This window comes from Adiantum capillus-veneris, chromosome 24 (assembly GCF_014529385.1).
Source record: "Adiantum capillus-veneris isolate H3 chromosome 24, ASM1452938v2, whole genome shotgun sequence".
Taxonomy (NCBI): Eukaryota; Viridiplantae; Streptophyta; class Polypodiopsida; order Polypodiales; family Pteridaceae; genus Adiantum; species Adiantum capillus-veneris.
Window position 1 is genome coordinate 128814458 of NC_140954.1, and position 144179 is coordinate 128958636.

The 144179-nt window shown below is 42.4% G+C and overlaps 1 protein-coding gene across 2 annotated transcripts; it reads right to left on the bottom strand.

The window, feature by feature from the left end:
- Positions 1–28138: 28138 nt before the first annotated feature.
- LOC147427123 (calcium-dependent protein kinase 18-like) lies at positions 28139–89643 on the bottom strand. 2 transcript variants are annotated; one of them, XM_086498303.1, is made up of 13 exons: positions 89384–89643; positions 88836–89290; positions 62719–62849; positions 62509–62550; positions 61762–61873; positions 61556–61634; positions 61305–61474; positions 61099–61225; positions 60877–60992; positions 60658–60765; positions 29263–29325; positions 29004–29177; positions 28139–28905 (listed from the first exon to the last, which is right to left on the bottom strand). In XM_086498303.1, the coding sequence occupies exons 2-13, from the start codon at positions 89139–89141 to the stop codon at positions 28750–28752; spliced, it is 1584 nt and encodes a 527-aa protein (XP_086354429.1). In that variant the 5' UTR covers positions 89142–89290; positions 89384–89643; the 3' UTR covers positions 28139–28749. The 2 variants fall into 2 exon arrangements, with proteins under 2 accessions (XP_086354429.1, XP_086354428.1); XM_086498302.1 differs by having other exon boundaries at positions 88836–89643.
- Between the last annotated feature and the right edge of the window lie 54536 nt (positions 89644–144179).

Genomic DNA, 144179 nt, shown 5'->3' on the forward strand with positions numbered 1-144179 from the left:
ATGGTTGAATATTAGGGCCCATATGACACACCCAAACCTCCAGTTGTTTGGCCAGTTGCATAGAAGGGTTAATGTGACCTTGAGCTGGGTAAGGCACCACTACAGTTTTTTTGAGACCACATAGCACTAAGGGATACCATCTTTGGTAGCGAGTTGTACTAGATGTGCTTGCGTCGTTCAATATTATTCCATTGGAGATCTATGGTTGAATATTAGGGGCCCATATAACACACCCAAACCTCCTATTGCCCCTGTCACATTGGGACAGGGTGTGCAAGGCCATGTTGTGATGGCAGCATTCCATTCACTGTGAAAAAAGTAAAAGTTGGCCTCGAGCATTTGTCAGAGGGGCAGGCAAGACAGGCTAATCAACTTTCCATTGAAGCACCCAATTGCAAAAATTGTGTGTGCGAAAGAAGCTCAGAACTATGCGTTGCCTAGGAACCCGAATACCCTAGCACTTGGCTATAGCCAATTTGTTGGAGGATGTGGGCATGGTTTTGTTAATGACCCAGTGTGACTATATGTGTGGTCGCATGTCCCAGGGTGACAGGGGCCTATATTTCAATAATCACATGCAGGCGTAGTGGTCAGAGTTAGAGCACATGGTTGGGTGAGGGCGTTCATTCAAAAAGGTGGGGTGTGAAAAATGACCTGACTTTACAAGCCTACCCAACTTTACTTTTAGCCCTAAATTAACATATGTGCATCGGACGGCCCACTTGCTCCCAATCGTAGATCCCATTTCAAACATGTCCATGTAAGATAGTGTGGACGCCAGTAGCCCAACATAGTTTTGGGCAAGACTCAGAGGAGAGAGAACCACTTGGACAAATCCATACCCTTGATCATTTGTAGCGAAAACAAACATGCCTTTTCCTCCTCCTATTTTGACCCAGTCGAAAGGGTGTCACCGTCTCGGCACCAACAATAGGCATGCCTCGCCACCAATGCCTCCAGCTCTTGAGCAAGAACACAGAATGCAATTTAAGATATGATGGCACTAACACAAGCGATGTGGCCAAGCAAAGTGCAAGTTGGTTTCAAAGCACTAGGGAGGGGACGCTGCAGGGGGCATCGCACATGGTTAGAGCACTTAGATTATTTTCTACTCATCCTTGATGTTTCTTTTACAAGAACTTTCTACCATATGATTTTCTCAACGACGAGCTCATGATGTAACTTTTTACAATATGGTTGACCACTATGTAAACATTCTTTGAAGCTTGATGGACAAACAAGAGTCATCTCCTTTGAAGCTTGATGAACCAAAGTTCAAGCAAGAGTCATCCTACCCATGACAATAGGACTTGATTCCTTCATGCCTATCACCAAGATTCTCAAGATGCCATTGTGTCGATTAACAAAGCTTGATGAATCCTAACCCCACTACACTGTACAACATGCCTTACGGACCGAGCATGAGAATATGGGTTGCAAGTCAACAATATGTGTGGCCTTCATTTCACAATGAATTGCAAACATAGCTAAAGACCTCAAGACGAGTCGATGCTCACAACGAAACCCCATGGCGGGTATGCTCATGACAAGGGACTAGCATGCATCGTTGTGTTGATATTTGTGCGTTGAAGAGCATTGAGTACTAGAGCATCTAAGGTTGGGATTTGACATGGTGTCTCTACTTTGGCAAGATGTAGGTGCTGAGAGTCAGGAATTGGGCTCAACACAGTCAAGGGGTTTGGATTGCAACGACAACACCCAGAAGCTAACCAAGGGGTTTGGATTGCAAAGGCAACACCAAGAAGCTAACCAAGGGGTTTGGATTGCAAAGGCAACACCCAAGGTTACCAGTTCCCTTTTTTTTTTTTCACTAATCTTTCCTTTAGTGTTTAACATGTAATTGGTAACTACATCTTCAAGGCTGGTTTTATGGTAAGGCACCTTTCCAGTTGTATGTTTTAGGTTTGCAAAGTGCAGATAACTACGGGTTAGTAAAATTTATGCTCAACCTCCAGGTATGCATCTGATTTGGTTTATTTCCATTTTTTAATATGCTTTGCTTGCCTTTTTCAAGTCGGATGAATAAGCTTAAGAGCCAAGAATTTTGGATCATAGTGTCCAAAATATATTTATGCACTCACAGTTATGGACCCATTTGTAGGGTTTGATTTGGCACATCGTATTGTCCAAAATATATTTATGAACTATGCAATTATGGGCCCATTTGTAGGGTTTGATTTGGCACATGTTGTCACATGCGATACAACATAGTCTAGGAACCCAATGAGTTTGGTTTAGCCAGTGGGAGCAAGTTTAATGAGGGTCCCACTCACTCACATTGCAAAGTGTTACCTCCACACACAAGTACATCTCGTACTTGAAGGATGTCCTTTTTTCAGACATTATTATTTAAGATATATATTATTATAACCATTTTACGCACATCGTATCAGGAACAATTTCAATGTTGGTGAGAAATTGTCGGATACGTTGTCAAACTTGTTAAAGTACAAGTATTGTTAAACAACTTTAACAGATGGTTGTTTATACATGTAGCAAGGCTCTGTTCTATTGATGAACTTGTTTCATTGGTACCTAGGGTGTGATTGATCTTCACATTCGATTATTGTCCAATGTCCAACCAAGGGTCGGGACGGACAGGGATATGCAGGTTCAAATTTGTTTTTGCTAAATGTGTACACACTAGGTGTTATGGGCCCTAGTGTTTAGCAAAGACTGATTTGGAGCGACATGCATATTCATGACATTAGTTTCTTATAAAGCATTTTGCACTCTACATGCAGTATCTCTATGAGATTTATTTTGGATCTACCAATCACCAATATAGTTCATGGCTCGGTTTGGGTTCTTGTGTATCTTTCAAGTTAACCAAGATGGTTATTCATGAAATTGTTGATTCCTCAGCAATGTTGTACGACGTTGTGATCCCCTTTTATCAGTCGTTTTGGAAGATTGTCTGTAAATTATGTGAAAACATACCTCAATATTTCCAGTTATCCAAAGAGGATAGACAGATTACAAGTGTAATCTTGTGCTAAAGGATATGCGAAGGGCGTACATTAGCACCAAGAAATCCAATTAGAAAGCATGTATGCGACTTGGTTTAGTCTCTTCATGTATAAATCAAGTTTTCAACCTTGAACACTAGTTATGGTGGGGTTGTTTACTAATGCGATAAAGTAGAAATTCAAGGATTTCTACTTTGCTTATCTCTTTTGGGTACATCCTAATTGTGATAGCTTGTTTAGAATGCTCATGTGAGTTCTAGATGGAGTCTACATGCTATGTTGTATATGAGCCGGTTACACAAGACGGTTGCAAAGGGACAACAATGTGGAAAATCAAGAAGTTACTCTTGGTTTCGTTGAACCTCCTACTAAACCATGTTCTAGTCCAACGAACAACTCGATCCATGAAGAATGCCACTATGGAAAGCATTAGTGTTCTTATGAAGATACAACCACTTTTGTTTTTGAGGACAAAAATGCTTCTCCAAGGGGGAAGTAATGTCATACCAAGGGCCAAGGGGGCTCGGTACGGCTAAGTGTCAAGGTCTTGGGCAGACCAAGGGCCGAAGGGCATAAGGTAAGGGGTCCTACTTACTACAGCCAAGGGCTATAAGTAGCAAGGCTCAATTATCAATAATTTGTGTGGATCGCTACGCCTTGTTAGTGATCACACGAATATAAGTGATCCAGCTCACTAGAACTGAGAAAACCATTTTGCCCAAGTACCTCCAGGTGGTAGTGAGGCAAGCCACGTATCTTGCGGTTGACCACACTAACGGCCCAATAGACGCTCAGTATTTTGAAATTGAATGCAGTAGGCGCAATTACCAATTACTAAGATGATTGTGCCTCGTGTGACCACCACCTTAGTAAAAAAGCCAATATAGAGCACCAGTTTCCAAGCATGAGAGAAACAAGTAAGCTTTTTGATTACCTTGTGTGTGTGTGTGTGTGTGTGTGTGTGTGTGTGTGTGTGTGTGAGTGAGAGAGAGAGAGAGAGAGAGAGAGAGAGAGAGAGAGAGAGAGAGAGAGAGAGAGAGAGAGAGAGAGAGAGAGTGGATGATCATGCTCCATTTGCTATTATGGTGTAACAAAGATGGAGAACATACTAAACATAACAAATGTGATGCAATGTCAAGCCAAGGACTAGGACACACATGTGGTGAAGGAGTCGATATATAGCTAGGGCCAAGGGCTTATAAATAGGACGGTTGGGTGGAGAAGAGCATGTGGCAATCCCCAATCTCTTACACTCATACCAGAGCTAGGAGGGAGGAAAGGCAAGAAGCATGGAGGAGCTCCAAGGTGTATCAATGCTTTGAGAATCTCTGTGTGTGTGTGTGTGTGTGTGTGTGTGTGTGTGTGTGCGTGTGTGTGTGTGAGCATATCAATGATGTCTCTCCTTCTCTAGCTTGCTTTGAGGAAGGAGGAAGGAGATGGAGGAGCAGCAAGCAAGGTTGTGGATGCTTGAAGGTGCATGAAGCATGCAAGGTCAGGGGCACTTGCATGAGCATGGTTTTTATGATGTGTTGGTCGAGACTTGTGAAGCTTTGAGGGAAAGAAGGCGAGAACCACCGCTTGCACACATAGAGGGCACATGGTCGGCCCTCATGAAATTGCTTGAGTTTTGGCTTGTTGGGAGCACGAGGGCTAGCAGGCTGTTCCCTTTGACTCTGTAGCGAGCTGAATTGAGCATTGCATGAAACGCCATTTCTCTCTCTCTCTCTCTCTCTCTCTCTCTCTCTCTCTCTCTCTCTCTCTCTCTCTCTCTCTCTCTCTCTCTCTCTCTCTCTCTCTCTCTCTCGTGAAGTGCATGAGCAAGAGTGTATGTGTGTGTAGCAATGGAGAAGAGAGAAGAAGAGGAGACTTGTGTTTGCAGGGGCAAAAAGCTCACCATGTACGTGTAAGCCCCTTATTCTATTATGTACATAAAAGAATAAGTGAAATGGGTGGGCACCTAGCCTAATCGGCCACATGGGGCTTTACCTCAACAACCTCCCACGTAAAGGCCAATGTGGCTTGAGGGAGGAAATAAAACCGTACAAAACATGTACAAGGTCATCCTCAAGTATGACCTCAGCCAACGTTATCTCCTGTGCTGTCTCATCTACCAAAAACAATGCCTAGGTACATGCCTTGTGTGACCACAATGCCAGCACACACCATCTATGTGTCTGCGAGATCATCCCCTGATTGTAGGCATCTCTCTAGACTCATTGTGTTAAAATTATTACACAATCTCTGTCATAAATCTCTATTTGTAAATGCATACAAACTGATACGATAGACTCGGTAAGGTACAACATGATCGCCAAACATGCAAGCTCGTCCAAGTCCTCATACTCATTGTCAATCATAGACTCTGGCGTAGCATCTATTCCCTGTAGTGGCAACACCTGGCCCAACTAAGTCAATGCATCATGCATAACTGCGCTCGAACTTTGAACCATCAAACCTCATATGGAAAAGCGTAAACACTAACAATGATGTACTTGCCAAATCCATGGTGATAAAATATGAACAAGATCAAGCACAAATTGATCTATTGACAATAGCCAAAGCTTGGATAACCCATACACCAAGCACTGTCAAAATAAAACATACATTGAGGCATAAGTTGTCCAAGAGAACTCTCAAAAAATATGGTGATCAATGTAATGAGACAAGTGATCAAAGCCACTGAAATGATACCAAAACCGTTCTAATCCAAGAGCCTATGCGATAACCGATGAATCTATCATTGATAATCTTCCTCCTGAAGAGAGTACCGCATACATGTAAAATGACATAATCCGATGAGCAAACTCTCTCACAATGTGATGTCAAAACACTATGGAAAAGCAACCACTGAGTGCCAAATGCAATCAAACGCGATTGCAAATCATGTGCATAAGCACACAAATTTGCAAAAAAAAAGGCAGAGTTTCGGCAGTATTTTGGCTATGTCATCATAACCATACATGCCATAAAACATGCTCAAAACCATGAGAAAATCATGCGCAAAGTCCGCTCTCACACATACATGAGTTGCCCCAAAGTCTCAACTCTCTTAACCTAGAAAACAATCCTGTAATCCAAAACAAAAAGTGCATCAATTGCACTCTGCAAGCGAGGCAATTACTAGCAAGAACTTGGATGCAGACGAGCCAAAATTATGGCACAAAGTGATGCTTTAAAATAGCTGAAAATCAGTCCACATATGCCACTACAAAATGGAAATTATCATCACCAAAAAGCACACGTTATGTGCATCCATATGGAAATACAAACAAGCATCAAAGCATGCTCCAAACATGCATGGAATGAGCATCCAAATCATCTCACAATCATGCCATAAATGCCTATAAAACTCTCTTTGCAAACTTGTGCACCGCACTCTCCAAAATCGGCTCCATCACACGAGTCAACGCGCATAACCTATGATGAATCCGCTCTCGAATCCTGAGAGTCCACAAGAGCGCATACATCCACCAAATGTTCTCAACTTATGCACATATTTTGCTGAAATTTTTAAGCCACGCTCTCTTTGTAAATGCACAAAACAAGAGAACAACTAAGCTCAATCCGAGCTCTATGAATGTATAAAATCAGCTCTGAAAGCACTCTAAATCGTCACAATAGACATACATGGTCTGTATATCATTCTCCAAGTATATGTTTGTGTATGCGTACATATTCACACACCAAAAACTCTTGCAATGCAAAAAATCTATATGCAGAAGAACCTACAAAAGTAGACCACCATGATGTCTGAAGTAGATAACTCCCAAACCATGTGAAATTTGTAGAAATTTCCTTTTGCAAAGTTGTAGAACACATAGGAGTAGAGGGAATCAACCTGAATGCTCATTCTTACCAGGAGAGATCTAATCTGCAAAATTTGCAACCTACATGACCTATAGGCAGTTTGAGCAACGCAACTCAAAATCGCCGAGGATTCTAAGAAGACTTTCTTCTGCAAAGTCAAAGAACACAAAAAATCGGTCAGGTGACACAATAATCGGCCTGAAAAGACACCTTTTGACAAGCAAAAGCAGATGTGTAATTTTCTTCCCACCCACTTCTCTATCGAGCTCCAATGGTGCTCTCCAATCCTCAAGCTCTGATACTAGTTGAAGTGCATCAGCGAAAGAGAGTGTGTGTGTGTGTATGTGTGTACAACAATGGAGAAGAGAGAAGAGGAGGAGACTTGCGTTTGCAGGGGCAAAAAATTCACCATGTATGTGTGAGCCCCTTATTTAGTTATGTACATAAAAGAATAAGTGAAGTGGGCAGGCACCTAGCCTAACGGCCACATGGGGCTTTAACTCAACATCTCGTATGTTGTTTACCACCATGAATTTCCTTCTTTTTGTTCATAAGGTCGTGCTCTAATTTGTTCACCCTCCCCAATTAGGGGTTGTAGCCCACGGCTAAGAGGGTTCGACATTCCAAAACTTAAAAACGCTTGGCCGCCACGGGGCTAGGATCATTGGCATGCATGTTTATGTAAGGGACCGATGCTGCCAAAGCAATAGAATTATACAGTTTCCTATATGGGAGAAGTAACTCAAGGTTTTTCAAGGTACTTTTCAAGGCTTGAAGGTCATATAGGATGCATACAAGGAGCTTTTAGCTCACGTGAAGGTTATGCATGGCTTTTTGAGCAATCATTCATACAAGGAACCTTTAGCTCATGCAAAGGTGTCAACTTTCAAGGCTCGAAGTTCATACAAGAAGCATACAAGGAGCCTTTAGCTCATGCGAAGGTGAAGCATGACTTCTTGAGCAATCATGCAAGATGAAGAAGGACAAGGCCGTGCATTTGGACTTTGAGTCTACGAGGAGCAAACAATGATATAAATCTTGATGCCAAGGGCAATGAGTCAAGCCATGGTACCTAGGGGGGAAGGCAAGGATACTCCTTCTTACAAATCACAAAGCTGACAGGGGTCTCTAGATCTCTCTCTCTCTCTCTCTCTCTCTCTCTCTCTCTCTCTCTCTCTCTCTCTCTCTGTGTGTGTGTGTGTGTGTGTGTGTGTGTGTGTGTGTGTGTGTGTGTGTGTGTGTGTGTGTGTGTGTGTGTGTGTGTGTGTGTGCCTTGCTTTGTTGCATGTCTCCCCTGGGCGAGGGCTACCCTTTGGGGGGCGTTAGCTAATAGCCACGCCCTCCTCCCTTACACTACGGCCACAACAAGTCTGTATAACAACTACCAGGTCTTTGTCAAGTGGCATCTCCATGCATCTGTTAGCTACTCTAGTTGCGCATCATGCCACACACTTCTTGCTACAGTGAGTTCGCCTCGGTTTGGCTCGGCAACTAGCTGATTGACAGTAACCCGCATTCACAAAGGCTTGGCTTAGTTCATCATAGAACTAGAGGGCCACAAATTTCTCAACCTTGTTCCTTGACCAACAAGGTGAAGATAATGTCTACCAAGGCAAAGACAACACCAACGCTACCAAAGACACCCACGAGAACACGACCAAGTTTTATCACCATCGTAGCAGCCTTGAGGAAGGTTGACTGCATTGACCAACTCCAGGAGGCCTTGGACCGAGTCATGGAAGAAAATCATGACCTCAAGGCCCACCTTAGCGAACTTGAGGCAGGATTTGACTCTATGGTAGATCTCACCGCTGACAAGATGAAGTAAGCTGAAGCAAAGGTCACCCAAACCCACTCTGCCACAAACAACATCTCCAAGGAGATCAACACTAAGATACATGCGACTTTACAAGAACGTCGGCTACAAAAATCCCTCGGCCTCAAGGTCAGGATTGGGGAACTTCCCTCACCATGGTGCACCGATGAAGACACTCTCAAAGAAGCCATCTCCAAGCTCAACGATATTCTCCAACTAGTTAACATAAAGCTTGAAACCATCTCCTGGATCAACGACACACACATGCAAGTGCCACTTAAGCATTGTATCCTCCCCTTCAAGGACAAAGACAAGTGGATACGTTGCTACTCCAATCACGCCTTCTCAAGGGATGAAATCTCTAGATCGCCGAAGAATTAACTACGAATCAACTGAAGACTAAAACAAGCGAGCTCAAGAAGATACACGAAGCACGCAAACAAGGAAAATGGGATGTCTATTGAGGCAATAGAGCCTTCATCCAAAAGTTTTGAACTCCCGAACCGACCTTCCCCACATCTGACCCCTCTTAGTTCTAGTTTTTGCTATTTTCTTTCTTCCTAGCCAATGGACCCTCGGTCCTTAATTGATATGTACCCCAATCTCCACTTAAGAGAAGTGTTGTAATGTTTTGTTTTTTGGTCCCATAGGTCATATGTGACCTCTGTGGACGATAATTCAATCTCTCTCTCTCTCTCTCTCTTTCTCTCTCTCTCTCTCTCTCTCTCTCTCCCCCCCCCCCCCCCCCCCCCCCCCCCCCGCGTGTTTTGGTTTGAATTTTTGCTAGGACATGGCTCCTAGGCAAGTATTTTGAACTAGATGCAATAAAAAATGACCATGATTTGTATTTACCACGAGCAGGGTTTCAAGCTCATTAAGCCAATCAAGATGTGATTATACATGGTGAAACAAGGATTTTACACATATGCGGTATCCTGCATAGATGACCACACCACGGGGTGCTCTAAATTTTGATGCCGAGGGTGGTGATTCAATCAAGTGGGTAAGCAAGCTAAATTTAAGTTTAAAATTTTGAACTTATTCAATCTTGCAGAATTTTCTACAATGCCACCTTGGCAAGCAAAAGTTGTTGCTGGCAAGAACGATGTTTAGGGCAACTAAAGTTTGATAGATAAGTTTTTTGAGCTATCTCCTTTCAATGTTGGGATATCTAAGGTACTTTTATAATTCTCACTCTATAACATACAAATCGACAAGGTCAACTATTTGTAAAATGATTGACAAGGCCAATTTCTTTGCCATGGCATGCCATGTCGACAAAAGCATCCGTTAACTACTATGAGCACGGAAGCTCCATCATGTTTTATTCTTACACAGTCTTTATGTCAAGCAAGGGTTCAACTTTAGGCATATTGCATAGAAGCATCTAATGTTTGGACTATGCTATCAGCATACGAACTTAGGGGGACTTTGCAACATGTCTAAATGGTCCCTCACCAAGTGTCAGCATGAACCAAGCCAAGAAGTTTTATGATGTACATACAACAGCTCTAAGTTTCTTAGAATCTATGGCTATGAGCTATATTCAAACAAAGATAGTAAAATTTGAATGAAATTCACTCTCAACCAAGCACATGCTTCTGAATTTTGAGGCAACTTAACACAGTTGGGCAACAATGTTAGCCCATTTCAAGCTCTTCTTGTTTTTCTTTGTTTTTAACCTTTAATTTGGAAAGATCTTTTGTTGTGCAAAGAAACATGCTTTGAAGGATATAAAAAGAAGCAAGGCTTCTACCCCATGCTGAGTTATTACTCATTGATTTAAGATCAAGAACAACTGGGATATAAGCTCACATATTACGTATGGTAACATCAAATTGTGATGTATCCATGAAGCTTGAAATTAACCTATGTGATCTCTTAATTACAATACATGGAAAATTTCTAAACTATTGTCTTGCATTATGTACCTTTCTTGGAGTTCTTACTAGGTTCTAGTAAGGCGTGATAGGGATGGGAATTGGCATCTAGGTATGATACCTATCTTCCCAAATCAATTAAGCCAGTCCTAACTTCTTGCTTGTTTGGATGATGACAAGTAACAATTGGACTCTCTCCCTTAACTAGGGTCATTAAAAACTTCTCCAATGGACTATATTATTGTATTTGTAGTTTCATTACAAAGTGATATCATGTACGCTTTGATCTTGTACTTAGATATTTATGAGAACTCATTCATAAATTTTCACCCAATTCTTTGTACTAAGTGGTTTCAAATGTAAATGATTTTAATGTAATGTTATCTATTATATCATTTTAAACAATTGGATCTTGTATGGGTCATGTATATGTTGAGGGTATCAAACATACGCACACACACTCTTGCATGTGCATGCATGTACATGTATGAGCAACACACTACAATCCTCATGTGCTATTATTGGCTAATCCTTCTTGACCTCCCCCATGACTGCATTCATAAGGTGGCCTTCTCTCTTATAAGAGGCAGTACATCTCCATAGTGATCTCAAAGAATCTCAACCTCCTCTTTTTTCCACACAAGTGTATATCCTCCTCTCCAGCTACTCCTCATCTTGTTCACATTCTAGACTAAGATAAGAAGGATAAGTCTCATTTGTCTTCATCATGAGAAGGAGAAGGCTTCATTTTGAGTGTTTCTTTTCTTTGTGTGTTATTTATAAGGTCTGTTTTTACTGTGTGAGAATGCATGTATTTCTTTTTCTAAAGGTTTAACATAGAATGTTTTAGAGCAGTAGGTTTTTACATGCAAAACCTTATGGATGTGCTGGGAAAGCGAGAAGCCTAACATTTCTCTTAGGCTCCAAAAGAATAATGTTAGTGTGATGGAAGCCCAAATGGATAATAAGGAATAGCATGAAATGGAGACTCTTCACAAAAAGAGTGAAGAAGCTGCTAAGAAATACGAAAGGCTCCAAGCAAAAATCCAAGACTTAGGCCTATGATTACAAAATATTTGGGCTTCATCAAGAACTATAAAAAATTCTTAGAGCACAAATTCAAGAGATAAGGCTACCAATATATGTGTGATGACTTATGTGTCCTACGAAGAGTTTCCACTGTAATTAAGACGTTTATGTTTTTCCCTTTTTTTTTGTGAAGTAATGATGTTTTTAATGCTTTTGAAAAGAAATATTTCATTCGCTTAGCCCTCTAATGCTTGAAGAGCAAAATCTCTTGTGTAAGTCCATCTATAGTTTTCTCTAAGTTGCTCTTCCCAAGATGACACCAAACTAGTGATCCCCACTATGATGACAAATAGGGGGTTGGGTTCAAAGGCAACTATCTATTACTCATGTTCTTGGGCAAACAAAACAATACAAACAAAAGAAATGCATGATTAATGAATTTCTAGCGACCCATTTGAGCCACTATCGCACAACTTTTTGGTGGTAACAATTGTGTGATTTTTCATTGGGGTTGAGGCTTGACAATGACTGTAAGACAATTTCAGAGGCACCCTTGAAGACTAGTGGTCTTATCAAGCCAACAAATAATAGAGACTCACACTACTTCATTGAATTGTGTATCTTTGGAGCTACCACATAGATATCATCTATCATTAAAGCAATAGGTTGAGTAGTCATTATATGGATCTCCATGTCCATTTGCATCAATTTTTTTGGTTTGCTGTTTGATTTATTTTAGGATCTCTCCTCATTCATGTCTAAAATGATAACAAAGCTTTGGAAAGAAGAGAGATAATCACAACAAAGGATCTCACTCAAGTGGAGTGTCAAAACAAGGGCTATATTTGGGTGGTGATATGGTAGATTCTAGTCTATGGGTATAGGGATGAGGAAAAAAAGGACCCCTAAAAAGAACAACTATGGAGGATGTATCCATTTACCTCTTATTGGTATGAGATTAAGATCTTATCCAATGTATAACGACATTAATGAGGAATTTAGAGATTCCAAGTTCAACATTTGCTACAATTTTTTTGAATATTCTTGAAAGGTGATTGCATTTCAGATGCAAACTCATTTTCAAAGTTAGCCTTGTGTGGCCAAGAAGACATTGGGTCTCTGGTCGTGACACACTACAAGAAATCTTTTGGAGTAATGATCCTCTTAAAAATAGCAGGCGTCGCTTATCATTGCTTATGTGACACCCATTAAAGTTCAGATTTCCCCACATACAACGTTCTTAAAGACTTCACATAAGCAATGCAAAGTTTGCGACATCATTTTGCTACACCTGCAAAATCTAAAAAAAAAGGAAGTTCGCAAGAGGCATTTTTTACTCGCTTGAGAGGGATCAATACACAAGTCCCACACAAGAAACTAATGTGAGACACCAAGATGGAATCCAAACCTATCAATATGAAAACTTGCTTACAAAAGACTTTTCACCTTTTTTATACAAAAACTTGTTTCACACAAAAGACTCTTTAATATTTAGGAATGATAGCTTTTGAATTCAAACATGCAAAAATGAATCGTTAGTTCCCCAAAAATGAAATTCTAATAAATTATATCGCATTTCAGATATCTATGGAAATTGGAGTTTAGATTGATATCTATTATCTCCCCTCAAATCAAAGATTTTTTGTAGAAGTTATGTAAGGTTGAAAATCATGAAATTGTCCATCTCTCCTTTTTTGGGGTGAAAAGTGCATTCTTTGACCATTGTTACACCTTTTTTACACACCCAACATTCTTAAATAACATATACTTACTGAACACATAGTTGTCAAATCTTTAATCACCTCCATAATCTCATGGCAAGTTTAAGAGGCTCTCCTAGACCCCATCCTCTTACTGATGGTAAGAAGAGCATCTTTATTGTTTGTGTTTTTGCCTCTTCCTATTATTTTTGTGTTCGGAGTGTTGTTTTTTGCCTTTGAATCACGTTCGTGAAAGACACAAATATGTAAACCTTCTATTATTTCACGTCACCGAGACGACACCTCTCCTAAAATAATTGAAAGGTAGGTACTTGTATAAAGCCCCTAGTATTCTAGAGTTTTACAATTCTTTTCCACTAGTGGAATTATCTACCATAAATATGTTTGTATTTACAAAATAAAATGGCCCAAAATTTTCAAAATATTCTAAAAATTCTTATTGTAATCACATAAAATAGTGTCAAATTTAAACACCACTTGACGTAGCCAATTAGAAAAAATGAAACACTTATAGGGTCTCACATTGTGACCTCATAGCGGTGCAATGTGCACATCCTATGATATGTCCACATTTTCACTCTTTGTCTATCAATTGCTTCATCCTTATTGTCCTCTCCACCATTGGATTTCTCATAAGCCTACTCTTTATCCTCATATGGACCTCAATTGGTTTAATTGTATTGGATGTTTCCTTAAATACCCATTCTTCAAGAATTAGCTGGATGCTTTCCTTTGAATCCTCTTGAACTCATGGTCATTACATCCTTCTTGCTTTGGCAACATGCTCAAGTACTGACCAATAAGCAACCACTCCCGTTATGCATATCTTCAAAGAACAACTAAAAAAATGATACATATCCATAACGATCATTTTGAAAATAAGTAGTGTTGAATTTTGACATAAGTAGTGTAGAATTTTGACAATAAGTAGTATACAATTTTATACCAACATCATCCGTCTTCGATAAGTGTCTTCTTCAACCTCGTATGTGGCTTTTGATATCATATCTTCGACTGAGTATTATTACCTACAATATTTCAAAATAGTGGGTTCAAAGACAATGTAAGCAATCCATCATAGCATAGCAACATCTAGAATCGAGAAACCAGTAATCATCCCAAGTAGAGGTAGATAATCTATTTCTACACATTGAGGTATCAAGAGGTAACCATATCTCTCATGAACGGATCGTATCATCTTTGAAGAAGACAAGGCCTTTAATTAATTCATCCTTGAATGTATCACAATCTTTTTAATGGTGGTCTATAGTGTCACACAAAATACACCTAGAAACAAAGCCTTCTTGAGTTTGAGGTTTTTGCTACGGGGTTTTCCCTTTCTCTTTCAAGTATTTCTACCTTCAACTTCAACTTGAGTTTGAGGTTTTTGCTAAGAGGTTTTCCCTTTCCCTTCAAGTATTTCTACCTTCAACGTCAACTTGTGCATTTCTTTTATCAACTCATCCAAAAGAAAACTCTTGATTTTTTGAACTTGCAATAACCCACTCGCTTGCTTACTCTCATGTAGTAGAGACTCAAATAGTAGCCATGGCCATCTTGTCTCTTTCCTTTACCTCTTAACATGCAAAGAAATAGCCTCCTCCACCTCTTTCCAATTAGTTTTGCGGCCTTGTTCATCCTCTAAGAAAATCTTAATCTTTAACCTCCAAAGTTTGTTGTTCTAGATTTGATAACTAGGCATATCTATGCTTAAACATAGCTGATAATTCTTTACAAGATTCAACAAGCCACTAAAAAATTCATCTTAGGTTACTTGCTCTAGATCCTCCACAAAGAAGTCCTCCTTGAGGGCCTTTTTAAATTATGTTCAATTATTAGCATAAGCATCGTGTATCTCTAATCTTTGCTTTGAATTTTGATACTACAACCCTTTAAAGTTGTCAATCATCTATCTATGTGGAAACATGTTTAACTCCACCACCCTCCACAAACTTCGTGGACACATCTTGACCTGTAAAATGATGCACCTTATTCGCCATGGATTGAACCACCTTTGTTACAAATGCTTCCATCCTTCTACCGCATATACATGGCAAAATACATGTATAATGTCTTCTTGGTATACTAATCCTTCACCACTAGCTTGGTGCCATAGCTCCAAAATCTCACACCAGCTTGTTGGTTCACCAAAGAGATGTCAAGTTTTTTTGTCTAGCTAGGAAGCCACTGAGTCTTTGAAGCTATGAGAGTTCTTGGTGTATAGATAAAGACTAATAGTTGATAACAAAGAAAGAAAGATTTTGATATGCCTCTTGTTAATAGAACTTTAATGTTATAATAGAGATGATTATGAGAGTTATAGGAATTTATACAATAGAAGTAGAGAAGAAAAGAAAATTGCCATAGATCTCAATATACAAAGGCAAGAGAAAGATCCAAAGCACAAGAAACTAATCTGAGATCCAACCTTTTTTTAATGATAAACCTCTTACAAAAGAATCTTCTATGCACCCATTTTACAATGAAGACCCAAAACTCTATCTTCTATCATACTGCTATGCTAGAATTTTTGACCTCTCTGTTGGGTTTCAAAGGGGGTTAAAATCTCAAGACACTTGCAAGGATTCTTCTAGTCATGACATGAAAGAGCATCACGTCATCTATAGCATCAAGGTCATAGAGCACATGTGGCATGCGTAGGTAGGGTGCCTTGTGCACATTGCTCGTGCAAACCTTGGGGGTGGAGTCCCCACGGGGTTTGAGGAGCCTTGTATGGCCATACGGTGTATAGCCCGACACACCATGAGTATGGGTCATGTTCGTCCAAATGTGAACGTCCAAAGCCCATTCTATTATAAGAGGGCTCCTATGATTGGGTGGTCATTCATTAGTAGTGAGAGTTCATCACTTATAACCTTTGCTTCCTAGAATGTAACCAACAAAAATACATTTCACAACTTTATCATCTAATATTTAGCATTGTTCCTCTAGCACCAAAGCATAACCAAGATGACAAAAACACACACAATTGACCATCAATGGATGGCTTCTTGCCATGCCAAGCCTCATATGCAGTGATAGAATGCAATGCTTTTGTCGGACATATGTTAGTGCATACAAACCACATATGACAACATCCAGCCAAAATGTGACAAAGCTTGGTATTTGACCATACATCATGCCATCTCCATTAGCAACATATTTTTTCTCTTAGCAATGCCATTTTGAGGGAATATTACATTGTATATTGGTGTCTTATCCCAGGGCTCCCCAAAAATGCATTTGAATTCTTTGAACATGTACTCCCCGCTCAATCAAAATGGAGGGTCATCACATTACAACCAAATACACTTTTAACCATAAGCAAAACTTTATTGAAGCACACAAACACTTTGGACTTGCCTTTAGAGGATATACCCATGCATTCTTAGAGTAATCATCAATAAGTGTCACGAAGTACAAATGATTTCCAAAAGATGGAGTATGCATTGGATCACAAAGCTCACTCTGAACAAGGTGTAATTTATGAATAACCATCCTTAAAAAACATGGATCGTACAAAACCTACATAAAAAGCTTCAAAAGTGTGAAAGAATTGGCAGTTGCACTAGTAAGCACCATATTTTCAACTCACTTAACTAGACAAGAGACATTGTTGGTACATATGACAATATTCTTATGAGGAACGTGCCCAAGAAAAGTGAGAAAATCACGATGAGACGTAATGTGCTTAGTTGCACCACCATTGTCAAAGTACCACGCATGATCCACAGATTCTCCAATACATGTATCATGAATAGATGGGGCATATTGACACTATACACTAAAAGCCCATTCTGCATCCTACAAAACGTTTACCAATCTACATTTGAAGAAGCATCTGCAATGGCTGCATTTGCCTCTTTCTTACAAGCCATTTTAATCTTATACTTAGGACGTTGCTTGATGAGATTATTATTTACCGTATAGTAATGACATTTCATCTTCTTCTTCTTATTCTCGGTAGACTTCTCAGAGTTGTTGTTGTTCAAAGGGGCAACAATTGTGTAGGGGCAAGCCTGCTACTTGTTGAAGCATTTGATGTAGCCATAGTAGTATTCTTTTTTTCTTATGTAGCCACAAAACATTCAATAGCATGTTGCTTAGTCCTCTTTTTTTGGAATGGGCCTCTTGGTGCAATACAGAGACAAGACCATCAAACTTCACAACATCATATCTCTTTTTGTCATAAATCCAAATGTGAAGGCAAAAGTTTGATGAGATTTTGACAACGCATTAAGAACTATTTGTGCAAGAGTACTATATGGAAATTGGGGGGAGGTATCCCCAATCGCAATAAAATACTCATTGAGATCTTTAATCTCCGTAAGAAATATATGCGTATCATCCTCCTCATGCATAACCTTAAATTCTAGCTCCTTACAAACGGGTAAGCAATTTTTTCTAATTTAGGACATGCATACAAAGAATCTAATCTATCCCATGCCTATTTTGTTCTCCATGTTGGGAGAATGTTGGAGTAATGGAACACTTAAACAAAAAAGTAAAATCAACACATGATCTTGCACATCCTTAGCATCCGAATGTGCCTGCATAGTAGTAGGCCAAACAAATATGAAAGTAGAACTGCTAGAACCTGCATCAACATCCAAAAAAATCAATATCCACAAAACCTAGTCTTACATCGTGATTGCGCACAATGTTCTAAACACCGTTTGCCAACAAGGAGATGTTACATTATGTATGTTCTTGAGAAAGAGTATACAAAAAACATCATTGTTGTCAACCATGGTCGGTGGTTGCACCTAATGCAAAAGTTGTATGTTGTTACATTATGTATGTCCTTGATAAAGAGTAAGCAAAAAATATCATTGTTGTCAACCATGGCTGGTGGTTGCACCTAATGAAAAGTTGTCTACTGTGTAGTGAAAAAAAAATTAAAACATGTGCCATATAGTACAACCCACAATATAAAGGGTTTTTTTTTAAATCAACACTCTCAAAAGACTTATAAAATATGACAAAAGTATGTGCAATACTACCAATAGTGGAAACGATGGCCGAAATGAGCTAGATTTAAAAATTTGACAATACCAAGCTCAAAGAGCTCTCCCAAGTGCTCACTAAAAATCACCTCAATCAAAGAAAATGAGACAAGAGGATGCTAGCGATGCATCTCAGGATGCTAAAGCCTACTCTCATACCCATTGTTGAAATACGAGTGCAAAAATGCACATGAAGATAGAGAAGACGAATCAAGAGCAACAACATAAAAAGTAGTATTACTGAGGGTGCTAATGCAAAGATAAGGGTTTCCTAGGTGATGGACATACATACAAGCCAAGGACAAAAAACTCCAAGTGAGGGAAAATAGTGCCTCGATGATCCTTTACAGACATCACTACCATGATATAGTAACATATGGTCATTGAATTTTGTACACCTTGCAAGCCTCACCATATTTTCTCTCAATAGCCGAAGGAAAACAAAAGAAGCCTAGTTTTTGTGTCTAATACTTTCTGGCTTTATTCATCTTATTTCCCTACCTCCATGGACGCGAGTATTATTTGATATTTGTTGCTGATTTCTCACAAAAGACGTGGGTAACTTTTCTTACTCGAATTGAAAACAATAAAAGTCCTCTCGAGAATTGACAATAAAGGTGAATTTATACCATTAGATTTATTTTCTAATCTACAAAAATTCAGTCCAGCCATAAACAATGAGCAAACTGCAAAAGAAAAGATGCAAAAGAGTGATGACATTAATAGATGAAGGAGAATGATAAGCTGTTGAGTTTGATCTTTTAATATGGAATTCAAAAGTGAACAAAAGCTCCTTTCTCTCTGAAGGAAATGTTCGCTCTCTCTCTCTCTCTCTCTCTCTCTCTCTCTCTCTCTCTCTCTCTTCAAACTTCCATGTAGCTTAGTTATTCAAATCTTTGTGGGCTTCCATTGGTATATTGTGAGCAATTGTATATATGATGTTCCTGTTGTATATATGCTCATAGAGAAGAAGATATGTTAGTGCATACAAACCACATATGAAAACATCCAGCCAAAATGTGACAAAGCTTGGTATTTGACCATACATCATGCCGTCTCCATTAGCAACATATTTTTTCTCTTAGCAATGCCATTTTGAGGGAATATTACATTGTATATCGGTGTCTTATCCCAGGGCTCCCCAAAAATGCATTTGAATTCTTTGAACATGTACTCCCCGCTCAATCAAAACGGAGGGTTTCCACATTACAACCAAATACACTTTTAACCATAAGCAAAAATTTATTGAAGCACACAAACACTTTGGACTTGCCTTTAGAGGATATACCCATGCATGCTTAGAGTAATCATCAATAAGTGTCACGAAGTACAAATGATTTCCAAAAGATGGAGTATGCATTGGATCACAAAGCTCACTCTGAACAAGGTGTAATTTATGAATAACCATCCTTAAAAAACATGGATCGTACAAAACCTACATAAAAAGCTTCAAAAGTGTGAAAGAATTGGCAGTTGCACTAGTAAGCACCATATTTTCAACTCACTTAACTAGACAAGAGACATTGTTGGTACATATGACAATATTCTTATGAGGAACGTGCCCAAGAAAAGTGAGAAAATCACGATGAGACGTAATGTGCTTAGTTGCACCACCATTGTCAAAGTACCACGCATGATCCACAGATTCTCCAATACATGTATCATGAATAGATGGGGCATATTGACACTATACACTAAAAGCCCATTCTGCATCCTACAAAACGTTTACCAATCTACATTTGAAGAAGCATCTGCAATGGCTGCATTTGCCTCTTTCTTACAAGCCATTTTAATCTTATACTTAGGACATTGCTTGATGAGATTATCATTTACCGTATAGTAATGACATTTCAGCTTCTTCTTCTTATTCTCGATAGACTTCTCAGAGTTGTTGTTGTTCAAAGGGGCAACAATTGTGTAGGGGCAAGCCTGCTACTTGTTGAAGCATTTGATGTAGCCATAGTGGTATTCGTTTTTTCTTATGTAGCCACAAAACATTCAATAGCATGTTGCTTAGTCCTCTTTTTTTGGAATGGGCCTCTTGGTGCAATACAGAGACAAGACCATCAAACTTCACAACATCATATCTCTTTTTGTCATAAATCCAAATGTGAAGGCAAAAGTTTGATGAGATTTTGACAACGCATTAAGAACTATTTGTGCAAGAGTACTACTATATGGAAATTGGGGGGAGGGATCCCCAATCACAATAAACTACTCATTGAGATCTTTAATCTCCGTAAGAAATATATGCGTATCATCCTCCTCATGCATAACCTTAAATTCTAGCTCCTTACAAACGGGTAAGCAATTTTTTCTAATTTAGGACATGCATACAAAGAATCTAATCTATCCCATGCCTATTTTGTTCTCCATGTTGGGAGAATGTTGGAGTAATGGAACACTTAAACAAAAAAGTAAAATCAACACATGATCTTGCACATCCTTAGCATCCGAATGTGCCTGCATAGTAGTAGGCCAAACAAATATGAAAGTAGAACTGCTAGAACCTGCATCAACATCCAAAAAAATCAATATCCACAAAACCTAGTCTTACATCGTGATTGCGCACAATGTTCTAAACACCGTTTGCCAACAAGGAGATGTTACATTATGTATGTTCTTGAGAAAGAGTATACAAAAAACATCATTGTTGTCAACCATGGTCGGTGGTTGCACCTAATGCAAAAGTTGTATGTTGTTACATTATGTATGTCCTTGATAAAGAGTAAGCAAAAAATATCATTGTTGTCAACCATGGCTGGTGGTTGCACCTAATGAAAAGTTGTCTACTGTGTAGTGAAAAAAAAATTAAAACATGTGCCATATAGTACAACCCACAATATAAAGGGTTTTTTTTAAAATCAACACTCTCAAAAGACTTATAAAATATGACAAAAGTATGTGCAATACTACCAATAGTGGAAACGATGGCCGAAATGAGCTAGAATTAAAAATTTGACAATACCAAGCTCAAAGAGCTCTCCCAAGTGCTCACTAAAAATCACCTCAATCAAAGAAAATGAGACAAGAGGATGCTAGCGATGCATCTCAGGATGCTAAAGCCTACTCTCATACCCATTGTTGAAATACTAGTGCAAAAATCACATGAATATAAAGAAGACGAATCAAGAGCAACAACATAAAAAGTAGTATTACCGAGGGTGCTAATGCAAAGATAAGGGTTTCCTAGGTGATGGACATACATACAAGCCAAGGACAAAAAACTCCAAGTGAGGGAAAATAGTGCCTCGATGATCCTTTACAGACATCACTACCATGATATAGTAACATATGGTCATTGAATTTTGTACACCTTGCAAGCCTCGCCATATTTTCTCTCAATAGCCGAAGGAAAACAAAAGAAGCCTAGTTTTTGTGTCTAATACTTTCGGGCTTTATTCATCTTATTTCCCTACCTCCATAGACGTGAGTATTATTTGATATTTGTTGCTGATTTCTCACAAAAGACGTGGGTAACTTTTCTTACTCGAATTGAAAACAATAAAAGTCCTCTCGAGAATTGACAATAAAGGTGAATTTATACCATTAGATTTATTTCCTAATCTACAAAAATTCAGTCCAACCATAAACAATGAGCAAACTGCAAAAGAAAAGATGCAAGAGTGATGACATTAATAGATGAAGGAGAATGATAAGCTGTTGAGTTTGATCTTTTAATATGGAATTCAAAAGTGAACAAAAGCTCCTTCCTCTCTGAAGGAAATGTTTGCTCTCTCTCTCTCTCTCTCTCTCTCTCTCTCTCTCTCTTCAACCTTCCATGTAGCTTAGTTATTCAAATCTTTGTGGGCTTCCATTGGTATATTGTGAGCAATTGTATATATGATGTTCCTGTTGTATATATGCTCATAGAGAAGAAGATATGTTAGTGCATACAAACCACATATGAAAACATCCAGCCAAAATGTGACAAAGCTTGGTATTTGACCATACATCATGCCGTCTCCATTAGCAACATATTTTTTCTCTTAGCAATGCCATTTTGAGGGAATATTACATTGTATATCGGTGTCTTATCCCAGGGCTCCCCAAAAATGCATTTGAATTCTTTGAACATGTACTCCCCGCTCAATCAAAACGGAGGGTTTCCACATTACAACCAAATACACTTTTAACCATAAGCAAAAATTTATTGAAGCACACAAACACTTTGGACTTGCCTTTAGAGGATATACCCATGCATGCTTAGAGTAATCATCAATAAGTGTCACGAAGTACAAATGATTTCCAAAAGATGGAGTATGCATTGGATCACAAAGCTCACTCTGAACAAGGTGTAATTTATGAATAACCATCCTTAAAAAACATGGATCGTACAAAACCTACATAAAAAGCTTCAAAAGTGTGAAAGAATTGGCAGTTGCACTAGTAAGCACCATATTTTCAACTCACTTAACTAGACAAGAGACATTGTTGGTACATATGACAATATTCTTATGAGGAACGTGCCCAAGAAAAGTGAGAAAATCACGATGAGACGTAATGTGCTTAGTTGCACCACCATTGTCAAAGTACCACGCATGATCCACAGATTCTCCAATACATGTATCATGAATAGATGGGGCATATTGACACTATACACTAAAAGCCCATTCTGCATCCTACAAAACGTTTACCAATCTACATTTGAAGAAGCATCTGCAATGGCTGCATTTGCCTCTTTCTTACAAGCCATTTTAATCTTATACTTAGGACATTGCTTGATGAGATTATCATTTACCGTATAGTAATGACATTTCAGCTTCTTCTTCTTATTCTCGATAGACTTCTCAGAGTTGTTGTTGTTCAAAGGGGCAACAATTGTGTAGGGGCAAGCCTGCTACTTGTTGAAGCATTTGATGTAGCCATAGTGGTATTCGTTTTTTCTTATGTAGCCACAAAACATTCAATAGCATGTTGCTTAGTCCTCTTTTTTTGGAATGGGCCTCTTGGTGCAATACAGAGACAAGACCATCAAACTTCACAACATCATATCTCTTTTTGTCATAAATCCAAATGTGAAGGCAAAAGTTTGATGAGATTTTGACAACGCATTAAGAACTATTTGTGCAAGAGTACTACTATATGGAAATTGGGGGGAGGGATCCCCAATCACAATAAACTACTCATTGAGATCTTTAATCTCCGTAAGAAATATATGCGTATCATCCTCCTCATGCATAACCTTAAATTCTAGCTCCTTACAAACGGGTAAGCAATTTTTTCTAATTTAGGACATGCATACAAAGAATCTAATCTATCCCATGCCTATTTTGTTCTCCATGTTGGGAGAATGTTGGAGTAATGGAACACTTAAACAAAAAAGTAAAATCAACACATGATCTTGCACATCCTTAGCATCCGAATGTGCCTGCATAGTAGTAGGCCAAACAAATATGAAAGTAGAACTGCTAGAACCTGCATCAACATCCAAAAAAATCAATATCCACAAAACCTAGTCTTACATCGTGATTGCGCACAATGTTCTAAACACCGTTTGCCAACAAGGAGATGTTACATTATGTATGTTCTTGAGAAAGAGTATACAAAAAACATCATTGTTGTCAACCATGGTCGGTGGTTGCACCTAATGCAAAAGTTGTATGTTGTTACATTATGTATGTCCTTGATAAAGAGTAAGCAAAAAATATCATTGTTGTCAACCATGGCTGGTGGTTGCACCTAATGAAAAGTTGTCTACTGTGTAGTGAAAAAAAAATTAAAACATGTGCCATATAGTACAACCCACAATATAAAGGGTTTTTTTTAAAATCAACACTCTCAAAAGACTTATAAAATATGACAAAAGTATGTGCAATACTACCAATAGTGGAAACGATGGCCGAAATGAGCTAGAATTAAAAATTTGACAATACCAAGCTCAAAGAGCTCTCCCAAGTGCTCACTAAAAATCACCTCAATCAAAGAAAATGAGACAAGAGGATGCTAGCGATGCATCTCAGGATGCTAAAGCCTACTCTCATACCCATTGTTGAAATACTAGTGCAAAAATCACATGAATATAAAGAAGACGAATCAAGAGCAACAACATAAAAAGTAGTATTACCGAGGGTGCTAATGCAAAGATAAGGGTTTCCTAGGTGATGGACATACATACAAGCCAAGGACAAAAAACTCCAAGTGAGGGAAAATAGTGCCTCGATGATCCTTTACAGACATCACTACCATGATATAGTAACATATGGTCATTGAATTTTGTACACCTTGCAAGCCTCGCCATATTTTCTCTCAATAGCCGAAGGAAAACAAAAGAAGCCTAGTTTTTGTGTCTAATACTTTCGGGCTTTATTCATCTTATTTCCCTACCTCCATAGACGTGAGTATTATTTGATATTTGTTGCTGATTTCTCACAAAAGACGTGGGTAACTTTTCTTACTCGAATTGAAAACAATAAAAGTCCTCTCGAGAATTGACAATAAAGGTGAATTTATACCATTAGATTTATTTCCTAATCTACAAAAATTCAGTCCAACCATAAACAATGAGCAAACTGCAAAAGAAAAGATGCAAGAGTGATGACATTAATAGATGAAGGAGAATGATAAGCTGTTGAGTTTGATCTTTTAATATGGAATTCAAAAGTGAACAAAAGCTCCTTCCTCTCTGAAGGAAATGTTTGCTCTCTCTCTCTCTCTCTCTCTCTCTCTCTCTCTCTTCAACCTTCCATGTAGCTTAGTTATTCAAATCTTTGTGGGCTTCCATTGGTATATTGTGAGCAATTGTATATATGATGTTCCTGTTGTATATATGCTCATAGAGAAGAAGATATGTTAGTGCATACAAACCACATATGAAAACATCCAGCCAAAATGTGACAAAGCTTGGTATTTGACCATACATCATGCCGTCTCCATTAGCAACATATTTTTTCTCTTAGCAATGCCATTTTGAGGGAATATTACATTGTATATCGGTGTCTTATCCCAGGGCTCCCCAAAAATGCATTTGAATTCTTTGAACATGTACTCCCCGCTCAATCAAAACGGAGGGTTTCCACATTACAACCAAATACACTTTTAACCATAAGCAAAAATTTATTGAAGCACACAAACACTTTGGACTTGCCTTTAGAGGATATACCCATGCATGCTTAGAGTAATCATCAATAAGTGTCACGAAGTACAAATGATTTCCAAAAGATGGAGTATGCATTGGATCACAAAGCTCACTCTGAACAAAGTGTAATTTATGAATAACCATCCTTAAAAAACATGGATCGTACAAAACCTACATAAAAAGCTTCAAAAGTGTGAAAGAATTGGCAGTTGCACTAGTAAGCACCATATTTTCAACTCACTTAACTAGACAAGAGACATTGTTGGTACATATGACAATATTCTTATGAGGAACGTGCCCAAGAAAAGTGAGAAAATCACGATGAGACGTAATGTGCTTAGTTGCACCACCATTGTCAAAGTACCACGCATGATCCACAGATTCTCCAATACATGTATCATGAATAGATGGGGCATATTGACACTATACACTAAAAGCCCATTCTGCATCCTACAAAACGTTTACCAATCTACATTTGAAGAAGCATCTGCAATGGCTGCATTTGCCTCTTTCTTACAAGCCATTTTAATCTTATACTTAGGACATTGCTTGATGAGATTATCATTTACCGTATAGTAATGACATTTCAGCTTCTTCTTCTTATTCTCGATAGACTTCTCAGAGTTGTTGTTGTTCAAAGGGGCAACAATTGTGTAGGGGCAAGCCTGCTACTTGTTGAAGCATTTGATGTAGCCATAGTGGTATTCGTTTTTTCTTATGTAGCCACAAAACATTCAATAGCATGTTGCTTAGTCCTCTTTTTTTGGAATGGGCCTCTTGGTGCAATACAGAGACAAGACCATCAAACTTCACAACATCATATCTCTTTTTGTCATAAATCCAAATGTGAAGGCAAAAGTTTGATGAGATTTTGACAACGCATTAAGAACTATTTGTGCAAGAGTACTACTATATGGAAATTGGGGGGAGGGATCCCCAATCACAATAAACTACTCATTGAGATCTTTAATCTCCGTAAGAAATATATGCGTATCATCCTCCTCATGCATAACCTTAAATTCTAGCTCCTTACAAACGGGTAAGCAATTTTTTCTAATTTAGGACATGCATACAAAGAATCTAATCTATCCCATGCCTATTTTGTTCTCCATGTTGGGAGAATGTTGGAGTAATGGAACACTTAAACAAAAAAGTAAAATCAACACATGATCTTGCACATCCTTAGCATCCGAATGTGCCTGCATAGTAGTAGGCCAAACAAATATGAAAGTAGAACTGCTAGAACCTGCATCAACATCCAAAAAAATCAATATCCACAAAACCTAGTCTTACATCGTGATTGCGCACAATGTTCTAAACACCGTTTGCCAACAAGGAGATGTTACATTATGTATGTTCTTGAGAAAGAGTATACAAAAAACATCATTGTTGTCAACCATGGTCGGTGGTTGCACCTAATGCAAAAGTTGTATGTTGTTACATTATGTATGTCCTTGATAAAGAGTAAGCAAAAAATATCATTGTTGTCAACCATGGCTGGTGGTTGCACCTAATGAAAAGTTGTCTACTGTGTAGTGAAAAAAAAATTAAAACATGTGCCATATAGTACAACCCACAATATAAAGGGTTTTTTTTAAAATCAACACTCTCAAAAGACTTATAAAATATGACAAAAGTATGTGCAATACTACCAATAGTGGAAACGATGGCCGAAATGAGCTAGAATTAAAAATTTGACAATACCAAGCTCAAAGAGCTCTCCCAAGTGCTCACTAAAAATCACCTCAATCAAAGAAAATGAGACAAGAGGATGCTAGCGATGCATCTCAGGATGCTAAAGCCTACTCTCATACCCATTGTTGAAATACTAGTGCAAAAATCACATGAATATAAAGAAGACGAATCAAGAGCAACAACATAAAAAGTAGTATTACCGAGGGTGCTAATGCAAAGATAAGGGTTTCCTAGGTGATGGACATACATACAAGCCAAGGACAAAAAACTCCAAGTGAGGGAAAATAGTGCCTCGATGATCCTTTACAGACATCACTACCATGATATAGTAACATATGGTCATTGAATTTTGTACACCTTGCAAGCCTCGCCATATTTTCTCTCAATAGCCGAAGGAAAACAAAAGAAGCCTAGTTTTTGTGTCTAATACTTTCGGGCTTTATTCATCTTATTTCCCTACCTCCATAGACGTGAGTATTATTTGATATTTGTTGCTGATTTCTCACAAAAGACGTGGGTAACTTTTCTTACTCGAATTGAAAACAATAAAAGTCCTCTCGAGAATTGACAATAAAGGTGAATTTATACCATTAGATTTATTTCCTAATCTACAAAAATTCAGTCCAACCATAAACAATGAGCAAACTGCAAAAGAAAAGATGCAAGAGTGATGACATTAATAGATGAAGGAGAATGATAAGCTGTTGAGTTTGATCTTTTAATATGGAATTCAAAAGTGAACAAAAGCTCCTTCCTCTCTGAAGGAAATGTTTGCTCTCTCTCTCTCTCTCTCTCTCTCTCTCTCTCTCTCTCTTCAACCTTCCATGTAGCTTAGTTATTCAAATCTTTGTGGGCTTCCATTGGTATATTGTGAGCAATTGTATATACGATGTTCGTGTTGTATATATGCTCACAAAGAAGAAGAAGAAGAAGAAGAAAAGAGTTTTAATGCGTAGGAAACTATCCCAAGAGACCTTAAAAGCTCTAGCCAACTAGGAGTTGAACTCAAGACTTGTTATTCAAGAGAGAGAGAGAGAGAGAGAGAGTATTCCAACCCTAGTTACCACCATTTGAGACCAGGAAACTTAAAAACAAGAAATAAGGTGAAACTGAAAGTAAGAAGGTGAAAAAGCTTTAAAATTTAAGCAGTTTCTTTTTCCTTACAAAGATTTTAAAAGATTCATCAAACTTGATAAAACCAAACCCATTTTTCCAAGCCCTTAAGGGTGGGGAGCATGCTGTCAGAGAGAACAGAAAGGGCACTTACCCCCTTCGTTCTTACATGAACCTGGGCGCACAGCGAATAGATCCATCCGTATAAGAGCACACCATTTCTCCCACATAGACTGGGTGTAAATGCAAGGATACAAACATTTAAGAATCCAAAACTCTACCTTGGCAGCCTTTGGATGCTACCAATGAAGGCCATGTCAGACATGCTTGAGAGAAGGAAGAAAACAATTTGATTTGCTCTGCCCTCTGGATGGCCCAAACCAGCTACCAATCACACTTGCCCCTTTCCACCGACCACCTTATGTACATCCCCATCGGCATGCTTTCTTTCTAGTGTACACACACCACCACTGAGAATGGCAGCTTTTGGCCTCTCCGTCCATTCACATGACCCTCCACTCAAACCCAAACCCTGTACCTAAACCCTGCAATCTACTTTTAAGAAGACACTCGGCAGCATGATGCATAATATGCTTCATGACACTTCTGGTCCTTCACTTGCGAGGGCGTTGATACTCTTTCTTATTTTGATCGATGTCCATACTAACTTGCCTCAGCAATTTTTGAAACTCAGGTAAACTGATTCTCCCATCCTTGTCCGTGTCAGCTTCATCCAATAAATTATCAATAGAGCCTTTCAAGCCTGTGTACTGCAACAATGCACCCAAGCAAGAAATTGAGTAGGTTAGAAAACAAAGAGTTATAATAAAAGCCCAGGCTTTGATGTGAGCATAGTAATGAAGCTTACCACTCTCAATTCATCTGGGGTAATATAGCCATCCTTGTCTGAATCAAACTTTTCAAAGGCGGCTCTAGTTCGCTGGTTCCACTTTTCGACATCAAGCTCCTCCAGCTGATGAACATGCAATGTTGCAGCCACAAACTCTTCAAAATCTACAAGGCCATCTCTATTACTGTCCATCTGCAACCACCTCCACATCATTAGAGAATAACATGTTTCTTCACCAGAGTGTTATCTTGTAGCTTGCAGATAAATATCAATATACCGCTTGGAGAATCTCCAAAACTTTGGATTCCTTGACGATCCATGGCTGATCTTTTGCAAGTGCCTATGAACCAAGAAAATTCAAGCAATTCATTAATTTGCAATGAATAAGGAATGATGCTAATAGATCAATACCCATGCCAGTAATCTACTACTAATCTGTATGTGTCATGCATCGTCTGCTTCTCCAAGAGATCTCATTATATTCAGAGGAGTAAAGAAGCAATCGAATCAAAATGTAAAGACTGTATCGGAATGAGAAGAACAAGAGATGACAACAGTCGAAATGGTGTGCACTCCTGTCCAAGATATGAAGTTTCACACAAACCACCAAGAGATCGACAATAGCATTAGACAGAGGATTATCTTCACACGTTTTGTGCCTGCTTGACGCAATTTTCTTTGTATTCCAAGAAAGGAGCTCTTATGAATTGTGATATTTACAGATGCCCACACCTACGGCGATTAGCTATCAACAGTCTTGGCTAAAGCATTGAGCTCCGTTACTTGATCGTGCAAATAATTTCATCTTTGTGAATGCTAGCTTGAGGATGTTGGGAGTCACCTCATTTCCGGCGGTGGCTCCAGTATCTCCCAGGTGTGCCTGGCTGTACTAGCCAGTATGAGCCCACCCAATAGGCTGGCTTAAGGTGGGACCCTTGTTCCTAGGAATTCACAGGGTCAAGAGACTATATGTGTTGCAGCTTTCAGCCCATGTGTCATCATCTCATGATGTGGCATAAATGTGCCACATTGGCACATTTTTCACATGCGCACTGCACTTGCGCCACGTGGACAAGCGACTGCTACAGTCTAGCCTCAGTCGTAGACTAGCTTAGGACCTAGCCTAGCCCTCACTTCAGCCATCATTTTTTCAGTTTTCAGCCCATCGCTGCCACCAGTGATAGTAGATCAGCCCAAACTCTCTCTTTGCCTCTCTCTCGTCTTTCGTTGTGTTCAATTCAGTTTCACTTTTCAAGTGAGGTACAGTAACCTTGTGTTTCTGCGGAGTACTAGATCCAAGCTTGTCACGTGACACATCCAACCCTATGTGTCCGTGGACAAGCTACACCACGACAAGGGTTCAGTCAGTCTAGATTAGAAGTGACCTGGCACTTTTGTGAGTCTGTTCGCAGACCGTGCATGTCCAATCACTTAGTGTAGATGCATATCCTCTGGTTGCACAGAACATGATCATCAGTATTCCCATCAAATTCCATCAGGGGAATTTTCTAATGCATTTAGCCTATTTTACCTATTTTTGGCATTTTTCACTTACTAATTTAAGTGACTTTCCAACAAAAGTAGGTAGGGCAATTTGGATAAGAAAATATATAAGCAAACCAAAGCTAGCACTAAGTGGCAGAAGAGGCAATAGGAGCCAAGCTTTTGGTTTCGGCCTTAGCCTTGCAGATCCACCACATGCAGTGATTTGTAGCCCTAAAGGTAGCAGATTCAGCCCCAGAAAGATCTCAGTTTTCAGCCATTAAACTGCAGATTTTCAGCGTCAAGGAACCATAGAAAACAGCCCCCAAATCAACGTTTTTGGACTAGTCGTAGATTTCAGCCCATAGCGTTTTTGGACAGCAGTAGGAAAATTGCAGATTTCAGCCATTAGGTCGACTTCACATAGCCTAGACTTGCATCAATCTCATGCATTACGATTTGTACCAGATTGTGCAATCATAAGTAGACCACTCTCGCCGACGAGAGTGGGGCCTTCGGAGGAGGGTTTACGTCTTTGGTGTTGTATCTCTCTTCTCTCTCTATCTCTCAGTCTCATACACTTGCACGCACAGTGTCCATTCGCTTTGTTTGTGATCATAGCATTCTCTCATTAAGAACGGAAGGCTCTCCCTTCCATAAGAACAAAAGGAACCTTGAGCACAGTTCAGAGCACTCATCTTGAGCAAAGCGCAAACATTCATTCCGCTGCACCTTACATTGGTATCAGAGCTTTGGCAGTGTTTTGTATCACTCAAGGAAAGAACCACAAGAATCACAGAATTTTTTTGCTTGTTGAGGTCGCACGAACCCAAGTTCACTTGGGCGTGTCGATTCCTAATCGTGTTTTTGAAGAGTGACATGAATCCCGGGAAAGAAGGGCTTGTCCAGCCTCCCCTTGTCTCTTTTCACTCATTGAGAGCGGACCGTGCACTTAGCGGCCGGCCAATCGACGTGAGGTGGGAAAAAGCAACCTTGGTGTGAGCGCAAGGCCGCCAAGGGGTGCGCCCGCAGAAAGGAGTAGAACTCGGGTGAAGAGAAGATCCTTCTCAAACACGGTTTGCAAGCGAAAGAAAACCTTAAGAACCTCAAGACCCGCAAGAACCCATGTTCCTCGTGAACGTAAGAACCCAAGACCACAAGAACCCACGATTTGCTTGACAAGGATTTGCATGATTATGAGAAGCATGATGATGATTTGCTTGACAAGGATTTGCATGATTATGAGAAGCATGATGATTTGAATGATAATGATTTGCATAATGATTTGGATGATAATGATGAGCATGATGATTTGGATGACAATGACAAGCATGATGATTTGCACGATCAAGATGTGATTTCTCACAAGCATGATGAGTTGCATGAAGATGATGTGATTGTTCACAAGGACAAGTTAGTGGATGCTTTTTCTAGCGAAGCTAACCTCGTTGTAGATTCGATCGATCACGAAGAACCGATCTTGGTTTTCGAGTCGAGGTCCAAAGAACCCCCACAGGACGATTCGATCATTCAGGAAGAACCGATCTTGGCTCTCGAGCCTAGGTCCACAGACCCCTCACAGGAAGTATTATGTGTTCGCATGATTGATACGCACGCATTCTTCGAGTGTTTCACTCGTGATCGTTTCCTGTATTTTAGTCAGTGTCTTTATGTGATCCCTTTTATTACGCATGACATATTGTACGTTGAGCACCTTTCACTCATGAATGAGCACGAATGTATGCGGATTTTTCATGAAAAGCTGAAAAGTATGCATTCAAGGACGTCACATTCCATGTCTCTTCCTTGGCATGACACATTTGTAGAAAGAGCACATGAAAGTATGAGCACCAAGCATGCGCATTTCCGTTGAGAATTGCCACAGTTGATTGCTCTAGATCAGAAGAGAAAGATTCGATCTCATTGTTTGCGTGTGTGTGGTGAACCGTTTGGCATTCCGTCTATTTGTTCATCTACATTGCATGCACAATCTTTGAGGAAGACAAGATTTTTTCCATTCACTTTACATGGAATGGGTATGTTCATGGTTTTGTGTTGGAAATGGTTTCACGAATTTTCAACCATGGAGATTCTTGAAGAAGAAAGAAGCATGACACTCGACGAAGTTGCAGCATCGAAGGAGCCACAAAAGACTTTGTGTCGCTTTCGGCGCGGCCCAAAGGAGCAAGCATTGCAGATTTTTATGAAGTTCAAGTACCGCACGACCCACACATCAGAGTGGGCCGGCGAAGAGTCCCTTCCAGGATTCCGGATGCTATTGGCGATCTCCCTCGAGGCCATACAGTTCGGTACCAGTACCTCACTTTGAAAAGGAGGGGATGTCACGTGACACATCCAACCCTATGTGTCCGTGGACAAGCTACACCACGACAAGGGTTCAGTCAGTCTAGATTAGAAGTGATCTGACACTTTTGTGAGTCTGTTCGCAGACCCTGCATGTCCAGTCACTTAGTGTAGATGCATATCCTCTGGTTGCACACAGCATGATCATCAGTATTCTCATCAAAATCCATCAGATTCCATCGGGGGAATTTTCCAGTGCATTTAGCCTATTTTACCTATTTTTGGCATTTTTCACTTATTAATTTAAGTGACTCTTCAACAAAAGTAGGTAGGGCAATTTGGGTAAGAAAATATATAAGCAAACCAAAGCTAGCACTAAATGGCAGAAGAGGCAACAGGAGCCAAGCTCAGCAGGCCGCTTCTCAGCAAGACCAAGCCTTGGTGGTTCCCTCCAAGCAGCAGATTCCCCATTGCCTAGCGTTTTCACCAAGGAACATCGCCAGCCATCCTCAGCCACTAGCGCTTGCATCAGCATCGTCTTTCATCGACGAAAGTCACAGATAAGCTAGTGTTTTTGGAAAGACCCGCATCCCTAGCGTTTTTGGTTTCAGTCTCAGCCTTGCAGATCCGACACATGCAGTGATTTGTAGCCCTAAAGGTAGCAGATTCAGCCCCAGAAAGACCTCAGTTTTCAGCCATTAAACTGCAGATTTTCAGCGTCAAGGAACCACAGAAAACAGCCCCCAAATCAGCGTTTTTGGACTAGTCGCAGATTTCAGCCCATAGCGTTTTTGGACAGCAGTAGGAAGATTGCAGATTTCAGCCATTAGGTCGACTTTGTCATCACCGTCGTCATCGTCGACATAGCCTAGACTTGCATCAATCTCATGCATTACCATTTGTACCAGATTGTGCAATCATAAGTAGACCACTCTCGCCGACGAGAGTGGGGCCTTCAAAGGAGGGTTGTACAACGTCTCTGGTGTCGTATCTCTCTTCTCTCTCTGTCTCTCAGTCTCATACACTTGCACGCACAGTATCCATTCACTTTGTTTGTGATCATAGCATTCTCTCATTAAGAACGGAAGGCTCTCCCTTCCATAAGAACAAAAGGAACCTTGAGCACAGTTCGGAGCACTCATCTTGAGCAAAGCGCAAACATTCATTCCGTTGCACCTAACAAAGCTAGATCCTTAAAACTTTTCCGCTGCACCTCACATTGGTATCAGAGCTCGGTGCGTGCTTCTGCCTTGCAAACTCAAGGGAAGAACCATCAAGAACCCAAGCAAAATCAAGAACCCAAATAACCTCTCAGTTTTTTTCTCAAGGAATCTTCATGTCCCGATACCGGACTTATTAGCCACTCCCACCCTTAGTCCATCACGGATCGGGCGCACTCCCGTCATGTCTTTGAACGAAGATCGACATCCGATCCACGAAATTCGAGATCTTGAGTACCAAGATCTACTTGCCTTCTATGCGGATATGGAAGGTGTTGATGCAAGGATCCCTAACCCTCTTCTGCATTCGCATTCGCATTTGTATGTAGCGTGCATCCACTTCCGTCAACACGCAACCCTTGGAAATACCTCCGATCACCCTTACCTTTCAGATTCATTTGCACCTAGATCCAAGCTAAATCTTTAAACTCTTCCGCTGCACTTAACATTGGTATCGGAGCTCTGTGCGTTTTGGCTCTCTCTCTCTCTCTCTCTCACTCTCAAGCATCGGGTCTTGAGTTCAAGTCTCGTCAGAGAGATCTCTGAAGTCTCTTAAGACTGTTCCTACAGCACTAAAATTTCTCTTCTTCTTCTTCTTCCTCTCTCTCTCTCTCTCTCTCTCTCTCTCTCTCTCTCTCTCTCTCTCTCTCTCTCTCTCTCTCTCTCTCAAGCATCAAGTCTTGAGTTCAAGTCGCGTCAGAGAGATCTCTGAAGTCTCTTAGGACTGTTCCTACAGCACTAAAATTTCTCTTCTTCTTCTTCTTCTTCTTCTTCTTCTTCTTCTCTCTCTCTCTCTCTCTCTCTCTCTCTCTCTCTCTCTCTCTCTCTCTCTCTCTCTCTCTCTCTCTCTCTCTCTCTCTCTCTCTGTGCACTGAGGAGCCAGGACGACCACTAGATGAGCTCACCCAAATTCTGACAGAGACGCTACATGATGCAGCATCAGAGCCATATCCCCACAACTAGCCTACACGTAGACGATCTGGGAGCATGCCTCAGAACAGTTTGTATTATGAGGAGTGTAGAGAGACGAGGATCAGATTACAGAGAAAGGTGTTCATGGGTAGTAGTACACATAGACAGTCACGGATTATCTTCCGTCGCCTAGTGCGACGAAAGAAGAGGGCTTACCTATCTCGATTAGAGCGTGATCTATATCAACTGTTTATGAGTCAGGACTCTAGTGAGGCATGGAGGCTTTTCAACGAGCACTCTCCACTACCAGCCATCACTTCCACAGAGACATGGGGGGAATATGCTGTTGGGATTCAGGCCAACTGGCCGGACATCCCACTTACTACTAACCCATCTACTAACTTAACTTGTATACACTTATTCTTTAATACAAAAGAATAAGGAGCTGCACAACAGGATAACGTTGTTGTGCGCTCCACCTAACAGTGGGTCTCTCTCTCTGCTCTTGCAATTGCACTTGCACACGCTTCCCGTGGCACCTTCAAATGGTATCAGAGCAAGGTTTGTGCTTGCCGTTTTCACGTCCACGCACGCGTGCACTTTCAAAAGTGCAAACAGGTTTTCGATTTCGGTATCGGCAAATTCAGCGTTCCGAGAGCATTTTCATCAGGCGTCTTAGGGTTTTACCCCCCTTTCGAAGCTGTTCGTGCAGTCGAAAGCTTCATCCGAGCTACGCTTCAGGAGTTGTATTTTTCAACTCCACTTTTGCTAGAAGTACAAGTACAGGTACATGACACAGGTGCAGGTTGTTCAGAGACTATTTTGGGATTGTATATAGCCGTTTTATGGCTATTATGTGATATTGAGACAGTGTTTATGGGCTAATTAGGAGTACTTTTCGGCATCGACATTGTCTCGGGTTTTTCAGGCATCCATCTCCTCACAGGTTCTTGCATACATACATATCCAGGTTTCTTACAGGTTGCAGTGTTTTTCATCAGCACAGATTTCAGTTGGAGTACTTGATGCGCATATGCATTGTTTTTGGCACTTTTGATAGTGCTTGAGCTCTTTTAAGAGCGGTTTTACTCCCCGCAAGGATTTTTTTACTGCTTGCACATTTTGTTTGGCGCCTGTTTGAGCGCGTATATTGCACCTTGCAATATTGTTGACAGTGGATGTACGTTGAGTTGCGAAAACTGCCATATGTACCTTTTGTGGAGCCGATTTGGCTTGTTTTTGGCAGTCCCAACCGTTTCTGAGACTCGGTTCGGAGGCCCTTTCTGAGACTAGGCTAGTTTCTTGTCTGCATAACCTTTTGTGACGGTCGATAGCGTGAGGTTTTCTTGAGCTGGGGGATTCTCGAATGTTGAGATCCTTTCGGTGATACAGGTTGCTGGAGTACCCCTTTTTCGTGGCCTCTCCATAGGACATGTATAGAGAGGGCTAGGTGCATTTGACACCGTGTTGGCAGTCTTGGGTCAGCTTTTGACTTTTTATGCACAGTTAGTGGTTGATGCGCATGTCTTATGCTTTGAGAGCATTACTTTTGATGCGTTACTGATCTCTTGTGACAGTTTTGGATTGAGATTCTGCCAGTTTTTCTGGGGAAAAACTGCCGAATTTTTCCCAGAATTACCAGTGTTTATCGCCATATTATCTTTAGCTTGCAACCATGTCATCTAGTGGTAAAAAGGATATTTACAATATCCGAAAACTTGATGGGACGAATTTTGCTATTTGGAAAGAGCAGATTCAAGATGTTCTTATACAAAAAGGCCAGTTGGATCCTATCATGAAGTGCCCAGAGGACGAGTATACAGATGTTGAGTGGGAGAAACTTGATGCTAAGGCCAACCAAATCTACCCTCCGTTTGCATTTCGGTGAATCTGTGTACTTTACTATAGTTGGAGAAAGGACTGCTAGAGATGTATGGGATAAGTTGTGTTCCAGTTATGAGGACAAAAGTGCCACTAATAAGGTTTTCTTGATGAAGAAGCTGTTCGACCTTCGTATGAAGGAAGAGGGCACTATTTCTACTCACATTAATGAGTTCAATATCATTTTCACTCATTTGACCACTTAGGGTTTGGTCTTCGATGAGGAAATCAAATGTATCTTCTTGTTATGCAGTTTACCTTCGTCTTGGGATACGTTCTGTATTGTGATTAGCAACTCAGCACCTGGTACCGGTCTAGTGTACAATGACGTCCTTGGGAGTCTGTTTGCCGAGGAGATTCGCAAGAAATCTCTCGAAGGCAAGAAGGATGGTGATGTGTATGTTGCTAGTGATAGACAAAGGGGTCGCACTCAAAGTCGTGCCAAAAGCAAGGAACGTGGGGGCTCACGCATAAGTCTCGGGGTTCTATGCGTAATGTCGAGTGCTATCATTGCCATAATCAAAGGCCATGTGAAGAAGGATTGCAAGAAATGACAGCAAAGCAAGAAGGATAAACAATCCGGTGAAACTTCTAAGTCTGATGATTCAAACAAGGGCAAAGCAAACTTAGAGGAGATCAATGTGCTAGAGTCTTCAAATGTTCCTATTGTAGAGACTCTTCTAGCGGTTGTTATGCCACTTACCTCTGACGTATTGGTCTTCACAGCAGATCTATCTGTCGAGGCTCTTGTTACAGAAGATGCGCAGTATGCACAGAATTGGATAGTAGATTCTGGTGCGAGTTTCCATGTGACACCACATAGAGAGTGGTTCTCTACTTATTCTCACTCTTGTGGCAAAATGAGACTTGGTGATGCTTATGAACTAGACATTGAGGGTGTCGGAAACGTCAAATTGCATCTAAGGAATGGCATGCACTTTACTTTATGTAATGTCAGACATGTGCACAAGTTGATTAAGAGCTTGTTTTCTGTTGGCCAGCTTGATGATTTGGGCTACAACACCATATTTGGCAATGGTTCGTGGATAGTACGCAAAGGTAATCTTGTTGTACTCAGAGGTCAAAAGCATGGTACCTTGTATTCCATGCATGTGTCAGATGTTGGTCATGATTACATATCTATAGCCGAGCTGCCGTCTATTGAGTTGTGGCATTGCCGGCTAGGTCATATTAGCCAAAAAGGAATGAGAACTCTGACTCGTTTTGGCTACTTACCTGTCTTGTCTTATGTTGACTTTCCTGTTTGTGAGCATTCTATCTATGGCAAACAGACTAGGTCCGTTCATTTACCATTGGGTCAAAAGCGAGGTGAACCTCTAGATTTAGTACATAGTGATGTTTGTGGTCCTATGTCAACCAAATCTCTAGGGGTGGCTAGCTATTTTGTGACATTCATAGATGACTCTACTCAAAAGGTGTGGGCATATCCTTTGAAACATAAGGATCAACTTCTTCCTGTGTTCCAGAAATTTTTGGCACTCATTAAGAATCAGTATGGCAAGAAACTCAAGAGGTTGCGGACTGACAACGGTGGAGAGTATGTCTCCAAGGAGTTGGACAATTTCTGTGCTAAAAGGGGGATTAAAAGGCACTTTACTGCACCATACACACCAGCTCAGAATGGAGTTGCTGAGCACATGAATCGTACGATTCAAGAAAGAGTCACAGCCATGCTTTCTATGGCAAATCTCACACAAGGCTTTTGGCAGAAGCCGTCTTGATCGCAGTGCACATTATAAATCGTTCGTCTAGTACGCCATTGAATTATGAAATTCCAAAAGAGTTATGGTCTAAACGTAAGCCGCACTATGACCATCTACGTGTTTTTGGTTGTGAAGCTTATGCTCACATGCCTAAACAACTTCGACAGAAGTTAGAGCCAAAGTCACACAAATGTATTTTCATTGGATATGGTGCAGATGGAGAGATGGGATATCGTCTCTGGCACCCGGAATCTCGTCGAGTCATCTGTAGTTCAGATGTGATCTTCAATGAGTCGAAGATGCATAAACAACCTATCAAGGAAATAGAGGTTCGGAAAGTCACTTTTGAGGATGTTGCCTCAAAGACAGTGAAATCAACTCAGCGGGCTAGTGATGTACCTTCCACTAGCAATGCTCCAGAGGGAGCGGATAGCAATGGTCAAGGAGTGAGACGGTCTACTAGAGTCTCTCGTCCACCTGCGCGTTTCGAGCCAGGTCTTGATTATATCATGTTGACCGATTGCGGTGAGCCAAGCTGCTACCAAGAAGCCATCATGACGGATGATGTGGTGAAGTGGGAGCAGGCTATGGAATCTGAGTATAACTCGATTCTGGCTAATGACACTTGGGACTTGGTAGAACTGCCAAATGTTGCGAAAGCTTTACCTTGCAAATGGGTCTACAAGAAGAAATTTACCTCAGGTGATCCAAATCCAAAGTACAAGGCTAAACTTGTAGCCAAAGGGTTCAAACAGCAAAAGGGAGTCGATTTTGATGAAATCTTCTCGCCTGTGGTCAAGATGACAACGCTTAGAACCGTACTTGGTCTTTTAGCGATTGAGGACATGGAACTTGTCCAAATGTCTTCACAGGGATCTCGATGAGGATGTTTACATGCAGCAGCCTGAAGGGTTTGTTCAGGAGAACGCATCTCGTGAGGAGCTAGTATGTAAGCTCAAAAAGGCACTTTATGGCTTAAAGCAGGGTTCAAGGCAGCGGTATCATAAATTTGATACATGTATGAGGTCTCAAGGATATAAAAGGAGCGAAGAGGATCACTGCTTGTACACAAGAAAGCTAGATGATGGCTCGATGATCATTCTAATTCTGTATATTGATGACATGCTTATAGCTAGGAAATCCATTGCGGAGATTGCCAACTTGAAGAAAACACTTAGCAACAATTTTGCAATGAAAGATTTAGGGGATGCTACACACTTTCTTGGCATGCGAATCAAAAGAGATTGCAAACGTCATATTCTTGAGTTATCTCAAAAAACATACATTGAGAAAGTTTTGCAGCGTTTCAATATGAAGGGAGAGGAAAGCATTGAGTACCCCAATGCAGGCATTCTTGAAATTCAGCAAGGAAGATGCACCCAAATCTGAAGCTGAGAGAGCAGAAATGACTAAGGTACCATATTCTTCGGCAGTGAGCAGTCTCATGTATGCTATGGTGGCCACAAGACCAGAAATTGCTTTTGCAGTGGGAGTGGTGAGCTGATATATGGCAAATCCTGGCAGCAAGCATTGGGAAGCAGTGAAGCACATTCTTAGATACCTCAAAGGTACGGTCGGCAGGTGTTTACGCTTCGGGAACAGTGATGCATCCATCGTGGGTTATGCGGATGTAGACTATGCGAATTGTGTCGACAATAGGAGATCGACATCTGGCTATGTCTTCATATTTGCTGGAGCAGCAGTATCTTGGAGGTCATGTCTTCAAGATTGTACGTCGTCTTCCACAACAGAAGCAGAGTACGTTGCATTGTCGGATGCAAGTAAAGTGGCTGTATGGTTATCTCGCTTGGTCAGAAATCTTGGCATTGATGAGACTCCAGTGATATATTGTGATAGTCAGAGTGCTCTTGCATTGGCAAGGAATCCCGTGTTTCACTCCAAATCGAAACACATTGAAGTCGGGTATCATCTCGTGAGAGATTTCTTGGCCAAAAAGCTCATTGATTTGGTCAAGGTACACATTGACGACAACCCAACAGATGCTTTGACAAAAGGCTTAGCTTTGAAGCGGTTTACACATTGCAATGAGTTGATGGGTATAGGTTAAAGCCACTAGATTGCTTCACGGTCGTACATACCAGGTCACTTGGGCTGCGTTGGCCTTCAAGTGGGAGTTTGTTGGGATTCACGCCAACTGGCCGAACATCCCACTTACTACTAACCCATCTACTAACTTAACCTGTATACACTTATTCTTTAATACAAAAGAATAAGGAGCTGCAACAAGATAACGTTGCTGTGCGCTCAACCTAACAGTATCTCTCTCTCTCTGCTCTCGCACTTGCACTTGCACACGCTTCCCGTGGCACCTTCAACACTAACCCATCTACTAACTTAACCTGTATACACTAATTCTTTAATACAAAAGAATAAGGAGCTGCAGCAGGATAACATTGCTGTGCGCTCCACCTAACAGTAGGTTTCTCTCTCTGCTCTCGCACTTGCACTTGCACAGCTTCCCGTGGCACCTTCATATGCTACATCTCTTTATACAGCATCGGGGCAGCCACCTTTGCCCGTTGCAAGGACATGGATTCCGTTGCTATTATATGTTGATGATATTGTGCTGATCTCCGATTCTCCAGAGGGGATGCAACGTCATTTGGATGCATTGCATGTATTTGCACGGGACAGTGAATTGTCTGTGAACCTTGGTAAGACCAAGATAATGGTGTTTAACCCCATGGCGCAGTGGGTAAGGAGGTCCGCCCCCACTTTTACATATGGTCGAGAGACTGTGGAGTATGCAAATACATACACTTATCTTGGTCCAATATTTTCCCTGAGGCGTGCAGCAAATACGCGATTGACCATAGCATATGCAACATTGGGGAGACTTGAGAGGATATGTTCACAGGTTCAATTCCAGGAACCTTGGACAAAGCTTTGGCTCTTTGACACTTTTGTCACTTCGGCCATGCTGTACGGAGTGGAGATATGGGGCCCCTCAGTTGATCATCATAGCAGAGCTAGCAGGACTGATGGATGGAGATGTATGGAGAAGCCCTTGGTGTCTATGATTTCTCGGATGATTAGGGCCAAGGCCTCAGTACCACATGACATTGTTAGGGCGGACCTCGCTGCTCCTCCATTGGTAGTGGAGGCACTCACTCCCTCAGTTTCATTTATGCATAGCACTTGGGCTCTCCCTAGAGACAGACATGCTCAATTAGCACTAGAGTCTTCACGACAGCTGGCATTGTAGGGAGATAGATCATGTTGGTATGCACAGATGGCATCTTGGTTTCAGAATATGACTTGATTCAGTTGGATACGAAGAGGACATGGATACACCCTACACATGAGCTAGGTACGAAGATGACTTTCTATAGAGAGCATCTTCTCCAACTCACGGAGAATGGTTTTGTGATCAAACCAGGATACATGGATACTCATCTATCCCACGGGATACGATGTGCTATTGGTCAGATACGCACATCCTCACCTCAACTAGAGATCGAGACAGGAAGATTTAGAGGAGTACCCACTGAGTCGCCGAGTCCAGGTTTGTCAGGTGTGCCAAATAGAGCCAGAGATAGAGCTACATTACATATGTCACTGCCCAATATACTATGAGATACGAGGCCGCTTTCACTGTCTATTCAGAGAGGGTTTTGGGCCACTTTCTAGAGTTGTGAGATACCAGATCAGAGATGCCTCGGATTATACTTACTGGAGATTCGCAAACATAGAGAGGACCTCTTGAAGAGGGGCACAATGAGAGAGATCCAGCTACAGCGGAAGATTACAGTTTTCTTTCAGTCACAGACAGAGTTCGAGCAGCCCCACAGCATAACAACACTAGAGGCATACTGCTTGATCGGGTGATAGAGTTGGGGCGGCCCTCTCGATATCGACGCAGATTGCGACAGAGGATCCATACTATACTGGCACGACGTAGGAGCCGTCCAGGATACTGATGTATATGTATATAATGCCTCGACTGTCAGAGAGCTCCATTGTATCAGCTCACCCTTTGTATTCCCTTTGTATCAGCTTTCACCCCACCCCTACCCATTATTTTCTTTTCAGTTTTTTGTGCTTTTTGTACCCAGACCTTGTATTAGATTCACCACATGTAACCTTTTGGTCTCATAGGTCATTTTGGCCTTTTGAAGACGTTAATATTACATTTCATCTCATCTCTCTCTCTCTCTCTCTCTCTCTCTCTCTCTCTCTCAAAGATATCTCTGACGAGACTGCGGAGTAAACAGATGCATACACTTATCTTGGGGTAGTCTTCACTTGGCCAAGGTTTTCTTTGAAGAGGGCAGCAAAGACTAGACTGACCAGAGCATATGCAGCCTTGGGAGGATTGGGTGGAGAGGTATGGAAGGACCCTTGGTATCTATGATCTCTCGGTTGATTAGAGCCAAGGCCTCCATGCCATACGAGATCATTAGAGCATACTTAGCAGTTCCCCCCCCCCCCAATGGAGATAAAGGCGCTTACTAGATCAATCTCCTTTACGCACAGCTTATGGGATTCTAGTAGACACATATATGCCAGATTGGCCCTTGTTGAGTCCTCCAAGCAGTTAGCTTTACAAGGGGACACATCATGCTGGTATGCATGGATGTCATCATGGCTCCAGATACATGGCTTCAACATGGACAGCTTGCCTCCCTTCCAGTACTCCCTTGATCCACCATTGCTGTCTCTTACACAGGTGGACATTACTAGACGTATTTGCCACGGCTTGACCCAGTTGACACCAGGAGGACATAGATAGAATCAACACAGGAGTTGGGCACGAAGATGGCTTTCTATAGAGAGCATCTTCTCCAACTCACAGGGAATGGGTTTGTGATTCGGCCCAGCTATATGGATACACATTTATCTGATGGGTTACGGTGTGCCATTGGTCAGATACGGACATCTTCACACCAGCTTGAGATTGAGACTGGTAGATTCAAGAATAACAACAGCTTGAGATTGAGACTAATAGATTCAGAGCTACCAACAGCTTGAGATTGAGACTAATAGATTCAAAGATACCAACAGCTTGAGATTGAGACTAATAGATTCACAGATACTAGCAGCTTGAGATTGAGACTAATAGATTCAGAGATACCAACAACTAGCAAGATATGCCGCGTGTGCCATACACAGCCAGAGACGGAGATGGATTATATATGTCAGTGCACAGTGTATTACGAGATACAGGGTCGCTTCCACTTTCTATTCAGAGAAGGCTTCGGACCCTTCTCTAGAGTCATGAGCTATCAGGACCAGAGATGTCTAGGACTTTATCTACTTGAATTACACAGACACACATATAATTTTTACTGAGGAGATCTCGAGAGAGACAATCCCAGAGACAGTTGGTATCAAATTAATGACAGATCAGTCTCATAGGTTATTTTGGCCTTTTAAAGACCTTTTAAAGACGTTAATGTCAAGTGCAACGGAATTGAAATGGTGAATATCTAGTTTTACACTTCCACAAAATCCTTTCTTTCTTTCCTACGTTATTGATTCCGTTTTGCTTAGATGATGGGTCCTTTTACTTTCCCCTGAAGAGAGGGGCTGAGAGAACACAATAGAAATGTGTGGAGGGACAGAGAAAGAGAGAGAAGGAGAGAGCGACACCCGATGGGTTCCCAATCAACCCTCTCAAGGGCCCCCCACATCGTTGCCGATGTGGTATTTGCTTTAGATTGCGTACATGGAATCCTCAATGCAGACTCTACTGACTCAAGGGATGACTCTCGCCGCGGTAACTCCTCCAAAAGAGGCACCTCCGGGGCTGATTCGATACGCCTTGTATCCTCCTCGATGTGGGAATGACGGATGACCACCATAGGCTGATTTGCACTCCCAATGTGAGAGGGATGAAGGGCTGAAAACGCAGTTCTTGACGATGCCGATGATGGTGTAACCTTAAATGGTCTAGTAACTTAGTGTGTAGCGGAAACTAACATAGACATAGTGAGCATTTCATTAAGAATAGATTCCTAATGAGCATAGCAAGAGTGCTTGGATAGAGAGAGCAACAAAAGCATAACACCTAGTTAGATAGGCATGAACAATAGTTCAAAAAGAGAGAGAAATTAAACTATTGACAACATTTGAGGACCGGATTTAGATGGAGCCAGTCCCCCCTCCAAAAGGCTTTGTATTATAGGTTTCCCCCATCAAGGGAAACATTTTACAATACAATACTTTGTGTTCCTTCAATAACTTGCTAGTGCAATGAAGATGGAAGCTTCAAGCACCAAGCGTACACTTGAAAACACAACATCAATTCCCTCACGATCTCATATCCAAGACCTCACACACCTTCGAAGATGGTGAGAGCTAGCAAGGTATGAGAGTAGATCTAGAGGAAGAAGAAGTATTCTTACAAGAAAGAAGTATTTCTCCTCACATAATCACTCTTAAAAGCTTAGCATAGCTTAATAATTAGCATGGTAGAGGAAATGAGCATGTATTGGAGCTTGGCTCTTGGTTGGATGTGCATCACAAAGCCAATAGTTGTTGGTGTAGGCCTCCCTTCTCACAAGCTTGGAGTAGATGATGAGCTTTCCATTAAAGCTTGAGAAGGAGATAGTCTTCTTTACTTCACACATGAGCTTCTGTGAGAGTGTGTGTGTGTGTGTGTGTGTGTGTGATAATGCCTTGCAAAAATCAGCCCTCTCTCTCTTGGTCGACCCCTCTTGCTAATTGCTCATGCTGGCATCCCATTGGCCCCTGTAAAGCTTAGCCAATCATAAATTAGAAGCATATTTGCTAGCCTTGTGACATGTCTCCCTTTCCCCTTTTGTAAGAGCTGTAAAGCTTAGCCAACATAAATTAGAAGCATATTTGCTAGCCTTGTGACATGTGAACCCCTTTCCCCTTTTGTAAGAGCTTTAGGTATTTAAATAATTCAATTAAACTCTCATTGGACCTCTTAGTCTTCTGGCCAAAAGGAATCAGGCAAGCCATTGGGCTGTTGAATGCTCATTGGACCCCTTGGTAGACTGTCTAATAGTCTTCTAGAGAGCTTAATTTCTATTTGTTCTTTTATCAAGTTTTTTTCAATGAATTAAACTTAATTTACTCTAGCCTAATTCTCATTGGTCCACCTCTGTGGCCATCCAATAGGATTTGAATGCACCTTGGGGGCAACTGCCTAGGAACCCGACATGTGTCCATTATGCCCTTTGTGTGAAGGGGAGCCTTGAGTGTGTGTGTGTGTGTGTGTGTGTGTGTGTGTGTGTGTGTGTGTGTGTGTTTCTCTCTCATTCCCTACAAAAATGGCTCGCCCCCTCCTCAAAAGGGACGTGGGAAGACTTTTGAGTCTTCCCACAAGCATCCAAATTTCCCTAAGGCTTGACCATTGAGCATTTCATTTAATTTTGGAACCTAAGCTTTTTGGAAGTCTTAATGGGCTAAACCCTAAGGTCTTTGAAGCACCATTCATGCACATTGCTCTTTTGCAGATGGTCCCTCTTTGGATCCCTATTTTCCCTCCTTTGGATCCCTACTGAGACCGGTCTGTCAGCCTTACCAATATTCTATCTTTTTCTCCCCTAGTACTTCCCCATATTAAATGATCAGTTTAACATGAGAAAATAATTTAGGAGAATTAGATATTAGTTATTATGACATATGGACTCTGTGCTGGCGCTAGGGTTGGAAGCAAGAAACGCTGGGTGTTTTGCTGCTGTCCAGAAAACGCAAGGGCTGAATTTGGAGAGGCGATGGCTGCAAATTTGAAAATGTTGGCTGATTGGATGTCCAACAACGTGAAGCTATCTGCTCTCCCGTTGCGCTTCTTCACTTATGCCCTTGGCTTCAAAGGCTAGGCTCTATGCATCCCCTTATAGGTGAATTATGAGGCCTTAAGAATTTACTTAGGCCTAGGTAGGGTAGGTGTCCACCAAACTTCCCAACAAATAAATCATAAAATGCTTTATTTTTAAAATAAGTCAAAGGGGACGTCCAGATTTGGGTGTCACACACCCGAGAATCCGATCAACGCGGGGAATGGCTCCTTGATTCCTCTAGCCTAGAACTACATGCACGTCATGCCAGATGCCCACCGTAGTGTAATTACATTCATCAAAACATGTATACAAACCATTTATGCAAGAGGGTTCCAAAACTGGAAAACCTAATCTAATGGATTCGTTCGGACATACAGGTCTCGCGAACAGGCTCACAAAATTGCGGGTACTAATCCTCCTAGGATTCTAGCCATCACATAGGATACTATCTTTACTTTTGTATCATGGATACACAAAAGACACCTACCTCATGTACTTTGATTTGTCTCATAGGCCGATTTTGGCCTCTAGTAAACATTAAAAACATCTCTCTCTCTCTCTCTCTCTCTCTCTCTCTCTCTCTCTCTCTCTCTCTCAAAGGGAAACACATCACTGGTTCTCTATTACTTTGACCCCCTATAGGTGCCCAAAAGGTGCCTACCTACAAGAAAGTAAATCTGATACAACTGCCCAAAGGCAAAGTACAAGGCTTCTCATAGGCATAGAACCTGTAACGCGAGGGAACCATGTGCCAACGGAAAAGGACAGACTGAACAGACTTTAGACGCTTCAAAAAAACTGAACCGAAAGAGAAACACAACACACGAGACACAGAGTGGCGGAGTTCCACCCCAAGAAAGAACTCGTTTCGGTATTTCTTTATATTGCTTCAACACGTTACAACACCCGTGGCTCTGCTCTGCATCTGCACGCGATAGAATGCCAACATATCAAAGACCCTAGCCCATCTAAAAACAGGTTACATGAAAAGCACAAGCCCAAAAGCATCAGGTCCAAAAGTTACCAACGCGATTCGGGGAAATCCATACAACTGCCACGTCATCAGTCAGCACAAAACGCGATGTTGTGTCACTGCGCTTCCATGGTGGTAAACAGGACCAAAAGATACAGATCAAGTGTCTTCAAAAGCCGAGAAAAATTGGTGTAAATACAATTTGATATCATGCTCGACATTGCCGTAGTTGAGAAGTAAGCCAAATGTGTCATTCTTCAAAGTATGTATGCCAAATATGATAAGCTTTATGTACCACCAAATGCAATCAAAGGAGAAAATTATGTTTTGATCAAGTATACATGCTAATTAATGGATATTGGAGACATGTTTTGTGCCTAGCAATGCTTGTTGGTCAAGAAATGGAGCTTATTGAAAGCGCGACGCAGAAGGTACCGGTAGGTGCGCTTCGCGAAGTAGTGCAGGATTGGGGCAAGAAGCAGGAGGCAAAGTGCAGAAGAGAGGAAGCGCTAGGGATCAAAGCCGGAAGGGAGAGAGCTCGTATGTTTTTGGGGAAAACTCAATAAGTGAGTTTTTGGTTTTCCCACTTTTATTATAAGTGACTTTAAAAAAATGTGTCCAGGTTCAATGTGAACCTGGACAAAGTATAAAAATGTACAAAAAGGGGTTATTTAAGCCTTTAACCCAACAACCTCCCACTTAAAGGCATAAATGACGCCTTTAAGTTAACCAACTCCCACCAGCCGTATTGTCACGTGACACATCCAATCCTATGTGTCCGTGGACAAGCTACAGCATGAGCAGGGTTCAGTCAGTCTAGATTTAGAAGTGATTTGGCACTTTTGTGAGTCTATTCGTAGACCATGCATGCCCAGTCACTTAGTGTAGATGCATATCCTCTGGTTGTACACAGCATGATCATCACTATTCCCTTCAGAATCCATCAGATTCAATCAAGGGAATTTTCCAGTGCATTTAGCCTATTTTCCCTATTTTTGACATTTTTCACTTATTATTTTTAAGTGACTTCCCAACAAAAGTAGGTAGGGCAATTTTGCTAAGAAAATTTATAAGCAAACCCAAGTTAGCACTTTCTGACAGAAGAGGCAGCATGTTAGGTGCAACGGAATGAATGTTTGCGCTTTGCTCAAGATGAGTGCTCCGAACTGTGCTCAAGGTTCCTTTTAGTTCTTATGGAAGGGAGAGCCTTCCGTTCTTAATGGAAAGTGCTATGATCACAAAAAAGTGAATGGACACTGTGCGTGCAAGTGTATGAGACTGAGAGGTAGAGAGAGAAGAGAGATACGACACTAGAGACGTTGTAAAAACCCTCCTCCGAAGGCCCCACTCTTGTCGGCGAGAGTGGTCTACTTATGACTCCACAAAGTGGTACAATGCGGATGCAATGGACTGATGCAACTTGGGACTATGCTGATGACGACGACGGTGATGACGACGACGACGACTTTAGGGCTGAAATCTGTGGTATTCTAACTGCTGAATTTCGGGGCTGTTTCGGTGGCTGAAAATGACTGTTTTGGCTGCGTTTTCGAGGGCTGAAAATGACTATCTTCTACAACCAACTAGGGCCGAATCTGCTGCAAATCTTGCATGCTGAAAACGCTGCTGCAAGTGCTCCATTTATGGCTGAAAATGGAAACGCTGGCAGAATGGGGTAGCGTTTGCAAAAACGCTAGGCAAATCTGGGACTGTGGCGATGATGCAAGCTGAAAAACGCCAAGGATTGGAGAGGTACTACTAGAGACCAAAAACGCTAGCTTCAGGGAGAGGTAGCGCCAAGGTTGGGGGGTTTACTACGGGTTCTTGCTGAGAAGATGCCTGTTGAGCGGGGAGCTCCTGCTGCCTCTTCTGCCAGAAAGTGCTAACCTGGGTTTGCTTATATATTAACTTAGCAAAATTGCCCTACCTACTTTTGTTGGAAAGTCACTTAAATTAATAAGTGAAAAATGCCAAAAATAGGTAAAATAGGCTAAATGCACTGGAAAATTCCCCTGACTGATTCTGATGGATTCTGATGGGACTGCTTATGATCATGCTGTGTGCAACCAGAGGATATGCATCTACACTAAGTGACTGGGCATGCACGGTCTACGAATAGACTCACAAAAGTGCCAGATCACTTCTAATCTAGACTTGATTGGACTGATTGAACCCTGCTCATGATGTAGCTTGTCCACGAACACATAGGGTTGGATGTGTCACGTGACACAGCATGAGCACATGCTCAACAGGCATCTTCTCATTAAGAACCCGCAGCATCCCCCAAGCCTGGCGTTTTCCTCTCCATGAGAGCCTAGCGTTTTCAGTTTGGGTCTTCACCATCGCCAGACACTCCCATTGCTTGGCGTTTTTCAGCATCGCTTGGTCGCTAGAGTATCCTGCAGCCTAGCGTTTCCAGATTGTCCTCAAGCAGTACCAGATCCCTAGCGTTTTCAGTTGCAGTCATCGCCAGAACTTCCAAGCTACCTAGCGTTTTTGCTAGCGTTTTTCAGATCTACCAGCGTTTTCTATTTTAAGCCATTCTGCAGCAGAAGAGGCAGCGTTTTCAGCAGTTAAGGACATCAGCAGACTCAGCCCTAGTCCCATGTAGAAGAACCTCATTTTCAGCCATTAAAAACACAGCCAAAACAGTCATTTTCAGCCACCGAAACAGCCCCGAAATTCAGCAACTAGAAGACCACAGATTTTAGCCCTAAAGTCGTCGTCGTCGTCACCGACATAGTCCCAGGTTGCATCACTCCATTGCATCGTCATTGTACCACTTTGTGCAATCATAAGTAGACCACTCTCGCCGACAAGAGTGGGGCCTTCGGAGGAGGGTTTTACGTCTCTGGTGTCGTATCTCTCTTCTCTCTCTATCTCTCAGTCTCATACACTTGCACGCACCAAGGTGGAAAGGTACGGAGTGTACGGTACGTAATCAGTACGTAAGGTACGTACTTCTGTACGGATCTGCCTTTAAGGTACGTGACCAGTAAGTAACATTTGTAACAACAAAAAGAAAAGTGACTTTAGCCTTTTTCAGCAAATACATACTAGGAACTACATAGAGTCTAAACATAGATACTACTTCAAACACCCATTAGATACTACTTCAAATGTTATCCGTACTCAACTCTTAGAATACATCACTTAGTCAAATTTCAATAGCACGATTGCATATCCCCTCGTTATTGTACCCTCATTTATTTTTATCTTTATGCTACCCAGACACTGTACTAGAATCACACATACTTGTAACCTTTTGGTCTCATAGGTCATTTTGGCCTTTTAAAGACTTTAATATAACATTTCATTTCATTTCTCTCCCTCTCTCTCGAGAGGGACTACTCGAGAGACCTCAAAGACATTATGCTCTACAATACACTATATAATACAATAAACTTTAGTCCATTGCCCAATGGCAAGATGCCCCTAAATAAATTAAAAACTTATGGGAAAAAAAAAACGTACACTATCCGTACGTACGGAACCGTATCGACGGCTGTACCGTACTGTACGGATCCGTACGTACGTACGGATGCAACCTTGGCACGCATAGTGTCCATTCACTTTGTTTGTGATCATAGCACTCTCTCATTAAGAACGGAAGGCTCTACCTTCCATAAGAACAAAAGGAACCTTGAGCACAGTTCGGAGCACTCATCTTGAGCAAAGCGCAAACATTCATTCCGCTGCACCTTACATTGGTATCAGAGCTTTGGCAGTGTTCTGTATCACTCAAGGAAAGAACCACAAGAACCACAAGAATTTTTTTGCTTGTTGAGGTCGCACGAACCCAAGTTCGCTTGGGCGTGTCGATTCCTAATCGTGTTTTGTTAAAGAGTGACAGGAATCCCAAGAAAGAAGGGCTTGTCCAGCCTCCCTTGTGCCTCTTTTCACTCATTGAGAGCGGACCATGCACTTCACGGCCGGCCAATCGACGTGAGGTGGGAAAAAGCAACCTTGGTGTGACCGCAAGGCCGCCAAGGGGTGCGCCCGCGGAAAAGAGTAGAACTCGGGTGAAGAGAAGATCCTTCTCAAACGTGATTTGCAGGCGAAAGAAACCTCAAGAACCTCAAGAACCCAAGAACCTCAAGAATCCAAGTTCCTCGTGAACTTAAGAACCAAAGATCATAGTGCATGGTCGTCACCCGAAGAGGAATGGATACTTCGCCTACAGGTTATGAGCATGAGAGAGGCGGCAAAAATTTTTCCCCACCAAGAGATTTTTTCGACCCTCCCCCTTCGCTATCTACGCCACGAGTTGTACTAACTCCTATGGAGATGATGGTCAAGTCAATGTTGGACATGATGGCACAACAACAAGAAACGAATCGAGTTGCGTTGGCACAATTCGCAAGCAAAGCAGAACAACAAGAAGCTAAGGACCGTGAGCGCCACGAAAGAAAGGCAAGATGTGAAAGAAAGGCAAGATGTGCCGCTCAACAAGAAGACAATCGCCTTGCTTTAGAACGCGAGCGTGACGAACGCAAAGAAAGAAAACAGCAAAGAAAGGCGGACGAGGTAGCACGTAGCGCGGCCTTGGAGGCCGAGCGTGCAGCTCAAAGATTGGCTTTGGAGACCGAGCGTGAAGCTCAACGATTGGCTTTGGAGACCGAGCATGAAGCTCAAAGAGAGCTACGCACTCAAGAATTGCTTCGACAAGTGCTAGCCTCGAAGACCGACCCACCCAAAGATCGTGGGAGTTCCTCAAGTGGTGCAAGCCACGACGTGGATTCCAACCATCCAGTCACCGAGAAGTTGACTTTCAATAAGTATGATGGTAAGATAGATGCTACGGTTATTCATTCTTGGTTGCATCAATTTAATGCTTATTTTGCCACAACTAAGAAGACAGGAAATAGCAAAGTTTTGATGACAGCTATGTACCTTGCCGGTGATGCCATCAATTGGTACCACGCATGGCAAGAGGCACAGCTAGCCGCGCACCTAGAGGCAGCCGACTAATTCACGTCCCTCTCTTTTAGTTGGACTGATTTCCAAGACAAGCTCAAGGCGCGGTTTATGCCACGTCAGTACCTTGAACGATTGAAGGACGATTGGCGCGCTCTCAAGCAAAATGGTATGCTTGTTATGTCTTTTTCTAATCGTGTTTTGCAGCTAGGTACTCAATTACGAAAATCGGATGATGAGCGCAAAGAGGCTTTTCTCTTTGGGTTGGACAAATACATCAAGTTTGATGTTGAAGTCTTTGACCCCGCGGATCTCAACAAGGCGGTAGCAATCGCTCTCGCCCAAGAGATGAAGCACAACAAGGGAAAGCCTACGGAGAACAAGACTTCCACAAGTACCTCGCAGACTTCCCAGAACCCTCAGAACGGTAAGAACGGTAAGAATGGTAACTCTCCTAACTAATCTTCCAACAGTCTCTCAGAAAAGAATTCTTCCAATGAATCTAAGGGTAAGGCTAACACAATTGCTAAACCTAAGCTTACTCCAGATGAAAAGGTAGCACAAGAAATTGTAGGAGGATACATCACGTCGGAAGAGCAAAACACTTATTCTAAGGAAGGTCGTTGTTTTCATTGTCACATTAAGGGTCACATAAAAAGACATGTCCTAGATTTGAATCGAATGACTCTAAAGACTCCACAGAACCCACTTCCTCTGCCAATGTAATTTATGATAACACGAGTGTGTCCCAAGTTTCTCATGACCCTCCCATTGATGATTCTCTCATTAAATGTTATGGTCGTACGTCGAGGCAGCGTTTTGTCATATTGTTTGACCCAGGTAGTATACATGCTGTGATCAGTCCCTCTCTTGTTGAGAGAGTCCGCCTCGAAGTTAGTTGGAGATCTCCGGTACGGACTCTCTCATCACGAAGGAGTGCCTTGATGTGTTTTTTGGAATTCAACAAGCTGCCTTCACTAGAAGATTTGTTTTTCTCCTCTCTCAGGATGTGATATGATTTTGGGCATTAAAATGGTTTCGTGATAATAACGCTCATGGATTTGCAGTTAACACTTTACCTCTCAATGCCAAAAGTGATTCTCCTATTGTCATTCATGGAGAGGACATTGTTCATTCTCCATCTCTCATTGCTAATATGCAGGACAAGATTGAAAGGATTCAGGAGAAGGAGACTCTCTCAGTCTCTTTTTCTCCACAGCATGACACACAGAATTTGCATGATTATGAGAAGCATGATGATTTGAATGATAATGATCATGATGGTTTGGATGACAAAGATAAGCATGATGATTTGCATGATCAAGATGTGATTTCTCACAAGCATGATGAGTTGCATGAAGAAGCTGTGATTGTTCACCAGGATGATGTGTTAGTGGATGCTTTTTCTAGCGAAGCTAACCTCGTTGCAGATTCGATCAATCACGAAGGATCGATCTTGGCTCTCGGGCCTAGGTTCAAAGAACCCTCACAGGAAGTATTATGTGTTCGCATGATTGATACGCACCATAGTTACCAGGAACGGGAACGCGGAACAAAATGCCATTCCCTGTTACGGGCACTCACGTTTGAAACACGGAACGGGAACTTGGAATGGGAACGGGAAATGGAGACCTGAAAACAGCCATTCCCTGTTACTATGATACGCACGCATGGTTCGAATGTTTCATTCGTGATCATTTCCTGTATTTTAGTCAACGTCTTTATGTGATCCCTTTTCCTAGGCATGACATATTGTATGTTGAGCACGTTTCTCTCATGGATGAGCACGAATGTATGCGGATTTTTCATGAAAAGCTGAAAAGTATGTCTGTAAGGAAGTCACATTCCATGTCTCTGCCTTGGCATGACACATTCGTAGCACTAGCACATGGAAGTATGAGCACCAAGCGAGGGCATTTCCATTGTGAATTGCCACAGTTGATTGCTCTAGATCATAAGAGAAAGATTCGATCTCATTGTTTGCATGTGTTTGATGAACGGGTTGTCACTCCGTCTCTATGGTCATCTACATTGCATACACAGTCTTTATCGAAGACAAGATTTTTTCCACTCACTTTACATGGAATGGGTATGTTCATGGTTTTGTGTTGAAATGGTTTCAGGAATTTGAGCCAAGGAGATTCTTGAAGAAGAAGGCAGCATGACTCTGGACCAAGTTGAAGCATTGAAGGAGCCACAGAAGACTTTGTGTCGCTTTCGGCGCGGCCCAAAGAAGCAAGCGTTGCAGACCTTTATGAAGTTCAAGTACCGCACGACCCACACATAAGAGTGGGCCGGCGGAGAGTCCCTTTCAGGATTCCGGATGCTATTGGCGATCTCCCTCAACGCCATACAATTCGGTATCAGTACCTCACTTTGAAAAGCAGGGGATGTCATGTGACAATTCCAACCCTATGTGTCCGTGGACAAGCTACAACATGAGCAGGGTTCAGTCAGTCCGGTCAGTCTAGATTTAGAAGTGATCTGACACTTTTGTGAGTCTATTCGTAGACCGTGAATGCCCAGTCACTTAGTGTAGATGCATATCCTCTGGTTGCACACAGCATGATCATCAGTATTCCCTTCAGAATCCATCAAATTCAGTCAGGGAATTTTCTAGTGCATTTAGCCTATTTTCCCTATTTTTGACATTTTTCACTTATTATTTTTAAGTGACTTCCCAACAAAAGTAGGTAGGGCAATTTTGCTAAGAAAATATATAAACAAACCCAAGTTAGCACTTTCTGGTAGAAGAGGCAGCAGGAGCACATGCTCAACATGCATCTTCTCAGCAAGAACCCGCAGTAACCCCCAAGCCTAGCGTTTTCCTCTCCATGAGCCTAGCGTTTTCAGTTTGGGTCTTCACCATCGCCAGACACTCCCATTGCTTGGCGTTTTTCAGCATTGCTTGGTCTCCACAGTATCCTGCAGCGTAGCGTTTCCAGATCGTCCTCAAGCAGTACCAGCTCCCTAGCGTTTTCAGTTACAGTCATCGCCAGAACTTCCCAGCTACCTAGCGTTTTTGTTAGCGTTTTTCAGATCTGCCAGCGTTTTCTATTTTCAGCCATTCTGCAGCAGAAGAGGCAGCGTTTTCAGCAGTTAAGGACATCAGCAGACTCAGCCCTAGTCCCATGCAGAAGAACCTCATTTTCAGCCATTAAAAACGCAGCCAAAGCAGTCATTTTCAGCCACCGAAACAGCCCCGAAATTCAGCAGTTAGAAGACCACAGATTTCACTCCTAAAGTCGTCGTCGTCATCCCCGTCGTCATGACCGACATAGTTCCAGGTTGCATCAATCCATTGCATCGTCATTGTACCTCTTTGTGCAATCATAAGTAGACCACTCTCGCCGACGAGAGTGGGGCGTTCGGAGGAGGGTTTTACAAAGTCTCTGGTGTCGTATCTCTCTTCTCTCTCTACCTCTCACTCTCATAGACTTGCACGCACAGTGTCCATTCACTTTGTTTGTGATCATAGCACTCTGTCATTAAGAACGGAAGGCTCTACCTTCCATAAGAACAAAAGGAACCTTGAGCACAGTTCGGAGCACTCATCTTGAGCAAAGCGCAAACATTCAATCCGCTGCACCTTACATGTATGCAATTCTCGTGTTGAGCCTTAGCAAGACTCTTGGTGAGAACATCTGCAGGGTTATCCTGTGTATGGATCTTAGTGAAGGTGACTACACCATCCTTCAATACCTATCGTATGAAGTGGTACCACACATCTGTATGTTTGGTACGCGCATGAAACATGGCATTTTTGACTAAATAGACAGCATTCTGGCTATCACAACCCAACATGGGTGTATGAGCAGGCATGCCAAGTTCTTTTGCAAGTCTGCCCAACCAAATGGCCTCCTTTGAAGCCTCTTTGGCTGAAATATATTGTCACCTGACACATTCAACCCTATGTGTCCGTGGACAAGCTACAGCACGACAAGGATTCAGTTAGTCCAGTCAGTCTAGATTTAGAAGTGATCTGGCACTTTTGTGAGTCTATTCGTAGACCGTGCATGTCCAGACACTTAGTGTAGATGCATATCCTCTGGTTGCACACAGCATGATCATAAGCATTCCCATCAGAATCCTTCAGGGGAATTTTCCAGTGCATTTAGCCTATTTTACCTATTTTTGACATTTTTTCACTTATTATTTTTAAGTGACTTTTGTTGGAAAGTAGGTAGGGCAAATTGAGTAAGTTTGTATATAAGCAAACCTAGACTAGCACTAAATGGCAGAAGAGGCAACAGGAGCCAAGCTCAGCAGGCCAACTTCTCAACAAGACCTTGGCGGTTTCCCCCTCCAAGCAAGAAGAAGCAGCATCCCCTAGCGTTTTTGAAGATCCCCTTCCACTAACGTTTTTGGAAAGCTGCATCATCCTGACGTTTTTGCCTCAGTATCATCGGCACAGAGATCCCATCAGTTAGCGTTTTCTGCATCAGATCTTCCCGCAAGCATTCCACAACACTTGGCGTTTTTGGAAGACCAGCAAGCTGGCGTTTTTGGAACACATCAGTCTAGCGTTTTTGGTCCCAACTTCAGCCTTTGCAGATTCAGCATGCAGCGTTTTTCATCATTAAAGAACCTGCAAGATCAGCCCCTTAAGAAGTAGCAGATTCGGCCCGGAATACCATCAGTTTTCAGCCTTACGAAACCTCAGTTTTCAGCCTTAAACCTGCAGATTTTCAACGTCAAAGACCCACAGAAAACAGCCCCCAAATCAGCGTTTTTGGACTAGTCGCAGATTTCAGCCCATAGCATTTTTGGACAGCAATAGAAAGATTGAGGGGGTTCGAGCTGAAAACAATGGACGGGTCTGCATGTGAAGAAAAGGCCTCCAACAGTAGAATCGGGAGGAGGGCACGCAACTACTCAAAGGGCTACAGGGGAGAAGGGGGCCACAATAGGAGTCCGAGAGCTGCATAATAAGGTGCTGTGAGCACTCGAAGGCTCAAAGGTCTACCAAAAGAAACCAGAAGGAAGCTAGCCGGGGGGGGGGGGGGGGCGACAAAGGAGGATTCTTGGCTCGCTATCAACTACACATGAAGGAAAACCTATGAGCTAGACTGAGTATAGGTAAGAAGAGAGTCTGCCAAGGTTAAAGAGGGTGGTGCTATCAAGGCCAAGCAAGAAGTAATAACCTTTGGGGGTCTAGAAATGATATGCAAAGCTGCACACTCTGGAAGGTAGTGAGTAGCTAGAGAAAAGTGGAAGGTCACTAGTGGAATTTGAATTGAGAAGGGCGCCAAGCTTCCAAGGTTTGAGTACTTCATAGAAGCCGGTGGGACTATAAAGCGATTTTAATGGAAATCTCTCTCTCTCTCTCTCTCTCTCTCTCTCTCTCTCTCTCTCTCTCTCTCTCTCTCTCTCTCTTTTCGACGAGGCCAAGCTCATTAACTAATCCATATGTGATATCCCTCTCAAGATACCATAAACTAAGTTGTAATCTCTCTCTCTCGTTCTAGGTTTATCTCATATCTTATTATCCTATGTCTAAGCTTGATAGCTTGCCAATATAAACTCTCTTAACACTAAGCTTTCTTAAACTCTCGTCCTAGCCACTATTTCCAAAATCTACATACATACTATGTTAATATCTTTGATACCTTTATGCTCTATTTTGTTATATATCGATGATGATAAAGTACGCAGGTTTGTGATCACCTCAGTTATGGATGTATTTGAGGACTTTGGGGACAAGAAGACGTGCTCGGCATCAGAGGAATAGTTGCCATTGTTTGACGCTAAAAAGCCAATCTTCGATCATTGAGGAGCTCTAGCACATGCGGCTATGAGGGCTTAGACTTGCGCCGAGAAGACTCCAAGATTACGGTATGATTGGGAGCGAAACTATGGTTCTAAGTTGATATCTCTGCTAGAGCTAATGACCTAACCCATTGTTGTTTATCAGCTAAGTGATTATAAGTGGTCGAGTTGACCAAACCTTGTACGATTTATTTCAATTTTTTATGATATAGTGTTCATGAGGTCTATAAAATGGCTTTTCATCTCTCTGCTTCTGCTCTTTCCTCTCTACCACCTCTCACAGCCAGAGGCCCCGCGCCTTCCCGGCTCATGTTTCGAACACAACCCCCCCCCCCCCCCCCCCCCCCCCGGACAACGGGTCATCCATACAACTGCCAAGTCATCAGTTTTTATGTAAGGAAATCTCTTTGTGTGTGTGTCCAGCTTTATTTCATTATTTTAGGCCCCTCGACAAAGGTTCTTCAAGTTGTTGCGGGTTAGGATTTTTTTAATCCTAACCCATTTAAAAATTCGACCACTCGTCGAGGATCTATAAGTTGGTAAAGACTTCTGCTTCTTTTGCTTTTGCTAGGGTTTCGGCCTCTCGGCCGAGATCTGTAGGTTGGCTAGGGTTAGGCTCGGGAAGCCCTAACCCGTTAAGTCCTCAACGGCTTGACACATCAGCAATTTGTGACATCCCCCCCTTCTTGAAAGAAGAGTAATCATCCGCGATTATATTATATTTGCAAAACAACTCAAGTTAGCTCAAAAATATCGGAGGGTCTCAGGCACGAAGCTCTTCACTCCCCCCGCAAAAAAGTTAAAAAAGATCTAAGCCATGAGCTTAGAGGACTGATACAACCAAGCGCTCCCCAGACCGCAGCCTACATCGCTTGGAGGTTCCCAACATACAACAAAACGCTCCCCAGACACCCAATTATGCGTCATTTAGAGGTTTTCCAGCATACAACCAAAAGCTCCCCAGACACCCGGTCTCCATCCTTTAAAGGTTTTCCAACAATAGGAAAATTTCTCAAATCGGCACCAAGACAGCTTTGAAACAGATAAAATCCACCTCAAAATTTCCAAACAATATTTTCTCAAATAAAGTGCAAAAAATATATAAATACATAGCAATTAGAAAATTCATTCAGAAAATTCATTCTGGGTTTTGTTAAGATGGTCAAACTTTAAGGACAACTCGCTTGTCCTTCTGTATCAAGGTGATCGTACGGTTCCGAATCTGGAGAGTCGCGCAATTTTTGTCGTGCCAAGACATGCCCAAGAGAGAGTCACAATTGCCCAGCTTCATGATGTGAAAATTTGCTTTTCCCTGGTATCCTTGGATGGTCACTAGAAGAGCACCAATGAGAGGTACCACCTTTTGAGTTTTCCCAGTGGCTAGCTCGGCTTCAAGTTCTCCACCCTGTGAATCATAGTCAAAGTCCATTTGCTTGAGGAAGTCAAGATAGATGAAATTTTCAGTAGCTCTCGGGTCAAAGATGACCAGACTTTTAAGCCATTGATTTTTCCATATGCTCTACATAATTCATTAGAACTTTTGAGATTAATTCCATAAATATCAGGTACAAGTCCAATGGCAGGTCTAGCTCTTTTAGCCGGAAGTGGTTATCAAAAAACATTCAAAGCAGCTTGGCAAGGCCTGCTATCAAGCAACTAGTAGCAAGTCGGAGGAACAGGTCAAGCATATGTGTTAAACAAACCACCCCGAGAATAGTCACCATCCATAACGCCTCCTAACCGGCGAGGGTCACAAGACATAGGCAACCAACCGTAAGACCGTGCATCCCATACCATCCAGCCTCTCCTCCTCCCAGTGACCGCGTGCTGCCTAGGCCCTCCACTAGCACTCTGCTACTGGTGGTTGTCATCACAAGTGGTGAACGTGGCCTCCTTTTATAAGTGCACGGCCACACTACCTCTAAAAGATCATAAATCAATGCAGCAATCTGCCAGAAATTTAACCTCTGCACGAGCTCCGATCGTGAGTCTAGTCACCATCTCTTATTTGCATTTTCAGATTTCAGCCAAGATAACCTCCTACCTAGCATGCCAGAGTTAGATTTTCTTGCAAAAGAGCATCTCATTAATAAAAGGTGTGCAGGTCTTCTTCTATAGCGCTCTGGATTTTTTGCCAGATATAATCATACCTAGATGAATCCAGGATAAGCCCAAATCCACCTTTAAAGGAAAGTGCCAGGTATAGACTCGTGATAGTCATCCACTAGACAATATAAGCAATTCAAGATTTTTTATAAAACAAGGCATTCATCTTCACATGAATAACTCAAAAAAAAAAAATCGACTTGTCAGTTCAAGAGATCTAAAACAGTCAACAGCAATGACCGCCAGTCTAGGAGTTTAAATTCACACATGCTTTTGAGGCTAGAAAAGTTTCAAAAGCCCACCTTATTTGACCTAAATTATTTGTTTATTCAAGCAGGCGAGCTAGCTCTCTGCAGGTGCTGATGCCGGGCTGTGTTAACTGGGGGTGGAATGCATGCAGAGGCGTGTGTGTTCTACTGCTGTGCCGTCTGAACCAGGCCTCATTTGAAGTATAAGGAAACCAAATTTGGTTCCTTTAGTTAACACAATAATGGAAAGCACGCAGCACAATACAGCTTCTAAGCTCCATTTTTTTTTAAAAGTGGTGCATTTGAATACTAAAGAACTCTTTGTAAAACAAAAGCAAGTAAATTTTTCCACAAATAAAACCTGTCGTATTTCCTCCAAGGTAATAGTCCCATTTCTATCCATATCTATTGCATTAAACTGGTCCCGCAAATCAGCAATTTCATCAGAATTGAGAGTACTTGCTAGCGCCTGCACAATGTTTATTAACAAAGCACGATAAAAACACCTCTAGAAAGTCCATGGAGACCAAGACTGAGCACGTCAAGAAAGAATGCACCAGTCACAAGTCAAAAGGCTCACCTTCAGAGCTATTTGTTTCAACCGACTGTACTTCACAAATTTTCGCATGTTTGAAAGCACAGAAATATCCAGTGGAATATCTGTTGCATCACCTCCCTCCCTCACCCACGGATGAGCTGCACAATAGAAGAAAGAATACATTTAATTAAGTATGATTACTAGCTACATTATTTGAGGGAATGTGTAGAACCCCATCTGTGAAATCTTTTTCAAACAACTCACATAGTGCTTGTGCAGCAGTCATCCGTGCTCGTGGATCTTTGACCAGGAGCTTTTTGACGAAGTCTTTTGCACTCGCACTTATAGATGGCCAGGGCTTTTCCCGGAAATCGGGCTTCTTTTTAAGCACCTGTATGCAACGACGCATCTTGCATTAAAGAGAAGTTGCCTCCCAGAAAGTGTTAAGGTCAAGTTGATAACAAACCTACCTCTTTAAATATCCCATCCTCAGTTTTATCCCAAAAGGGACGCCTACCACACAACAAAATGTATGTGATCACACCAATGCTCCACGCATCAGACTGTGGCCCTGACTTTCTTCGTAATACTTCAGGAGCAACATAATATGCACTCCCCACAACATCGGTAAACTTCTTACCTGTCAACCCATGGAAAACGTGAAGACTCATGAACACATTCAGGAGTAATCTCTCTCAGAAACCTGGAGGAGAGTAAGCACCTGGCATTATATAATCTGACAAGCCAAAATCTGTTGCCTTCAATGGTGAATCTTCTGAACGCTCCTTAAATAGAAAATTCTGCAGGACAAAGCACATGTAAAACACGGCATTGTTTTGAAACTATGGTCAGTGTAGATATGAATGAGAAAGAACTAGAACCAGGTCCCCCAGAACAAGAACATCAATGACATGCATAGCTTTGTACCTCAGGCTTCAGATCTCGATGAACAATTCCGTGTAAATGACAGCGAGCAGCAACATTCAGCATCTGCCTAACAACTTTTGCTGCATCTTTTTCACTATACCGTTTGTCTTTCCTATCACAGTACAACACTCTGTTTTAACTGCAAACACATTAAGATGGTAAACATGGAACACATGGTCTCTTTTGAATGGGCTGCTCATATCAAGGAAAGGAAAAATTTGTTCCAACATGAGATGCCAACTACAAACTCAGTTCACATGTCACATGTGTGAGAGGGCCCTTAAAGATAACATCTCTCAGCACAAAAGAAGACAGTAGACAACCCATTTCCTTCCTCACCTCATATAATTTGGTCTACTCATTTTTCATGTTCTTCACGTGTGTAGGTGTGAGCTGATTTGCCATCCATATTTTGGTCCCTTGGAGAGAACATGCTTGTTTCCGTACCTAATTCTATCTCGTTATATGTGTAACAACCCCTTGCATATCCACAATAATTCATAGCCTTTAGGATATAAACTTGTGATGACTTAGGATCGCCACTAACTTAGAACAACGCATGAAAGATTCATCATTTTCTAATTAATGAATGCTGCAATTTCCACCAATTGCTAGTTATTTGTTCAGGATAGTGGCACCATTCTGTGATGAAAAAAATTTAGCAATATCGTCTACTAAGAACTACAACACAACTTGCAAACACAAACATTTGACATACCTAAAGGCAATAAAAGGCGGAAAACTTACTTGGCTAAAATCCTATCGAGAAGCTCCCCACCTTCACATAGCCTGCAATATATTCAACCAAGTAAAGCTCAAGTATGATCATGGCAGCTTCAATATGCTCCCTAAGCAGCAACAAAGTGTAGACATGGCTTTTCAAACATAAATCAGAGGTGATACACAATGTGTATCATCCCCGTGCAAAAGTCCCATGCGCAGATTAGAAAGACATACTCCATCACTATGTAGACACAATCGTCATCTTCAAAAGCATCATAAAACTGAACCACATTTTCATGTCCTGAAAGGGCTTCCATTATCTTCACTTCTCTTTTCACGTCTTCAACAGCAATCGGAAGAAGCATCTATATAAAAGACGCCAGTCAGTCAGATTTATCCTTTGATACTCAAATTAAGTGTATCAGATGCTAAAGCATTAACTGATCACATTACAATGATTTTTTATAAAATCATAGAGAAGCAAGCTCTCTCTCTCTCTCTCTCTCTCTCTCTCTCTCTCTCTCTCTCTCTCTCTCTCTCTCTCTCTCTCACCAGACGGACCTGACTAGATACATGAAATCATTATTAATGAGAGAGAGAGAGAGAGAGAGAGAGAGAGAGAGAGAGAGAGAGAGAGAGAGAGAGAGAGAGAGAGAGAAATGAAATGATACATTAACGTCTTCAAAAGGCCAAAATGACCTATGAGACCATCAGATACGAAGTGCTGAATCTAATACAATGTCTGAAGTACAAGTACAAAAAGTAGAAGAAGAAGAAGAAGAAGAAGAAGATTGTTTTAACGTCGTAGGAAACTATCCCAAGAGACCTTAAAGATCTATCTGACGAGGAGAGTTGAACTCAAGATCTGTTATGTGAGAGAGAGAGAGAGAGAGAGAGAGAGAGAGAGAGAGAGAGAGAGAGATTGTTTTAACGTCGTAGGAAACTATCCCAAGAGACCTTAAAGATCTATCCGACGAGGAGAGTTGAACTCAAGATCTGTTATGTGTGTGTGTGTGTGTGTGTGTGTGTGTGTGTGTGTGTGTGTGTGTGTGTGTGTGTGTGTGTGTGAGAGAGAGAGAGAGAGAGAGAGAGAGAGAGAGAGAGAGAGAGAGAGAGAGTTGATCGCCCTCCTGTAACCATATGACCTTAGAAGCCCTCATGTGGTGCAGATATAAGAGTGTGTGGCAATGCCCCCAGTCCCTACCTATACAACACATGAGGGTTGGGTCAAGCAATGTCCACCAATAAACCCAACAACCCATAAATGTAGAAAAACCTATGAATATAGGGATCTGTCGGAAAGCCCAAAAAAAGAGAGTGCAACCACGGGAATCGCAATACTTGGACACCCGAGCGAGAAATCGGTAGCAACACACAAACTGCAACAACTGAACTTGAATAGGGCGAGAGAAGAGGAGAGACGACACGAAGCGGCGGAGAGTTCTTCCAAATGGATTGGCCCCAAAGACTAGCGCCCTTTTTGATAATTCTTTCTTTATTGATGATTGGCAAAGTACACCAGCCAAGGAGCACTTCCTTTGCAATCTACTCATTGTAAAGTGCCACAAAGGGCCACCAAGCTCATATTTAAAGGCCCAAGGCAAAAAGCATCAAATATGAAAAGCTGGCACCAAAAAAGTTGCTCCCTAAAAATCCAGGATTTCCCTAAAAATCCGCCGCGAATTCCGGGATGCATGTACAGGTGCCACATCATCATATTTTGAGGCGTCAAACTGGTCCCACTTCTTTTCGGCCACTTTCGGGGGCTTTAAACAAGTCCTCTTCCACTAGAATGCCACGTCCATCGCATTTGTGACATTACCCCCTCTTGAAAGAAGAGTGATTGCCCTCGATTATGCCTACAAAACAGACAAAGGATAAAAACTAGCTCAGTAGACACTGACTCTATGCTCCCATGCACCAGAGTGCACACATCTAGCACTTGCACAAAAACATCAGTCACCGAACAATCACATCACATTCACATCATTATCTCCATCGAAATCTTAGATACAAATCATGATCATTGTAACTTATTTGGCAATCACATCCAAACCGCACTGGTTTGTTCAAGGATGTCTTGATCTACTAAACTCGTCACTATCAAATTCACATCCTTTCTCACATTTCATGCAAACATGCCAATGACCATCCCCACAAGGCAGTACATTTACAAGGCATGTATCCCACAAATCAATCACTTAGTTCACGTTGAACACTCAGATGCAAACAATCAATCTAGTCATCTCATCTAATCTTGATGCACATAGATCACTATCCGGCCATCTCATTCTTTGGAAACTCTTAATGCACTAGGATCGGTATCCATTCATCTCATCAAAATAGAACTCTTGATGCACTAGGATCACATTCATGATTTATTTAGCCCCCACATCCAAATCTCACCGATCTCTAGCAGATGTCTAGATGCACTAAATTCATCATATCAGTCATCAAACAAAATACTGCAGACATTTCATCTTTAAACATATACTTAAACAATACACACACGAATAGCACATGTAATCAAGTTCAATCTAGGAAATTTCCAATTCAATGTACGTCAGTCAGCCTGTCAGTATCCCTAAAATCTCATGGAGAAATCCATGAATTTATTCAATTCTAGGCAATCTGTGACAAAAGAGTGGAGTGGCTCCCCTCTTGTGCAATATGCGACACACCAGATTCAGCCCGCTGATTCGACCTGCACTTAAGAATTAGACAATGCTAAAATCAAAAGCCTTGAGGTACAACTCTAGTATTGGGGAGAATCTGTGAAGTCCTACTCCAGTCTCCTGCATCAAGAGCCAGATAGTTCCTACCCTTGATCAAATTGTGTCACGTGCACATCTAACTCTATGTGCATGTGGACAAGCTATCTCAGGTCTAGGATTCAGGTTAGCCTAGGAAGTGTTCTGGCACCTTGGTGAGCCTGTGCATAGGCCGTGCATGTCCAAGCACTTGAAATAGTTGCATATCCTCTGATTGCACACAACATTATCATTAGCACGACATTCAGTACTCATCCTGAGCACTATCAACATTCACTTCTGCTGCACCTTCAGTGTATGGTCATCACCAGAAGCGGAATGGATACTTTGCATGAACGTGATGAGAATGGAGTTGGTGATGAAGAAATTTCTACACCAGGAGGATTGTTTCCCGATTCTCCCCCATCCCATCTACGCCACAGACTGCACCAAATCATATGGAGGCTTTGGTCAAATCGATGATGGAGATTATGCTACAACAGGAGACGCAACATGCCACCACAGAGAAAGCACGCGAAGCACATAACGGCCGAAGAAAGGCGAGCGACTATGGAGTTAGAGAGTGAGACCTAGAGAGACCAACGCAACAAGAGTTGGTCCTACAGGTACTCACCTCGAAATCTAAGCCAATCAAGGACGTTGGCACTTCATCAGGTAGCACAGGTAGAGATGCAGATTCCAACAACCCAGTCACTGAGAAGTTGACGTTCAGTAAGTATGACGATAAGATGGATGCTAATGTTATTCATTCTTGGTTGCATCAATTTAATGCTTACTTTGCGACAACTAAGAAAACAGGGAATAATAAAGTTTTGACGGCAGCCATGTATCTTACCGATGATGCCATTAATTGGTATCAAGTGTAGCAAGAGGCACAGTTGGCCGCACACCTAGAGAAAGCCGAGGAAGACACGCCCCTTTCTTTCAATTGGCCAACTTCCAAGACAAGCTCAATGTGCGGTTCATGCCACCTTAGTACCTAGCCCGGTTGAAAGAAGATTGGCGCAATCTCAAGCAAAATGGCATGCCAATTATGTCTTTTTCTAACCATGTTTTGCAACTCGACACCCAATTATGCAAATCGGATGAGGCATTCCTTTTTGGGTTGGACGAGTATATCAAGTTCGATATCGAAGTCTTTCGATCCAATAGATCTCAACAAGGCGGTAGTGATTCCTCTCGCGCAAGAGATGAAGCACAATAAAGGTAAGCCTAAGGAGAACAAGTCTTCTCACAGTACCTCTCAGAATTCTTAGAAGCCGCAGAATGGTAAGAATGGTAAGAAAAACGGTAATTCTCCTAGCAAGCACAGAATTCTCAAGTCAAGAAAAGGAAAAGCTAAAAGTCAAGAAAACCCTAAGTTGACACCTGATGAAAAATATGATCAAGGAATTTTAGGAGGTTGGTTAACTCTTGAAGAACGAGCCGAATATGCATGAGACAAAGATGTTTTGAATGTCACACTGAAGGTCATATAAAAAGAGATTGTCTTAAGAAAGCATCCAACGAACCTAAAAACCCGCAAAACCCACATCCTCTATTAATGCCATAAATGAGAACACTAGTGTGTCCCAAGTTTCTAATGATAATCTAGTTGATGAGTCTCTCATGAAGTGTTATGGTCATGTGAATGGTCAACGCATTGTGATCTTGTGTGATTCTGGTAGTATGCATGATGTGATTGGTGACTCTCTTGTAGAAAGAGCCCGCTTGAGGTTAGCCAGACGAGCCCGCTTGGAGGTTAGCCAGACAACTCCTCTCAAGGTGTCGGGCTTCGCTCCCGGTATGGACTCTCTCATTACACGAGTGCCATGATGTGTTATTCATGTTATTCACTGTTCAGCAAGTTTCCTTCCGTCAAAAGATTTTGTTGTGTCTCCTCTCTCAGAATGTGATATGATTTTGGACATTCGATGGTTTCGTGAACATAACCCTCTCATTGATTGGGCAGACAATACGCTCACTCTAAATGCCAAAAGTGACTCTCCCATTATCATTCGTGGTGAGGAGGGTATTCATTCTTTACCTCTCATTTCTAATGTGCAGGCGAAGCTTGAAAGAAACGTGAGAAGGGGATTCTCTCAGTCCGTTCTTCTTCGAAGCACAACACACACTTTTTGCATGATAGATATGTGATTGTTCGCAAGGATAATGGTTTGCACGATGATGTTTCTAGTCCAGCTAACCTCATTGCAAATACGATCAGTCACACAGAACCGATCTTGGCTCTCAAGTCGAGGTCCAAAGAACCCACTCAGGAAGTATTGTGTGTTTGACATGATTAGTCAACACACATTGAGTTTTTCATTCGTGACAGTTTCTTTATTTTCGTCACCGTCTTTATGTGTTCCCTTTTCACAGGCATGCCGTATTATACGATGCACATGATTCACTCACGGATGAGCACGCATGTATGCGGATCACTCTCGAAAAGAAAAAGTTTGCTTTCAAGGAATTCACATTGTTACTCGATTGTCCGTTTGTGAATCGATTTTACATGTTTCTTCCTTGGCACGACACAATCTCAGAAAGAGCACGCACAAGATTGTCCATCAAGCATCGGCATTTCCGTTGTGATTTGCCACGGTTGATAGATTTAGGTCGAAAATCAAGTTTCGATCCCACTTTTTGCATGTGTTAGGTGAACGGTTTGGCACTCAGCCACTTTGTTCATCTGCATTGCATGCACAGTCCTTTAGGAAGAATAGTATTTTTCCAGTTACTCTACATGGAATGGGTATGTTTATGGTTTTGTGTTGAAAATGTTTCAAGAATTTTCCTCCTCGGAGATCCTTGACAAAGGTGGATCCACGACCATAGACGCAGTTGGAGGATTGAAGCCGCAACAGATCATTTTGTCGCTTTCGGCGCGGCCCAAAGAAGCAAGCATTGCAGACCTTCATGAAGTTCAAGTATCGCACGACCCACGCATCAGAGTGGGCCGGCAAGAGTTCTTCGTAGGATTCCAGGAGTTGTTGGTGCACTCCCTCGACGCCATACAACTCGGTACCAGTACCTCACTTTAAAAAGGAGGGGATGTCACGTGCACATCTAACCCTATGTGCATGTGGACAAGCTATCTCAGGTCTAGGGTTCACGTTAGCCTAGGAAGTGTTATGGCACCCTTGTGAGCCTGTGCGTAGGCCGTGCATGTCTAGGCACTTGGAATAGTTGCATATCCAGCATTATCATTAGCACGACATTTAGAACTCATCATGAGCACTATCAACATTCACTTCCACTGCACCTTACAAATTTTCGTGGACCAACTTACCCTCCTTTTCCTTTTCCTTGTGCGTTAGGACTAATGTTTGTTGCTTTGGCTCCCTATCCACTCGCACATAATTCTGAATCTTCACAACTTTCTAATTTGCCATCACCTGTTTCCTTTGGTTCTTTCTTTGGACACTTCGCAAAGATGTGCCCCTGTTCACCACAGCCATCACACTTGCCCAATTTGAAGTACTCAGCACGCTGCTCTTCTATCAATTTGTGCCATGTGGATTTCTTCTATTGCTTCTTGCACTTCTCCTCCTCCTTGGAAGATTCCTCTTCCTTGTTGACTTGGACACTAGCTCGTTTGTTTGGTAAGACAAGGAGCCAAAATGAGTGGAGAAACCGTCATTCGCTTGTTCCATGAGCTTTTGAATGCTTTTGGACTTTTGCTTCAAGCAGTATCACTAAATCTCTTTAGGCAAGCAACAACAAAATCGCTCTACCTGCTCCAAAAAAGAATCTTTTGAAAAGAAGTAACTCGCAAAAAGGTATCCCAAGATTGTTGACAATACGTAGCCAAGGTACCGTCCTTCCCCATCTCCACATGGTTTCAAGCTGTAATCACGTCCTGTTAATAATACTCGGTCAACCATGCCGAAATGAACACTTTCTTAAACTCTACCCACATTCTCGAAGCTTTACTATACAGAAGCAAGTTCAACCACTATGTCTGAGCATTGCCCCTCAGAAAAGATATTGCCTTTCGTACTTTGGAGGCTTCAAAGAAGTTGCCCCAAAGAAAGCGGTGTCAAATTGTTGTATGTAAGTGTTAAGAATTATGGCGTCTCTTTGGATTCGTCTAGTCCATCCCAGTTTCTGCCAAGGACAGGTGTTAGGGAGTGAAGGTTGTTTTGTGGCTATGCCCGGCCAGTGTGAGGTAGTTCTCTCATGTCGAGATCTTCCAGCCATGTGTAGCCTCGGGCTTTGGCTCTGTTCCATGGCCATGTAGTCTCCTTCAAGCCCCGAGTATTTTCCCCCTACCTTTTGGGTGTGCCAGCTAACATTAAGGCCCCTCTCCAATTTATTTAGGATTGTTCCCTTTTTATTGAGCAGTGGAGGTGGATGGTTGGGTCAGACAGTATAGATCTAGGCCTAAAATTTCAACCATTAGGCTAATGATTCTCTAATGTGCAGCGGAGGTGAATGATGGTGTAAGCTCAGGATGAGTGCTCATCAGCGTAACCGCGAAATGCGTTTCAACAAGCCTGAAACGCGAAACGAGTGAAACGGCCAAAACGTTTCACCTGCAAGGTGAAATGCCTGGAGTGAAACGCCTGAAATGAAAAATTGCCTTTAGATAATTTAGCCATTAAATAGTTATTTATTCATTATGTATATGCTATTTAAGGTTAACATAGCATGTGTCTCTACTCACTGCACTGTGAACACCTATTTTGTCGATACATAACTCTATATATACACAAAATTGGCGTTTCGATTAGACATTTCAGTGAGGCCTTAGCCTACGGTGAAACGCCACGTTTCGGGGTGAAACGTTTCAGGTCTAAAACGTTTCGCGGTTACATTGGTACTCATGGGTGCTCAAGGTTCCTTTTACTTTAGAGGAAGGGAGAGCCTTCCTTGCTTAGAGAGAGAGAATGTGCAATGACCAAAACAAGAGAGTGGAATACAAATTGTGAGTGGGAGTGCAAGAGAATGCGAGAGAGAGAGAGAGAGAGAGAGAGAGACAACACCATATGGGGTCCCAAACCCCCCTCCAAGGGCCCCACTCTCTATTTCTAGAGAGGTATTTGCTTTAGATTGCACAAAGGTATGGTATAATGCTTCTAGATGCTACTGTACTTGACGACGATGTTGTCGACGACGACGACGGCTATGAAGAGTGAGGGCTAAATATGAAAAACGCTAGGGCTGAAGCTTGCTGAAAACTGAGCACTGTCCTAGGGCTTAATCTGCTACTGTGCCGGCGACTAACGACAGTGACGATGGCGACAACGAGGCTATGCAAAAAAACTGATGGGCTGAAATCTGGAATTGTGGCTTGGAAAACTGAAAACGCTGGCTGAACTGATGGCGTTTTTGGAAATCGGAGAGGAATCAGGTGCGGGGCAGTGCCGTACCGCGAGGCTAGGGCTGATCTGCTGGACAATCGCCAAGGCTGGAAAACGCTGATCTGACTGCTGCAAAACGTTGATGCTTGCTTGCTGAGAAAACACTAGAGGGCCTGCTGCTCTGCCGGGCACTATGCTCTCTCTGGTCTTCTGCCTTCTCCATGCACCCTTGCCCTCCCTTTATAGGTGCAGATGGCTGGGTTGAGTAACATCCTTTTAGCCTCCACGATTTGGATAATTTATAAAGTCACTTAATAAATAAGTGCCTTCTTAGCGCTGGTTCACGTGCAATGCAAACTGGGTTCATGTAATGGTGAAAAATGCTCATCCTAGGTGTGCAATCAGAGGGTATGCAGCTACACTAAGTGCATGGACATCCACGGCCTGTGTACAGGCTCACAAGGTTGTCAGAAGACTTTCTAGGCTACCTAAACCCTAGAAACAAGAATAACTTATCCACATGCACATAGGGTTAGATGTGCACGTGACATCCCCCCCTTTTCAAGGTGAGGTACTGGTACCGAACTGCATGGCTTCTTTGTAGTCCAGCAACAACTCAAGAAATCTATGAAAAATGCTTCATCGACCAACACTACCTCGCGGATTCCACGATCTTTAAACTTCAAAAGGTATTGTCGTGCTTGCTTCTGTCCTTTGGTGGGTCTCCCTGAAACAACTTCAACCAAGAAACATGGAAAACGTTGTGCATTGACCATGAGTTAGGCAACTACAATTTCATAGAAACCTCATTTATCTTTTTAATGAAAGGAAAAGGACCATACATATGAAAAGACAACTTTGAACACTTCTTTCCTACTTGCTTGAGACGTTGCTTCATGATCCTAAGACAGACCCAACCTCATTCCTTGATAGTAACATCCTGACGATGCTTGTTAGCCTGACGCATAGTCACCACCCAAAACGGAAATGGGAGAAACAGAAACGAAAAAATCGGTGTTTCTGAGTTTCGCTCGAGGCAGAAACGGTTGAGAAACGGCACTTTTTTTTTTCAATTTGTAAACAATGTATTTCATAAAACAACTACAAGTTAATTTCCTCTTGAGAAAAACATGAAAAGGCAATGTTGCATCGCTCTCAGCTCTGGACGGACTCGGGAGGAAACGTGACTGCATGAGCTTTGAGGGGAGGGTTGCGAGAGCACGTCTACAGACGGTTGGCACTGCTCTACAGCTATTCGAGTAGACGGCAGCTTTTCGAGTTCGCCATGGTGGCACACTGGAGGGAGTGCTCGAAATATAACATCAGCCTACGAACGAGGCAGATAGTGGTCTGGGAAGCGTTTAGTTGTACTTGGAGCCTCCAAGCGACGCAGGCTTCGGTCTGGGGAGCGTTTGGTTGTAGCAATCCTCTATATTTCATGGCCCGTACCTTTTTAGGTTATTTGGTGTGTGTGTGTGTGGGGGGGGGGGGGTGATGAGGTAGTCATTGAATATCTTCATGTCTAAGACCATTTATATGGGAGAAGTTTCATCGGTGCTGTTTGTTTTTATGTCTTGTAACATGCATCTGCAAGCATCTGTGTTGCATCATCAAGTGTCAACCACTGAATATTCCTAATTGGGTGAGATTGTCTAAGTATGTAACTTTAGTGCATCGAGACACCCCTTTAGAGATCAGCACAGTTTGGGTGTGATGGCTAATTTTGCTACGCCGGGATATCAAGAGCTCCAATATGAAATGAGAAAATTGAATGACCCTAAGGATTGACCCTCACAATGACCCTCGGATATTTTTTATCTAACATGAGATGTTTCGCAGATATAATCACAGACGATTGCTCTTCTTTCAAGAGGGGGGAATGTCACAAACTGCTAACATGTCAACCACTGAAGACCAAGAGGGTTAGAACTCCATGAGCCTAACCCTAGTCAACTTGCATATCTCGGCCAAGGGGCCTGAACCCTAGCAGAAGAAGAAGAAGAAGAAGAAGAAAACACCAACTTACTCAAGATGGTCGAGGGGTTTCAAAGACAAAAGGGGATAGGATTAAAAATGATTAAAAATCCTAATCCAACCAACTTACACATCATTGGCCAAGGAGCCTAAACCCTAAAATAAAGCACAGTGCTTGCTTTTGGACCAAATTCTTTTAGAACTAACGCTTTTCATGTGAGATGCTTTTGGATAGGCCAAATATGTGTTGTAGGCTCTCTCTCTAGCATTCTACCACGTGGAGAAGCAGGCAAAGTTCCCAGAGCTTGTACTTTAAGGAAGCAATATAAAGAAATAACAAAAGGGGTGTTGGGGTTTGGGGCCAGTACCTTCTCAGAGTAAAACTCCGTCACTCCATGTCTCTCGCATGGATTACTCATGAGCCAGGATAGTGCTGAGGCATGGCGCTGGATCAGACCTCCCATGCCATCCACTCCTATTCAGGACCCAGCGACATGGCACAGATATGCTGAGAGCTCATACGAGATCCCAGGACAACCACCCATACCTACGCCATCGACTACTCGACCCACATCATCTACTTTCTTCACCACCCACATGGTGAAGAAAGCTATATCCCACCTACAGCATGGGAGGGCTAGAGATCAGGCAGGCCTACAGGCAAAGCATCTTATATATGGTTGTGATGCATTGGCACCACTCATTGCCCACCTCTTCAACCGCGCGCTTTCAGAGGGATTCCCAGAGTCGTGGACAGAGCACACCATCGTGCCTATCCACAAATCTGGGGATGCCATGGATCCTAGCACATATCGCACTATCATGATTGGTCCTATACTAGCCAAACTATATGGCGCGGTTTTAGAGGAGCTAAGTTCTCTAGCAGAGGGAGAGGACATGAGGACACCAGGACAGGCAGGCTTCCGCCAAGCTTTCTCTACTATTGATCATATCTTCACCCTTCGTTATCTGACCGACCAGACACGGGTGAGGAAGAGGAGATTATATTGCTGCTTCGTGGACTTCCGCAAAGCATTTGACACAGTACCTAGAGAGAGACTTTTCAGCCTAGTTGCGCTTGGGATTGGAGAGGGGATGGCATGGGGGATCTATGCATTGTATGGGCATGTATCTGGCAGAGTGAGATGCCCGGGTGGATTATCTGACACCATTGTGAGCACCATTGGTGTGAAACAAGGTTGCCCTCTATCACCTACACTCTTTGGTCTATACATTGACGAGATTGTAGACTTCATCTTGCACAGGGGTGGAGAGGGTGTGGATATTGCAGGGACTACTGTACACATACTCTTATATGCAGATAATATTGTCCTGATGTCAGAGACGGCAGAGGGACTACAGCTACATTTGCAGGCCCTGGATGATTTCTGCTCACAGAGAGGACTCACGGTGAACCTTGGCAAGACCAAGGTTCTCATATTTCATACATCGGCTCAGATTCGCCGACAGAGTAGATTTACAGTAGCTGGAGGGGATATAGAAGTGACAGGCTCATATGTATAACTGGGGGTTACATTCACCGCAGCATCAGGGACCTTCTCCATGACACAGGCAGCCAGAGATAGACTTACCAGAGGATACGCATCACTAGCTATGATGGAGAGACAGTGCCACCAGGCCCACTTCCAGGAGCCCCGGACGAAGGGGTGGCTCTTTGACACACTGGTCACACCTGCACTCATGTATGCCTCGGCCATTTGAGGACAGGGACTGGCAGACTCAGTATGGACACAGATAGAGAGGCCACAGATTATTATGATCTCCAGGATGATTCGCAGCAAGCCATCAATTCAACACGACATTATTAGAGCTGAGCTGGCTGCACCACCGATGTTGGTAGAGGCACTCTTTCAGACTGTTTGCCTTCTTCACAGATTCAAAGATATGGATCCAGATAGGATCTTTCATAGAGCCTTCATTGCATCTAGAGAGATGGCACAGGCAGGGGACACTAGCTCATGGTATGCCCAGACACGAGATTGGCTAGCTCAGCACGGTTTTCATATCGATAGACTACCACCACTCGAGTATGACACCCAGGCCCCGACCTATTCCCTCTCACGCTCTGAGAGGAATAGGGTCATCAGACAGGAGATATGGCATACATATATTCAGAGGACATGGCGCAGGCCCACAGACACCCTACCTCCTAAAATGCTATATTACTATGAGCATTTTCTGAGGTTCTCAGAACAGGGATTCATTGAGATTCCAATATACATGCAGGAGTACATGCCACACCGACTTCGGGTCAGCATTGGCCAGCTACGAGCGTCATCACATCAGCTAGAGATTGAGAGTGGCAGAGCCAGAGGCATACCACGAGAGAAGCGTACATGCCGGATCTGCCAGACAGAGGTGGAGAGTGAGGAGCATTTTGTCATGAGATGCCCAGCATATACAGAGCTGAGAGAGAGATATGGCATTGGAGACTCATTACAGCAACATATGATAGGCCGAGAGCAGAGGAGGTTTGGCCAGTTCCTGGTTGCGGCTTTAGAGGTTCGAGAGCAGTTGTTACAGCCATGCCAAAGTCAGGATAGCAGGACAACGACTACCATCACACAGTTTTTCCGACGAGCAAGGCCAGACCCCCCCACACTACCTACACAGAGCAGAGGGCTTACCCTTCAGCAGGCAGAGTCTCAGAGGGCACGTCGGAGACCGAGGCTCCCAGGATACAGGACACATGGGTATCACCAGAGGGAGATCTCGAGGATACTAGCTCTACACCATCGGTATCTAGAGAAGAGTCATGTACCAGCACCAGGGCATCCAGCATTCCAGAGATACCTGAGCAGGCCACCACCGATGTACCACATTCTCTACCCTACATATGTTGCTTGTTTTTAGATACCCTCCCTATCATCTCATGGTGGTATCACCTTGCAACCCCTAGTTGAGCCTGATGATGCGTGAGCACACCTCGACACGAGGACCCACACTATACATTGTACACCACATGCACCACCCTACCACACCCTTTTGCATAGTATAGGCTCATTTCAATTTGTACCTTTCTTTTAATTTTCTGATGCCTAGAGCATCAACACATGTATATGATATTGTCTCATAGGTCGAGTTCGGCCTTTCGAAGACGTTAATAAAGCTCTCTCTCTCTCTCTCTCTCTCTCTCTCTCTCTCTCTCTCTCTCTCTCTCTCTCTCTCTCTCTCTCTCTCAGTTCGGTTGTTTTGAAGTGCTAAAAGTTTGTTCCTTTACAAATGCAAACACAGAAACCCAAATATCTACAAGTTTGTCCTTTGGGCAGCCATGTGAAATCGTCCTATAAACCCCCCCTAACAATCCACATCATCTAGCAAAAAACAGAAACAAGTAAGGTGCCAAGGGACATCCCTGCTGGATTGATCGAGACAGAGAAGACTCCACCCCAAGGTGGCCTCTAATCATGAGGGCACTAAAAGCAGTGTAAGGTGGCAGCGGAAGTGAATGTTGAACTTTGCTCAAGATGAGTGCTCCGGACTATGCTCAAGGTTCCTTTTACTTACGGAAGGGAGAGCCTTTCGTTCCTTTAGTGAGAGAGTGCAGTGGACACAAACAAAGTGGATGAACACTGTGAATGAAGGTACATGAGATTGAGAGATAGAGAGAGAAGAGAATACGACACCGGAGATGTTGTAAAACCCTCCTCCAAGGGCCCCACTCTCTATGGCGAGAGCGGTCTACTATTGATTGCACAAATCTCTACAATGCTTGGACTTGCCGACGATGTCAACAACGATGAGGACGACGACGAGACGGGCTGAAATCTGAAAATGCCAATGGCTGAAATCTGCAAATCTTTATCTACTGAATTCTGATGCTATGTCGATGACGACAGTGATGGCGACGATGCAACGACAACGCGCTGAAAACACAGATGCTGAAATCTGCGTTTTCCGGGCTGAAACTGTGAACTACGCGGGACCTGACCGTGCGGCGAGGATCTGTTGTGGGAAGGTGAGATCTGCGAGGTTCGGGACTTCTTCTGCTGGTACTGACTCTTGAAAACTGAAAAAGCTGGTCCTCTTTATTAATCTGCCACGGAGGAACTGCAAAACGCTAGGTGGATATGCTACTTCCAAAAACGCTAGGCTGATCTGGGGTCAATCTGCAAAACGCCAGGTGTCTTGTTGTGCTGATGCAAAACGCTAGATGTCTTGCTCGGTCCTGCTATCGCCAGGTTGCTCTTGATGAAAAACAATGGGCTGATCTTGGGTCTGTGGCTAAAAACGCAAGGGTTTACCACCGGTGGGGGGTCTTGTTGAGAAGGTGTTTGTTGAACGCGAAGTTCCTGCTGCCTCTTCTGCCAGAAAGTGCTAGCGCTAGGTTTGCTTATATACAAACTTAGCAAAATTGCCCTACCTACTTCCCAACAAAAGTCACTTAAAAATAATAAGTGAAAAATGTCAAAAATAGGGAAAATAGGTCTATGCACTGTAAAAATGCTACTCATGGGATCTGACTGGAATCTGATGGTCATGCTGTGTGCAACCAGAGGATATGCATCTAATCTAAGTGTCTGGACATGCATGGACTGCGAAGAAACTCACAAAAGTGCAAGATCACTTCCTATTCTAGACTGACTTGATTGAACTGAACCCTGGTCATGTTGTAGCTTGTCCACGGACACATAGGGTTGGATGTGTCACGTTACATCCCCTCCTTTTCAAAGTGAGGTACTGGTACCGAACTGTATGGCGTCGAGGGAGATCGCCAATAGCATCCGGAATCCTGGAAAGGACTCTTCGTCGGCCCATTCTGATGTGTGAGTCGTGCGATACTTGAACTTCATAAAGGTCTGCAACGCTTGCTTCTATGGGCCGCGCCGAAAGCAACACAAAGTCTTCTGTGGCTCCTTCAATGCTTCAACTTCGTCTAGACTCTAATTCTTTCTTCTTCAAGAATCTCCATATCTGAAAATTCATGAAACCACTTCCAACATAAAAACATGAACATACCCATTCCATGTAAAGTGAGTGGAGAAAATCTCGTCTTCCTCAAAGACTGTGCATGCAACCTAGATGAACAAATAGACGGAGTGCCAAACCGTTCACCACACACACGCAAACAATGAGATCGAATCTTCTCTTGCTGATCTAAATCAATCAACTATGGCAATTCACAACGGAAATGCCCATGCTTGGTGCTCATACTTCCATGTGCTCTTTCGACAACTATGTCGTGCCAAGGAAGAGACATGGAATGTGACTTCCTTGAATGCATACTTTTTAGCTTTTCATGAACAATCCGCATACATCCATGCTCATTCATGAGTGAAATGTGCTCAACGTACAATATGTCATGCCTAGGAAAAGGGATCACATAAAGACGTTGACTAAAATACAAGAAACGATCACGAATGAAACACTCAAACAATGCGTGTTGACGAATCATTCGAACACATCGTACTTCTTGTAAGGGTTCTTTGGACCTAGGCTCGAGAGCCAAGATTGGGTCGTCGTGGTTGGTCGAATCTGCCTGGGGAGGGGGGGGGGGGGGGGGTGTTGTGGACCTCGACTCGAAAGCCAAGATCTATTCTTCGTGATTGATCGAATCTGCAACGAGGTTAGCTTCGCTAGAAAAAGCATCAACTAAACCATCATGCTTGTGAGAAATCACATCTTGATCATGCAAATCATCATGCTTGTCATTGTCATCCAAATCATCGTGCTTGTCATTGTCATGCAATTCTTCATGCTTATCATTATTATTCAAATCATCATGCTCCTCATTGTCATGCAAATCATGTGTGTCATGCTTGGGAGAAGAAGAGACGGAGAGAGTCTCCTTCTCCTGATTCTATTCAAACGGCGATCGCACAATTGAAAAGAGTCGCAAGAACTCTTTCATGTGTTGGTCGCTCTTGTCTTTTCGTGCTTTGTTCTCGCGATCAAATATTGCTTGTCTTTCTTTGGCTTCCAAGCGTGCTTCATGCTCTATGGCTGCCACTCTTTCTTCGTATTCACGATCTATGGCTGCTCTTCTTTCTTCGTAGGCCTTTCTTTTTGCTTCTCTTTTTGCTTTTCTTTCTTCACGTTCTAACTTTATTTCCATAAGCAATTGCTTCAACTCCTCCATAGGATCTGGTGCAATCCTTGGAGTAGATAGGGAAGGGGGAGGGTCGGAAAAACCTCCTGGTGGGGAAAATTCTTCTTCGCCTCTCTCATGCTCATCACCTCCAAGCGAAGTATCCATTCCGCTTCGAGTGATGACCATCCACTGAAGTCGTGGGTTCTTGTGGGTTCTTGTGGTCTTGGGTTCTTAAGTTCACGAGGAACTTGGGTTCTTGTGGGTCTTTGTTCTTAGGTTCTTGAAGGCCTTGGGTTCTTGTGGGTCTTTGTTCTTGGGTTCTTGAAGGCCTTGAGGTTCTTGAGTTCTTGCGGTTCTTCTTTCGCTTGCAATCTGTGTTAGAGAAGGATCTTCTCTTCCCCGAGTTCTGCTCTTTTCCGCGGGCGCACCCCTTGGCGGCCTTGCGCTCACACCAAGGTTGCTTTTCCCACCTCACGTCGATTGGTCGGCCGCTAAGTGCACGGTCCGCTCTCAATGAGTGAAAAGAGACACAAAGGGAGGCTTGACAAGCCCTTCTTTCTTGGGTTTCCTGTCACTCTTCAAAAACACGATAAGGAATCGACACGCCCAAGAGGACTTGGGTTACGTGTGACCATAACAAGCAAAAAAAATTACATGGTTCTTGTGGTTCTTTCCTTGAGTGATACAGAACACTACCAAAGCTCTGATACCAATGTAAGGTGGCAGCGGAAGTGAATGTTGAACTTTGCTCAAGATGAGTGCTCCGAACTGTGCTCAAGGTTCCTTTTACTTACGGAAGGAAGAGCCTTCCGTTCCTTTAGTGAGAGGGTGCAATGGACACAAACAAAGTGGATGAACACTGTGAATGAAGGTACATGAGACTAAGAGATAGAGAGAGAAGAGAATACGACACCGGAGATGTTGTAAAACCCTCCTCCAAGGGCCCCACTCTCTATGGCAAGAGCGGTCTACTACTGATTGCACAAATCTCTACAATGCTTGGACTTGCCAACGATGAGGACAACGACGAGACGGGCTGAAAACTGAAAATGCTAATGGCTGAAATCTGCATATCTTTATCTGCTGAATTCTGATGCTATGTCGATGACGACGGCGATGACGACGATGCAACGACAACGCGTTGAAAACACAGATGCTGAAATCTGCGTTTTCCGGGCTGAAACCGTGAACTACGTGGGATCTGACCGTGCAGCAAGGATCTGTTGCGGGAAGGTGAGATCTGCGAGGTTCGGGACTTCTTCTGCGGGTACTGACTGCTGAAAAGTGAAAACGCTGGTCCTCTTTATTGATCTGCCACGGAGGAACTGCAAAACGCTAGGTGGATATGCTGCTCCAAAAAACGCTAGGCTGATCTTGGGTCAATCTGCAAAACGCCAGGTGTCTTGCTGTGCTGATGCAAAACGCTAGATGTCTTGCTTGGTCCTGCTGTCGCCAGGTTGCTCTTGATGAAAAACGCTGGGCTGATCTTGGGTCTGTGGCTGAAAACGCAAGGGTTTACCACCGGTGGGGGGTCTTGTTGAGAAGGTGTTTGTTGAACGCGAAGTTCCTGCTGCCTCTTCTGCCAGAAAGTGCTAGCGCTAGGTTTGCTTATATACAAACTTAGCAAAATTGCCCTACCTACTTTCCAACAAAAGTCACTTAAAAATAATAAGTGAAAAATGTCAAAAATAGGGAAAATAGGTCTATGCACTGTAAAAATGCTACTCATGGGATCTGACTGGAATCTGATGGTCATGCTGTGTGCAACCAGAGGATATGCATCTAATCTAAGTGTCTGGACATGCACGGTCTCCGAAGAGACTCACAAAAGTGCCAAATCACTTCCTATTCTAGACTGACTTGACTGAACTGAACCCTGGTCATGCTGTAGCTTGTCCATGGACACATAGGGTTGGATGTGTCACGTGACAAGCAGTATGATATAATGCACTACCACCTCTAATCCGCAATAAGGGGAAACCCATCCACTCTACAGTGCCCTCCAAGAAACCCCAGTCAACTCTATCGTAAGCCTTCTCAAAATCAAGAAGCATCATAGCTACCGATTGTCCTGATTAGCGTACCCATTCAGTTGCCTTATAGAATGTGAAGATGAGAACCATGGGTGAAATCAAGTAGAAATAGTCTCAAACGCATACGAATCATGCGAGTAAAAATCTTATACACGGAAGACATGAGAGTGATTGGCCCCTAATGTCATAGTGACGATGCATCTCCGCCTTTTAATATAAGAGAAAATGTAAGCGCCCCGTGCAACTAAGAGTGCTTATTCATGGTTCAATACTTAAAGAACTTAACATCTGAAACCTCAAATGGAAAGAAATAGAGGCATGATCAACGAGCACTATAGCAAGCCAAATCGTAATTGTCCCACCATGAGATGTTGCCCAGGTGCCAATGTAAAATCTATCTAATCGCTCCAGTTTGCAACCTAATTGTCGCCTAAAACCCCACGAAAACTACAATGACTACGGAGAGCGAGTCAAGGATGGGAAATGACAGGCATCTGTACTAGAAACTACAAACAGGAATCTGTCTCCCCAAGCGTCTCTCACATGGCACAACCAGTGGCAAAGAGGTGGTTGAATTGGGCGCCAATCCTCAGAAGTCTTTACATTGTTGAAATCACCCCAACAATCCACCAATCCAAAGTACGCAATACATCCACAATCTACTGCCATGACTCAGCTCTCGCCTAAGCCAAAGTGGGGTCATAAATACACATCACACCTACTAAGGAGTAATCAATCTCTAGAGTAATCCACATCGCTCAACCTTAAGGTGGATAGAGACGTTAGGGTTTTGGACAGCCTAGGAAGTGGTCTCGCACCCTTGTAAGCCTGTACGCAAGACCTGCATGTCCAGGCACTTTGGAGTAGTTGCACACCCTCTAATTGCACATGGGCACAGTCAGTGTCTACTAGATGTAGGCACTAGGGAGTGTTCCCATAGTCTAGTATTACTAACACCCTAGGTAGTTATCTACATACATATCACCTCTTATTATGAATCAATGACTTATAAATTAAGTGCATTTTTATACCAAGTCGTGGGGTTTACCCGTTTTCCAGACCCAGCTTGTTGTTCCTATATAAGTGACCCTAAGGGTCAACCTTTGAACACGTCAAGTGTAATAGACTTGGACACCCCAAGCCAAGAATCTGATGCAACACACGTGAGAGAAACTGAAAACAACTTAACAAACTTCAACAAAACTGAGAGAGTCGACACGGCACGGCAAAGTTCCGTGCCCAGAGAGGTTGGCCCCAAAGACTCGTACCCCTTTCGGTATTTCTTTATGATTAATGCTTGGCAAAGTACAATGTCCGAGGGTCCTCACTCTCCCGAGCTCTCACAGCTTCACATGGTCAGAGTGAGGCCTTGGCAACTAATTTATAGGCCCATGGCCTTCTAAAAGCAGTTACATGAAAAGCAATAAGTCCAACAGCATCTTGGCTCAAAGCCTTGCGCCAAAATCTGGCAGCGCAGATCGCGGAAATCTGTACAGGTGCCACATCAACAGTCGGCGCGAACTGCGGAGCTTCCATACAACGGTGTCACGTAAGCAGTTTGATGCAATTTTAATCTCTAGTGTCCCCTGGGCCCCATCGGACTTGACCTTATAAGTTGGAACAACTTAAAAATTGAAATTTTTCATTTTCACTGGGGTTTGTCCAATCGGCCATGCCACGTCATCATTTTGTGGCATACCCCCCTCTTGAAAGAATTGTAATCGCCCTCGACTACGCCTACAAAACTGACATAAGCAAGAAACCAGTTAAGTAGACATTGACTCTAAATACTGACGCACTAGACAACACATATCCCGCACTTGCACAAAGACGACACTCACAGACATTCAAATCACATCACATCACTATCCCAACGAGATCTTGGATGGGAATCATGATCTATTGTAACGTATTTAGCAATCACATCCAAATCTCATTGATCAATGATCTCTCCTAGATGTCTTGATTGAGTAAATCTTGTTACTATCATGTCCACCTCATCTCTCAAGAGGACAAGACAGAAATGCTGCAGTCATTTCGTCTTTCAAACATGCACTCAAACACTACTCACATAAGAGAGCACATTGAATAGATTCATTTCAGGAATTCCCATTTCGAAGTACTTCTTTCATGCAGTCATCCAGCAAAATACTGTCACAAATTGCTGACGTGTCAAGACACTGAAGAACAGAGCCGACTTGCACATCCCGATCGAGGGGCTTAAACCCTAAGAGAAGCAACAGAAGCAGCAAAAGAAGATCCAACTGACTTAAGGTTCCCGTCTGTTGGGGCCTAGAGTAAAGCAGTCCACACACACAAACAAAAAGCGAGTAGCTTGATGACGTGGCAGTTGTTGTATGGATTTCCAGATTTTGCGTTGGCTTGTTGACTTGGCAAATTGTACGGAATTCTGGATTTTGCATTGGCCTGTTGACGTGGCAAGTTGTACGGAATTCCTGATTTTGCGTTGGCCTGCTGATGTGGCAATTGTACGGAATTCCGCATTTTGCATTGGCCTGCTGACGTGGCAAATTGTACGGAATTCCGCATTTTGCGTTGGCCTGCTGACGTGGCAAATTGTACGGATTTCCATGTTTCACGTTGACTGCTAACGTGGCAAAGTTGTACAGATTCTTGCTTTTGCGCTGGCAGCTTTTGAGCACCTGCTTTTCAAGACTAGTTGCTTTTGAGTTTGAAAGATTTTCATGTAACTGCTTATTATGGCCAAGGGCCTTTAGATATGAGCCAAGGGCTCATTCTCTGGCACGCTTCGGTGAGAAGGTGCTGAGCGCAAGTACCGGCATTGTACTGAGTTCAAGTAATATAAAGAAATACCGAAAGGAGCACCAAGGTTTGGGGCCAATACTCTCTGGGGTGGAACTTCGCCACTCCCCATGTCGTCTCTCTCTTTCAGTTCAGTTGTTATGCTTAAAGTTGTTATGTTTGTTCTTTTCCCTTGGCACGTGGTGCCCGTCTTGTGACAAATATTGTCAACCCATCAGTATCCCTGAAATCTCAAAGGCAGTCAATGACTTTATTCCATCTAGGTAATCTATGACAAAGGAGCGGAGTGACTTCCCTCTTGTGCAGCTCCAGTTGCACCAGATTCAACCCACTGATCATCAGGAACTCTCGGAATAGTCGAAGCTAGACCAAAAGCCTCAAGCTAAAGTTCCAAAATCTAAGGAGTATCTGCTAGGTCCTCCTCCATCCACTTCGAATCCAATGCCGGATAGTTCTTGAACTTAACTAAGAACCGTCGTATCACTTTACCTTTCACTTTCCTTTCCTTGTGAACCAGAATCTGTTCTAGAACAAGAATCTCCTCAAACACTTCCACTTCAGGTTACTCCTCACGCTCCCTATCGACTAGCACCTCACCTTTGAAAGGTTTCAACAGACTCACATAAAATGCATTGTGAATCCTCCAAGTATCTGGTAGCTTCAATCTGAAGGATACATCATTGATCTTTTCTTGATTCTAATATCGCATACTTAGTTTTGGAAAGGGCCACTCCTTACCCTTTTGTTCCCGTAGGCGTGCCTTCTTAAATCGTAAAAGCACCCAATCATTCTCCTCTCCTTCAGCTGCAAGTCACAGCAATGCTTGTCTGTTGCCTTCTTATGTCATGCTTGGGACTTCTCAAGAGCCTCGCGCACCTTGGCAAAAGTAGTTTCCAGATCCCACGTGTACTGATCTCCTTATAGCATGGCCCTCTTGTATCAAGACTGCTCCCAAACTGCGACCACAAGCATCACAGTAAACCTCAGAGGGCTTTTGCAAGTCTGGTAGAGCCAACATTGGACCCATTGTCAAATTTTCCTTGAGGGTCTGAAAGGCTGCAATTTCGGACGATCCCCAAGTAAAGAGAACCCCTTTCTGAATCAACACATGCAATGGAAAGCTATCTTTGCAAGCTTTCAAATGAACCGTCGATACTAAGAGCACAAACCCAAAAATCTTCGAGCTTCGTGAACATTTTGCAAATCTAGCCAATCACAAATGGTCTCAACTTTGGTCGGGTTCAACTTTACATCTTTTGCTGAGATTATATGTCCCAAGAAGTGCATCTCTGGCAAGAAAAACTGACTCTTTTTCCCATTTACTACCAATCCATGTTTCCGCAATGCTTGGAAGACTTGTAACAGATGGTGTCTATGCTCTGCCTCAACTCTTGGAGAAGACGATGATGTCGTCGAAAAAGGTGCCCACAAACGATCTATACTCTCTAAAATCATGTCCATCATGCAGTTGAATGTAGCCAGAGCATTCGTAACTAAGGCATCACCAAATACTCATACAAACCAAAAGACGTCCTGAAAGCTGTCTTGTAGCCATTCCCAGGAGCGATTCGGATCTGGTTATAACCACTCTTCAAATCAATTCTGCTAAAGCAAGTAGAATCTTGAAGTCTGTCTAGTATATCATCGATCCTCATAATAGGGAATCTATGCTTGATGGTGATTTTGTTGAGAGCTCTACAGTCAATGCACATCCTTCAAGATCCATCTTTCTTTAGAACCAATAACACAGGCGAACAAAATGGTGAAGTACTCGGCTCTTCTCAAGAGGCTCTTTCACCTGGTTCATTATTCCTTCATTTTGGGCTCGGCTAACTCGGTAAGGTGGCCGGTTCGGTGGTGTACCCTGGAATCAAGTCAATAGTGTGATCTTCAGGACGTGAAGGAGGTAACTCTCCTGGTAAACTTGCAAAGAAGCAATCAACCTAAGCTTGCAGAAAACCTTCTTGTTCTTTTTCTAGGTCGGACATATTTGACCTTTGATTGTCATTCAAATTTCAATTCTTTCAAGAAGATCGAATAAACAAAAAAACTGGATTTCATTAATTTGGAAACGGCCGAAGCCAATTCAAGTGGAATAGAATTGCCCTTCAGTTTTACATCAAGTACAATCTCTTCACCCTTCACATTCTTCAGGATAGCTTTTCCTGCCCTATAATCGACCACTGCGCTATTCTTGTGGAACCAAGGGATTCCTAAGAGAACGTCACACGCTTCCAAAGGCATGATATAGAAGTCCTCGTGCCCTAAATACCCCTGACAATGCAACCGTAGTTTGCCAATGACAAGTGTAATGGCAACATCCCGTCCGTGTGCCGCTAGAACTGCCTCTGCCGGTGGTCCCGTTTCCTCTGGCGTAATTCCAAGTCAAGCCGCCAATTCGGTTGAGACGAAGTTGGCCTTGGCTCCTCCATCGCAGAAAATAAGGGCTTCCTAGTCTCGCACTTTGCTCCACGCTATGCAAAGTTCAGTATTGTCGTCCATTTGATCAGGGTCGGTCCCCACAAAATTTGGTACCAATCCTGCTTTCGTCTTCCCTTTCCGTGCACGCTCTTCTGATGCTCTGGAACTCTCTTGCTTTTCTTCTCTCTGCCCTTTGGGTGTCTTCTGTAGACACCGGGCCAACACATGCCTGTGTTCTCCACAACCGAAACACTTCCCCTCCTTGAAATACTCAGCTTGTTGTTCTGCTGAAATCTGAGGGCCTAAAGTTTTCCTTTTCTAAAGCTTTCCTCTTCTTCTGTTACCATTGTTCGAATTTTGTCCGGTCCTTGTTGTCAAGAACTGATCAATGGGATACCTAAGAGTACCCGCGTGCATATTGCAAACCCTTGTTTGGCATGCCCCATTAGTTTTTGTATGGACTCGGACTTCTGCAGCAAACAGTAGTCCCGTATCTCTTTAGGTAGACCACAGCAAAATCGCTCAATCTGCTACTTAAAGGTGATCTTTTTGAAAAAAGAGGCCGGTAGAAAAGTATCCCAAAATCTTTGGCAGTAAATGTCCAATGTATCTTACTTGGTCAATACTCTTGAGTGAGCCAAGAAGAGGTAGAAACCCGCTTGATATAACAAACTGCTGACGTGTCAAAGCCTTGAAGAATGGAGTCAACTTGTAGATGTCAGCCGAGGGGCCTAAACCCTAAGAAGAACAAGTAACAGAAGAAGAAGTCCTACCAACTTATGGGGACCTGTTCGATGGGGGCCCAAGTGACAAAGGATTAAAATCAAGCAGGACCTGTGCACACACACAGAAACTGATGACGTGGCAAAATTCCGAAAATTGCTTGCCCACCCTCCTTAAAATCTTTCGGCTTCTACCCGTATCCTCGAGAAAATCATATTGGTTGGCACTATAAAAATGCTTCCTCTTGATACAAAATGTCTGCTCATCGGAGTCCGAACTTAAAGTGAGGCCCTGGCAATTAATTTATAGGCCCATGGCCTTCTAAAAGCAGTTACATGAAAAGCAATAAGTCCAAAAGCATCTTGGCTCAAGCCCTTACACCAAAAGCTGGCACCGCTAACGTGGAAATCTGTACATGTGTCACGTCAGCAGTCGGCGTGAATTGCGGAGCTTTCGTACAGCGCTACCACGTCAGCAATTCAACGCAATTTTACAACCTCTAGTGTCCCATCGGACAGGACCCTATAAGTTGAAACAAGTTATAAATTGAAATCTTTCATTTTCACTGGGGTTTGTCCAGTCGGCCATGCCACGTCATCACTTAGTGACATCAAGTCAATACCCCTTGGGCAACCAGCCCACAATACCCAAGCCTCTAGTGTTTTTCTAAGCAATACCCTCACCTTCAGCCTGGCATTTTTACCATCCAGCCATCCCAGATTTGCCATCAGCAATTATCAGCCAGCCCTAGCACCAGCAGATCAACACCAGTTCATCAACCAGCGTAGCGTTTTTGCTACAGATCAGCCATTGCAGTTTTCAGCCCTCAGATCCATCATCAGGACCAGCGAGCAAATACTTCTCTAGCGATAGAGAGGGGGGCCCTTGGAGGGGAATTTGGGACCTCGTCTGATGTTATTCTCTCTCTCTATCACTCACAGAGCCTACACTCACAATATCATCCTCTTCTCTCTCTAGTCTATTGCACATCTCTCATGAACTAAAAGGAACCACGAGTATGCATTGAGCATTCATCCCGAGTTATCAACATAAATCAATTCAGCTGCACATTACAGCTGTAGTAGTCTGCAGAGCATCGAAGTGTGCTAACAACTGCAGACTCCAACCATACTCACATGGAGCGAGGAATCAGTGTAGTATGGTCCACAAATACAACAAGCAGTAAACAATAGTTGTCCTCTATATGTAGCCATTGTACGGCCCCCATACTCTACACAAGGTTGTCAGTGGCAATGCATGATGGAATGCAACCTGCCCAAGTCTGGATGGCCTGCAAAGTATGAAGAACAAACTCTATAACCGAAGCCTCTATCCAAGTCCCCGTGCCCGCAAAAGGTAGTAGAGAGCGCCCTATTTTTGGTCTGTTGACTTTTCATGTTCCATATCTATGGGTCGTGGAATATTTCCATGGACTTGGGCAGCTGGGTTGGACCCTGATATACAGGCAGGGTCGCGCGGCAAGGGTTGTGCACTTTCAGTCTCTCTCTCCATCTCTCTCGAGCATTTTTGTGTCACCACATTCCACTGCTCTCTGACAGATGTTACGCCACTTTTAACATGGGACCACGGAGCATGAGTGGAACACCCAAGTTAGTGTATAAAGCACACCACAGGTACCTGTGGCTTGTAGTGGAATCCAATGGATGGGCTAGTGGGCCACTCAGGAATGCTAGGAGGCTGTTGACACCACAAAGGTGTGTAGCCCGGCACACCACAGGCTTGGGTCATGCTTGCCAGCATCCAGCCAAGTGTGGCAGCCAAGCCAATATATATGGAACTCCTATAGTTGGTGGACAGTTCTCTTGTCCCGTCACTGCTCTCCTCTGTCATACAAAGCTCCTCATTAGAGAGCTCCTTGGTGGGGAGCTCTTCCGAAGAGGTCTACTAGCCCATCCATTGAGCTCCAGAGCCAACCCCTAAGCTAATGGCACCCAGGGTGTGTTATCCTGGTGCGCCCCTCGAGCTCAGGGTCGCACCGCATATTGCAGATGGCCAAAGACACACTAAAGCAGCAAACAGGGTGCACAGCCAAAGATGTGGGTGAGAAGAGCAGAGGGTGCGCGCGCGCATAGTGGCTGCACCAGAGTTGGGTAGGGGCATGGCGAGCAGATTTTGCAAACCCTCTCTCTCTCTCTCTCTCTCTCTCTCTCTCTCTCTCTCACACACACACACACATACACATGCACACAAACACACACACATGTACACACAAGACACATAGAACACACAAAATGCATGCCATGTGCGTTTAAACATGAGTAATCAAGACAGCAACGTGCCAAACCTTCCTCTTCTCGATGATCTTCACTGCCACTTTTTCACCCGTGGCTATTGTCGTTGCTGCATAGGTGTAGCCAAATTGACCATGGCCAAGCAGCTTACCCTTCTGGTATTTCTCATCAAAAGTTGTAGAATAGCCAAATTTTGTCAGTTTACCCAAAGGGATACCCCCATTGGACTTGGACTTAGATTTATTGCTCTTCGCCTCTGCCACTTTTTTTTTTGTCTGTTGTTCCTGTGTCGCTGTGTTCTTTCCTTTATCATTCTCTGTTTTTGTTGTTGTCCGGTAGCGTGAGAGGCAGGCTCCCATGGTGAGACTATCCTATTGTAGCACCGGAGGCTTCCCAAGTTGATCCTTCTGGAAGTCAAGAGTGGTGATGCTCGTTCCACAAAATAAAACGGCAGAGAGCACAACGAAAAATGGTATTGATTGATGGTGAGCCTTAGCTCTTCTGCAACCTATGGCCAGGAAGAAGAAATCCCGGTAAAGAGACTGCCTTGAACTATGGATCAATGGTGAACCAGCTTCTCTGGCGAAAGAACCAGACATACCCAGCAATGCGAGAGCATTCTCTGTCCACCCTCATCCACATCACTCGAACAAACAGAAAAGCGCCACGCAGAGGAATGCGCCGATCCCCACAACGAAGAGTACCCAATATGGTTCAAGTCTTTGCTGCAGCGAATGCAGCTCTGATGCAAAAGCGGACGAACGAAAACGAGGGAGGTGCCGACGAGAGTAGGGAGGTCGTGTCCGCCATAGCCGGGACCTTTGACGCTTACGACTGTGGAAGGAAGTGTAGACCACGTCGTTGTGCGATCGGTGATTTACTGTTGCCACCTGGCATCCAATGTGGTCCAGTCTTAATGAACAGTGTTTGATTTAGTCCACTGAACATTCCTCCACCCAGAACATTCTCAACACAATACTGTTGATCTCAATTTCCCACAGCTCTTGTTATCCGGCGGGATGCAGGAACGATCTACGTTGTTTGATCATCGAGTGAAGTAGGGGTGAATCAGGAATAAACTAGGGTCGAGGGAAAAAAAATGTGCAATCCACCCTTAGTTCACCATCGAACCCATGATCCCCATGTGGCAGGGTAGGGGGCTTACCATCACGCGCATCATGCCATGGGAGGTGTGGCTTACCTACATAATCCTAGTTCACTGGACTCCCTAGTTTACCTCTACTTCACACTCCTTAGTTTACCTGTAGTTCACCCCAAGTTTATCCCTAGTTCACCCTCGGAAGATCCAACAGCCCAATTTTTCCCCGTTGTGTCTCATATAGTGACGAGATTCACATATCCGATCTTGAAATCACTTCATTGGACCATAATTTTAAAGGTTAAAAATTTGGCATTTTAATTATAAACCCCGATAAATACCGTAGATTTTGGCATAAATCCTATTTGTCTCATTAGTTTGACTGTAAAAAGACAATGTGAAGAAAATGGTTTTTTCTTTTGAGCCGTGGTTATATGTTGTTACTGCATGAGGATATTGCACCAATGGATTTGAAAATAAAAAGATGCCAAGAGGCCTTTCTTTGCAAACACATCTACGTCCAGAATCGCTTGAGAAAGAGAGAGAGATTCACAAGTACCTACGTAAATTTTTTATCATGTTAATGTTCATGTGTGTGAAAGGAGAATTGAGCTGGAGGATCACATAATAAACCATTCATGGTGATAATGAGCGTAGAGATTGCATTAGATTGATGTTAGGGTTCAGACCAATTGATTAGACACCCATCACACTGAACATACTAACCTTATCTATTCTTTGGTAATATAGAACAATAAGAAGAGGTGAGGGGTGAATCCTCACACTAAGCTCCACCAGCACTCTGTGCATTCATCTCCTTCCTCACCTTCAGTCGCACTTCACACGCATCGCACACGCACTCACAAGTGGTATCAGAGCTTTGGTCTCCCGATCCATGTACCTCAGAGACCATTTTTGCACAAAAGTGATCAGTGACACTGTGTATCAATGGGACATTGCTCTGATAATGTTTGTTTGAAAGAAGAAATCAAATATCACATCATAATTGACTAATAGGACAAACACAGCAAAAACACGGCTTTCATACACAAAATTGGACAAATCTTCAGATTTTGTGATCCAAATTCAAAAAAAAGTGGGGCATTGGCATCTACAAGGCATAGATAAGCAACTGAGCAAATTTCATGTCAAAACGTTGTCAAACATGGATCGCGATCTATGTACCTTTTCATCATTTGGGGGTGAGATTTGACCAATGGATTAGCTAATACCATTTGGAACAACTTTCCCAAAAGGGAAAATTTCCAAAAAGTTGATCAAAAGTGTCAAAATTAGAAACTGGTCAAAAACCACACAACAGCCACAAAATTCCACTTTTGATTTGCAAAAAGTGATCCAAATCCAAAACAAAGCTGGGGAATAGCTTCAAAATAGCAATGACTACTAGCTGACCAAGTTTCATGTCAAAAGGAGGTTAAACATGGATCACAATCCATGTATCTCATCATCATTTTTGGTTGAGATTTGAGCAGTAGGTAGCTGACACATAGACAAACACTTTTCCCAAAAGAAGCATATGCAAGAAGGTTATAGAAAGTGGTCAAAAGGGCCAAGAATAGAACACTGCCAAAAATTCCCACAACAGACTGAAGATTCTACTTTTGGTTAGCAAAAACTGATCCAAATTCAAAAAGATTTTGGGAGCAAGCTACAAACATCATAGTCTATCAACACACCAAATTTTAGATCCATAAGTGATGGAACATGGATCGCGATCCATGTATCCCATTTAAGTTTTGAGACAAAAACTGTACCAGCCAACAGTAGAGCAGAGACCATTGTGAACAAAACTTCCCAAAGGAGGGTTGCCAAAAACGTTCAAAAATTGGGTCATAACAACAAAAATAGACCTAGGGATTGACTTTTAAGTGACCTAATCAAGTCCAAATCACACAAAAACCATATTTCTAGCATCAGGGGACCAAGGGCAAGTTGTGTGTCAAGTTTCATTACATTTTGTCACAAAGGTACATGGATCGCGATCCATGTTCCTTTGTCACACAGACTGAGACCAGATTTGCACCATAGGTAGAGCAGGTCACAAGGAGTCTCATGGTCTTTTCAAAACTGTATTTGAACATCAAAACCCTAGTCAAAATCCCAAGACTTCCAAGTACTCTGACAAAGTAAAAGAACTGACCTGATTTCCAATCTAGAGGTCCAAACCCAAAAAGTTTGATACCATAGCATCTACTAGTCATGCTGATCCTAATGGGACCATCAAAAGTGAATTTGGCCTCTAAACATGGATCGTGACCATGTACCCAAGGTGACAGGTTGACCCAAAATTTTCCAGATCTATAGTGCATACACAAGGAAACATATCTCCAAGTTCAGTTTTGGAAAAAATCAACAAAATTGGGTCAAAAGGCAACAAAACAGACGACATACTAAAAACCGCAGTGCAAATCTAGGGTTGGGTATTTGACCTATCAAAACAAGTTCAAATTCAAAAAGATTTGAGATTTAGCTTGTGGACATAGAGTGTGACAAGCTGCCCATAGATCCAGTTTAGATGTGGTTGAACATGGATCGCAATCCATATTTCCCAACCTCAATATTTGGTGAAAATTGGTACAGAGCCTGTGCATAACCTTGTCTACAAACTATCAAAATTTGAAGTGAAAATTTGACAGGGAGTCATGGATCGCGATCCGTGTACCTCTTCATAGTGGGGGTATCTGACTTGATGAGCTTGTAGACATACTTGAGTACATCTCAAATCTAAAGTTTGAGCTAAAAATACCTTTTGGAGACCAAGATACAAGCCAAAGTTCCTGTGTCCTGGTCTTGAGACTGTTTTGAGTGTTGTTTCAAGCAGTTCACCAAAATTGCTCTAACTTTTGATACACAACTCCAAATTGAGTCAGGTATAGCTAAGAAGAAAGCTTGTGACCAATAGGACGCAACTAAACCTGGTTTTGGTTTTAAAGCTGAAATTTTTTTAGGTTTCTTAATTCCAAACTTTTAGGGTATCCAAAACCAATTTCTAGAGACCAAAGAGTCCCAAAGTCCTGACTTTTGAGAGACTTGAACAAGGGAAAAAAGGGATAAGTTGCACTAGGCCGGGGTGGGCTTGTCAAAGACTATCTTGAGAGTTTTGAGTGAGCCTTAACCATAACAAATCATCCACCACTAGGGTTTCCTACTCAACTCAAAGACCTCAAACCACAAGAAATGTTGCAACTCCTTCGAAAAGGAAGATTCAATGAAGACCTAGAGGAGAGGCATCCTCTGATCAACAAACCGAACATGAGATTCATCAAAACCAACAAATCCATGAGAGTTTTTATGGATTACGCTTGTGAAGCCTATATAGGTTCACCAATGGTGATCAACATACCTTCTACAAGTGTGTAGAACCTAATGGGAGGGAGTTGACCGAACATAAGAACCTCTATGCATTCACGCATACAAATGCCCAAGGAGTGCAAGTTTTGATGGTAGATAAGTATGGACAAGAGTACAAACTTGTTGATTTGATTGATCTAGAATGATATGCATACAAGGGTGTTGGGGTTAAGGCCTATGTGCCTTGACCGGTCGCCCAAGTCATGGGCGCCCGCCCACTGTTACCCTATACTTATAATGAGTATATTGTATAGGGGGAGATGCCACTTCACAGTCTCCCCACCCACATCGTGTGTGTGTGTGTGTCTCCTTCTCTCTCTCTCACTCTCCGTCTGTGGTGCTCCCCAATCCCCTTCAATTGGTATCAGAGCTATGGTGATCGAGGAGAGCACGACGGCTTTGAGAGCTTCGAGGCGATAGCTCGCTCGCTCTCGACGGTGGAGTTCGATCGCGGAGTTTCACGGAGAGCGATTTTAGCTTGAGGAGCATTGTCTTTGGAGCTTAGGAGCTTGGTGTGGTCAAGCTTGGTCGAGGAGGCGGTTGCGGCTTCCTTGGTGAGAGGAGCTTTTGAGCTCCGTGGAGCTCGTTAGAGAAGTGCTCGGGGGAGGAGAGCTTGACATTCGAGTGCTTGGATGCTGTTGTGGCAGAGCTCTTGCGTTGGAGCTTGCATTGAGAGGACATTGCATCACGCAGAGTGGAGCAGGAGCAGGTTCAAGACTGTGTGCACCTCGTTTTTGCCATTTTCGGGCTCTAAAACGCAGTTTTTTGCGTAGCTTCGTCATACAGAGTCTTGTGATCTCGAGCATTGTTTGCCATAGTTTTGCAGAGCTTATGCATGTATATTGAGTGTAGTTTGATGCGCATTGATTGCTCATTGTATTGAGCTTGCAGGACAATGGTTATTTTGTGTTGATAGCCATTGTGTGTCGAAACTCTGACGAAATTTTCCCATGAGTTTTATGCGTATCATTTATGCGATCTAGGTAGAGATTGCAAGTTGCACTCAGCATTTGCGTGCGGTGTTCTCTGCAGGTGGGAGATTTGTGCGTGTGTATGCATCGATACCGCACAGTGTGGGCTTGGTGATTAGCTCACAGATTGCAGTGTGATACTAGCGCATGTGAGGCTTGTATTGACATTGTGGGAGCTCTATTTTGGAGTGTGTCTCACAGGTTTTACATTGTGTTTCTGGCCATATTTGTAGACAATTTCCAGGTGTTGTTGGTGAGGTGGTTTTGCTTTCTAGTTTGCTACATTGTGCTCATGGCAGAGACAGGTGATCGATCAAATTGTGACCTCTCACAGATGCGCGTGTTTGATGGGTCAGACTTTGCGGCATGGAGAGAGTGTATGCTTGATGCATTGACACAGCGAGGGTTGCATCGACCATTGACTGGTGATGTAGGTAGACCTTCAAACATGTCTGACGATCAGTGGCAGGAGCTAGAGGAGATGGCACTATCTACGCTCTCTTTGCACCTTGTGGAATCTGTATATGCTCTTGTTATGTATGAGACTACTTCGAGAGCACTTTGGCGCAGATTACATGATATGTATGATAGATCTGAGTCATCAAGGACTCGTGTGAGACATGTACATTCACGAGTACACCGACAGGTGACATGTTGGTATTGTGGTCATTCTGGACACGTTAGACGGTGTTGTTTTCGTCGTATGCGACATCGTAGGAGACATGGCAGTCTCAGAGATGTATGTAGTGATGCCATGGACTCAGTTGCTTTGACAGTTGAGGCAAATGTAGTGTCGGAGTATACTAGTGACGGGGATGTCACTTTTACCTCGAGCTATGCACGAGATGCTATACATGTGGATAGTGCACTCCCTTCGCAGTGGTTGCTAGACGCAGATGCTATGTTTCATGTCACGTCGCATCGTGAATGGTTTTGTAGCTATTCTAGCGGGATGCTTGGCAGTGTACGTTTGACCGATGGATCGGTGCATGCGATAGCAGGTGCAGGAGATGCGAGACTGTCATTACCGAGTGGTGCATCTTACTTGTTACGACATGTGCGCTATGTACCAGATTTGACAGTGAGTTTGATCTCGATTGGTCAGCTTAGAGATTGTGGATGTCAGATTTTGCTATGAGAGCGAGATTTTGTGATGCATTTGGGTTCGCTAGTGATTGCGAGAGGTGCCAGGAGTGGTACAGGTTACCCATTGCATGTGGATCATGGGAGAGACGGTGTTGTCTCTGTGATCATGGAGCCAGGTAGAGAGCGAGAGAGCAGGCGAGTCTCTTTTGCTTGTGGGTTGCAAGATGCTTTGCATGGAGTGCAGAGCAGTGACCTTGTTGTGCAGGTTGCGTCTACGGATGCACAGGTAGAGCGGGACAGCTCTAGTGAGTCACAGCAGGATGAGTCATCAGAGGTGATGACAGAGATGACTCACATGGATGCTGAGATGTCGCCTATTGTGGAGTCATTTCTTGATATGCTTATGCCAAAGCTTGATGCAGATTTAGGACAGATGGATACTCTTGGTACACATGTGATATCTGGTGGGCACAAGGAGTCACTCCAGAGCTCGGAGTCAGAGTGCCATGGTCTCTATGATAGGGGACAGGATTGCCATGAGTTGAGTTCTGAGTTGGAGGTGGCAGAGGTTGCCAGGGTTGCATCAACGTTCGGTGTCCTCATGTACGAGATGCTGATCTCGAGGCCCGACATAGTAGCTGCAGTGGGAGCATTTGCAGCAGGGTTGATTAGTTGTTCGATGACTGATCTCGGCATAGAGCATAGGGGAGGTTTGCAGGTATTGGACCGATACTTGCAGGAGTGCATGAGCTCTTGTAGACTATTTGCAGAGCTTGGAGCTAGCTCTATGTGGCTTCCGCAGGAGCGGGATGTTTGTCTATCAGTAGAGCCGGATGCACTAGCTCATCGAGAGTCAGTGGGCATAGGTTGAGAGAATATCTCACCTTCTATTAGTTGTACACTACTAGATCTTGCTTAAAGGCACATTGGCCTTTAAGTGGGAGGTTGTTGGGGTTAAGGCCTATGTGCCTTGACCGGTCGCCCAGGTCATGGGCACCCGCCCACTGTTACCCTATACTTATAGTGAGTATACTGTATAGGGGGAGCTGCCACTTCACAGTCTCCCCACCCACATCGTGTGTGTGTGTCTCCTTCTCTCTCTCTCACTCTCCGTCTGTGGTGCTCCCCGATCCCCTTCAAAGGGTACTTCGATCTCTACTTACTTTCGGCCAAAAACGATACCAGAATACACATTAGAGAGGAGTCCTCCAAGATTTTCTCCAAGACGAGAAGAGAGAGAGAGAGGTATCTTTGCAAGAGACCACAAATTGGTCGAATGGGTGACTATACCAGAACAAATGAGACTATTTCAAGTGACCCAGTGTGTTAAAACAAATTACAGTGGATCAAGGGATCCATATGCTCATGTCTCACTCTTCAAACAAGTTTTGAGAGCTAAACAAATTGCAAATTTCCATAATCAGTACGAGGGTTGGAAGGAACGGCCTTATTGTGGTTTCAATCTCTAAACAAAGATGATTTTCCACACATAGAATAACTCTTGTGTGAATTCGCAGAGGAGTTCTCTAAAAGGGGGATCACAAATCTACGCTTTCAAGCAAAAAATGAACGAGAAGGTGAAGGAAGCTTTGCTTTGCTTCAAACATTGAGAGATAGAGTATCAGTTCTCTTCATAGAGGGCTTGAGGAATGAAAATCTAAAAAAGGACTTGCATTTGAAAGCATGCACGACGTTTGAGCAGGTTACTAGAGAAGCTCTATATCTAGTTGACAATTGTAGGGCTTATGGAGAGGTGACGGATGATGCAAACAATGCAACTAATAGTGCCTCTTCTCCAAAGAGCGAATCAACAACAAAGCAAGATGTTCAAATTCCTACGGTGCCAAGCATTGATCAAGTGGTCAAGGAGGTGATTAGAAGGATAAACCAAGGCTACAAACAGAACCCAAATGTACGACAATCTCAAATGAGAAGATGTGAGACTTGTGGAGGGGATCATCCCACCCCATGGTGTAAACCTAAATCACAATGTATGATAGGGCAACAACCTCCTCTTCTAAATGATGGTAGAGTGGTAGTCAACAACACAAACCAACAACATATGTGTCACAACCCGCAAGAAATTAGTATTCCATGGACAAGAACACATTAATGTTCATAGCCAATCAAGATTATGGATCAAAGATGATTCTTACCAGCAAGAAAAACCATTGGCTGCACCATCAGCTATGCAAAAAATAAGACGATGCTATGAGTGTAGAGGTAATCATGGCCAAGAGATTGTCCTCGTCGGGCAAAGAACGTAGATATATTTGGTTATTGTTTAGAATGTGTTGTTACACATTTCATTCCTAATTGTTCAAAACACCCAAACAACAAGGGGAAAGCAACAATGAACATTGTAGGAGTGCTACCCTCTTCAAGCGGATCTGAGATAGAACTGACGATTCCTAAACATGTGGTGACTCGAGCTCAAGCTCAAGAAGCTTCCAAAAACAAACCTGCCAAGGAACCCATATTGCCTATTCAAACAAAAATTGAGAACATATCCGTGAGGACTGGAAGAAAATCATGGAAAGCAAAAAGACTGAAAGAGATAATCTCCTTAGAAATTGAGTTCCAACAAACCAACGAGCAGATGAAACAAGAAAAGGAAAACAAGGAAAGAACAGAAAAAAGAAACCATCCATAATTTTATCGAGAGGTTCGATCTTGGTAGAAAAAGTTAATGAGCAATTAGATGCCATGTTGCAAGCTTACAAAGCTAGACTGAAACCCAATCAAACATTAGAAGAGGTATTGTTGGCATATCCACATCCAAAAATTGAAACCAAGTGAATGGAAATGTGCAGAAGGCTCATAGAGACAACTCAAGCTCTAATGCAACCAAAAATATTGAAAATCCCGTAGCAAGTAGTGCATGTGTCAGAAAAGGAGTATATTTCATAAGAGAACACGAAACAAAATGAGCAATTAGATGCCATGTTGCAAGCTTACAAGGCTAGACTGAAACCCAATCAAACATTAGAAGAGGTATTGTTGGCATATCCACATCCAAAAATTGAAACCAAGTGAATGGAAATGTGCAGAAGGCTCATAGAGACAACTCAAGCTCTAATGCAACCAAAAATATTGAAAATCCCGTAGCAAGTAGTGCATGTGTCAGAAAAGGAGTATATTTCATAAGAGAACACGAAACAAAATCGGAGGTTAAAGTGGTACCCTCTTAGTGGAAGGCCACCCCAAAAATGATGGATACCAAAAGCTTGCATGAATTGATGTCATCTCCTATACAATGTACACTTTCTCTCTCAAATTTGTTGAAAATCAGACCACGTCTCTAGGGAGAAGTGAGAAAAAATCTAGAGAAGATGGGGTTGAAGGTTCTTCAACAGGGCATCCCCTTAGATGAACACATGGGTAAAACTCCACCGAAGAACCCAAAAGTGAAATCAATACATGTAAACAAGGTGGGAGATTATTGTGAAGGGGAAGAAGGGAACACCACCATGTCGCTAGAACACAAAGGAGTGAAAACACTTACTATACTCTATAGTGGGGCTGGAGTGGCCATTGCCATAAAAGAGATATGGGAGAAGTGGGAAGACCAGCTCTCAAGAAAACACGAATGATATTGCAACTTGCAGATGGATTTGTAGAAAGACCTTTGAGTATGCTGGAACATATCATAGTATCCTCATGTGGAATTGAGTACGAGCATACTTTTGTGGTAGTAGATTTCAAAAAGAGCAATAAGTTTGAGGTTATTTTGGGACGACCATCCATGCGTCAACTCAAAATGGTTCAATATTGGGGCTATGACCACCTCTACTTGAGACATAAGGGTGTCACAACAAGGATGAGCACAAAGGACCATAGTTATAGAGACGTAAAATGGAACCACAGTCCAAGAAATCAAACCCCAGTACAAGACATCCATATAACTACGACTTACAAAACACAAGTACCTGCTTGATTGATGTAGCAATCACATGTTTGGATGTGCGGAGCATCTGAATGCGAAAGCCTGAGAAAGAAAGATTGTATCTTAGAGTGCTCAGTTGAAGCTGAGTACTATGTAAAGGAGCCATTTTCAGAGGAGTTATTTGAACCCTTTGGATGGGAGCGGATACTCGCAACTCTAGATGTGTACATAAATGAAATGACGCTTACAAAGTTTTGCGATGAGCATGGCTATGACATAACTCCTTGTTTTATGATAAAGGTATTGAAAGAAGCTAATGAAAATTGTGAGTATGAAAGTAAAATAAGTGAGGCAAAAGCGCAAATGAAGAAAGAAGAGCAACCATGATAATTTGTCATCATTGACATACTTGAATAATTAACAAGAGTTGTTTCAAAGAAGCCTAATCTAGGAAAAGCACGACTAAAAGCAAACGAAGAACCAATTTCCACATTGGAAGTTCAACAAACTCAAGATCTAGAGAAGACCGATGATAAGACAAAAGAATGATTGTCTCCTACAGTGATCAAATTCAGCATATGTGGAGAAACAAAACTCAAAATCACATATTCAGCTATGATAGATACCTATGCAACAAGGAGTCTAATGTCTTGTGGCACGTGGATAATGATGGGAAAGCAACCAATCAAAGAACTAGAAGAGACAATGTACAAAATCGAAAAGACCGTGGCGTGGCAGAAGTCGTACTCAAGTTGAGTACTGGGGAGTTCAAGGACACATTCTACATCATTGACTCCCATCACATCAAAGAGAGTCCGGTCCTAACAAAATGCTGGATGGACATCTTCTTTCAATCACAATGGGAAAGCATCAACAACAACAATAGAAATAGTCCTAGAGGCATCTCAAACCCAGGTAGAGAAGAAATGACCAACCATCGTGGAAAATGGTAAAGCTAAAATAATAATTTAAGTAGATCAACCTCACAAGTCAACTTTACCTTCAATGAGCCACCTTCTAAATTCCTACGTAGCCTCTACATCAAGAGCCACACCATCAACAATGCAATGGAAACCAAAAAAAAAAGTTTATCAACCCAAGTATCCATCACAACAAAGCCTCCAAAAGAAGCCAAAATGATTCAAGCAAGTGTTAGTATCCAAAGAGCACATCAAAGTCAAAGATCTATTTTGGATACACCAATCACAAGTTCAACCTTAGCAACCACAGGTGATAGGGTGGGTAGCATCAAATGAGTCAATCACTGCTCAAGGTTACTTTCAAGGAAATAAGAATGTTTGAGCCAAAAAGCCTAAGTTAACAGCTTAGACCTACTCACCTCAAGAAAGAAGTTCCACAAAGAGAAAGCCACTATCAAAACAAAAGACAAACACCTCAAGTAGGAGGAAGAACAACCACAAAAGGCAGAAGACAAGACCTTTAACGAAACAAACATTGCGATAAGTACGAATACCAAAGTCAAACTTCAACCGAGCTACCCAACAAAGACATGTGAAGCACTAAATGATTCCAGTCAAGCTACTCAAAGCACAAGGTAACTCACAAATATGGTTACCAAAAGTAGTAGTTCAACCTGGAACAACTAAGATCTGCCATGTAGCACAAGGCTCCGCCCAAATGCAAGAAACCACAAAGGAGATCCAACAAAAGACAATCACAACCGAGGGTGCTATGACCACTAGATGGATACCTCATCATCTACTGCAAAAGAAAGGCTTTTACAACAGTAATCATCAGGTCTGGATACCGAAGCCTAGTGTGCATCAAGCCATCGAGCAAAAGGAATGCATGCAAATGACGGACACATGGTGACCAAAGATGATGTGGGTTCCAAAATCCCTATTGGAAACTCAATCACAAAGAACCCACATACATCTACAACTGCTTCTCATGGGAGATAAATCAAAGGCTCCGTCAGACCCTACTACAATCTTAAAGCCTATTTCACAATGAAGTATCGACATACAACAAACAAGTCAAGAGGAGCCAAAGTATGCCAACCTACTTGACAAAATGGTGGCATTCAATGACCAACACAATGACAGAAGCTTAAATCTCAAGAACCTTGGAATTTGGTTTTCTATGTATTTAAACTTTGGTGAAGTGAAGGAGGAAGTCCAAAATACACTCACGCATTGAGCACGGTGAGGTATGACTGGAGAAGCTTCTACATTGAAAACCCTTCTTGGAAACGTGGAAGCTCTTGCGACGTCCTTTGATGTCACATGTGTTACATTTATTCCTTGAAGCACCCATCAACTCCATCTTTCACACTGCATACTTTTGTTAAACAAATTTCTCATATGCATATAGAGTGTCCCATAATTGGCACCCTACTCTAGCAACACTCATCACTCTCTTCTCTTGTATATATTCCTTCTACATCAAAGGAAATTGTTATCCATAACATTCATCAAAGAATCAGAACATCAACTGTAGGTCTCAATCATGCTTTTCAAGAGAAACTCTTATCTTCAATAGCAACGACCAAGAAATGACAAATCCAGCAAACAATGTCAAGTCGAAGAATGGTCTATAACAACAATGCCCAAGAAATGACAAATTCAACAAAAGAGGGATATCAACCATAATCACAATAGCTCACATAGTGCTTCAACTTGGTGAATATTGCCACCAAAAGAAGAATGCACAACAAAATGCAAAACCACCTCAACAATTGACATCCAATACACGCATCAACCAGAACACAACATATATAAATCACTCAAGGAAGGGGGGAGCATAATCAATGACATCACACTTTTCAAAGCTAAAGTCCAACCTTAAAGACAAAGCTGCAAACAATCCTGACAACAAGATTTCACATGGTCGTGTCAAGGGACGACACAAGCTAGGAAGGGGGGAATATTGGCGGATTCAATATACGAGCGCCCACCTAGTCAGGCACCACATTTGTATAGTATTATTTTTTCAAGCTAGTGTAACGACACTGTGTGTAAATCTTGATTCTAGAGTAGCACAGGGATTCCCTGAGTTGTCATTCTGTCATGTTTTGTGTAAAGGCCCATGTGAGCCGTCCACTGGCCATTTAGAAAGCCCTAGGTATAGAAGTCAATAACTTTAATGTGAAAGGGAGGCTTATCTTTTGGGAAGAAAGAGCTTTATTGTACGTACGCTCAAGCGACCACGAAGCTCCAACTTGTAAGTGACTTTTCTAATGATTGGGTAATCCGATTGCAATTTCAAAACTTGCATTGTGTTTCTCTTTCTTTTCTCTTTCAATCAAGTGTAAGCATTATCAGTTCTTTTGTGGTTTGCGACTACATGTTAGTGAGCTTAATCTTCAAATTTGGGTGCTTATATCACTATTTTTTGACGTAGGAGAGTGTTCCTAGACCATAGGGCGATCTTTCTAGATAGTTCGGTTGCAGTTTTCAGGACCTTGATCATGATGGATTGTGATTTTGATACCTTGCCAACCAGACTTGGTAGGATAATGCCCGTAGGCCTTGTAGACTTCCTTCTAAAGTTTTCGTAGCATTTCGAGTCAGTTCGAGCGCCGAAAAGGTGTGATGACCTAGAGCGGTGAGAAAGTACATAGGCAGATTTTCCGATCATTGAGTGGTGATTTGCTTATTGAGCTGTTGTGTTTGCTTGTTAGGTTCACTTCTTGAGGATTATCAACCTCAAAGAGTCCCATGCCCCTTTCAAGTCGCTTCCCTAAGTATTGACATTATGTTAGTGCCAAACAACTATGCTGCAGACATCCATCACGGCAACCCGCTAACACACACCTTCAACAATAGGAAGAAGAAGCGGTCAAAGAGAGCGGGAAGCCCTTGGTTGGCCCCTCTTGAAATCGTGCAAAGAGAGGGTGTGTGCGGAGTGAAGCTCTATGAGACACCCCCCCCCCCCCCCCCCCCCCCCCCCCCGTCTCCCCCTTTTGAATTTCAGCTTTTGACGGGCCTTCTTTGACGTTTGAATTCCTTGTTATTTTCCCTCATCTTCACGGCATCGATGTCTTCTGCATAGAACGTCTAAGGGAGAGAGAAGACATCAGCTCTCCTGCAACATTTTTGGCATCGACTTCTACAACATCAGCTTTCTTGGCGTTCAACATCGGCAAGGTGTTTCCATTCAATGACAAAAATTGGTATCGACACCTAGCGAGTTTTTCTCGGCATCAAAGTTTTTTCCACAATGTTTTCCCAGGATATCATCAGAGGGAGTAGTCTTGATAGTTACTACTTGGTTTCTTGGTGCACTGTATGTACAGATCTTGATGTATGCCTATTGTGGTTTGGTTTTGTGATGCTTAGCCATTGACGACTCACAAGTTACCAAACTTATCAGTCCTCCAAATTCATAGGTTTACACAGCTACTTATTTATAGGTTTTCTTGGCAGGATTTCCACTACGGATATGTTGTTCTTACACTTGATAGGTGCTAGTTACTACATGCATGGCATCTGTGGTTTGATTTGCCTAGCCTAGTTGGTTGCAATTAATAGGTTTTGTTAGTGACAAATTCCAGGTTGAGTGGAAGATTTCTTAACAGTGACTTCTTCTCTTTTTGGGAGTTTTTATGCATATGGATATAAGTGCTTATGCTATGTTGAGAGCAATTTTTACTCCCCGCACATGGAGCTTACTTCAGTTGAGACTTTGCTTGCATCTTAGGGGCACTTGTTTTAGCACCTGTCCTTTGGTCTCGCAGTGATAGTTGTACGTTTTGTATTTGCGTTATGTTGCAGGTACTATCATTTTCCATCATTGTGAATCCGATTTTGGTTCGTTTTGGCATTCTCGGTTGTTGCTAAGACTCAGTCTGAAAGAGCCCTTATTGAAACTATGGCTAGTCGAATCTGCATAGCCTTTTGTGAGGGTCATTGTGTGAGGTTATTTGAAGACGAGCACTAGGGGCCGGGCTACCCAATGTGAGGTGGATTAGGTTGCTGAGATCCTCATTTGTGGCCTCACCATATGATATGTAAAAAAGAGTATAGGTGCTTTTGACGCCTTGTTGGCATTCACATTTGTGAATTATCTTGATCAGTTCTATGTTGTTTATACTCAGAGAGCACTCTTGATATTTTATGCGTTGATTTTTCTTGATTTGGGTTGGGATTTTGCTCCACATACAGAGGAGACTTTGCCTGATTTTCCCCCCAAGTCCTCTACTTTGCTTAAAGCACTCTTTTCCATTGAAATTGCAGTGATTTTGTTGTGTTTCTAGTTGAGATTTTGATCTTTGTGCAGAGAAACTGCGAATTTTTTTTGTTAGAAAATTTTCCATTTTTTAGTGTTACTCTCTTGCAGCTATCTCTTGTTAGTATGGATCTTCTGAGAAAGAAGATTACTACATTAAGAAGTTTGATGGAACAAATTTGACTATATGGAAGAAGAGAATGCTCGATGTGCTAGTCAACAAAGGACTTGCAACGCACTGAAAGAGTGCAGAGAGGGTTTGTACATTGATGATCAGTAGGAGGAGCTTGATGCTTGTGCCATAACAACTATTAGATTGCACATTGGTGAATCTATAGTGTCACACAAAGGGTCTAAAGGCCATTGACCAACAGTCTAAACCTAGCGCAGGGGTTTGCCTATATAAAGGAAAGAGGCTGGGAGGTGAGGTAGGATTCCGACTCCTTGATCTCACATTGGTATCATAGGTATTTTGTGAAAATCTAGGGCACGGTCTATTCTTAGACAAGTTTGCATGTGGGAAGCCATGGAGGAGAAGTGAGTTTCACTAGGAAGCAGGGCGTGAATGGCCACTTGGAGCGGGAGGCAAGGTCACTTTGATCTGCACCAAATTTGGCAAGCTTGCCCTCTTTTTGTGCATTTTGTGGAGTGAGGCAAAGTTTGTTTCATCACCCCCCTCCCTCTATCTCTAGTTTGCGTGCTATGGTGCTCTTTCTCTCTCACTACCCTGCTCAGCCAACCTGCCATCGTTGGAGCTTCTTGTTCAAATGTGGCCGCCCAAGAGGAGGACCCTTTTGAAATATAAAATCAAATAAGGGAGTGTGTTAGGCACACCCCCTCTCATAACTTGTGAATATTGTGGAGAGCAAAGGGATTTTGGCAAAGGTTTGCGAAGGGTGGTAATCGGCACTAATGGAGTTGCTGCAGAGATATTTATCATTTCAAAAATTTTAAAGAAATTTTTTGGGGTTTTTCTTTGTCTTTTTCATGGACGTTTTTTGCTAAATCACAGCCGACCATACATAGTTAGCAAGATCTTCTTGCTACACTCAAATTGAAGGCTCTTTCTTCATTGGAATTGACACGATCAATTCCAACATTTTTCAAAGTTTTTTGGCAAGTTTTTCTAGTGGACGGTGACTTTTGACTGTTACCATATACATGTGGTAGTGATGTGTGTGAACACACTTAGGACCGCCGGAGCATTTTTCCCCTCTTTAGGAAATTTTTCCCCCGTGCAGTGTATATACGCTCATTCATTCTAGGGTTATCTATCTTTCCATTGCACACTAAGTAACGCACTCTCTATTGTGTGCCTTGAGCTTCCTCCGTCTTCTCCAAGCTGTGTGTATTTTTTTGCAACCCTAATTCCAACAATTGGTATCAACCTGCTCCTTCCGGGCTTAGTCACCAGCAGCTCCAGCACACGCCTACTCATTTTCTTCAATTTCAATGAGCTTTGGCGAGCTTCGCAGGTCGATAAAAATTTCAAGTGCGCTCGTAGAACTCAATCTGCTTCGATTTCTGATTCGGCCACTATAGGCAGTATTGCATAGGCTATTTTGTCATTTTGTGCAAAATTTCTATCAGTGTTATTTTTTTGCATAACAGGTCCCTTACAATCTTCTACGGTTTGTGTTATATAGCACGTGTTGTTCCTGCTTTGTTTCTCCTCTTTTTGAGCAATTTTCACATCAGGTGCAGCATTTACCATGGCTGACAGCAACACAGATGTGTTCAAGATGTTTGCTGCTGAGGACAGATTGGATGGGGACAATTACCCTATGTGGGCTTACATGATGCAACATGTTCTTGTGTCAAAGAGCATCTGGAATATTGTGCAGGGCATTGATGTACATCCTGGTTCTGAGGATGTAGGCAATGTTGAGGATGTTGCAGGTCTTGCTGCATGGATAGCTGCTGCTAGAGTTGTTTTGCCTACGACAGAACAAGATCGTTGGGATGTAAAGGACGCGCATGCTCATGTGTTGATTGCATTATCTGTGAAGCGCACCATGACTCCTCACATTTGTTCAATGAAATCTGCAAAACAGGCTTGAAATATTCTAGCAAACCGCAATGAGGCTAAAATTGCTTTGCTGCGTAAAGAGCTAGAATCGAAGATTATGCATGAGGAAGATGATATGGACACTTTCCTTGCTGGTGTCAAGGATATCAATGAGCAACTTATTTCTGCAGGTGAAGTCATTTCACATAGTTCCCTTGTGCAGACTGTTCTTGATGCCTTGCTAGACTCTTACCAAACTTTTGCTAGTACTTGGAGACTTATGACCCAAGGAAATCCTAAAGTTTTCAAGTTTGATGCATTGTGCACATTGTTGTTGCAAGAGTCACTTTCCAGAAAAAACAGGACTAGACAGCGTGCAGTTGAATAGGCTTTTATTGCTGCTCAAAGAAAGGGTGGTAATAACAATGCAGCCACTTCTTATGGTTCTTCTGCGAGTGGAAAATCACTTGTTCCTAATGCTTCTGCTGGTAGAAATTTTTATGGAAATTTTGGTGATAAGGACAAAAAGAAGATGCGTTACCATTATTGTAACGCTAATGATGAATTGATCAAGCAGTGTCCTGAGTTGAAGGCCAAAGAGGCTAAGAAGAAAGAGGATGATTCCACTGGAAATGCTAGTTCCACTACAAATGCATCTATTGTTGAGTCTTCTGTGAAAGGAGACTGTGATGCTGATGTTGATGCAGATTGGGCTTTTAGTGCAGAGTGTACCTATAATCCTGCTGTCCATGATGCATGCATGTCAGTTGCTACAGATTCACATGTATGGTATTTTGAAAGTGGTGCTACAAAGCACATTACCTCACATCGTGATTTGTTCACCTCTCCTGAGTCTGTCCCTCATGGGAATTCAGTTACTTGTGCCAACAATGCCTCTTATCCGGTTTAGAGACTTGGAAAGATTGTGCTTACTGGTGCAAATGGTAGTTCTTTCACACTTGTTGATGCACTTTATGTACCTGGGATCAAGAAGAATCTTTTGTCTACCTGCACTTGCTAGACTTGGTCTTGTAGTCAAATTTGTGGATGACAAATGTACAGTACATGATCTCAATTTCGATGATGAAATTATTACATATGGCATTTTATGTCGTGGGTTGTATAAGCTCACTTTGTATGACAAGTGTGGGCAAAATTTTACAAATGCAGTTTTGGATTCAAAGGCTATTTCAGATGCCAAACTTTGGCATGCACGTTTTGGTCATCTGAATTTTGCTAGTTTGCTGCGTTTGTAGAAATCTGATATGGTTGCTTATTTGCTGCCTCTTGAAGCACCTATCAAACACATTTGTGAAGGCTGTATTTTGGGTAAGATGCAACATTCTAAGTTTCCAAAGGATGGTTCAATTAGGGCCACATGCAGGTTGCAACTTGTGCATACTGATGTTTGTGGGCCCATGCAAACTCCATCCTTGGGCAATTACCTTTACTTTGTGACTTTCATTAATGATTACTCCAGGCATGCATGGGTATTTCCACTTAAAGCAAAGGCCGAAGTATTTATGTGCCTCAAACAATTTCTGGATATGGCTAAAAATCTCAAAATGTACTATGAGGGGGGGAGTGTATGTCTCATGAATTCAATGCATTTCTAGCTAGTTGTGGGATAAAACACCAATGTACAGTGCCTTATATGCCTCAACAAAATGGTGTTGCTAAGAGGAAAAACAAATCACTTATGGAAATTACACGATGTATGGTCAAAAGTCAAGCTTTACCGCATTCTTTTTGGCCTAAGGCCGCCATGTGTGCCATTTATGTACTAAACAAGTGTCCTACAAAACCTTTGCAGTCTATTACTCCATATGAAGCATGGCATGATAGAAAGCCTTCTACTGAGCACATGCATGTTTTTGCCTATTTGGCATATGCTTTGGTGACACAAACACAGTGCAAAAAATTGGACGATAAGGCTGTCAAATGTATTTGTTGGTTATAGTGTTGAAAGCAAAGGTTACAGGTTGTATCATCCACAAACAAAGCGTATTCTGGTTTTACGAGATGTTGTGCTTGTGGAAGATTCCGTTCAGCCCTTGCTGTCATGTACTAGAGACATTAATGTAATCTCACAGGACATTTATGACAGTTTGTAGCCTCTTTTCAGTAGTGGAAGTACGAATGTAAATTCCAATGAGGCAAATGTACAGCCTATGGAGGTTTTTTAAAATGTTACAGATCAACCTATCACTAATGTAGATGTACATGATGTACTTGATGAGAAAAGAGCTGAAAATGAGCAGTCTAGAAGATGCCAAAATGGCTGGTGCATACATTGCGTGACAGTAATTTGGATGCACCTTTGTCTAGTCATACTTTTTCAGGCTCTTGCCATGCATCTTGTGCATCAGATTGTTATGCTTTGGCTATATCTAGCTTACATGATGTTGAGGAACCTCTATCTTTTGATGAAGCACATAATTCAAAAAATTGGATGGCTGCCATGCAATTAGAATATGATGCACTTATAGAAAATGACACATGGACTTTACGTGATTTGCCTCCTAGCAAAAAGGACACTGGTACAAAGTGGGTTTACAAGTTGAAACGCAAGCCGGTGTCGTGCTGCTCCGTGCTCCCATGACAAGAAAATGAGCAAAGGGATGCCAATGAGGTGTATTTGAATTGTACATGATTATTTAGAAGTTATAAGGGCTTGCTAACAAGCCAATTTTAAGCTAAAAGTGTGCCAGATGCGGGTCTAAGGGCCAAAAGATGTCTTGGTAATGCCAAACAGTGAGTATGCTTAAGGTGGTCATAGCTGGGATTTTATTACTCAAACTTGAAGTACTTGAAGGGCTCTAACATGCCTGTCTTTATGGCTCGTCAATCGGAGCTACGGATAAGAAGTTATGACAGTTTTAAGTTGAGTCAGTAGCAGATCCGTACCCGATTGGGTAGCTGCTGCTAAGGTGACAGAATTGAAATGAATGCACGGGCTTAAAGTGCTCACTTTGTGGAGCGCATCGGTCTTTTCAGATCAGTGATCGGAGTCCCGGTCGCCAAGATATTGGCCGATAAAGATTCACCGGGGGCCGATTCTGTACAAGTCGAGTCCACTCGATCGGTGTGCCATTTTGGAATTTTGAGCAGCAGCCAGGGTTTTGAACGCAGTAGAGGCAACGAATTTCATGATGAGGTTGCTCGACGGGGCTGCTAGGGAAAGGTGCTATGCTTACCAATCCCTTGCCCAATATTGTATCAGAGTGGCGTATATGGTATTTTGGAAGCTTGCAGTGTGATTGAAGCCATTGACAAAGGAAAGCACATTCATGATGAAATTGTTGACAGGGACTGCTTAAGTGAGATGTTGTGCTTGGCATTGCCTTGGCCGACATGTGTACCAAACATGATGCCTTTTACTTGTTGCAAAACATTGCTTTGGCCGGCATGTATGCCAAAGGTGGTGCCCTTTCAATGGTCGTGGCCGCCCAATGGAGAAGCTTGGTGGTGCCTTGGCCAATATGTATGCCTAATGTGGTGCCCTTATGAGGGAAGCCGGCCGCCCAAAGGCCCAAGGGCCATAAACCTAAAGGCCGCCCGCCCATAGTGGCCACTCATTTTAAAATAAGGTTTTTTGTATGTGAACAAAAGAGGGAAAAAAGGAGATCCATGGCTCAGGCAGTGAGGGCGAAAGCAGCGAGAAGAGGATTTGCTGGTAGCGGGCACTCAGCAGATCAGATCACGTCGTCCACGAAGTGAGAAATGATAAACAGCTCCCGGCGACCCGATTCGGTGCTAGCCCGTCGTGTTTGAAGCTGCCCGAAATCCAGCCTGCCACGTCATCAAGAAGCCATTCCCATTAGCGATATCGCTAATGGGATGGCTGAAAATAGGAATTTTTCCATGCAACATGTATACGAGTGAACTCGTGTGATTTTTTGTGGGGACCTCTTCATTTGAAGCGCTCTCTCTCTCCGGAGGGAAGCTAATCCATAGCCCAAACTAATCTTTCATAAACCTCATTAGACGAGCTTAACTTAATCACCTTGGAGAATCCAAAGCTCTTGAAGCTAAGCATCTCAATCTCATGGAGCAAGCCTTGATGATCACTAATCTCTCATAAGCCAAGCTTTGAATCCTAACTCAAGCTCTCTAATCTCTTATGCTCTAAGCCTAATCTCTAAACCCTTAAGCCAAAGCCTAAGCCTAATCTCGGAAGCCATATCCAAGCATAAGCTAAGCTTTGAAAGCTCTTGATCTCATCTAATCTTAAGCTCAGAATCCAAGGTCTAAGCCTAATCTTGGAATCCAAAGCCTAAACCTTAATCCTTAAGCCTACTCTTAAGCTCTTCTGCCAAGCCAAGCCTAAGCTCCATTCATTAAGCTCCCATAGCCATAGCGGAAGGAAATTTCAATCTTGAAGCAGCAGGAGGGAACCAATCAGATCAGTAAAGATTGTCTTGATTAGCACCTGGATTAAGACAGGTTCAATCTTGTAAGGAGCATAAATGCCTCCGTTAACGATTGATTAATCACGGATACTGTTGATTATTTGGTATTAAGCGAACTGTTTGTTTTGAGCTCTGTTTCCATTAATTGTGTCTGCTGCACCTCTTTTCCCCGCACCTCTCATAGCTAGGGGCCCGGTGCCTTCCTGGCTCACCTTTCGAATACAAATCCCCTGACATTCTTGGGAACCCGATGCGAAACGAGCCGGGGTGGGAGGTAAAGATGGAGAATTTAGAGTAGATGGTGAAGATGATTGCAGAGTTAAGCGCAAACGGTTTGGATGATAAGTCAACAATTCCAGGTTTTTTGAAAATGATTCAATTGGTTCAAGGATCTCTGCTTGAAATAGAGACCGTAAAGAAGAAAAATCAAATGGATGAAGCTTTGGATGCAACTTTAGATGCAGTATACGACGAGAGATGACTCTTTGACGGATACGATCCAAAGGGCTACCTAGAGTGCTACGAGCTGGAGACCAAGGTAAGAGGGATACCAGAAGAGTTGATGATCAAATCTTTGGAGCAGTTAGTGAGTTCAGATGTGAAGGAGCAGATTCAAGAGGTTACTAGAGCCTGGAGCGGCAAACTGGGAGTATTTCAAAGAAGCTATTGTGCAAGTAAGTTATGAGCAGTATGAAAGCTATCAAGAACAGAGTACAAGTCTACCGGACTACGTAGATATCCGAGGACAAGTACGATCAATGTTAGAAGCTGTGATATATGATGAGTTTATTGTGCAGGATGCTACCTTCTTAACATGCTAATGATGAAGACATAGTCAAAGCTGTGTATGAAAAGTTGGGGTTTGCAGATGCCTTGCATGAAGGAGAAGTCTTTGAGGGCGAGGCTTTACAGCTTCAGAATATACATGGTAAATTTTGCAAAGAACCTATACATGCAGTGCAAGAGGAAAGGAAATCAGAGGACCAAAACAAAAAAGCGGTTAAAGCTCAGGAAGAAATTGTGTAGGTGAATGAGTGTAGCCATATTCAAGTAGACATGCAGGAAGCTTCGATTACAACAACTCATACTTTTTCTACTAACTTGGAAAATGAGCAAATTTTTTTGGATACAGATTCTCCCATAGGGTTGATTGATAATACTGGTACAGAATCTACCATAGAGTTGAATGATGATACGAATGTTATAGGTCAAAGCAGGGCTGCTGTTGAGAACAACAGGACCGTGGATTTTGGTATACCAGATTTACCGAATTTGGATGTACCAGATTTTGAGGACTTGGCTAAGCAAGATTATGTGCTTGATTCAGAGGGGGTGCAGACTCCTTCATTGACAAGATTTTGTGAAGCACAGATACCAAATTGGAAAACTGATCTTTGTTGGAATTAGGGTTGCAGAGAAACACACACAACTTGGAGAAGACGAAGGAAGCTCAAGGCACACAATAGAGAGTGTGTTACTTAGTGTGCAATGGAAAGATAGATAGCCCTAGAGTGATGGGCGTATATACAATGCATGGGGGGAAAAACCTCCTAAAGAGGGAAAAAATGCCCCAGCGGTCCTAGTGTGTTCACACACATCACTACCACATGTATATGGTAACAAATCCCCCCTGGAGTGATGCGGTGAACGAGAGCTGGCACATGAGTAAAGGGAAGTGCCATGCCCTGAGGACAGGATCAGTCCACAAAGGGGAGTAAGCCCAAAACTTTGCGGAAAGCTTCAAGCTTCTCACGAGACAATGCCTTTGTGAAAAGATCTACAAGGTTGTCCTGTGTTGGCACATAAGCCAAGCTGATCTCTCATGCTGAGAGCCTCTCCCTGACATAGTGGTAATGCACCTCAATGTGCTTTGTGCGAGCATGAAAAACAGGGTTCCTCGCAACTGCCAATGCGCTTTGACTGTCAGTGTAGATAGTGTTGGCAGTGTCCTGTCCAACACCCAAATCAGCCATAAGGCGTCTGAGCCATACACACTCAACCGTAGCTGTGAAGACTGCCCTGTACTCAGCCTCACAACTCGAAGTGGCCACAGTAGGTTGCTTCTTGCTCAACCATGATATACATGAACTGCCAAGCATGAAACAAAAACCACTTGTGGACACTCGCATGTCAAAACAACCAGCCCAATCTGAGTCCGAAAAAGCATGTAAGTCTGGCGGCAATGATCCCCCCTTGGGATAAAACAAGCCAAGATGTAAAGTGCCACTAAGGTAGCGGAAAATCCTCTTGATAGCCTGCCAATGCTTAGCCCTGGGCTATGCATAAATCTGCTGACCTGTGAGACTGCAAACTGAATATCTGGCCTCGTGTTGCATACATAAATGAGGCAGCCAACAACAGTTTGGTAAAGAGTGACATCAGCAGGATCACCAGCATCATGTAGACTCAACTTCAAACCTGTTTCCATGGGAGTGGCAATAGGTTTGCAATCCTCAAGTCCAAACTTACATAGCAATGTCTCTATGTAACTTTTCTGACACAAGGCAATACCACCATCACACCGCTTAAACTGTATACCCAAATAATGATGCAACAGCCCCAAATCTTTCATTTTGAAAGTAGCATTCAAATCAGCCTTAAATTCAGCAATATGTCTCTCATTTGGTCCAGTGATCAGCAAATCATCAACATAAAGAACCACGATGAGAAATACATCACCCTCACGCTTTACATACAATGTGCTTTCTGTTGGACTGTTACAAAAGCCTTGTTTGACCAAATGAGTGTCAGCTTTCTCATACCAAGCATGAGGAGATTGCTTCAACCCATACAAAGCCTTGTTACATTTGCACACTTTGTCCTCTTGTCCTTTTATGACAAAACCGCGAGGCTGCGTTACATAAACTTCCTCAAATATGTCACCATTCAAGAAAGCAGTAACAATGTCTGATTGATGTACATCCCAACCAAAATGAGCTGCCAATGCACATAGAAAACGCACAGTAGTCATACGACAAGTGGGAGCAAAAGTCTCTTCATAATCTATGCCTTTTTGCTGTGCATAACCCTTTGCAACAAGTCGAGCCTTATGGCGATCGATCTCACCATCCGGCTTGCGTTTCAACTTGTAAACCCACTTCGTACCAATGGCCTTTTTGCCAGGAGGCCAATCACATAAAGTCCATGTGTCATTTTCTATAAGTGCATCATATTCTGATTGCATGGCAGCCATCCAATTTTCTGAATTCTGTGCTTCATCAAAAGTCAGAGGCTCCTCAACGTCATGTAAGCTAGACACAGCCAAAGCATAACAATCTGATGCATAAGATGCATGGCGAGAGCCTGAACGAGTACGACTAGACAAAGGTGCATCCAATTTACTGTCACGCTAAGTGTGCACCAGCCATTTTGGCATACCTCTAGCCTGCTCATTTTCAGCCCTTTCCTCATCAAGTACATCATGTACATCTGCATCAGTAATAGGCTGATCTAAAATATTTTCAGAAACCCCCATAGGCTGTACATTTGCCTCATTGGAACTTACATTCGTATTTCCACCACTGAAAAGAGGCAACAAAGTGCCATAAATGTCTTGTGAGCTTACATTACTGTCTCTAGTACATGACAGCAAGGGCTGAACAGAATCTTCCACAAACACTACATCCCGAGAAACCAGAATACGTTTTGTTTGCGGATGATACAACCTGTAACCTTTGCTTTCAGCACTATAATTAACAAAAATACATTTGACAGCCTTATCATCCAATTTTCTGTGCTGCACTTGTGGCACCAAAGCATATGCCAAACAGCCAAAAACACGCATGTGCTCAATAGAAGGCTTTCTATCATGCCATGCTTCATATGGAGTAATAGACTGCAAAGATTTCGTAGGACACCTGTTAAGGACATAAGTGGCACACATGATGGCCTCAAGCCAAAAAGAATGCGGTAAAGCTTGACTTTTGACCATACATCGTGCCATTTCCGTCAGTGACCTGTTTTTCCTTTCAGCAAAACCATTTTGCTGAGGTGTATAAGGCACTGTACATTGGTGTTTTATCCCACGACTAGCCAGAAATGCATTAAATTCATGAGACATATACTCCCCCCCTCGATCGGAACGGAGGGTGCCCATAGTACATTTCAAGACATTTTCAGCCATAGCCAGAAATTGTTTGAAGCACATAAAAACTTCGGACTTCGCTTTAAGCGGAAATACCCATGCATGCCTGGAGTAATCATCAATGAAAGTCACGAAGTACAGGTAATTGCCCAAGGACGGAGTTTGCATGGGCCCACAAACATCACTATGCACAAGCTGCAACCTGCATGTGGCCCGAACTGAACCATCCTTTGGAAATTTAGAACGCTGCATCTTACCCAAATTACAACCTTCACAAACATGTATGACAGGTGCTTCAAGAGGCGGCAAAGAAGCAACCATATCAGATTTCTGCAAACGCAGCAAACTGGCAAAATTCAGATGACCAAAACGTGCATGCCAAAGTTTTGCATCTGAAATAGCCCTTGAATCTGCAACAGCATTTGCAAAATTTTGTCCACACTTGTCATACAAAGTGAGCTTATACAGCCCACGGCACAAAAGGCCAGATGCAACAATTTCATCACCAAAACTGAGATCATGAACTGTACATCTGTCATCCACAAATTTGACTACAAGTCCAAGTCTAGCAAGTGCGGATACAGACAAGAGATTCTTCTTGATCCCAGGTACATAAAGTGCATCAACAAGTGTAAAGGAACTGCCATTAGCAGCAGTGAGCACAATCTTTCCAACTCCCTGAACTGGATAAGAGGCATTGTTGGCACAAGTGACTGAATTCCCATGAGGGACAGACTCAAGAGAGGTAAACAATTCACGATGTGAGGTAATGTGCTTTGTAGCACCACTGTCGAAATACCACACATGTGAATCTGCAGCAACTGACAAGCATGCATCATGGACATCAGGATTGTAAGTGCACTCTGCGCTAAAAGCCCATTCTGCATCAACATCAGCAACACAATATCCTTTCATAGAAGACTCAACAATGGCTGCATTTGTAGTGGAACCAGCATTTGCAGTGGAACCACCCTCTTTCTTCTTAGCCTCTTTGGCCTTCAACTTAGGACACGACTTGATCAAGTGATAATTGGCTTTACAATAATGGCAACGCATCTTCTTTTTTCCCTTATCACCAGAATTGCCAGACGAAGTGCTGCCAGCAGAAACATTAGGAACATAATTTTTGCCACTCGCAGCAGAACCATAAGAAGTGCCTGCATTACTGTTACCACCCTTTCTTTGAGAAGCAATAAAAGCCTGTTCAACTGCACGCTGCCTAGTCCTGTTTTTTCTGGAAAGTGACTCTTGCAACAGCAATGTGCATAATGCATCAAACTTGACAACTTCAGGATTTCCTTGGGTCATAAGTCTCCAAGTACTAGCAAAAGTCTGGTAGGAATCTGGTAAGGCATCAAGAATAGTCTGCACAAGGGAACTGTCTGAAATGACTTCACCTGCGGAAATAAGCTACTCATTGATATCCTTGACACTAGCAAGGAAAGTGTCCATATCATCTTCCTCATGCATAATCTTCGACTCTAGCTCTTTACGCAGCAAAGCAATTTTAGCCTCATTGCGGCTTGCATAAAGACTTGCTAAAATATCCCAAGCCTGTTTTGCAGATTTTGCTGAATGGATGTGAGGAACAATGGTGCGCTTCACAGACAACGCAATCAATGCATGAGCCTGCGCATCCTTAACATCCCAACGAGCTTGTTCTACCGTAGGCAAAACAACTCTAACAGCTGCAATCCTTGTAGCAAGACCTGCAACATCCTCAACATCGCCTATATCCTCTGAACCAGGACGTACATCAATGCCCTGCACAATGTTCCAGACACCCTTTGACACAAGAACATGTTGCATCATATAAGCCCACATAGGGTAGTTGTCCCCATCCAACCTGTCCTCAGCAGCAAACATCTTGAACACATCTGTGTTGTTGTTGTCAGCCATGGTAAATGCTGCACCTAATGTGAAAACTGCCCGAAAATAGGAGAAACGGAGCGGGAACAACCTGTGCTATATAGCACAAACCGTAGAAGACTATAAGGCACCTGCTATGCAGAAAACGGCACTGAAAGAAATTCTGCACAAAATGAGGAAATAGCCTGTGCAGTACTGCCTGTAGTGGAAACGGAGGCCGAAATGAGCCCAAATCAAAATTCTAAGCGACCTGCGAACGCTCACCAAAGCTCACTGAAATCAGAGAAAGTGAGCAGGAGTGTGCTGGAGCAGCTGGCGACTAAGCCCGGGAGGATGTGACCTGCTCTGATACCAATTGTTGGAATTAGGGTTGCAGAGAAACACACACAACTTGGAGAAGACGAAGGAAGCTCAAGGCACACAATAGAGAGTGTGTTACTTAGTGTGCAATGGAAAGATAGATAGCCCTAGAGTGATGGGCGTATATACAATGCACGGGGGAAAAAACCTCCTAAAGAGGGAAAAAATGCCTCGGCGGTCCTAGTGTGTTCACACACATCACTGCCACATGTATATGGTAACAATCTTGGGCATGATTATGATGATTTAGAGGGGGTGCAGACTCCTTTGACACGCTTCTATGACCTAGAGATACCGATCTGGCAGACTGATCCTGAATTTGCTGATGATTTAGAAGGAGAGCAAACCTCTTCTCTATCAAGAATTTGTGACACAGGGCTCACACTATGGCAAAATAATCATGAACTTGATGATGCTGATTCAGAGGGGGTGCATAGTGAAGTGCAATCTCTTGGTGTCAAATATGATTGGTTTCATTGTGCTGATGATACAGACAGGGCAGTAGATGAAATTTTCAATGGGCATGCTGAAATTTGTGCTACAGAAGTGCAAAGATATTTGGATGAGGATGAAAGACTTGAAGAGCAGTTTACTGCAGATATATTTAGTATGCATGTCATATGTGGAAATCTTGGTTTACTGTAGCAACCTGAGATGTGTAAGATGGAGGAACCTTCTGAAGTAGTGGACCTAAATCTTATGTGCTTATTGGACGAAGCTTTGGAAGGGTTCTCAAATACAGATGCTAAGGATACCTATCAATCGAGATTCATGCATGAGAAAGTTTGTTAAGGTGTAGTAGATGATGACCTTATACAATTTTGTTAGATGATGCACTACTTGATTTTGAGCCTCTACTAGATAGAGAATTGTTTTTAGATGCATCTTTTGAGCCTAATGAAGAGGATTTACCATAGACTTGATGTATTCAGATATGCATGATCAAGGTTTCAATACTAGTGAGAGTGAACGTGCACTGCCAATGCTTTTACCCATGAGATTGATGATCGACAATTGGATGAGCCAATTGCACAAGGGATATGGCAGTATCTAATGCTACCTGATGCTATATGGAATCTGATGTTACCTTATGATGTAGGGGATTTGGAGCTAGCTTTTGACCCAGGAGGTGACAGATATATGCATGGTCCTGGGCAATTGACTTATATGCCACATGATCCAGGCGGTTTGTGGACTAATTTATGTTTATGCTATAATGATTGGAAATTCTTGTATTTTCCCTATGATCCTGGAGCATGGTGCAAATTTTTTTTAATAAAGGAATGATCAGAGAGGGACAAATGATTAGTTTCCCGAAAGTGCAAGTTGCAGATTTGAAAAGTACCAATTATCTGTTGTAGCAGGTTGCATAGTACAAGGTTTTGTTTTCTAGATTTATGCTAAGTCAGAAAGGTTTTTGGTTACGCGTTCAATAAGATTACATGCCTGGCTTTCGGTTGACTTCTTTGGACAATTGATGAAGTATCTTCACATCTTTTAAGTTGGTTATGCTACTAGAACTTGAAGTAAAGGACTTGATGGCCATTCCGTGTGGAGACAGAGTAAGGCATACTTGAGCTCGACAAGGTTCCTTAAAGCGAGCTTAATGGTCAAGCCGTGTACATTATTAACTGGAGCACTTGAGCTTGAAAGGGTTCATTAAAGCGAGCTGATGGTCAAGCTGTGCGCATAAGTAACTGGAGCACTTGAGTCTGGGGTTCACTAAAGAGATGTTTTTTGAAATTGAATGCTTTGGAGATACGACCACTACAGTTCAAAGATTTGTGATGGGACAACTTCCAGATAATTGAGATAGACTATTGATGCTATGATTTAAATCTCTTTTGTTTCTTGTCCTTACCAATTACATGAGCTTGATGACAAGTAGCTTAAGGTGTTTATAGCAGATGCAGCTTGAAGACCGATTGGCACTGACCAGAGGCTGTGCAGGTTCAGAGGGGGTGGATGTCGTGTTGCTCCGCTCCCATGACAAGAAAATGACCAAAGGAATTCCAATCAGCTGTATTTGAATTGTACATGACTATTTAGCAGTTATAAGGGCTTGCTAACAAGCCAATTTTAAGCTAAAAGTGTGCCAGATGCGGATCTAAGGGCCAAAAGATGTCTTGGTAATGCCAAACAGTGAGTATGCTTAAGGTGGTCATAGCTGGGATTTTATTAATCAAACTTGAAGTACTTGAAGGGCTCTACATGTCTGTCTTTACGGCTCGGCAATCGGAGCTACGGATAAGAAGTTATGACAATTTTAAGTTGAGTCAGTAGCAGATCCGTACCGGATTGGGCAACTGCAGCTAAGGTGACAGAATTGAAATGAATGCACGGGCCTAAAGTGATCACTTTGTGGAGCGCATCGATCTTTTCAGATCAGTGATCGGAGTCCCGATCGCCAAGATACTGGCCGATAAAGATTCACTGGGGGTCGGTTCTGTACCAATCCAGTTCGCTTGATCGGTGTGCCATTTTGGAATTTTGAGCAGCAGCCAGGGTTTTGAACGTAGTAGAGGCAAAAAATTTCATGATGAGGTTGCTCGACGGGGCTGCTAAGGAAAGGTGTTATGCTTACCAATGCCTTGCCCGATATTGTATCAGAGTGGCGTATATGGGTATTTTGGAAGCTTGCAGTGTGATTGAAGCCATTGACAAAGGAAAGCACATTCATGATGAAATTGTTGACATGGACTGCTTAAGTGAGATGTTATGCTTGGCATTTCCTTGGCCGACATGTGTACCAAACATGATGCCTTTTACTTGTTGCAAAACATTGCTTTGGCCGGCATGTATGCCAAAGGTGGTGCCCTTACAATGGCCGTGGCCGCCCAATGGAGAAGCTTGGTGGTGCCTTGGCCAATATGTATGCCTAATGTGGTGCCCTTATGAGGGAAGCCGGCCGCCCAAAGGCCCAAGGGCCATAAACCTAAAGGCCGCCCGCCCATGGTGGCCACCCCTTTTAAAATAAGGTTTTTTGTATGTGAACAAAAGAGGAAAAAAGGAGATCCATGGCGTAGGCAGCGAGGGCGAAAGCAGCGAGAAGAGGATTTGCTGGTAGCGGGCACTCAACAAATCGGATCACGTCGTCCACGAAGCAAGAAATGATAAACAGCTCCTGACGACACGATTCGGTGCTAGCCGCATCGCGTTTGAAGCTGCCCGAAATCCAGCCTGCCACGTCATCAAGAAGCCATTCCCATTAGCGATATCGCTAATGGGATGGCCGAAAATAGGAATTTTTCCATGCAACCTATATAAAGAGGGAACTCGTGTGAATTTTTGTCGGGACCTCTTCATTTGAAGCGCTCTCTCTCTCTCTCTCTCTCTCCGGAGGGAAGCTAATCCATAGCCCAAGCTAATCTTTCATAAACCTCATTAGCCGAGCTTAACTTAATCACCTTGGAGAATCCAAAGCTCTTGAAGCTAAGCATCTCAATCTCATGGAGCAAGCCTTGATGATCACTAATCTCTTATAAGCCAAGCTTTGAATCCTAACTCAAGCTCTCTAATCTCTTAAGCTCTAAGCCTAATCTCTAAACCCTTAAGCCAAAGCCTAAGCCTAATCTCGGAAGCCATATCCAAGCATAAGCTAAGCTTTGAAAGCTCTTGATCTCATCTAATCTTAAGCTCGGAATCCAAGCTCTAAACCTAATCTCGGAATCCAAAGCCTAAACCTTAATCCTTAAGCCTACTCTTAAGCTCTTCTGCCAAGCCAAGCCTAAGCTCGATTCATTAAGCTCCCATAGCCATAGCGGAAGGAAATTTCAATCATGAAGTAGTAGGAGGGAACCATTTAGATCAGTAAAGATTGTCTCGATTAGCAGCTGGATTAAGACACGTTCAACCTTGTAAGGAGCATAAATGCCTCCATTAACGGTTGATTAATCACGGATACTGTTGATTATTTAGTATTAAGCGAACTGTTTGTTTTGAGCTCTGTTTCTATTAATTGTGTCTGCTGCACCTCTTTTCCTCGCACCTCTCACAGCCAGGGGCCCGGTGCCTTCTCGGCTCACCTTTCGAATACAAATCCTCTGACACCGGAATGTGAGATTGATTGCTACAAGGCTCGACTTGTTGAAAAGGGTTCTGCACAACAAAAAGGCATAGATTATGAAGACACTTTTACTCCCACTTGTTGTATGACTATTGTGCGTTTTCTATGTGCATTGGCATCTCATTTTGGTTGGGATGTACGTCAATCAGACATTGTTACTGCTTTCTTGAATGTTGATATATTTGAGGAAGTTTATGTAACGCAGCCTCGCGGTTTTGTCAAGAAAGGACAAGAGGATAAGATGTGTAAATGTAACAAATCTTTGTATGGGTTGAAGAAATCTCCTCGTGCTTGGTATGAGAAGGTTGACACTCACTTGGTCAAACGAGGCTTTTGTAAACAGTCCAACAGATAACACATTGTATGTAAAGCGTGAGGGTGATGTACTTCTCATTGTGGTTCTTTATGTAGATGATTTGCTGATCACTATACCAAATGAGAGATATATTGCTGAGTTTAAGATTGATTTGGATGCTACTTTCAAGATGAAAGATTTGGGGCTGTTGCATCATTTCTTGGGTATACAATTCAAGAAGTGTGATGGTGGTATTTCCTTGTGTCAGAAAAGTTACATATAGAGACATTGCTATGTAAGTTTGGACTTGAGGATTGCAAACCTATTGCCACTCCCATGGAAAAAGGTTTGAAATTGAGTCTTCATGATGCTGGTGATCTTGCAGACGTCACTCTTTACCAAACTGATGTTGGATGCCTCATTTATGTATGTAACACGAGGCCGGATATTCAGTTTGCAGTCTCACAAGTCAGCAAATTTATGCATATCCCAGGGTCTAAGCATTGGCAGGCTGTCAAGAGGATTTTTCGCTACTTGAGTGGAACTTTACATCTTGGCTTGTTTTATCCCAAGGGGGGATCATTGCCGCCAGACTTACATGCTTTGTTTGGACTCAAATTGGGCTGGTTGTTTTGACATGCGAGTGTCCACAAGTGGTTTTTGTTTCATGCTTGGCAGTTCATGTATATCATGGTTGAGCAAGAAGCAACCTACTGTGGCCACTTCTAGTTGTGAGGCTGATTGCATGGCAGTATTCACAGCTACGGTTGAGTGTGTATGGCTCAGACGCCTAACGGTTGATTTGGGTGTTGGACAGGACACTGCCAACACTATCTACACTGACAGTCAGAGCGCATTGGCAGTTGCGAGGAACCCAATTTTTCATGCTCGCACAAAGCACATTGAGGTGCATTACCACTATGTCAGGGAGAGGCTCTCAACAGGAGAGATCAGCTTGGATTATGTGCCAATACATGCAACTTTTGCAGATCTTTTCACAAAAGCATTGTCTCGTGTGAGAAGTTCGAAGCTTTCCATAAAGCTTTGGGCTTACTCCCCTTTGTGGACTGATCATGTCCTCAGGGCACGGCACATCCCTTTACTCATGTGCCAACTCTCGTTCATCGCATCACTTCAAGGGGGATTTGTTACCATATACATGTGGTAGTGATGAGTATGAACACACTTAGGGCCGTCGGGGTGTCGGGGCATTTTTTCCCTCTTTAGGAGGTTCTTTCCCCCGTGCATTGTATATATGCCCATTCATTCTAGGGATATCTATCTTCCCATTGCACACTAAGTAACACACTCTCTATTGTGTGCCTTGAGCTTCCTTCATCTTCTCCAAGTTGTGTGTGTTTTCTTGGAATCCTACTTCCAACACTGACTTTGCTACTGACATCGACACTTTATTACAAGTTGATGACTTTGATTTAGCATGGCTAATCAATTTCTCTTGTGGTTGCTTATAGCCAGTTACTCTTTGATTTTAACGGACGATTTTTGCCACAAGGTACTCATCTTTTCTTGCTAGCATAGCACGTTACGCCATGGATTCGGATGTTGACATGCATCATATATTTGATTTTGAGAACCCTGCCTTAGTTTTGCATGATACTATCCTGCGATCAGCCACTCTCATGGAGGATGCCTACACGAAAATTGGGCCGGATGATAGCATCAAATTGCTTGACATCCAAGAGTTTAGGGCACTGCAAAGACATATGATTGCTTTAGAGTCCAATTTTTCATAGTTGAATGCAAATGTCACTAAGATGTCCGACTTCATGCAATGGCCGGCCAAGGGCCAAGTTAATGAGAAGACTAGGGTTTTTGTGACCTCGTGCCTGGTGAGAGTACCCTTGGTCTACGGGAGCAAGGCTCCAATTTGGAGAGGTTTCACCTTCTCTCTCAAAAAGAGGTGGATGAATTGTTAAAGAATACCAAGCCATCAATTTTTTGAGGTGAAGAAAAGGAGCGCAACAAAGAGACCGTGACTGTATTCCTTAGCAACTGGGATGGTATTCACGATCTTAGATGCACTCTAGATGCAATCAATACACTGTAAAAAAGTCTAACAGTAGAAGGTAAGGCCTATAAATGGTGGATGTTGGTCAAGGAAAAGGGCATCATACCACATACATGGGTAGCCTTCAAGGATGTGATTTTCCACCCACAAATGAAGCACGACAAAAATTGGTCTACATGGGATAAGTTCTCTATGCATCAACATAAGAGACTGTTAGAGTATATCTCGCACTATCATGATGTGATTCTCAACCTGGAAGGTCTAGACACCTTTGGGCAAGTGGCCACAGGTTAACACCAGATCTTAAGAAGCATGTTAAAACCCAAGACCCCAAGATTCTTGAGGAAGTTATAATGCAAGCACATATACATGACAATCCCGATGAAAAAGCATTGCATAACACACACGTGTCTGACATTGCACATGCAAATGCACGAACACCTCTTGGATATAGTAGCTGCATTTGATGCATCCAAGAAGCCCAAGGGGCCTAGGGCCATCTGTCAAGTGAAGAGTAGAAATGAGAAAAAAACTATGTTTTAATTATTTAGGGAGTGGACAAGGTAAAAAGGATTGTCCCAAGTGAAAATTTGCTGCCCAAAGTAAAGAGAAAGTGGTGCACATGGTGCAGTTGCTACATCTCGAATCCTGTTCTAGCTTTTGAAATGTGGAAATAACACACGTTGAAGCTATGCACGAGTGTTTTATTACGGCCTTGATGTGGCAGCCGACCTTCAGCCCACACGAGTTGGTGCACATACATGGGTTTATCCAAGGTCACAAGGTGAGAATCTTGATAGACGATTGTGCTTTACACAATTTCATTAACATTAAGTTAGTGAAATGGCTCAATTTGACCTAGACTCCTAGTTTCCACCACTACAAGGTAGCGATGATTAACAACCATGACTTCAAGGTGTGAAGGGATACACAAGTAAAGGATGTATCATTGGAGATTCAAGTGTATCACACGTCCTTGAATTTTCAACTCATGACTATGGATAATGCATATGTGTACTTAGTCAAGAGTGGTTATATGTGTTAGGGTCATCATTAAAACATAGCTATGAATATAATGGTTTGATGTTCAAATCCAATGGCGTGCACATGCTACTGTTGGGGGAGAAGGATGTTCCTTCCACGCCACTTATTCGTAAACTAAACTTATGAAGATGTGTTCTCAAAATGAAATAGAAGAACTCTTTTGGTGTTACTCGCTGTGTCATTTTTTGTCAAATGTTGATAACGTTTTAAATAACAATTCCTCAACCCGTATTTTTTTCTCTCTTCTCTTCCATCTTTGGCTACTTCTCTATCACGAGAATAAGAAAATATTGCTAGTAAATTAAAAGAATTATCAATGGAATACAAAGATGTGTAATTTCCAGGTGAATTTCCACCAGGGTTATCGCCGACACATACACTGCAACATGGCATAGAGATGGTGTACAAAGTAAGCCCGTTTGTAAACCACCCTATAGAACATCTCTATAAATGATGATGCGTCACACAATTTTATTAACTACAAGTTACTGAAACTGCTCAATTTGCCCCAGACTCCTAGTTTCCACCAGTACAAGGTAGCGATGATTAACGACCATGATGTCGAGGTGTGGAATGGACAAGTAAAGGATGTACCAGTGGAGATTTAAAGGTCTCATACATCCTTGAATTTCCAAGTCATGATTATGGATAGAAAACATGTGGTACTTTGTTGAGAGTGGTTATATGGATTAGGGTCATTATTAAAGTGTATCTATGAGCATAATAGTTTGATGTTCGAATCCAATTGTCTGAACGTGTTGCTATTGGGGGAGAAGGATGTTCCTTCCTCACCACTTATTTGTACAACCAAGCTTATGAAGCTCTCTTCTCAAGATGAAATAGAAGAACTCTTTTTGTGTTACTCGTTATGTCATTTTTTGTGAAGTGTCAACATTGTTTTAAATGACAATTCCTCAATGCCACATTTTCCTCTCTCTTCTCTTCTATCTTTGGGTACTTCTCTATCAACAGAACAAGTGAATGTTGCTAAATTTAAAGAATTTTAATGGAATATAAGAATGTGTTTCTAGATGGTTTACCACCAAGGTTACGGCCGGCTTGTACTATGCAACACGGCATAGACGTGGTTGTAAGAAGTAAGCCGTTAGTAAACCACCCTACAGAATGAGTCATTTTTGAGGCTATTGAGGTGGAATGCCAGCTTGTTGACTACCTCAATAGAGGGTTTATACAACCTAGTTCTTCACCATGGGCCTCTCCCATTTTGTCAGTGAAGAAAAAGGGTGATAGTATGTACATGTGTGTAGATTATTGTGGTCTAAACACGGTTACTGTTAAGAACGAGTATCAATTAGCTAGAGTGGATTCATTATTTGATAATCTCACCCATGCTCATATTTTTACAAAGATAGATCTGCCGTCAGGGTATCATCAAGTACGCATTAGGCTTGTTGAGATCCCCAAAACTGCTTACCAAACAAGGTTAACACACTGTGAGTTTTTTGTTATGCCCTTTGGGTTGACCAATGCACCAACTAATTTCATGACACTTATGGATAGTGTCTTGAAACCATATTTGGACAAGTTTATTATCATTTTCTCACTGACATTCTATATATAGTGCCTCCAAGAAAGAGCACTTACAACATCTGAAGCAAGTATTTGACTTGCTACAGCAAATCAAGCTATATTCCAAGGAATCCAAGTGTGATTTTCTCAAGGAGGAAATTCACTATTTGGGGCATGTCATTCCAGCCACCGGACTCCATATAGATAAATCCAAAGTGGATGTCATTAGGAGATGGCCTTCTCCCAAAAATTTGGAAGAGTTGTAGATTTGTTTGGGATTTGTAGGTCTTTACTGACGATTCATTAGAAACAATGCTAGTATTGTTGTTCCTATGATGAACCAATTGAAAGACAAGGGGAAAGATTTTAGTAGAGAGAAGATCGATAACATAGTTTCGATGGTTTTAAAATTGCATTAACTACAACTCCTATTTTAGTTATTGTGGACCCTATGAAACCGTTTGTGCTAGAAATAGATGTTAGTAATCTTGCTATTAGAGTATTCCTTCTACAATAGGTGGGAAGACCAATTGCATTTGAAAGCAAGAAACTATATTCTAGACAAAAAAATTGTTTTGCTTACAAAAGAGAACTTTATGCAATAGTGTCTGCTTTCAGAATGTGGTGACACTATTTGTATGTGGCTCAGTTTGAGATTGTGTTTGACCATGACTATAGAAAATGGTTTACACAACAAAACAATTTGAAGGGTTGAAAGGCCAAATGGGCTAAGATTCTTCAGGAGTATGATGCAAAGCTTTGATATTGTAAAAGACGATACAATGTGGTAGCTGATGCTCTTAGCCGTATCCCTGAGATCAACTCTCTTCTCTCTACAGAGCTTTGCATTCTCAATTGAGTTTTGGAATCTTTCAAGGGCAAATATTAGCATGATGAAACATATTCCAAATTGTGGAGCCATGTGAAAATGAGGGATCTTTCTCACTCTAATGTTGGTAATGTGTCTTTTTCATCCACACCTAGTTCTCCTCTTTCAAGTGATGATCTGCAGAGATGGAAGAAATTTTCCATAGATGATGGGTACATACTCCACAAGGGCAGAGTTTGTGTACCGAAGGACACAGACATTCGGTGCCAAATTTTTTATGAATGTCATGATAGTCCCAGTGCAGGGCATCTAGGCAAAAAGAAAACTTATGCACTCATTTGACAACAATTTTAGTGGGTAGGTTTATATGGGTATGTTCAAGACTAAGTCATGCATTGTTGCCAAGAATGTCAAGTTAATAAAGCGGAGGGCCTGAAAATAGGAGGTCTCTTACATCCATGGGAGATTTCCAATGATAAATGAAAAAGTATCTCTATGGATTTTATTGTGGGTTTATCAACCATTTTATGAGGTCATGACTAGGTATGGGTGGTCGTAGATTGGTTGACTAAACTTTGTAAATTTATTTCAACCAAATCTACAATTAAAACTCCAAATTAAGCCAAGTTATTTGTTGACAATTTGTATAGATTATACGAGTTGCCTAGCAATAGTGTGGGTGATTGTGATTCCAAGTTTAACGACCATTTTTGGGGGAGGGTTGTTTATAAGCGATTGGGTACACAACTCAACATCAATACTATAGATCATCCAAAGACGGATGGTTAGGTTGAACGTGTTAATCAAGTGCTAGAGGATATGCTAAGGGAATACGTTAGCAAAAAACAATCTGATTGGAAAGATGATCTTCCTCTTCTTGAGTTTGCTTACAATAATGAAAATCATGTGCAAAGCTTTAGGCAGCCTTGTCGTGGGAAGGGGGGCCTTCACTAGTACGGACCCAAAGAAAACCTCAAGTGGAGTTCACCACTCGGATGAGATCCACTGGTTGGCAAAAAAGGCTCAAGTTCTGCACTTGGTTGCCTGAGCGCATAGAACTAATGGTAAACCTCGTTGGTGGATAGCCAGGAGCATAGCGTAGGTGGTCGGAGGGAATCGGTCTGTTGGTAGACCTAGTGCCTTATGCAACCTAGTTTACTACCAGTTTGGAGTCCACCGGGTGGCTAAATGAGCTTGTAAAAACTAACATTGGGGCGGCCTGCATTTGGGTGTGGCCGCTCAAAAGGTCAAAGACTCGTTAAATAGGGGTATTTCCCACGTGTGCAACAACAACCTTAGAGACTTTTTACTCCACAAAATTGTTGTGAGCATTAAATTCTCTCAAGCACATGCATGTGCACGCACGCGCGTGTACACACACACACACACATTGTTCATGTACAAAATTATTACTAATATGGATTGGGGACACTGAACCAGGGAGTTATAACTTTCTTGCTAAGTCATAATCTAAACCTTCCCTAACAACCACTCAAAATCTTACCTCCCATTGCCATACGTTGCCATATGTTGTTAAGAGCATTGAGCCGGTGTCTGTTAAAAAAAAAAAAGAGAACTCGCCTACTTTTTCGCATTTAAAACCGCTTTTTATCGGCAAGTCTTGGAACGATATCCTAGCCAAAGGGCAAATATTGTAAAAATTTCACAAAAAATCACTCTCCTCCAAGCTTGTAGATGCAAGTTTTTCCTAACCCACCAACTGGAGGAAACTCCTATTGAGATATATACGATTCATTCTTTTTAGTTGGACGTGCCTACCGATCCTCAACGGGAATGATACTTTAAATCTAATGGGAGCTACAGTCCATATTATTGCAATGTGCACAAATGAATATGTATGATTCAATTATGAGTGTTGAGGAGAATCAAGTGCAATCACCCGACTTAGATGGACACGAGTCTGTTGTCGAGGTACCCATAGGGTAGTATTTTGAAGGTGAAAAGTCTAATGCAACCCTACCTATCACTACAAAGGGATTAACAGTAAAGGGAATCCTTGATGGTGGTGTGGGAGTTAGCATCATTACTAAAAATTGTTGGGAATCCATGGGAAAACCCCACCTTAGCGTTACAACCATCGTGGTAAAGATGGCCAATGGTACCATTACAAAACCTATTGGGATGCTCAGGGATCTTAAGATCAAAGTTCTAGGGTATAGGGTACGGCATACTTATATCATAAAATTTTTTCTCTAAGCATCCTATGTCATATGAAATGATCTTAGGATGACCTTTTATGAGGGAAGCACAAATGGTCCATGATTGGTCTAAAAACCATGTCTATCTACGATTTCAGGACTCTGTCATTAGGGTGGATTTGGTGACCAATAAGGTACACCGCCTAAGAAGTAGAGCCATGATCGATGATCGTTTTGACACCACAATTCACTCAGCCCCACTACAATACTGCTATACTTGTATGAAGGATACAAACATTGGCCAGGATTATCCTTATATGGATGTGTTACTGGGCAACAGAGGGGGAATATTTCCACAGGTTGCACCCCTAAACATGATAAGTGCAATGCATATATCCTCTAAGGGTAAGAAATTTGTAGACCAACATGACGGTGCCACTGATGACTCTATAGAAGAACCTGACTGAATCAGGTTAAGTGAAACTGATTTTGATCAAAACATTGAAGCCCAAGTACATCAGCCTATGTTAGCTCATCCGAGAGTGAAGAGGACACTGGCGAGGACCAATCTAGTGAGTCAAATCTAGATGTAAATCAAAAGTGGGTCCTAGGCAAGAAAAAGAGGAGCTATAAGAGGCGGTGATATCGAGAAAATGTGCGTGCTCAGATGAATGATAAGAAATCCATTGCAGAATGGCTTTGTCATGTGGGAGCTTTGGAAAGCTAGTAGATAATTTGGGTGAACACCTCCAAAGTGTCATGTGGTGCAGTCCATAACCCTTGACATTGTCCAATTAGAGATTGCAGAGAAGCCCAAGTTGACCCGTACAACAAGGAAACAACACAATCAGGAGTTAGCCCAACAATAAAGAGAAGTGAAAGCTAAGGGCAAGAACTTAGAACAACAAGAGCATGTAGACATACACCCCACACCTGAACATTTCAAATCTTATACCACGGGAGAGCGTAAGGTGGTCTACACCAAAACCCGAAAGACGCCTACACCAAAAAGTAAAGGAGTATACAATGGTACGACAATAGTGGTGAAGGAGATCAAATTAGCAAAATGAGATGAGGAGTCTAAACCAGTCTTTATTTCTCAAGACCTCCTAGAGAAGGAAGAGGAAGACCTTTAAGCACTGCTTAAGGGATTCAAGGATGTATTCGCTTGGACATATCATGACATGAAAGGCCACCTTCTATGGTACAACATAAAATTCCAATGGCTAGCCCTACTAAACCGGTCCAGCAACGTCCTTACCCAATGAACCCTAAGTATGCAAAGATAATTTAAGAAGAGCTTACCAAGATTATCAAATGTGGATTCATATACCCTATTGAGCACTTTGAATGGGTGTCCCCAATAGTCATCATGCCAAAAAAAAGGGAAGCTTCGAGTGTGCGTGGACCTTAAAAATGTTAATGCAGCCACTAAGAGAGATCCCTATCCATTTCCATATTCAAAACATGTGCTTGAACAAGTAGCTGGTAAGACGTCTTATAGTTTCCTAGATGGGTACTCGAGCTACAATCAAATCACGATTGCACTAGAGGACCAAGCTAAAACTGCCTTCATAATTGAATTTGGTGTATTTGCATTTTGAGTGATGGATTTTGGCTTGACCAATGCCCCTGCTACATTTCAAAGATTAATTAACACTGCCTTCGAGGAGTATCTAAGGGAGTTTGTTGAGGCCTTCCTAGATGCATTGTGTATTCATTGCTCTTGGGAGGAGCATATGACTTGTTTAAGAAAGGTATTTGAAAAATGTAGATTATATCACATCTAATTGAACCCCTTCAAATTCCAATTCTGGGTTAAACATGGAGTGATTTTAGGGCATATAGTGTCAAAAAATGGGATTTCTACAGATGAGAGAAAAATTAGAGTCATTCTAAAATTATCGCCACCAACAAACTATAAGGGAGTGCAAGGATTCATGTGCCATGTTGGCTATTATCGACAATTTATATTATTCTTTGTTGATATAGCTCATCCCTTATACGAGCTTCTTATTGAGTTTATTTGGACCGAAGAATGTGACTGTGCACGTCTATCGCACGTGTCAAAGCAAGAGACTTGCCGTACAGTGTGTGCGAGCCACAAATGGCTGTAAGCACACAACCAAATTAATCTAGCAAGCTCAAGAGAGCAAGGGTGTGTCACTCACCGCCCTACGCTCGCCTTCGTGGAGGATTCCTTGCCGTGAAGAAGAAGGAGCTACTGCCGTGCCTCACTCAACTGCGTCGCCGCCACCGTGCCGTCGCAATGCTCAATCACACACACACACACACACTCTCTCTCTCTCTCTCTCTCTCTTACACACACACACACACACACACACACACACACACACACACACACACACACACACACACACACACACACACACACACACACACACACACACACACACACACACACACACACACACACACACACACGCACACGCATACACACACACACACAAGGAGATGAAGAAGAAGATGGAGATGGAGCAAGAGCACATTTTAATTGCACAAATGAAAGAATGAGTGATTTTTAGGTTTAGGTGACTTTTATATGAGCTCACCCATTCACACTTGGGCGCCCATGCTTAGCACCCTAACCCTTGAATGTTCTAGTTAGAGGGCGCCTCTCATCGTCGATCACTCTTACCCTTTTCCTATTGGACCGACAAGCGTGACCCATGACTACTAGAAGTGGACGCCGATGGTTAATATGCACCCCTTCTTTATGTAGATTCTGTCCTCGAAATATAACAGTGCAGCATCGAGATCCATGATAGGAGTACCTGTAGAAGAAAAACAACATTGTGAAAGCTCAAAGGCATCATGTGCAGGCATGCAATAAGTGAGATGCATACATGATATTCTAGGAAATGCAAAAAAAAATTCATGAATTATAACATTTCCAACTAGAACAAGCGTAGTACCTGAATAAAATGCAATTGAGTTAAGGTCTATTAGGTTGACTCTAAGAGAAGTACACAAAAGCTAGGGCTAAAGTAAGTACTGGATTGACCAACGTTAATTAAAAAATGTCGACTAAAGAGTAGTTAACCCTAAGAATGCTCGTCGGGGTCTAAAGACTAGTGATCTTGTCACTTATACCACTTAAGTGTGATCAACAAAAAATACAAGGAAGTTTGTGCTATTTGCTTTCTCTTTTCTCTTTTTTTTTGTTGTTGTTGTCATAGTTGCTACAAGTAGCCGGGGGACTCGAGATCTCAAATACCAGCAGTTGGAGACTCTAGGTCTCAAATACGAGCTTGAGCATAAACTAGCCGAGAGACTCGAGGTCTCAAATACCAGCTTAACACATGGACTTCCATAGCATAAGTCACACTTACGTGGAATAAGCTAGAGAGAACTATATCCTCATAGCCTAAAACATTACTAAAGTTACTACAATTAATAGACTATTTAGGAATTAAAGTCAGCAATTAAGTGACCTAGTTTAGCCTAAGGTCTTGATACTTACTAATAGACCAAACTCAAAGAGAAGAACAAGGTACTAGAAGTTTGAAAAAATTATAGCATTTAAATTGGCAATGTCACAACTTCATAAATTTTATGCATTGTTAGAAACTCAAATGACAAGAAGCAAACATGTAACTGTGGAAAGCATAGATAAAAGGAAGTAGTACATCTGATATAATGGAGAACATCCGTTGTAACTTGTAAACATCCATTGTTGTTATCCTTCGAAGGCATCCTTATGTAGTCACAAACTGCACAATAGTCACCACCAAACATCCACCTTCCAGAGGCACATCAGTGGGAAAAAAGAACTTTGCTGATCACTAAACTCTAAAACAGAAACACTCCTATCGTACTAATCCTACCTACCCTCCATCACTCAAGTGATGAGGATCAACGTAAGTGGAGGTTGGAGAGCTCGGTCGGTTGCTCTAAGGATAAACCGCCATCCTCATCATCAAGGTAGGTGTAATCCTCTTCGATAAGGCCGTGTGTCTCGTCTGTCCAATCACCATTATCATCCTCATCCTCTTCCGTGCAAAATAGTATTAGGAATGTCACGAGGTGTGCATACTCAGCCTGGGCAAAAGGGTAAACTTGAACAATTGGGCGAACTTCCTCGATAGAATAGGGATCGATCGTAGTCAAGAGGCGGACCATCCACTCTAACTCCTAAACATTTCTCTCACAAGAGAGTGTTTCAACCGAATCCCATTCAGAGGAAATATGAGGATAACATAAATGCATTACTTGAGACAGGTAAAAAGAATATTTGTAAGAATCAACCATATCTGTGAACATAAATAGAGGATGGTTAGGTGTTTGATGACATAGGTTTCTGTTTCAGTGTACTTGATGTGACATGTGTATGTCTAGGTCAATGATTTTGACTAGTATTGTGCACACTCTTTTGCTAATTGCTCTTTACTATTTTTAATTTGTTATTTTGTTTTAAACTAGGGTGGTTAGTTACTATATATCTATATATATACAATCCCTAAAATCGAAAAGCTCAAGGGTCAGGGAAAGAAGGGTAAGAGGGAAATAATTCAATAGACTGACATGAATGAAGACTCCCCCCTTCCTTGGGTAGATCATACTTTAAAAGGATGTCATCACCTTTTGGAACCAGTTATTCCAATTGGTAATAGGTGAGGATTTTAGCCAATAGTTCTCTATTACCTTGGGTGCCTCATCGAGTTGCAAGGGTGGTAAGGTACTCTCCCACGAATGAACTTGAAGTAGTGCAAAGAATGAACAATGGGAGGTGTCGAATCTTTTGTAGCTTCATGGAGGCTGCCTATGGTAGGTGTTGTGTAGAAGCTTTTACCTCTATGGATGCATTACAAGAGGAGCTAGAAGCTTCATGGAACTCCCCCTTTCCTAAGCTAAGCCGAATAGATTGGTTTTGCCTTGGAACCCAAACTAGCTCTGGAATAGGTGTGTAGCATTCTGTGATCTTTCCCTTCCCACGGTCTTCCATTGGCTTTGGAATCACAAGGTTTGACTCACATGGTTTTATAGTGGATAGGGAAGGACACGATTTACGTTTATGTACCCAAATTCAATCATTTCCATCATAGTAGTTTTGAGCTTCTAATAGTTGTTTGGGAATCCAACATGATTTGGTTTTCACCTTCTTAACCTGAGTGGATGCCTTCCTTTGAGGTTTCCTTTGTGAATTAACTTGAACCATAGGGGGGTCCGATAATTATATCTTGGGGACCCATTGATATGTACCCTTGGTCAGATCACGTAGAGCCTTTGATGTAGCACTATCTGTTGTAGCCATGGAAGTTGAAGCTTTAGAGGGTTGAGCTAATGGCAAGGATGTTGTGACTTTTTGGATTGGCAATATTTTGTTGTTTTTTGTGTTATGAAGAGGTGAGATTCCAGGTGTTATTCCTTGAGCCGTGGCTCGTAGGGCCATGAGTTGGTTTCTGTGTCGTGATACTCTTGGTCTCCCAATTGATATTACATTTGATTGTAGACATCCATTTGCACCCCAGTTTTATATTACCGTCCATAGTACCAACATGCATGACCAAAAAGCTTTGAACCACGGTTCCATTGTCATAAATAATAGGAGTGTGTAGGATTCCAAAAACAATGGTCTTATTCTTATTAACACCCTTGACTTGGATGGTGCTTGTGGATAGAGGTGGTTTTCCTAGCTGACACCAAACTCCATAGGATAACAAATTATGTTGAGCTCCTGTATCCAATAATGCGTTAATATAGTACTCTCCCATAAAGGCTTTTTAGTTCAATTGGATATCGTAGAGGTGGCTCAAATTCCCATGATCATCATCAGTGTCTTCAAAAAATGCTTTCATGATTCCTAAATTCGCCTCTCGTTGGCGTCTAAGACGTTGTTGTCTTTCTCGAGCCTCAACTCTTGCTTGGATCTGTTTAAGCTCTACCTGTTCTTTGGCTGCTTTCTTTTGATGGATGGCTTGTAACTCTTGGTTTTGTCGTCTTCGAGCAGTGTGATTTAGTTTTGGCTTTTCTACAATCTCTAGTTGGGAGAGGTCAAGGGGTTGTGGACTACACCACATGAGATTTTAGAGGTGTTCACCCCAATTATCTACTAACTTTCGATGAGCATCACATACCCCTACATAACTAAGCCATCCTGCAGTAGATCTTTCCTTGTTTATCGTAGCACGCACATTTACTCGATATAATCGCTTCTTATATCTCTTACTCTTCTTGTCTAATTTTTGATTACGATCGATCTTTAGTGAAGAGTCACTAGATGAATCGCTACTTGTGTCTTCTGCTCCCTTGGATAGATTGTCATCTAGAGTACCACTGGGCCCTTAATGGTTTATCCCCACATTTGCACTAAGATTTAACTCAGATTCTTCGTCCTCAGAGTCAATTTCAATTGATGATTCTGACCCAAATCTGTGGACTATAGTCTTGTGAGATGCTACTAGTTCCAATGCCAATCAAACCTTCATCTTGTAGGTCATCAGAAGCTATATGCATTGTTTCTAGCATATTTAAGGGTACGAGTGGTGGCATTTCATCCCCCTCAGGTGTTACCCAGGTCGTCCCCCTATTTCCCCAAGTGTCTATGGTTGCTGCTAAGTGGACTTAACCCACATTGTCCAACTCAGTTATCCCAGGTAGTACATCCATATAAGGAGAATCTCCATATAAGGAGAATCTTCCCCAACATTGGTGTCCACTTTACATGTGTAACAATACTACAATGGGGCCGAGTGAACTGTGGTGTCAGATCTATGATCAATTATAAACCTATCTCCTAGAGGATGTGCTTGACCAGTTACAAGATCCACTCGAATGACAGAATCTTGGAACTGCAAGTAGACATGGTTTTTAGATCAGTCATGCACCATTTTTGCTTCCCTCATGAAAGGACGTCCTAAGATCATCTCATATGCCATAGTGTGCTTGGACAAATCCATAACAATGAAGGTATTTCTTATTTTTTGTCCAAAGACCTTGATCTTGAGATCTTCTAGCATCCTAATAGGTTTAACAGTAGACCCATTGGCCATCTTTACTACTATCGTTGTGGTCCTAAGGTGAGGTCTTCCCATAGTTTCCCAGAAACTTTTAGTCACAATGCTAACCCTAGTGCCACCATCAAGGATTCCCTTCACCATTAATCCCTTGGTAGTGATTGATATGGTTGCATTGGATTCATCGCCCTCAAAGTATTGTCCCAACTTGTTAACATGTATTTCTACAACAGGGTTTCATCTAGGTTGGGTTGTGGATCTAAGTATTCCTCTTCTATTGGCATCTCCCTAGCTCCATCCATATGTGAAAATTGTGGTAGCCCAACCTTCTTCTCCATTGAGGAAAGCTCAAAGAGCTAAGAATAGCTCAGGGTCTCCATATAGTTTGGACATGATGGCGGTTCTAACTTCTGAAGCCATGAAATCCATCAATTTGGCAATTTTAATAGCACCTTTGGGCTTCACTCCCTTGACATGGGGAAGATGGGATCTCCATTTCTTCGATAGGATCAGGTAGTCCCCCTGTAAACATTCTTTCCAACAAGAAGTGAGTACGCCCACTTTCCTATGACTTTAAGTCACTTTCTTCTTGGATGACACTAGGTATGTCCAGGGGTCTATGGACTTTGTGAGGTTGTTGTTGCATAGGGAACACTGTGTCTGTAATCTGGATCTGCCTAGGTGCTAGCTCTAGATCCCTTTGGGTATCTTCTACCAAACTCCTTGGGTAAGTTCCTATCTTCTTCTTGGATCTTGGCCATTGTGGCTCATGACGATCTTCCTTGTTGGTTTCTTTCTTAGTGGTCGTTTTGCTCTCCATGGTTTCACCCAAATGAGAATCCTCTCCATCATCATCACCAATCCCTATGTTGGTCTTTGAACTGGGGTCGGACTTCGCTGCTTTTCACGATCTCTTCCTTCGTGTTTTCTTCTTCTTCTAAGATTGGGCAATTGATGCAATGTCTCTTTCTTAAAGAATATAATTTTGTCTTTGGACCATCGATCGTGCGAGTACGTGTATTGGTACCATAGGTGTACTTTGTGATGGCTCCTTAGTAACCTCAATCAAGTTTAACGGCGTGATCTTTGATGCATTTGGATTATTCGGACATTGGGCAATCAAATGATCTATACCACATCGATTACTCATGAGTATCGGCATTGTAGACGTGCTTGCTTGATTGGTTTGCATTAGTGTGGTGTTCTTTTGAGACTAATAGGACACTCAACCACACGATGTGAACCTCCACACTCATAGCATTGAAGAGGTGGTCTCTTGGCAGTGTAATTGATATTTTGGCCTCTTGCAAGAAGAGCAGTTACTTGATAGACAGGTTCGACTTGTCGCCAATAGTCCTCCATGTAGTATTGTGGACTTTCTTCAAGCGCATCAATCCCATAGGCAATATTAGGGTCTATATCTTCCTCACAGCCTTCCAAACAAGAAATAGATGACTCACAATCCACTTGATTCACAGAATTGATTATCGGACGTGGTGGTTCCGGTCCTAGCACTGGAGGTGGTAAGGGTGTTGTTTGAACAACATTTTGGGCCCTAGGGACCATGTGTTGTGACATTTGTTCAAGAGGTGGGGCCGGCATCAATGCAGGCACTCGAGGTGTGTTTGTCCATGCTGAGGTTGGTCTATTGGCCATCGTGCGCTTAAATAGTATGCAATCTTTAGCTTGATGACCATACCTCCCACAGGCATTGCCATTCCTATTGAATTTTACTCTAAAAGTAGGGAATTCATTGGTAATATGCGAACCATAGCATATTGAGCACCATTGTTGCTCCCTTTTTGGATACATATGATTGTTTTGCGGTGCACAATTGTCTCTAAGACTCTCTTGAATGGCCTTAGTGAGATCTGCTAAAGTCATCTCATATATCTTTGTATCCTTAGCAATAGGATTTAGGGTCATTGGCTGATGCTCCGATGCTTGCGAGCTAGTAGATTTAGGCTCAACAGAAACTCTTTCTCCTTGAATCATTAAATTATCCTCCAATTGGATTGCATTGGTGGTGACTGCTTCCCAAGTGGTGATACCTCTAATGACTAGGCCATTGTATATATCCTCATGTCGTAATCCCCTAATGAATCTATCAAGAAATTGATTATTATTGAAGCGCTCATTTGGATTACAACGAGAATTCAAATGCTTCAAGCGACTAATAAAGTCTCTCACCGACTCTCCTTCCTCTCGTTGGGCTTTCTGGACCTGAGAGGCTACACCCCAAAGCACTCCCTCTCGTATGTATTCTTTCAAGAACAGTCTCCTAAGAGTAGGGTAAATCATTTTTTCTTTCACCCTTAGGGTTCTATACCAATCCCCAGCCTTCCTACTTAAGGTTAGGCTTAAAGCATTAGTCTTATGTAGGTCATTGTGTTGTCCTAGAGAATCTCATGTTTGTTCAAACACTTGGCTATTTGTAGTGCCTTACTTCTAGGCTCTCTATCAGGCGTGTTACACATATTCTCAGCAATAGATCGATCGATGGTTTGAGAAAATGCTGCCAAATCTCCTAAATAAGCAGGTATAGTGGCCACAGGTGCAGGCGCTCCTAGAACTACATGTGGGATGGGAGTGGGCCTTGTCCTTGGCATACGCACAGCCTTCGGGTCACATACCTTGTATGGTGGTGTGCCATGTGGTGGTGGTCCAAAGCTCATAGGTGTGGCCCTAGGCATAGCCAGTGCTGCCGAACACGACATGTTATTGCTAAATGGTATGGCCCCACTTGAATAAGAGCTCGGATAATACCATTGTGGAGTGTGAGCCCTTGGCATAATTGGGGGTGTGGGGGCTACGTGGGCATGAGGTGCGACAAGTACATAGGCTTGATGCACACCTATAGGTATTGTTGGGGGCACTGTGCTACTAGGTAGTAGTGCAATGGTAACAAATAAGGTCTAAGGTGTACTTTTTGTACTCATCACCGGAGTAGGTATCGTAGCCGTAGTGTCTTCGAGAGACAGATGAGCTAGATTTTGAAAAGTAAAACTACTACTTGTGGGTCCAGCCTGTACCGAAACTCCAGGCGACACAATACATGAAGGGTCCATTGGACTCACTGAAGGAGTTTCCATCTGTGATAGTGTCGATTGTCTGGCCTTTCCCATATCCAAGAATTGCATAAGGCCTGTTGAAGGAATGTTAATCCCTCGGTTTTGCCTCTCAGATTGGATGATGCTATGGATGACATTGCCGCTCCTCTAGACTTGTGGCGCTAGAAATAGATTGTACAACTTCTAACCAACCTATATGGTATGTGTAACCCATGTACAGGTCAGTCAAGGTTTTAGTTTGTAGGTCATATTCCCAATTTTCATTGAGAAATAACCCTTCTAGGCCCGGCGTACTAGAGGGTTCCCTTGAGGGGGAAGCATTGTTGTTCCCCACAGTTTGACCCACATTGCCTACTAACTCAAGAGCACTCGATTGCTTCATTGCTATTCCTGTTGTCCCAGGGGTCTTTCCCTTCATGGCTCAGCGTTGTTCTAGGAAACTCTCCATTTCCCTTTCCCTAGCCGCTTGCATATAGCGCTCAACTTCTTGCACCTCCGCAAGACTCCTACCATCGAGTAGTAGAACTTCGGGGGGTAATTGCTTTGTGTGGGGTCTCCCATGAAAGCAGGGGGTAGGATATCGATGTGGACACTCTTGGGGAGTATAGGCTCCCCTTGAGATACAAAAGGTGAATCTACCTCTCCCTCACCCTCGTTAACTTCACTAGCTGTAGGTTTAGAGTGAGTAGCTCTACTAAAGGTTTCTATAAAGGGACTAAACACATTAGCTCCAGGATGTGGGTCCCAGACAGGTTCATTTTTGTTTACTTTCTCAAGGTTTGGTGTAGGATGCTCTTCCATAATATCGTAGTCAGATGAAGAGTCACTAGCCGCCATGTTTGGGTCTTGGGTTGTACTACCTTGGGTCCCCAGCCGAGGGCTCGAAACCTAAGGTAGGTGGGTATTGAGAACCCGCATAAGTCGAAGTCCTCGCTAGTTGCTCGGCCTCTAGCATGCGACCAGAGCGCAGATGCATGTGTCTTTGGCATCCTACAAGCATCGGCGAATACTCTCGAAGGTTAACCGTTTGATTTTTTGGGCGTTTTGCACCCCGTTTACAGTCGTTTTTTGATATTTTTTAATGTCTTTTTACAATCGGTTTTTGGATTAGAGTGTGTGATAACTCAAAACAAGACTATCACTTAGGGGGTTGTTGTGTGCTTTACAACACAACATTCGGTTACTCGAAGCTCCGCTGATCCTCATAAGGGCCGATTTTTACTTAGGTGTGAGGCTAAAATAAGTAAATCCAAAGGGTGACTGAGGCCTGAGCCTGGGCTTGGGCTTGGGAAATGTTCCCGATCCAGTCCTTCCTTTTAAATAAATAAAATTTTAAATTTTTTTTTTGTGTGGATAAGGTCATCGTCACGGTCGTGCCGTGCGCGCATGCACACACACACCTAATCTACCTACTTGCAACTAACATAGCTACTGTTACATACTGTTTGACATAGTACTACAACAACTAATTAACTAACATATCTACTTACTGCACCTTACAGATCTAACATTATAGATTTGATACCTTAAATCTAACACCTTATTAGCAGAAAACAATACATTGCAACAAAAAAATCTAACACCTTATTAATAGAAAACAGTACACTGCAGCAAAAACAAAGTTCACAAATCCTTCTTAACAACCACACACCTTCTTTCTCTACCTTTCCTACATCTCACATTGCACGACAAAGCAGCATAGAGTGCTATTTGAGCTTAGTGCAGGGCATCTCCTCGGCAGCGACGCCAAAAATGTGCACGTTTGTCGCACGTGTCAAAGTAAGGGACTTGCCATATACTGTGTGCAAGCCACAAATGGCTGCAAGAACACAACCAGATTAATCTAGCAAGCTCAAAAGAGCAAGGGTGTGTCACTCACCGCCCTACGCTTGCCTTCGTGGAGGATTCCTTGCCATGAAGAAGAGGGAGCTATCGCCGTGCCGCACTCAACTGCCTCGCTCCGTCCTGCTGTTGCAATGCTCGATCACACACACACACACACAATCTCTCTCTCTCTCTCTCTCACACACACACACACACACACACACACACACACACACACACACACACACACACACACACACACACACACACACATACACACACACAAGGAGATGGAGCAAGCGCACTCCTCAATTGCACAAATGAGAGAATGAGTGAGTTTTAGGTTTAGGTGACTTTTATATGAGCTCACCCATTCACACTTGGGCGTCCATGCTGCCAAATAACCCTTGAATGTTCCAGTTATAGTGCACCTCTCATCGGCGATCACTCTTACCCTTTTCCTATTGGACCGACAAGCCCGGTCCATGACTACTAGAAGTGGATGCCGGTGGTTAATAGTGACCAGGCCTATGAGTTATTAAAAAGGCTCAAGTGAGTGACCCCGATCCTACGACTGCCAAATTGGGATATAATCTTTCATGTGCATATTGATGCGTCAAACTTTTCTATTGGTTGTGTTTTAACTCAACCTAGAGAGCATAACCTAGACTACCCCATTAGCTTTGCTAGTCTCCAGTTAAACGATGCCGAGATGAACTACACCACCATAGAGCGAGAGGTGCTGGGTATGATTTATGCAGTGAAGAAGTTTCAATATTATCTTCTTGCCACCAAGTTTGGTTTTTATGTAGATTACCAAGCACTATTATACTTGGTAAATAAACCGTGCTCCACAGGAAGAATTACACGTTGGTTATTAATTCTTCTTAAGTTTGACTTCACTGTTGTTGTGAGACCTGGAAAAGAACATGTCATGGCTGATCATTTGTCTTGCCTGCCCAATGAGGAAGCCCCTACAGGAACTGATGATGATTTAGTCGATACTTCCCTTTTCATGGTTGAAACAATTTTTGAATGGAGTGAGATAATTGTTAACTTTTTAGTTAATGGTTTTCCACCAAAGGAGCTTCATAAAGATTTATCTCAGAAGGTAATCAAAGTGTGTGAACCATATTGTCCAATGGCTAGAACTCTCTACAAGAGAGGGAAGGATGATGTACTTAGACGTTGTGCCCGTGAAGATGAATACTTGTACAATTTGCAAGAATCACATATGGGCGTAGCTGGTGGTCATTTTTCAGGAGAATTGACTACTAGGAAGGTGTTGCAATCAGGCTATTGGTGGCCACTTTGTTTAAGGATGTGTCACTTTTAGTGAAACGGTGTGATGAATGCCAACGATACAAGAAACCACAGTGAAAGGATAAGATGCCCCTGCATCCCATCAAAGTAACTCAACCATTTGAAAAGTGGGGCTTAGACTTTGTAGGTCCAGCTAGTCTAACTGCACATAACATGCAATCACGATACATTATAGTGGCCACAGATTACATGAGCTTTATGAGCCTGTCAAACTGCGTATAAAGTAGCCATCATTTGTACACCATTTAAAATTATATATGGACAAGAAGCGATGATGCCTTGGAAATTTTTCATCCCTAGTCTTCATGTGGCTAGTCAAGAAGGCTGGGATAGTGATCCTTTGGTTGATTGATTGTATATTCTTGAGTGTCTAGAGGAAGAAAGGCAATTGGATGTGTACAATTCCATAGTGGAGAAAGATAGAAGGAAAAATTGGTTTGATCGCCATTTAAAAGACAAAGATATAAAAGTGGGAGACAAAGTTCTTATGTATGGTGTATGTAACAAAAAAAAGAAATTGAAAAACGTTGGTAAGGGACTGTCTCAAGTGTGTGAAATTACCCTGCAAGGTAGCCTTTGTGTCGAGACTCTAGATGGAGTTGAAATCATGGGATTCCTTAATGGGAGTAAATTCAAAAGGTACTATGATCCTCTAAGCCAAGAAGAATTGGAAGCCATCCATCAAAATGAAGAAGCCAAGAAACAAGCAGAGCTTAAAAAGATACAAGCCCAAGCTAAGGCTCAAGAATGGCAACACCATCTTAGATGCCAACAAGAGGCTAATTTGAGATCATGCAAGCATTTTTTTGAGGAAACCAATGACAATTCATTAGAATTTGAGCCACCTCTACGTTACCCGATTGAGCTAAATAGCCCATATGGAAAAGTGTTGTATAATGCCTTGTTAGATACGGGAGCTCAACATAATTTGTTGTCATATGGAGTATGGTTCCAGTTAGGAAGACCATCCCTATCTCCAAGTACCATGGAAGTCAAGGGCATTAATAAGAAGAAAACCAATTTCTTGTTGCCTATGAAAATGGGAGTGTAGGCCAAAGCTTTTTGGTCATGCCTGCTGGAACTATGAAAGGCAACATAAACCTAGGATGCAAGTGGATGATGGCAACCAATGCATTATTGACTATGGGACTGGTAGTGTCAAAATGCAAAAACCATCTCTTCTCCCTACCATTCAAGAAAGGTCACCTACATTATCGACTCCGATAAAATTGCAAAATAACAAGCATTCACAAACCAAAGTTGTTAAGTCATCCTCATTGGCTGCCCATGAACCTAACATATTAATTCCCATAGTTGCAGCAAGCAGTGATACTGCAAGGACTCAATGTAAGTTGCCTAAGATTACACATCATTGGTTCCTAAAGGTCTCACTTCCAACTCCTTCAACTCTTCCACCTAATTCAAGAAAACATTCTTGTGGAAAATCAACAGCGCGCTCTAAAAAAGTCAAGACCATATCACGTTGGATTCCTAAAACCCTGCTAGATGCCCAAGGATAATATGATGGGAATGATAAAATTTGGGTCCCTAAATGTAAGGCATCTTCCTCTATCTCACCCACCACACCACGCAAATTCTAAAGAATCTCCTACACATCCTACAACTCATACCTTTCCAAAGAATCTCCTACACATCCTCCCCATACCATTGTGAATCCTAGAGAAAACATGGAAAACTCCACAACAGCACCTATGGGACCACCGACTACTAAAACATTTTACACATTCATGGGAGAGCCTTGATGTGGCACTTGGGGTAGCGAGAACCTATTGGCCTAAGTCACCTCCCACCACAAGCTAGAACACCAAAGGTGACGATAACTTTTCAAAGAATATGATCTACTGGAGGAACAGGGGAGTCTTCACTCACGTCAGTATTTTGGATTCCTATCA

Bases quoted from the DNA above. Each gene is read 5' to 3' on its own strand.
- LOC147427123 (XM_086498303.1), bottom strand. From the start codon at position 89,141: ATGGGAGCCTGCCTCTCACGCTACCGGACAACAACAAAAACAGAGAAT. The intron at 62,551-62,718 runs GTATGTCTTTCT...AATATATTGCAG, and splicing joins TGTGTCTACATAGTGATGGA to GCTATGTGAAGGTGGGGAGC. The intron at 29,178-29,262 runs GTATATTGATAT...AGGTGGTTGCAG, and splicing joins TTTTGGAGATTCTCCAAGCG to ATGGACAGTAATAGAGATGG.